Source organism: Lytechinus pictus, chromosome 1 (assembly GCF_037042905.1).
Source record: "Lytechinus pictus isolate F3 Inbred chromosome 1, Lp3.0, whole genome shotgun sequence".
NCBI classification, from domain to species: Eukaryota; Metazoa; Echinodermata; class Echinoidea; order Temnopleuroida; family Toxopneustidae; genus Lytechinus; species Lytechinus pictus.
In genome coordinates, this window is record NC_087245.1 from 16,195,422 (window position 1) to 16,324,177 (window position 128,756).

Genomic DNA, 128,756 nt, shown 5'->3' on the forward strand with positions numbered 1-128,756 from the left:
ATAATTGGATGACAGTTGGGATAAGTGGGAAAGATAATATTCATAATGCTGAGTGAGTGTAGAATGAAGAAATCTTCACAAAAAGTTGCCTTTCAAAGTAATTGAACATTCTTTAATTAATTATTTTTTTGTTCTTAAATTTTCTGTTCTTATATTTTAATGAAAGTTTAATCCATGGCTTTTGAAGAACTCTACCATTTGGGAGGGCAATCTTGCTATCCTTTTTCATGAGAGAATTGCACTTTTTCATAGATGTAGTTTATCATTGCTCTTTTAAGTCATTTTTTTCACATGCAACAATAGCTGAAAAAGATGTTTTAAACTTAAATTTCCAGCATACACATGCATAGGTAACTGAATACTGAAATTCCATCGATTGCAAGAGAGATCTCAGTCATGATTCTATGACACAATGGCCTGCTTCTTGTTTGGAGTTCAGTCATGAATTGATTACCTTCCAAATTAACCCATATTATCTGGGTCAAACTCTGCAATGCAGTCCGGTTTGCACTTGACATGTTCTGAATTGGGAAGAAATCTGTGTTGATCAAAATTTGTTTGAACTCTCTCTCCAAGAGTTAACACGGGATCACACTTTGCTTTGTGATTTAAAAAATCATATTTGTAATTTTAGCTTCAGAAAATTGATTGAACGTAGCCTTGGTTTAATCTGAACTTAGATTCAGAGGGAGTTCTCATGAACGGAAAGGGAGGGACTTTGGGGCATTTGATCTATATTAATAGGATGAGATACAGTTTGTAATGCTGGAATGAAAGTGAAACTAGTTACAAGACGAGCTTGTTCCGAACTCATTGTTCATTCACACTTGGATAATATCCAAATATATTTTTTTCTCTGCTTTCTTGTCATCCCATGTGAACGTTTAAAAACTTGAGATTTGCAAATAATCATGAGAAAATACTGGAGCAAATGTAAGGCATTATTAAAGGTCAAGTCCATCCCAGAAAAATGTTGATTTGAATAAATGGAGAAAAATCTAACTAGCATAATGATGGAAATTTTCTCAAAATCGGATGTAAAATAAGAAAGTTATGGCATTTTAAAGTTTTGCTTATTTTTCACAAAACAGTTTTATGCACATGCAAATTAGACAATCGATGTCCCTCACTCAACATTTCTTTTGTTTTTCAAAGTTTGAAATATTATACAATATTTCTTCTTTTTTTGCATATTTGACAATAAGGACGTACTTGACCGAACCATATAATATTAAAACAATGCTAGTTCCACATGTTCATGGAGGAATTAATCTTTGTTTCACTTGACAATGAGAAGAAAATTAGAAAATAGAATATTTCATATAATGAAATACATAAGAAATAGTGAGTGGATGACATCATCAGTCTCCTATTTGCATACCAACCAGGATGCGCATATAACTGTTTTGTGAAATTAAAGTGAAATTTTAAAATGTCATTAACTTTGTTATTTAACATCCGATTTTGATGAAACTTTCAGTGTAATGCTTGTTGGATTTTTCTCTTTTTGTTCAATAAACTCTTTGTTGGGGTGGACTTTTCCTTTAAATGATTGTTTGAAGCCTTATGATGCTGTTGTTTGTGTACAATCTGTCAGGGGTATCAATCATTATGATCCATGTAGGGAAGATATGAGAAGATAGGGTCTCAATATACTTGCACTTCCAATCTTTGACCTGACTATACATGAACCCTCAACGAAAAAGTTAACAATGTGAATGGGTCAGTGGACTGGTTCACATGGTATCATATTGACTTTAAGATACAGTAATAGTTTCGTTCTAAAGCTTTTTTCTTCAAAGTCATGTAACCTTTAAAGAAGAAGTAAGTTCCCTTGCACAAAGTTTTCAATATGGCTCCATCTTGCTTCCTGAACTCGTTGATTCTGTCACCTCTGAATATCCCAGAATGCATCATTCTTTTCTCTCAAACATTTATTTAAAAAATTATACATGCCAAAATTATTTCAATTTTATTCAATGCTACCATTGTATGATATGATAATTACTGTGTTTACACGCTGCATTGGCTCGCGGCGCAGACCCGATAGCCGTTGCAGACTCCGCTCGCGGATTATTGTGTTCGTTGTGTTTACACGCTGCCCCAGCTCGCGGTGCAGAATCTACTCGCGTTTAAAGTTTTGGTAAATATTCAGATTTTTCTCTCTAAGTTTAAATGCATTGTCTGATTGTCAGATGAATTAAAGATTTTATCAATTTTTGTTTTTGGAAATTTTAATTCAAACTGTATTTTTGGTTTAACACCACTTCTCAAACATAGAATTGATCAGTCAAAAACGATAAGCATACAATCTTTGCATATTGCCTTCTAATATAGAGAATAGATATCACACACAAAAAAGCAGTGAATTATATATCAACCACCAAAGTTCATCGTTTTAATGAATAACGCATTAAAAATGTAATAATTGCCATTATATTTGTGTTACATTGAAATGATATGTTAGCTTGGATTGTTTTCTTCAATGATTTCTTTTATATTAGTAACCATTTCATTATTTTGGAATATTTCAATAATGTTTCAAAGAATTATTACTGCAATATTATGCATAAAGGTTTCTTTAGACTGACATGCAGATCCAGCAAGGACCATATTTCTTGCTAGTTGCTACTATCTCAAGTCACTTGCACAGGGATCTCAGAACAAGCTACGCATATGAATCCCCACCCCCTGGAACTTGAAGATACAACTCTGCCTCTCACAGCATTTCACATTTCATTACTTTATGAAATCAATTGAAATCTTCGCGCTGATATTCTTTTTCCATGTTTATATATGCCAGGCCACTAATGCTAAATTTTGTTTTCACCTTTTCTACCGATAAAAGCAAAACTGACATCAGGAAACCTAGAAATATGTGAAACAGATAACTTGTTCATAATGTTAGAAATTTCCTTAGATTTTAAACAGTGAGAAGCTCGTGTGAACATAACACTGGCTTGTAGGTTAATAGGGTGACATTTTTGAGCTTCAATTAATAGTGCAGATAGATACGAACTGTCAATGTCCACTCCTTTAATAATTCATCACAGACGGACCCCATCCTTTCTCTCTCTCTTTACCCTTTCCTCTTAGCTGGTCAGATCAAGTTGAATTACACATGTATTTCAACTCGGCTTTTATTTTAAGCCTCACTAATATCCTACAGAGTGAGTGAGCTCTGAAGTTGCAAATCAGAGAAAAGTGTTCTTGAAGATGTGAGCTTCCTGAATGAAAGAAATGTGCTTTCTTTGTCTTTGGTCTTTAATCTGTGTACAGAATGCTTATACAGATTTTTTTACATACATAGAAATGAACTTTAAATATCTCAAAGTTATTATTAGGTACCATACAAAACAGTATTAATCATTAGGAACTGGAATATCATTGACTTTGTCAGACAGTGTATTGTGAACTCGCTTTTTCAGTACATGCCAAAACTGTATGCTTCGAAATAACTCAGTATTGCTGCGATATCTTGTTGTTTTGACAATGCATATGCATTGATTGGGTTCAGCCAATGCTGAAAGCAGAGCATCATTTATGTTATTAAATAGACGATTGCATAACACAATCAGGCATATTACACACACAATCAAAAATTAAACATCACGAAATATTTATGCTTTTTGTAGATAAATAACTAGCATTATCCTAGTTATAATGTGCTCATTCATGAAAGAAATGACTGTAAAATAAGCAAAATATTTCTGATGGCATTCATGTCAATAATCACACTTTTTAAGGGTTCTGTTGGATGATATGAATATCAGTTTTACATCTTATTTGGGTATGTAGTATGGTGTCGTATTCTATAATTATATTAATTTTGCAACATTAAAGTATGGAATATTTCTGATTACATACAACATCATAAGACCCATATTAGTTTAATTTGAACCATGCGCTGGATTTTTTGTAGCAAACTACATGTATGAAATAAACAGGAAAACCATAAAAGAATATCTAATGGTTGGTTTCAGTATATGTTGCCATTTGATATTTCTATGATGTTTTTTAATCAAATAAACCATCTATCTACTGATCTACTATCTGGGGTCTGTCTATCTAGTTATCTAGGATTATTGCCTATTTATGTATGTTGTTGAGCAACAGATCTTTTTATCTATTAAAGTGAATTTTTTTATGTTCAGAATAATATCTAGATATGAGTCATTTGACAATGAAGCATTGCATATTTCAGAAATGTACTGCAATTATAATGCGCATTGACATTCCCCCCCCCCCTCAAACTTCTATTAAAAATACCCCTGCCACTCACTCATCAGTCCACCATAGGTCTTCTACCCTCTAAGTCAGTAATTATCTTCCTCACAAGGGGCACAACGACCTTGTCCTCTATCAGACCCCTCTCCTGATGGCTTGATCTCTGTCATATCTCTTTCACCTTGCCATCCATTTTGATATGGTATCCAGTCCTTTTCATTTATTGCATATTCCATGTTTTACAGATAAAGGCTATTTTTAACTTAGATTTCATCTTTCTTCAGTCATTGTAGTTCACATCTACCCTAGATCATGTACAGCATGATGTGTTTTTAGGGAATGTTTTGAAATGAATTTGATTGACAGGAGTTAGAATATTAGGATTGTTCTATTGTATAAACACCTAAACAGAGACAGTTCATGTGCAGAACATGTACAATTGACTTGTAATAAACATGAATGTATACATTTAGAAATGAAAAAAAAAATCATCTTTGTAAAGCCGAATAGTATTACATCTGTGACATGAAGCTGTTCGAATAGTAGTTAATGTATGGATTTTACAACATTTTGTTTCAAACCTCGCAACAAATACTTTGAAAAGCTAGTGACATTTTTGTTACTTTTTACTACTTTAAAATCTACTGTAGATCAAGGCTTGCTGGATTATTTCATGACTTGGTTTTACAGTGACTAATGAAATCATTTTCATTTAATTGGCATCTACCTGTATCTGGTCTGGTGAAGTATATCATGAAATGCTTTATCTGTGATTTTTCTTACATGTACGATTGTATGAGGTACTGATTTGTTTTGATTATTTTTTACTATTTCAACATCTACTATAGATAATGATTATTTTAATGAAATTGTTTGCTAATAACTGTTCTTATTAATGTACTGAGATTGTTTTGTTATTCCTTACCACCTTACTCTCTACTGTAGATTGTGGTTCAGGTGAGAATTTCATGAATGTGTTTGTCAGTGAATAAGGTACTGGATATATTTCACTCCTCAATACCAATTTTAAATCTCATATAGACCATCTTTCAGGGGATTATTTTGAATGGTTTGTTAATCTTTCTCTAAAGTCTGTTTTAGCCAATTAAATTTTAGTCATTACCGATACTTAGTTAACATCTGTAGACAACAGTTCAGGTTTTTTTTAATGTTTTTTTTTCAGTGCCCTTTCTTACTTAAACTTTTACAAAACTCCTTGCATTGATTTGTTGAGAGCAAATTATACCGCCAGGATCTTAATTTCAATTTCAATTCAATTAAATTGATTTATTTCCAATTAAAGTCAAATATACTTTGGGCACTACAAGTCTATATGCGTTATATTAGATAAGATTCTCATGTCAGGAAAAGTGTAGGTCACAGGACGTATGAGAGTGTGAGTAAAGCACTGTGGAGAATATGTCAAAATGTGCTCAACTTTTTTTAATAACTTTTCTTTAAAGAATGATTTGTAAATGAAATATGTTTGCAATGTTCTCATTGTCATTTAATTCATCCCTGGATTTCATCTGAATATATGATAATTTTTGCAAGCTATGTGATTTGATTTTGATATAATTTATACTACAACAAATTTATATATGTGCACAGGTATGTGCATTGTATTTCTTAAGACACCAAGAGCAGAGTTAATCTTATCAACAGGGCATGTTTAAGAACTTTATGACAAATTAAGGCTTATGATATGAAGTATTGTGTTACGTGCACCTTGTGTGTCTGCAGTAGTTACACATCTCGAGAAGACTTTTAAGAGATGTGATGTGATCCAGACTTGAGTAGTAATCATTATGATGGGAAGGGGATGGCCTCTTGATGCCAGTAATTAAACTGTGGCGGTCAAATGTCACCCCTTGAAATAGCTCTCAAGCTCTCACTTCTTCTTCATTGATAGTCTGCATCTTCAGACGTCTTTAGTTGTACCAGAACAAAGAGATTTAATTTGTGTTTATGAGATTTGACCTTTTTGTGCATGATTTGCCTTTGACATATCAAACAAGATTCTTCTCCATCTATAGTATAGGAATTTCTTCTCTACATCTTTCCCAGAAATTGTCATTACTTCCCATTGTTTGTTAGTGCTGAAGTTGAAAGATAGATTATCAAATTTGAAAAAGTCGCTGAGTGAGTTTCTTACTAAAAGATGTTGTTGTCAGACTTGAAGGTTCCTTTCAATGAATTGATTAATTTTGTGTTTTGTGAAAGTTTTTTAAATGATATTATGCTTCAGCATTGTATATTTTTGTTTGAGGTTATTGGTTTAATGATATTTATTTGCTATAAAAAAGGATGAAAATATCAATAGCCACTTCATGATTTGTTTTATGTTACAGAGTCTTCCATGGCGGTTTAGAAAAGACATCAGTAATGCTTCTTTTGCAGCCAAAATAAAACCATCCCAACAACAAGTTGATTTGAAATTTAAGAACAATAAACAAGTATTAGAAAAAAAGTCAGACTAGTCTAGAACAGAAAATATCCTCAAAATTTAATGTAAGATAAGAAATTTGTGATTTTAAGATCTTGATTGTTATTCACAGTCCATTCCATTCATTATGCCAATGAGGGAACAGTTAATGTCACACACTGACATATTGAATTTTCATAGTATGAAATATAAAAACAATAATCAGTAAATTTAAAATATGGTGAGAGAAAGGATGATGATTTTACATGCCCCGTGAAGAATCAAACAAAGTTTTCATTATTGGAGGCAAAAAATTGTAAAAGAAGAAAAAAGAAGAATAAATGATGCAATTATACCACACATGATGCAAACCATTGTGGATTTTTTTTTACTATTCAAAAGTCTAAATTGTATACTATATTCAGGTATTTCTTATTTTATGCCATATTTAATTGATATTGACAGTGATGCTTGTTTTATTATTTTCTCCGATCATTCAAATCAACTTTTTGTTTGAGTGGACTTGATTTACACTGACTGAAGTGCTGTCTTTCACTGTTACCCATATAATGCAGTATATGTGGATAAAATGAAGATACTTTCCAATACACAATTTCGCAATGTAATTTTTCATTTTTGTTTTCAATGTAAGTAACCTCTAGTAAGACTAAACATACCTTAGTACTATTTCATTTCCCTTCAGTCTGACAGTCATACACTCTAATACTTGAAATGTTAAACCAATAATGGAAAGGTTAGGGGAGTGACAATAATTTCCACATGTTATGCATAAAGCTGAATCCAACAATATGTTGGATTGAAACCATTTAAATGTAAGTTGCAACATTTAGAAAAGGTTGTCTCTCCTCCAACCTTTCAAATGTTGATTTAACATTTCAGGTTTTAGATTGTAAAGTAATAAAAGCATCCAATTCATATTGATGTTTAAAACTATGCATTATTCCTTAATTGCATGTTAAACTCACAAAACATGTATCATATTAATTTGAAAGTTTGTGTTCCGAAGCCCTGTCTCATGTCTTCAGAAATGTGTTATATTTAAAAAATTGAAATAGACAGGCTTTCTAAACTGTTTGGGTTTCTTTCATTTCCGTTCCTGTAAATCATCAAACAAAAATAGATATAGATGTCTCAACTAAGACAGCCAAAGTCTGTGCCAGTCTGCACTGCCTCATATATCATACCCTTCCCTGTTAGTTTGCTACTGGTTGTTTGCATTGGAAAGCTATTATAATTTCAAGATCTGTGAACAGATTTATATATTGCCTAATCTTCCAGCCCAGTCTTATCCCATTCCCTGGCTTTCCTGTAATCTTGTTTGCCGTCTCTCAGATCCATGCACATGGTAATTGTGTTTTTGAAAGATTCTAGAGTGAAGCGAAAATAGTTTTAACTCTTCTGTGCAATCTGCATACATGTAGTCAAGTATGCACTATGTCTATATCGTTGGCGTTCATCCAAACCGTCATATCAGTCAATTTTGGTAAAAAAATTGATTTTGAGATTTTTGCAGAAAATGAAAGTACAAGTCCTATTCTATTCATAACTAAATTTCTAGGCAGCAATTTCTTTTATTCTGAGATATGAGGGGATTTTCACGGTGATGACATACATTTTTTAAATAAAATGTGCAGATCCCATTGGAAATGTGTATTGTAGCAGAGCGATTCGACGGTTTGACTGATCGCGATTTCAATGCGTGTGGTCAGCCAAACCATCTTAGGCGGCCATCAACACTGCATTGAATTTGCACGTGAAAAGCAATACAACGTTTTGACTGACCGCGCGCATTGAGATCGCAGTCAGGGTTGTTGTATCCCTTATGGCGTTTTGTACAGGGGAAATCTAAACCGCTCAAAACGAAATTACAAGCTTGGAGCTCTTTTGCAATATTTTCTCTGATCCTCGGTTTTGTGTTTAAAATAAGAATACCAATATCAAGCAATTGTCTCGGTCTTTCCAACCATGTATTTTTCTAGCAATGAATATGTTGTAAGGCTGGGGAACTACGTGTGAAAATTATAGTAAACTTTGAAGTAGATTTTCTCTGAAATGGGTTTGCACCGTCGTAAGTGTGATACGATGGTTTGGATTATCGCTGATGATATGGTTGGTCTAAAGGCTTCAATGAGGACTTCAGCTTTGTATACTGACAAAGCAGAATAATGCCCTATACGAGATGCTATTGACTATAACAATTTGTTGTAACTTTTTATACGTAGGTTACCATGTTTTAGACCCATTTTGTGAATTCATGGATGCGGTTCATTTCAATTCATGAGAGGTTGAAGACCAGAGTAAGCTGCTTGATTTTAATCTTCCTTTTAGGAGGACTTTGTTCCGCCCTTGATCTGCTTCAAATCTTTTTTTTTAAATTCATTAATGGGATTCTCATATTATGTGGCATATTCTGCATTCAAAGGTCTTAAAAAATGACAACACTTATGAAAACAATTGTTATTGTTCAGCTGCATCAACTCTGGATTATTTGAGGACAAATTAATGAAAGAGGTAATACTGCAAACAGTGTACCAATGTCTTTGGGCATTTCCTCAAGTGGTCCAAAATGAGGCTGACTTCAGGTAATAAGGTATATGGTTTTCTTTTGAACTTATTTAACCAAATGACACATGTACCAAATCTGAGTTTTGTTATCTTGTTTTTTTTTTAGACACACCCTCACCATCCCCCATGCCTTGCCAGAGGATAAAGGCTTATACATTGTGAGAGCTGTGAATACTGGAGGAGTAGCACATTGTGGAGCCGATGTGGTAGTAGAAGAAAAATCAGCGGAAGAGATTGAGATCGAGGAGGCAGAGATACGTGAAGAAAAGAGTGCTGCAAAGAAAGGTAAAACAAATTTTGGAGTGCTCAGTAGGAGTTATCATATATGTTGAGGGTTGAAATAAGGACTGATATTTTTATTTAATATTTTAGGAACTTGACAGGATTAATAATTGAAAGTTAATAAGCCAGTTCGGAGTTCCGTTCTGCGCATGATCAGAAGAAGGTCATACGGACTAAAAGAGACGTGGTTTAATATCTATTGAGATAAGCACCAAATTTTATGTCTTGGTTGTTCATATATTCTTTTGAGTTTTGTTTTTCATTAGATCCGCAAAATTCAACAATGTGTCCAATAGTGACTGGTGTTTCACAATTGGCCAAGTACATTGTTATAGCAACTTGTTGATGCATTCAAAGTAAAAATGCAACAAGTATATTCATTGAGTGTTCATTGGTGTGCTATTTTAGTCACCTGGTCTATACAATTTATGCATCCTGCTATGTAAGGCATGCTTACATAATATCTTGCTTTGAAATCTGCCTATCATATGTAAAAAATGAAAAGTCATTTGACCAAAATTGCCCATGAGGTGATACCGAACTGGTATTTTCTCTTTGCACTTAAACACAATATTGAAAGGCTTTTAGACTGAAGAGCTTTGTTTTAAACACAATATAGTAAGTTTTATAAATAGCAACTGCATTAAAAAAAAAATTCCTAAACGTCAAGACGTACCCACTGACTTTAGGGTGTAGGTTTTGTTTCAAAAACAGTAGTAGTACAACAAATGTATTTGTAACTTTGGGCGACATATGAGATTTGTAATATTCCAGTTTGACAAAAGAATGGTTATTCCATGGAGCTCTATGGTTATTCTATCTCCAAATCTAAACATTTTGGGTTCATCAAGTTACCCAATACCCAGTTTGCATTGTTTGAATACTTAATAATTTTCTTTTATTCTGATTAATTAATCTTTTGATTACAGCATTATTTCATTTATTTCTTAAAATTGACTTTTTAAAGGCGATATTGTGATCACACCTACTGGACAAAGTGCTGGAGACAAGGCAAAGCCTGGGACTAAATCAGACAAGATGCAAGCACCTTGGTAAGATATTCACATGAAACCAAAATCCCCAAGGTAATAATTATTAAAAGAGAGTGTAGAGAAAAACATATGTGGAGAGGGTTAATGAAGAGCGTTAAAAGTGTAAATTTCAGAAATTAGAACTGTAACTGTCCTAAAATCTACTATACTCTAAATTCCAAGGATTTAGAATAAATCCAGATCGGCTGTGAATAATGACCAGCTGAATATTAGATTTAGATTCAAACCTTGTTGATTTAAATATAAAGTTAAAAGATTTGAATTTAAATCTTTTGATTTTGAAGTTAATCCATAAGATTTCTAATTCAAAATTCTGCTGGTCACTATTCACAGCCAATCTTGATTTATTTTAAATCCTTGGAATTTAGAGTATATTTCTGAATAGGATAGAATTGCCAATTCTTAAAGTCTGTTTTCTATTTATGGCTGTCTTTAAATTGGAAATATTGTATCAAAGTGGCAGGATTTTGTAGACAAACTCTTCAGTAAGTTTTCAGGTTTCAAACATTATATCTCAAAGAGCAGCTTGACTTCTCAAACCTGTATATTAATTTTCATTTTGAATAATACATGATTTCAGAATAGCAAAACCATCTTGGGAGACAGAGGAAATTTGAAAATTGCAGCAAGACATGGAGAATGAAATCCACATACATGCCATATGAAAAGCTTTATTGATAATTTTAGGATAGCCATAATAAGTTAAAAAGTTAAACTTGCAACCTGTTTTATTTACTCCCTCCATTTTGTAACTGACTTTGATGGAACATATTTTATAGAATTCCTCTACTTTGTATCTTTTTACTAAAATCAATGTTTCCACTGGGTTTTGTATCCTTCCAACAACATCTAAAAGAGTATTCCTCAAATCTTTGTTTTACCTATTGTTTTGTTTGTTTGTTTATTTGCAAGGGTGTTATTCTATTAAACATTATTTCAAAAGAACACTTGAAGATTTTATGATTTTCATTTGTTCTACCTTATATTTATCAGCATTTTATTTTTGGCATCTTAAACTGCTTCAAAGATTGATATATGAAGTTTAAATTTGGAGAAGTCGTCATAGAGATATTTTAAAGCATCGTGTCTCTTTAAGAGGTGTAGTATTAGCAGAATTAGCGGAGAGCACACAGACCTCCTAAATGTAACAGGCTTTCTAAATTGAGGTGACTGCATATGTTGAAGTCATTAGGATGACGTGAGCTGTGTGAGCCCTATCCTTACCTAGGTGGGTTGATGGGCACAGCATACCAGTGTAAAGGGCGGTTGGGTAGACCAGCCAGCCCTGCACGGTGGGCAAAGCTGTAATATTGATTTACACATGTATGAATTAATAGTTCATCATCACATTAAAGGGCTGGTTCTTACACCATTGGATCGATGCGGACTGTGTTTCATTTTGTTCCTCTCGCAAGTTTTATGAATAATGCTCTTTTTCATTGTGATGGTGCCTTTAACATAGTTTGTGTGTGTGTTTTGAAATTTCAAGTCCATATTGATGGCAACAACACAATGTGCATATAAAGAGAAAAAAAAACCAAAACAATTCTATATTATATATATATTTAAATGAAACAAATCAAGATTGTACGCTTTGCAGTATTAGGTGGTATATTATCTGAAGGAGGCCTGTTAAAACAATGTTTAAGTGTATAAAAGCAATTCAATGTAACCCACTCCATCTCATAATCTCCTGAATTTGGAAAATAAAATGATACATGTCAAGAAATTCATATTCAATTACAAATCAGCAACATGGAATGATTACATTTGATGATACAATACAAATGAGCATACATACATGTCCCCCTTAATGGCCTCATGATTAGTGGCCTTTTCAACAGATTTTTTCTTATTCACCTTGGGAATCAAAACCAATCCATTTTGTATGTAGAAATCAATAATCATCCATTATCAGAATGAAATTGATATCCAGCTGTGGATTACTGTTTTATGATTGTAATTTTCCATTTGGAAACTATTTTGAAAATGGCAGCATTAACAGTAAACACCACACCATTTTAAAATGAATGCAATAAGTTCAAGCAGGCATCAAACTACTGAGCAAAGACCATTTGGTTTGAACCATGAATGCATCATGAAGACGTCACTTTCTCAGAAGCAAAACAAAATAGGAAGCAAAGCAAAACGTGTCCTCCTAGTCTTGACCTTAATCAATATTTGTCCTTTAATTGTGTCATTACATAGCTTACTGGTATGTGGCTTGCTGCCAACTCAGGTATAGTCTACCTTCACAAACTTCAAGATTCAAGAATTATTCAATCATGGTCACAGCTTGACGGCTGAATTGACAAGATTTTTACCAAAAAAGTACCCAAACAAAGGAACGAAGGATGGTAATGCTCTACTGGCATTGCTGATATCCATGGTCTCTCCTCTGATTATTATAATACATTTACTGTATGCATGCACATCCCTATTCTGTAATACTCAAATATGATGGTTAACAATTAAGGTTGAAAAAATGAATATGAGCATAATTGTAGGTCACTAGGCAAAGGTCATTTAGGGTCAATAAACTAATATCAAGTTTAAAACAAAATACCAAATGATAAGATTTTGAATTTTCAATATAGGCCTAATGTTAAAATTAGAAGTAATCTATTAAAAGCAATCAATTATTTCGAACTTGGACGTGATTATTACAGGTATCAGAAATAAGACAAGTATAATTTCAGGTTACTAGATGAAGGTTACTGAGGTCATTGCACATCAATGAATTTGGATAACAATTGGTATTTTGTTCATTATTTTAAAGATATTAAGTCAAATTAAATTAAATTAAATTATTGGACATCACAAAAAAAGGAATGAATGACAGTTTCTGAGTCAAGGTCAAACATCATTTGAGGTCAAAAACATGGATATTGTTATCAAATTATTGTTTTTTTTCTCTCTCTCTGTCTTTCAAAAGATAATTCATCTTACCTGTTTTCAAAGACAGCACTGCTGGTATATTGGGTTGTATTTTACAATATCTGTGCAAGATAAAAATGTACCGATTTGGATGTTTTAAAGGCAATTCGTAATTTGGGATGGGGGCTGTGAGTATTCTTTAAAAAGCTAATGACATAGTGAAGCATGTTACTCATTGCCTATTGAAAGTACTTTTGTTCTCTTGAAGCCCCCCCCCCCTCCTCCATATGCTCTTTATTCCAGCTAAGGGTTACAGTGCACTGAAGTCAAGATTTATCTGTAAAATATCACCTTGAAGAATTTTCAGGGAACATAAAAGCAAAAAAAAATGCTTCCAGTACTGAGTGAAGATGATTAATGATGATATTATAAATGATACAATGATGATTGTGATTATGATGATAATTATGATAGTAATAATGATAGGCTTAGTTGATACAGTATATTGCTTAATAAAACAATTATCTGTCTCTATTGCTATCAATTATCAGCACTTACCAAGCAAACATAAACAGCAGCTTAAAGCTATAGGGCCTATTCACTTACATGTAGGTCTATATGAAGATATCAAGATACCAATGAATATAAAGTTGTTCAGGCATCAACATCTCCCCAAAGTATTGCCTATATAGTATTCAATCCTGCTTGAACTAAAAAAAGTTATTAAAATGTATGAGCTAACAACAAGACTTTTGCATTCATATCAAATGTATACATTGTCTTGCCCCACCAATTTGATTTCACACTGCAAATAGCTCCCAAATCGGAAGACAAATTCCTGCTAAGGGTTTTTTTTTCAAATGAAGAAATATCTGCTTATTTGCAACTATTTTATTTCTGGGATATTATAAATATTTGCTTTCACACAGGCAAAAACTTAATAATACCATATTGATCCTAGTGGAATTGTCAGACAAAAAAACAAGTATTTTTACTAAGGGCAGATGTGAACACACACCGCATAGACCGCATAAATTATTGCCTATATAGTATTCAATCCTGCTTGAACTAAAAAAAGTTATTAAAATGTATGAGCTAACAACAAGACTTTTGCATTCATATCAAATGTATACATTGTCTTGCCCCACCAATTTGATTTCACACTGCAAATGGCTCCCAAATCGTAAGACAAATTCCTGCTAAGGGTTTTTTTTTTCGAATGAAGAAACATCTGCTTATTTGCAACTATTTTATTTCTGGGATATTATAAATATTTGCTTTCACACAGGCAAAAACTTAATAATACCATATTGATCCTAGTGGAATTGTCAGACAGAAAAACAAGTATTTTTACTAAGGGCAGATGTGAACACACACCGCATAGACTCTGCATGCATGCAGTAGTATATCATGGTGATCTGTGCTCTCATGTTAAGGCAATCGTTTGATGTCACGAGTGATTAGAACATATGGATTGAGAAAAGGGCAGCACCACACAGGCCACTGGTAGTTGCTTCAATTAATTTAAAGGCTACTCTGTGGTCATCCCGTCTATTAACAAACTTAACAGTTTTACCTACCCGATTGAGTAACAGTACTTGCAAGTAAAATTGATCTATGACTACCCTATAGAAAGCCAACATGTATATTAATATTCATTCTGAATATGAAGAATACTTGGATTAAGGTGAGTTTATTGCTCCCGATTTCAGGCCCAAAGCAAAGCGCGATTTGCGTTTAGTTCAAACATGGTTATAAATGTCCTTTCTCATTTCCATTTTAAATGCTGATTTAAATGATCTTAAACTTGCAAATAGCAATCCCATTTGTAATTGAAGTTTCTTCAAGAGCACAGTTTCTGGGGAAGCATAGATAAAAACATCACCAATTCTTTAGTAACACATTGTAATTTTGCTTTCATAAATGGAGATTCTGGTTTGATTGAGATCACAACTTCATTATTATTGCTTTTCAATAAAGCATGTGCTCTACCTTGAATTCCCCTCCTGATTCAACTTATCATTTTGCTATTAAAAACCCCCAGCAGTACTCCATGGAAGGTCAGTCACGTTCAGCATTTACAATGTAACATTGATTCTGCCTAAATTGCAAAGGAGGTGTAGCAGTAGTTGTAGCAGCAGCAGCAGCAGTAGTAGTACATGTAGTAGTAGTATTAGAAGTAGAAGTAGTAGTAGTAGTAGTAGTAGTAGCAGTAGTAGTAGTAGTAGTAGTAGCAGTACATGTATTAGAAGTAGACATCACTCACTCACTATTTCTGTTGTATTTTATTATATGAAATAAGTAATATTTCAATTGTCTCTTCATTGTTATGTGAAAAAAGTTTTATTCCTTCATGAAGATGTGGAATTACCATTGTTTTAACATTTTGTGGTTCAATCAAGTTTATACTTATTGTCAAATCTGTAAAAATTGAAATACATATATTGTATAATCTAAACAATAACAAACAAAGGAAATACTAGTAGTGAATAAGATATATCATCAACTCTCTCATTTGAATATCACTTAGTTGTGCATAAACATGTACCTTTTTTTCTGAAAAATAAGCTTAAAATGAAACGTTTTTGTAAATAATAAGCTTAAAATGCCATAACTTTCTAAATTTACCTCTGATTTTGATGAAATGATCAGCTTTATGCTCGTTTGATTTTTCTCTATTGATTCAAATCAACATTTTTCTTTGATGGACTTGACTTTTTAAAAGAAAATACCAAAACAGATGATCAGAAGATGAGAATATTAATGCAGGTCTTTAAAAAGAGGTTAGGTCTCATAAAGTAAATTTTAGAATAAACTGTGTCCATTTTTAGCTCTGGACACTCAAAGTTATTCCACTTTTTCTTTCTTAAAAAAAGAGAAAGGAAGAGACAAGAGAGGTGGAAGATGACAAACAGAGATTGCATGGCAATTTAAGAGCAGCAATGTGTAGATAGATAGTGATCACTGAGTGTTAGTGAAGGTGAAATAAAGGGCCCCCTGCACTGTCGGGAAGCCAAGCCCCCAAGACTAGCCGGTATGCCGACTGCTATTTGTGGCATGTTTTAATACCCAGAGCTTCCCACTAAAGCCAGGCCTATACAAGTACATCGGGGATGGGTACTACGTGATGCGTCCCATACACAAACACACACACCAGGCTTAACCGGCGTATCATGTGCATTTAAAAGGGGGAATGCTTCCATTCAAAGGTTTGGAAAAGTTTGGCGAGTGATGCGTGATTGTGACATCTCTAATGACCATTCATCTTGACGTCATGTAGAAGTGGAACTATCAGACAAGTTTTCCTGGAATCTGATTTTGGCCTCAAAATATCCTCTGATTATTGCTGTTAATTTCCTCAACTGCAAAATCCAAAGAAAGACAATATATTGGATGCCTTTTCAGGAGCTGTTAGCTCCGTGTTTATTTATTTATTTCTTTTGGAGCTATCTGGAAGCCAGTGACCCTACCGCTTAGGGTGGGTCAGGAGCTGGGATGGGTGTGCTTGTTATAGCAGTCTAATTCCTGTTAAGTCTTTCCATCTGTGTCGGACGCATCAGTGTCTCTTGAAGGAGCTAACTCTTGGGTCCGTATACTGGAAGATACTCTGTCACCGATGTAGTACATCGACTCCTGGAGTGGGAAGCACCCTGTGGTTGTGTGTATGGATTGGTAGAGTTGTGACGCTTTGAGGGTTAATGTCTGAGTGTGTATCTGAGAAGGAAGAAAGGGATCATGTCTTGGTTTTGAACACCTGGATTGTATTACCGAGTTGATTGACACGTTAGGAGAGCCCCTACTAGCCAAGGATTCATGCTGATACACGGAGGGTGTCGAAACAAACAAATACATGCTTATCGAGGCGGTGTATAGGCAATAGGAGTAAGTCATCAGCCAGGTCGTGTTCCTATAGTTATCATTCATTCCAGTTTATAAAATGTCTCTGAGGATAGTATTTCATTAAGCTTCTGATAAATTTAATCCATAGCCTACTGAATTCTCTAAATCCCTTAGATATTTATACAGAGAACGTTTGATCCTGTAGACAGCATAGTAAATGTGACTTTATTACAGTTTGCGAATGTTAAGCCGGGATCTTTGGCTTTCTGAATCATTCAAGTTGAATAGCATTATGTAATTGGATTTGAAGTATGCAGATACACATAAACAACTTTATTGTTAACATAAATTGATTTTCATTTGACTTTAAAATAGACAAGCTTTATCAAATCATCGGAAGAAACTTTGGCTCATACTATGGCACCTAATGTGCTAGTCAATTGCAAAGATGCATTAACGTCTTGAATAGATTTATTAACCCATCTCGGAATAATGCAAATAGATATAAAGTTGAGCATGCATTGTTTTGTTTTTAGGTATCATATTAAGAATGGTTGGTATATTTGGTGAAAATAATGTAAATGTAGATGATCATTTGCATGTTACTATGTCCACAGACATTTTAATCTTGTACTCACACATAGTATAGACATTTGTGGAAGTAGATATGGATGTTTGGCAATTATTGAATTTTTCTTAAATGTGGATTCTAGGAAACTTACAATATACCTTTACATTTTGGTATTCTTGCCAGTATTCATTTCAATATTGTTCATCATCTTCATTCTGCTAACACAAACTTAAAAAAAGAATTTAATACTTTTTTTTTACTTTCGAAACTGAGGAAACATTATAGTTATTTGATATGTTCTTAAAGGTGTTCTCACACTTGATCAACAGTTTTATATTTTTCATGTTGGTCAATGGCAATTTAGTAATCATCTTGACTGTTTTTTTACCTTAGTCCAACAATAATATAGCATGAGCTCGCAATAATGCAATTGAAGATTGTAGAAGACTAAACAGAGCATAACAAGAGCCTTACTAGCATTTCTGTCTAGATTGGTCAAGACGGACACTCAACTGTCATTGACCGACTGACTAGTGTTCTAAGTATTCAGATCATGTCATATATTCGTTTGCACAGAGATGATATGATGATTACTTTTCTCTTTTTATAACATTACATATTATATTATATTTATATTTTATATTTGTGTAATTTTTAGATGTAACCATACAGTATCGGTAGATTCAGGGGTTTATAAAGGGGGGGGGGGGGCTAAAAATCTTAAATTTTGTGTGAGCACTTCTTTTTAAAGTGAGTTTCTCAGTGGAAAAAAATAGTCATTGTTTCCCATAAAAATTGGCATGCCCCCCCATTTTATACTAAAATAACGTACCATGTTCATTGTGACACTGTGCATGTACAGCTGTCTCTGAATATAAGTGCTTTGTTTCTGTGTCTCTGTGTCAAAGGTATGAACGAGGGGGGTGTCATTTTTCTCCCTCTCCCTTCTTTAGGATCAGACCCATAAGCTATTATTCCTGATCTGAGTGACTTATCAAGATGTGATTAGTTCTAAAATACACCAAACAGTCATCTTTGGTAGATGTAAACATATTTGTTGCCCCCCACCCGGAAGATATGATAGATATAGTTTTCTTTATTTGCTAGGATAGTCATCCTCATTCTATACCGCCTTGCCTCACTTAGTGTACTCTGTACTTAATTTGTTGTCATACATGCATGGTTTTGTTTGTTTTCAATCTTCGCCACTACTTTCTTCATCTTTCTGGCCCAATCCTCTCTCTGTACTTTCTACCTATATCTCCTTTTAATTACCCTTTACCCTTACTCACTTTTTCTCTGTCTGTCTCCCTATGCCGTCTTTATCCTTCCCCATCTTTTCTTTTCTAACACTTTTCATTCATGCATGTACAATGTGCCTCATTGTAGTGGTTAGAATTTGCGTACTTAATATGTATTATGTTCAATACAATGTATAACTTTATTTACTTTCAACAATTTATTTCCTTGTATTATAATAAGAAGTACTAGTAATTTTATATCATTCCATGTTTGTATTTGAGTATTATTCTATTGTTGTAAATTGTACACATGTTTTTATTCAGCCTTTGGCTGCGAGGCATGTTTTTAATAAACCATTATTGAATTGAATTGAAAAAAAATTTACAATTAGTTTATCATCACTATATTTCTACCATGTATCCCATGGCATCAGGTAGGGCTATATACATTGTAGGTCTAATCTGTTTTACATAAAGCTGATTAAAAGGTTGTAGGATAATTTGTTTTCCAGTTTGATGACTAATAGTACAATAGTCTGCATGTTAATCTTTGTTAGATGTTAACATACCATACACATGTATTATTCTCAAATGCTACACAAGACGTAATCATTTATAATTAGATATGTAAATTGACCTAGGTCAAGTGTCAAAACCATGTCTGGGCCATTTCTGGTGTTCACACATCACAAACACATAGTTGCTATTTTACAAAGCCCCATAGTAAAGCAATCAACAGAGTGATTTCTGAACATGTTAGAGCTTGATTTAATGGGATCCATTTATAAGTTCATGTCCTTTTATTTTTTTTCTTTGCATGATTTTTTGTTGTATATTACATTAAGCTGTATATTTCTTTGGCAGATGTGGCATACAATTTTTATTTTTTTTTCTTAAAAAAACATAAAATGTTGTTTTTGCTGGCATTTTACTCACATCAGCATGTAGGCAACCATGAACATGCACATAAGATAAATTGAAAGACATTTTTTTGGTTAAAGAATCCATGGATTCAAGACAGCTGTGTTTATCCATCTTAACATCCTTATGTAGGTAGGCTGTAGAAATGTGATTTGTAAATTGTGTCAATATATTACATTTGTCTACAGTGTATATTTTGGGTTGAAGAGGTCGCTTGACCTTAATGCAAGCCTCCATGAATCAAATCTGATTGGGATAAAGTGGACAAGACTGGTCTCCTAATAGGGTTAAATTATGGCTCGTTCAGACATGGCCAGGCAACAGAGCTCAGTCAGAGTACAGTGCAACATTCGTGTACAAATTCAATGGGATTAAGAGTCAAGGAAAATACAGCAGGGCTAGGAAACCTTTTATATTGCTTGGTAAACCCCCCCCCCCAAAAAAAAGAAACCTGCTGGCCATTTAAATTATTCTTCAATTGAAGAGATGTATGTTTATGTTGAGTTTGCTAGGGCAGAGTCGTGACACCACATACCTGTATGCATATATGTCGTGCAATAAATCTTAATGCAATTATATTTAAAGATGACTCATAGTATCATAATGAAATGATTATTATGAGTTTTTTCTTGTCAGCCTTGTACAACTTCTTTGGAGTTAAAGCTTCATATTATGTATAGACCTACTTTATTACCATGGGGTTTACGATGTGTCGTTTCATGGCTGAACACTGAAAAGGAGATTAAAAGGGATTGTTTTCCAGGTTTTTACTTTAATTGTTCACAATTATTTCTTTTCTTCAAATAAATGCTACTGTTAATAGCAGGTTTCTTCGTAAGACCATACGGAAATTGATTAAAGTTTATCCATTACACCTTATGGCCCGAATTCACAAAGGTGGTTTTGAAAACCACCGTTGAGTCCATGGTTTATGCAGATTTCCTGTATAAATTACGCTTAATTTAGCGCGTATTGGGCGCGTGTATACAAAATGTCCAATTCTGATGCGCGCTTTTGTCACAGTGCGCCAAATTGATGCCTGTTACCATGGTTAGATACGCTATTTATTCATGAGTCCACTGTTTGAAGAGTTGGACTCATGAATAAAAACAGTGGACTCATAAATAAAATAGCGTATCTAACCATGGTAACAGGCGTCAATTTGGCGCACTGTGACAAAAGCGCGCATCAGAATTTGACATTTTTTATACACGCGCCCGATACGCACTAAATTAAGCGTAATTTATACAGGAAATCTGCATAAACCATGGACTCAACCGTGGGTTTTCAAAACCACCTTTGTGAATTCGGGCCTAACTAGTCTGCTGCCCGCTACTGTAGCAAATGTATGTACCATAAGTAGGATGATAAGAAATAAGTAGTTTGTAAGTGATAATGCAGAGCCATTCAAAGTTACCTGTAAGTTTAGTGTATAAGGAAATTACATGTATGATTCCTCTTTTCATTGTATTAACCTCCTTGGTATTTGGTCATATTTCAATGTATTGAATTGAACTGTAAAAATTGGAAGTCTTTGTAAGTGAACAAAAAAAAAATGAAACTGTCTGCAAATTTTCAGCTCATACTATAGGCTTCACAATGGAAACTAGGAAAGATATATAGAATGCTTGTTGCTCATCAACAGATACACCACTTAAACAACCGTTATAAGTTATGAATTCACACAAAGTCCTGGAAAAGGAATCCCAGCATATTTTGTGAATGAGTTGAGACTTGAGAACAGTCACAAACGTGCAATTTGACTTACATTGAAAAGATACATTCATGTACAGTGTGATGTTCATTTATCTTTATCTCCATGTATGAGTCATAGTATACTTTCACCCACCAGGCTCTGCATTATGATCCATGTTGGTATTCTGTCTAGTAGAATTACAAACCATTTCTCAACTTTTCACATTTTTTCTTATCATTTTTAGGGCAAAGACCAATAGCAAGCCAGCTGTCAGCACCCCAGTAAAGAAACCAGAGAGACACAAGATTCGCCATGGCGACAGTGGTGTTTACTCAATGGAAATGGACGATGATGGCCCTATAGGAGACGAGAAACAAAAAGAAGTTGGCAAAATGAAAGGTAAGCATCAATCATTATTAATGGGCATATATAATGTATGTAGTTGGCTTGTCAAATAACAAATTGGTCTCAAGAGAAGTTTAGTCCAAGTTGCGCCAGTATTTGAGAAGCATGAGTACTCAAGTCACATTTAACTCTGGTAGTCTGAAAACCAATAAAAAAAAAATCCTGGGGTGGTATTCTGGAACACTGTCATAACTTTTGTCATAAATGTTATCATTTCTCTCCGAGTTGTGACACCGCTATGATTGTCACAAATCGGTATTCTGAACATTGTCTTTTCCCTGTCATATCTCTCAAAGTTCCCTCCCATCTTTTCGGAAGCAAACCAATCAAAATCATCGTTAGTTCCCAGTGGGAGCCCTTCTAGCCAATAGGAAGGCCCCGTGGCAGGTAGGGCGTATCCCCAAAACAGTTGCTGGCATCGCACAACTACGCGTATATTGATGTGCTTAATTACAAAGAGAGACAGGGAGCTTTGATGGATTTTAGAGGAGAAGTAGAAAAAGAAGGAAAACAGAGAAAAAAAGGAGGAATAAATATGTAGGGCCTAACTAATTGTAGCATGAAAAAATAATTTTGAAAATTGTCATGGATGATGAGTGAAATTAATACCACAATCTAATTTAAATAATATCCGATTATTTGCTTGACATTTAGTCGGCCGGGTATCGGGATATTTGGTACTAAAAGATATGACAAAATTTATGACTGCTACCCCCTGTCATAACTTTTGTCATATCTTTTGCTTGTATAAAAGGATTACGCGCATTTAAAGCCGCGTATTTTTGGTGCACGCTAAAGAGAAGAGACGAAATTTATTACAATTTTTTTGACAAAAGTTATGACATCCACCAGAATACCGACTTTGTCATATCTCTGAGATAAGATAAAATACAGAGAAAAGACAATGTTCAGAATACCGCCCCTGGTTCCAGGTGCGTATTATATTTGGCTAACCAAGGGAAATTTCCACAGAAATAAAGTTACTGTCTATACTTGTATATTGGCTTGCATCCATTAGCATGTGACATCTCTGAGATGACAAGACTTGGAGGGGCAAATTATTGTGTATAAATGATGGCTTGCCCTTCTAAACCATCCTGCCGACAACGGTTTCATCTCTTAATATACCCACATACAACCCTGTGTTCGTTCATCATGGATTATTATGATCAGTGAGTGTCTGTATCTAGCTCCAATTTGGAGACAAAACCTCTTATCTCCCAAAGCTTCATTGCTCAGAACAGTGAAAAAAATACGACTACAAAGGTCCATACCACTGTATTCAAATTGCTATTCTTCTCCTTAATAGTTTGATGCAGTGACTTATCTATATTTTCTAGAAATGGTGCTGGTTTCGTAACAGGACATCACTGACTAGGTTACCTATTATTTAAACAATGTTACAAAACAATTTCCTCAAAATGTGATGTAGGACGCCTTGTCACTGAATCCTAGGTATAACAGGATGTGAGCCGACTACTTGATAGTTTGGTATAGAGCCAGGCATGGTGTTAAAACCTCATGCCTTGCTGCTTCACGTAGCAGGAGGGCGTGCTCCATAAGATGGCATAGGAATGCAAGGTCGGGATGCCTCCATGCTGGGATAATACCTGCTAAAAATAATAGATGGACAAATCAGGATCTCACTCCACTCTCTTGATTGATATGCATTGTTTAACAATGCGTACCCTCTCATCAGTTTAATGTCAATTTAGAAATTATACGTGTCTTGCTATTAATATCCGTTTCAAGGTTAAGTGGGATTTTTATATTTATATCAGTGGTAAAGATGGCTACGTGCCTTGCTATCAATATCCCTTTCAAGGTTAAGTAGGAGTTCGTGGGAATTCACATATTTCAGCCTTTCCACTCTAAAATGCTGTGACTACAAGTAAAGGTGTCTAATTAATACTGTTTAGTAGTTAATGACATATATTATGTGTTTTGTTCATCAATATTTGAATGTCCTTGTGTAATGTCAAGATTTTTAAATGCTTAATCTTCAAGAAAATTGCAAAGTTTTTGTGAAGCAAAATTTCATTTGAGAAATGAACTCATCCCGAAGCTTACAAATAAACTGGCAAGCTAAGTTTCTTATCTATTCTGTGGAGCTTATTATTTTATATGGTGTATTATTTGATGTTAATTGAATTCATTCATTTACCTGTTGATTGGTTATCTATTCAAGTATTTATTCATTAAGTCGTTAAAAAAGTTTTTTTCTTCCTTTTGTCCCCTCTCTCACTGGGAGCATTTCATGAAAACACTTGTTGTATGTTTTATCCGGCAGTCAAAATCAAAATAAAGGAAATTTTTCAGATTCTACAACTTGTCAGACAAAAATTTTGATGAAATGCTCTCCTAGAGTGTGTATTATGTATGTAAGAAATCTGCAGTCTCTTTGTGAAAAGAGGATATAGGTATTTCTTTCTTGCTTTCATATCTGCAGAAGAAAGTGTCTTTCTCCATGGTGAACTCCCCCAAGCTTTTCAAATATTGTTCTGAGTCAAAATCTTAACAATTAATAATTAAAGCATGCACGGTATTGTTTTTTTTTTTTTTTTTTTGATTAGGTCTATGTCATAACATCTCAATATCCTCTTTGTATGAAAGGGATAATAATGAAAAAAAAAAACTACTTGCCTTTTCATTCTTCTCTGTTTCTCATGTATGTGCAGAAAAGAAAGCCGCTCCTAAGGTGAATACCTCACCGGCATCTTTCCTCTCCCAGGTGAGGGATGTGATGATCAAAGAAGGGAATGAAGTAAGATTTGCTTGTCACATCTCAGGAGAACCAAAACCACAGGTACAGTATATTAACACCTACCCAATGGGTGAATCTAACTCTCATTAAAAGATTAAATAATTAACATTGTCTGGGGGAGTGGGGTGTTTTGAAATATATGACATCAAAATCACTGACATCTTGCACAACGCTATAAAAAAAAATGTTGTAATATTAGGTTAAAGGACAAGTCCACCCCACCAAAAAGTTTATTTGAATAAAAGGAGAAAAATCCAACAAGCAAAACACTGAAAATTTCATCAAAATCGGATGTAAAATAAGAAAGTTATGACATTTTAAACTTTTGCTTAATTTCACAAAAACAGTTATATACACATCCTGGACGGTATGCAAATTGGCAGACTGATGACGTCACCCACTCACTATTTCTTTTGTATTTTATTACATGAAATATGAAAAATTCTAATTTTCTCCCCATTGTCATGTGAAACAAAGTTTGATTACTCCCTGAACATGTGGAATTACCATTATTTTAACAGTTTATGGTTAAGTCAAGTTGGTCCTTATTGTCAAATCTGTAAAAATTGAAATATTGTATAATTCAAACAATAAAAAACAAAAGAAATAGTGAGTGATGGACATCATTGACTCTCTCATTTGCATATCGCTGAGTTGTGCGTTTAACTGTTTTGTCAAATATAAGCGAAACTTAAAAACGTCATAACTTTCTTATTTTACAGCCGATTTTGATGAAATTTGCAGCGTTATGTTTGTTTTATTTTTCTCTATCGATTCAAATCAACAATTTTCTGGGGTGGACTTGGCCTTTAATATCAGACTAGATGTGCATTGTCTATACACCTAGGATAATCAGAGGGGACCACTAGCATTGTTAGTGAACTAAATGGTCGAAACCCTGTTTCTCTTAATTTGCTTTTTTTTAAATCCCTTGCTGACTGTATTTTTAATTGAATTAAGAGTGTTGTATAGCGCATGATCTCCGTTTTCAAACTGTATAATCAGCAAAGTCATAATTAATTTTGGCAGATTTCTGTTTTTATCTGGGTTGTCATATGTCTTGGTTGAGCAGGTGTACCGTATTTAGAGCTATATATTGAATTGTTCCAAGTATGTGTAACAAGTTATGTAAAGAAGAATATCCAAAGGGGTGAACCTAACTCTTATTAAAAGATTAAATAACTAACATTGTTTGGGGGAGCGGGGTTTTAGAAATATTTTAAATTAAAATCACTGACTTCTAGCACAACGCTACCAAAAAATGTTATTTATTAATTATGCAGGGTTTGGTTTCTGGATGAGAACGTAATGAATGCTGACTACATGCTCTCCATTTTGTTTATGAGTAAAATCACACTTTTTATGATTGTAATTCATACTTTTGATTAGGTAAAATGGTTCCACAATAGCAAGAGAATTCACTCGACACACGATCCAAGGATAGTAGAAGATGGCTTTACTACAACCCTCACTATATTCTCAGCTCAGCTTACTGACCTAGGAGAATACTCCTGTGAGATTTACAATGGAATCGGTGAGAAGCAAGCCAGTTCGGCAAAGCTTACCGTACAACCGGACAGGACGAAGAAGTCGTCGGGTCGGCTTCCAGAATTTCTTGATTTCTTCAAGGACATGTCAGTCTGTGAAGGCCAGGATGTGAACTTGACGTGTAAGGTCCGAGGTAATCCCATCCCAAAAGTCATTTGGCTCTACAATCACCGCCCTATCCACGAAAGTGGTGACTTCAAATTCTACCATGAGAATTTCAGTCACCGACTCCATATTGTGGAGGTTCTTCCAGAGGACGAGGGCGTGTACACTTGCAAAGCCATCAATTCTTTTGGGGAAAAACAGATCAGTGCTGAACTCTTTGTCGAAGAGCAGACCCAAGGGTTGGACAGCAACAAAGGGCCACATACTTCTGCGCGCCCTTCGTTTCTTATACACGTGGAAGATGCAAAATGCTGGGAGGGGAATGGCGCCACCTTTGACTGCAAGGTGACAGGTTTACCAGAGCCTGAGATTCAGTGGTACCACGATGGAAAGGAGATAGAAGCCTCCAACCAAGGTCATTATATCATCGACAGAGGCAACAATGGAAACTGCATGTTGGTCATCCCACATGCGACAGTAGCCGATGCTGGAGAGTATGCTTGCGTTGCAAAGAGCAACCTTGGAACGGCTCACAGCATTGCTGAACTAGTCGTCATTGAAGGTAGGTCTTTCATGATTAAAAGATTCTTACTAGGTTATGTTCAAATTTCTTAGTCTTGAGAACATGTGTAAATTACAACATAACATTGATACGTCACACATATGTTTTTGTTGTGAATCTTGTTGGCCTGGCTTGAGTACATGCTTTGCAAGATAGATTGGAATGCTTTTTAAAAACTCAACTCAATCCTATTTTAATTTCTCATGTACATGCATGATGTTTTTCTTGTTACTTGATTCGCGACTTGTGCTCTCTTCCAAGAAGAAGAATCTATTTATGTTTCATGCCCACAATCTGGTACTGACAAAATTCTTTCTTTGTTGTTTTCATTTACATTGTTTATAGGCAACATTGGTAACTGCAATTTAACAATTATTCAGTGTCAAGGAAGAGATTCTTGACAACATCAAATCAATGTACAAACAATCCATCAATTTGATAATAAAAGACACAGCAGTAAATGTATCAACCATTCAAAATTACAATAATGAGGAGAGTCAAAGACAGTCATGTCAGAAACTCTTGATAATAAGGTCCTCATTTTTGTTTCAGTGAGGCTACCACATTGAACAACCAGCAGGCCAAACCTTGCCTGACATTTCAGTGCATTCTCGCATGTAGGTAATGTAAAGAATAAATTGCTTTCAAAATGGGAGAGAATGGCACTACTGTGGTTATTCCTAACTTGAGAATAATCAGAAAATCATATTCTATAATTAATCAAAAGAAAGTAAATAAAAAGATGAATGTGTACATTTTGTCCAAAATGAAATACATGTAGAGTGTATTCTTGCATGTAATGATGTCATTATCTATGCATGGCAGCTGACCCCAAACTTTCCCTACATGAAATCACCCCAATGTAAAAACTAACTTCATGTTAAAACAAATTTCCTTTATGTTGAACATGTGTATGTGTGGGATTTCTTTATATTTCTGTTATTTTCACCCCATGGCCAAGGTTCTAAAATTTAATTTAAACTTTCATTCCTTTGAAATTGCCTTTTCCCTTTCAATTTCATTTCTTTAAAATTAAGATGTGCTGGAAAAAAACCTCTTTTTAATACAGCATCTCACATGTAATTCAGTTTCAAGGCACCTTAGAGTGTTTAATTTAAAAATAAAAAAAGGTTGAATTCAAGAGTATGAAATGGTTCATCATTGGTATTAGCTTTAAATTCATGTGATATTTTTAAAAAATCAATTGTTTCATTGAATTAATTTGTAAGCCTTCAGTGTCTTACATGCTGCCATCTGTTGTTTCATTGTGACTGGTACTTGGTATGCTATGTGGCATTCTCTTGGGTATTTGATTTCATTGCTTGGAAGTGAATTCATTGCGTCTGCTCTCCAGAATCCCTTGCCTTCATAAAGGGGCTTTCACAATCGCTCTTGTGACCGTTTGTGATCATTTGGTCACAATATATGTGACCTTCCTTATTCAGGCGATATAATAATTATTATATATATATATATATATTTGTTTTTTCTCCACTCACCTTTTTTAGATTTACCACATTTGCTTATTTACATGTATACTATGGTTTCTTCATAATACACCCCCTCTCTTCTATATTTGCTTTTACCTTTTTAGGCAATTTGCTTCCTCTTTTTCACATATACAGATTTTTTTTTCTTTCCTACTATATAGTCTTATGTTTTTTCCCGTCACACCTAGCGGATTACCATATCAGTTACACCATATGTGTATATATTTATATATTTTTTCATATACATTTCTTTTTTGGATATATTTATATACATATCACTTATAGATACATATTTACACTTACCTTCTTCTCTTAGTTTGTTTAATGCTTTATCATATATACTTATATGTCTTTTGCACATTATCAGTTGTTCCCCATTCTTTTTCTTCCCCCCCCCCCACTCTTATGCACCAGTTTATTAAGCCTTTCTTTGTAACTAGTTTGACCCACCTCTCACTAATTCTCTAGTTATTCATCCCTCTATCACTGTTTTGTTCCAGATCCTGTTTGATGTTGCCTGCCTCATTATCTTAATCCCTCTTGGCCTTACTTACACTAACTTCCCTTTGTGTCTGCCTACTCCTTTTCTTTCATCCCCTTCACTAACCTGATTGGTCTTCTCTACTCACTAATGCCCCTTTTGTCTCCTTGTTTCTAGTGTTGCTGTAGCTTGTTTGTGGTCTATATTATGGTTGTTCCACTTTATATGTTTGTCATTTTGCCTCCGACGAAGATTCTGCTAGGATCGAAAGCTTAGGCCCCTTTTTGACTTTACAATATATGTTGCACAGAATCGCAACGGTTGTAAGCAGTCGCACTTGCATCACCAATTGTGAAAGGGGCTTTAGCAGTACTGTGCCTTGAGGATTGGCCTTTCCTTTTTATAACTCTTTGCATACTACCGTAATTCTGAGGGGATGATAATAATGATTGTTGCTCTTTAGGTATTTTCTGTGACTCCAGCTTTTCTTATTGCATCTTTGATACTGGTGACTCAGTATTCTAGAGATGTAAATGGTAATAATGATAAAAATAATATAGGGTATGTATACTGCACCCATATCCATCTTTTTAGGTGCTCAAGGTGCTTCTTTATTACCCTGACTGGTGCTCACGGCTTTTTTTTTAAAGAATTCTCTGGGCAATTCAAAACCTCTTGACTTCTTGGGCTTATTGAAAGTATTTGTAATTGTTTATGTGGTATTAAAGGTCAAGTCCACCCCAGGAAATAATGACTTGATTAAATAGAGAAAAATCAAACTAGCATAGTGCTGAAAATTTCATCAAAATCGGATGTAAATTAAAAAAGTTATGACATTCTAAAGTTTCACTTATTTTTTCACAAAACAGTGATACGCACAATTAGGTGAGTCAGTCGATGATGTCCATCACTCACTATTTCTTTTGTTTTTTATTGTTTGAATTATACAATATTTCATTTTTTATAGATTTGACAATTAGGACCAACTTAACTGAACCATATAGTATTAAACAATGCTAATTCCACATGTTCAGGGAGGAATTAATCGTATCACTTGACAATGAGGAGAAAATTAGAATATTTCATATAATAAAACACAAAAGAAATAGTGAGTGGATGACGTCATATTCTCCTCATTTGCATACCAGCCAGGACGTGCATATAACTGTTTTGTGAAATTAAGCGAAACTTTAAAATGTCATAACTTTCTTATTTTACATCCGATTTTGATGAAATTTTCAGTGTTGTGCTTGTTGGATTTTTCTCTTATTATTCAAATCAATTTTTTGTTGGGGTGGACTTGTCCTTTAAATATAATCATCATCATCATGATACTACCACAGTTTTCCTTGTGCTTGTAATAGTAATAGAAGTAGTCATGGAAGGGTAAAGGAAGTAGCAGCATCAGATTCACCAGACATTCATGTTGCCTAAGATGGAAAATGGATGGAATAAGTCTTACGTGAAATGTGATAAAGCCACAGCTTTTGGTTATAATTGTGTGGGGAAAAAAGTTTGAGAAGTTTTATGAAATGCATGACATGATGATGTTATGTTTACTACATGTATTCTGATCATAGACTCGGATTGAAATGAATCTTACATGTAAAATTCATTTTGAGTGTGAAAAAAATTAATTATGATTTTTAAAAATGATATAAAACATTTTATGAATTATCAATATTTGTTCATTTATAAACAAACCTAAGGTATAAGCTGTTCATTAAATACAAATAAGAAAGTTATCTTATGACTTCATTCAATCAAAGATAAAACTCTGAGTAGGGGCATGTGAGTAAAAATGAATGGTATCGATGTCTGATACAGGAAGGTATGCTTTGAGGTACCATGAATGCAGGGCATTTAAATATCTATTTCATATCATTAACATGGTAAAAATAAGATATATGTCATGACTTAGTAGTTTCGATTGGAACACTTGATAAAAGCAGAACATGGTTCAACTATGAATAACCCTACAGTCTTGAAAATGATCTTCGGAACTGGCATTTACAATGTAGGCCTTTCCTCCAATCCACATTACCAGAATACCTGGTAGAAGATTGATGATGAAGACGACCTGGGTTCTAGTCTGCTGCATATCACTGCCTGGGATGGTTTGTTTTTCAACCATTCATCAAAACTGCTTGTGGTAACACACAGATGTGAATCGCTCCAAGGAGTAGCCCACAGGCCTTATCTTAATCATACTGTATTAACCTTTTCATAATCAGAGCGATATCTCATTCGAGCTGAGGTCTTAACTAATAGGATATTAGTATAGCAAGAGTAACTTTCAGCTGCCACTAATATTCAATTGACCTTTATTTTCTTTTTACAGTAATCACTAAAAAAATATTAAAATTGTAATGATAATAATAACAACAATTTATTTTTTTGCAGTACTATAATATGACAATAAAAATAAACAGGCAACAATGAACAAAATGTATGAATTAAAAAAAGCTACCTGGGGAAGGGTCGGGTTTTAAAAAGCAATTGAAAAGTGCTAGTAATTTTTCAATGACCAGGCAACTGGTTGGGATTTAAGACTCATTTACCAGAAATATATCAGTTACTGGTGGAGGGGGGTTGTAGAGGTCAAATGTCAAAACAGTGTTTTTTCTCTTTTGGTTAAAAAACTGAGTGTGAAACCAATTAGTGACTCGTTGGTTCTTGTTTACGACTATGTAGATGTAATTCTGGTCCGTATACTTCTGTCCCCTTTTATGACTATTATCTTGCAAATTGCTATTTACTTTTCATGTTTGTGGTATTCCCTGTCCAAAAACAAACAAAAAAGAATGCCAATACTGTGTGAGTAAATGGTCCTGTCAGAAAGTACTTGAGAATTTCTGTAAGTCAAAAACTAATTCTTGACAAAGATGTCATAATGGTTATACTGTAGTCTTCTTTAGCTCAGGTGTTAATACATAGTAGATGAATAAGGTTTGTCGTTTATAAATTCAGAGGTGTTTTAGTATATTTTAGGACATGGACTGACTAGATGTTTCTTGCAGATTAGGTGAACAGTATTTCTTGTGACCTTTGTAAAGGTTTATCAATTCTTTGTGGTAAGTCAAGCTTACATACATTTTTTTAAAGGCTGTTAACCCATGTAACTTAAATAGGTGTAATCTTGACATAAGCCTTCGTCTTCAAAGTTTCCCTAGATGAAACATATCAGCTATCAAATGTCTAAGAGAGTCTTTTTTTTTTTTTTTTAAGGATCTGTTCTTTTTTTATTCTATCCACCATTTTCCACCCTTATTACATTTCCTTTTTTTTTTATTCATCCTCTTCTTGAATCTGTATTTTACTTTTGGCTCCGCTCCTTATAATTTTTCTTGAATTTGTCCCTTTGTAGTGTCTTCTTGCTTTTTCCTTTAGTCCTTCTTTATCTTCTCCTCCTAATGTTTTAAGTTTTCACCTAAGTTTCCATCAATAATTTTACATAGGTCTATCACTGCCATCTAATATTTTCCCTAATTCACGCTCTCCCTCTATGTCATTTGCATAATTCTCAATTTTCTCTCAAATAAAGACCCACATTTTTTTCAGTTCTGAGCTTATCCTTCCTCAGCTACTAAAGAAAACACATTAAACTCACATTGTCAATGACATGATGAACTTGACTAAGGTGTTTAATGGGTAAAGCCCCTTTTACACCTTCAAGGATGCAACACGGATTATCACAGATCTTGGTCCATAGTCATCGGGGGCGCCAAATTGATATTTTTCTACCATTGCCAGAGTGAATATGGATTTAACTGGGTATTTACATGGAAAAGTGTGACTTCTGCAAGGATAGACAAGGTAGCACTAGGGATCTGCTTGATAAGCTACCGGGAGTCAACACGGAATACATGGATGTTACCGGGTCCTTACACGGACCTTCACGTTGGCTTACGGTCTCTACTGGTATATCTAAGTAGCATTGGCCAAGAAATTTCTTTCATTTTTGCAACGTCTGAAGCGTACACATCCATGGTCATGAATGCAGACTATTGCTAATGTACGCAAACAATGGACAATTTTTGACCTTGGATATAGCCAGTAATAACAAGGACCTCAGGGTTCTTACAAGAAGCCTCCCGGATGCATTAGGTAGCTACACGGATGTACAAGGTGGCTACAAGAATGAACACGGATGATTATCCATCTGTGTACTCCCGGAAGTCCCGGATAGGCCGGTACATCAAGGATGGCACCGGATGAGTAGCCGGTGTGTACATCCTGGACTGTACACGGATGACCCCCGGATTGACAATCCGGGATGATCCATGTTGGATCCTTGAAGGTGTAAAAGGGGCTTTGGTCTGTTTGCTCAGTGTATACATATGGAATGGTAAGAACCATGAGAACACGCCATTTCGGGAAGAAAATTAAAATGTATTTCCATTTTAAATGGTCCACTGAAAGATTAAAAGGAACACAATAGAGTCTAATCATATGTCTCACACATTGGCAAATTTAATCATGTTCTGGGTTGTATACCTTTCCATATGATGTAGGTAGGGGTCTGTGGAAATGGAGCTAAAAGGGCTCTGAAGCCATGAATTAATATTGATTTGACTTTAAAAAAAATCTGAACTGCAAGGTACCGCTTCCTCAGCTACTAAAGAAAACACATTAAACCCACATTGTCTATGATGTGATGAACTTGACAAAGGTGTTTAATGGGTAAGTCTGTTTGCTCAGTGTATACATATGGAAAGGTATGGACCATGAGAACATGCCATTTCAGGAAGAAAATGAAAATGTATTTTCATTTTAAATGGTCCATTGAAAGATTGAAATGAACCCAACAGAGTCTTATGTCTCACAAGCCTGGGGAAAAAAACATATGGCACATTTTATCATGTTCTGGGTTGTATACCTTTCCATATGATGTAGGGAGGGGTCTGTGGAAATGGAGTAAAAGGGTCTTGAAGGCATGAGCTAATACTGATTTGCTTTTTTTTATCTGAGCTGCAAGGTAACACTTGTCACCTTTGCCTGTAATATGTTATAAAAAGTGAAGCCCAGCAAAAACTGCACCCCGAAAATGTTGCTTAGTGCTTCAGAAAATAAAAAAGAGAAGGGAATATAAAGTGAACGGAAATATCATCTTAATGTGATCCTATTGTGAGACATAAGACTCTTGTGTGCTTATATTGTAAATTGTTTTTATGTTTTTATGGAAATGTGGAAATAAACTTTGAACTTTGAAATATTAATCTCCTCAGGAGATTTAGTAAGAGGTGATTCTACAGTCGCAGATATCTTGAAATTTTCTGCATGAAGTTGATTTTTTCTTGCATTGTATTTTTTTTTAGAATCCGTATGAACAATTTTGAGTACAACATGAATCAAAGTTCAGTATTTTTTTATATTTAAATGAGAATGTTAGCCTACATGTATGCCTTTAATGTTCTGCAGGGTATAATGTTGACATGGAACAGGGGGGCACTACTAATTGAAATAAGATGAATAAACTTAAAATCTGTGCAATATCTCAAAATTTGAATTCAATCTTGTAACTGGAAACTAAAAAATTGACTTAAAACTCAATATGATTTAACCTAAAATTGAAACTTTGACGGAAAGAAATTCCCTAGATTAATTGAATGTTATTCGATACCATGAACCCAAATCACCTACTACACCATATATTCAAAGATACGATTGTTTAACTTTACTAGTGTGAACACCGCAAAGCAAAGCTACATTCACACGAGCAAAATGGAAGGTTAATCCTGCCTAGCCATCATTTGATCCAGTAGGAATATAGCTGGCCAAAATTGATTTCCTATTGACTTAGCTTGAATAGTTGAGCGAAGGCATTAGAATTGCTGTTTTTCAATTGCATTGTAGATTCTGAATTGCTTAATCTTATCAGTGATCAGTGAGAACACCACGGTGTGATGCTACTACTTCACACAGCCAAAATTGAATGTTTATCCTACTTGGCCATTACTGTATCTGATGTGAATACAACAGGCTCAGATTGATTTCCTAATGATTTAATATACATCTTAGTTTACTATCTGAGAGGAAAGAGTTTAAACTGTGGTCATGTTCCCTGATGTTTAAGTGTGGACACAGCAATACGAGGCTACATTCACACAAAGTGGAAGGTTAATCATGCCTGGCTGTTAACTTAATCCAGTGTGAATACAACAGCCCAAGATTGATTTCCTAGCGACTTAGTTTGCTAGTTGAGCAGAAGGAGTTGAATTGTTGTTCCTTCTCCTGAGTGACGCATGCATGCCCTGCTCCCTATCATTTGGACCTCAAATGTCACCAAACCCAATCCGCTGTCCTCCTCTCTCTTCGGGAGAGCAAAGCAATGCTTTGAAGATGGTGGAGAGGGGAAAGATAGGAGCAAGACCAATCTTGGATTACCCGTCGTCGTCGTCGAGGCATGTGTGAGTGTTTGATATCCAGGGATTCGCTACGTCATCAAGCCAATAGGATTTGGGAAATGGTGGATTTAGTCCCCGCCGGCTAGAGAGATGTGGAAATTGGATAAATGGTGTTAGGAAAGGACCAAACGACTTTGTATGATAGTTTTTGTTTGTACATGATAAATATTATTCCTACCTCACCTGGTCAAAGGATGATTTTATGGAGATATATGTTTAATTGAGGTGAGTTAAAATCATGTATATTCCCCCCTACCCTCTTGTCCTTCTCCCCCCCCCCCCCTTCACCCCCTTTTTTAGTTTCTTCCAATTGGATGTTATCCTGATCTTTGTATTCATTTCATTTTCTTTTTTGTATTCATAGTTTCTTAATATGAGTTTATGATGAATGGATATATGTTTTCATTTTGTGGTAGCAGAGCAATACTATGATTTTTTTCAAATTATTCATATAGGTACATTGACTGATGATTTTTTTTCTTTATCTTTATTTATTTTTGAAAATATAATAAAATTCACAGATGTGTGACATAATTCTTTTTAATTTTACATAATGTATTTCTCTCTCTCTGACTTTCAAGACTAACACACCGTTCTCATTACGGTTTCTAAAACTAGTTTACTGGAAACCGCTTCAGGAACTCGCTTTGCTAGCGTTCCCATTTGATGACAAGAAAGTGGTTTTAAAATCACTTCACGTAAAGCGATCTTGTTGCTATGGAAACGCTCCCAGTGGGATGACTCGCAGCGTAGGCATTCTACCCCTGTCGTGTAGAGTAGCGCGCTCAAAATGTGCGAAGATCGCTTCCCGAAGAACAGTTGTGTCCTCACTCTCAAACCAGTTTAACGAGGCAAAGCGATCTTGAAAACTATATCATGAGGTGGTATTTATGAACTGGTTTGGAATATCACTTCCAAGATCACTTCGACCGTTTTCATTACATATTAAACTAGTTTCCAGTAAACTAGTTTTGGAAGGTAGTGAGAATGGTGTCATAGTTACATTTGTAGAAAGTACATGTATGTTAAAAGAACTTAAAATGAGTTATGTGATTTTACATTATGAAGAAATGAGATATTACATTATTTGAATAATTTTATTTTCATTATTTTGAACTTTGTTTTTTATTTTGATTTTTAGATTAATTTTAGAATCTCTGCATGTCTCCTTCCAAAACTCTGCATGCTAAAGGATTGAATAACTGTTGGGAATGACATAAAACAAGGTCAGAAAAGTTTGATCTTCTTTTGTTCAAATTACTTTTACCTTTCTTTGAAATTAGATAAATTGAACGTAAATGAAGTAGGCTTATATTATAATTAGTGATCTGTGGATGGGTTATATATGACCTCTCCACCTTACTCATATCGTTTGCAACAAAAGTTTATTGGTAGTGATCATTGCAATCAAATATCCACGTCAAAAAGACCCAAACCATGAAATGTTTATCAAATTGTGACAGAAAGCCTAATTACACAGTTTATCTAACAAATACTTCTAGATGCTTTTGATAAAAAGCTATCACCAGTTAAAGCTATCACCAGTTTACAAAGCTTCCAATTGGCTGTGGTTGTCATCAATGGTAAATTTGAAAAAAGGCCTATTAATCATGTCAGTGTGCTAAATGCTCCCCTTCTCGGGAGGCCCAGCAGGCCAGCCTCCATCAGAAGCCAGGCCTCTTGTTAGCTATGTTAATAAGCAGTGGTGAGATCATGTTTCTTCCCATCCTCTTCAAAGACCAATTGGGCTTGGGGAAACATGACCGTTCTTCTGAGCCATGGTTGACCTATACATCTCTAGTAGTTTGTCCTTAATAGCTTTCAATAGCCCTATACTGTCTTCCGTTCATCTCGTGAATGTAGGATACATTAACTCCACATGTGCATGATATATCCATGTACCTTTGTGTGAGGATGATGTTTACCCTTGTGTCACGTTACCCTAGACCTTATCTTCAATAATGATTAACAACACAAATAAATCAACCTGCATAGTATAGGTACATGTTTATTTTACATGCACCATTACCTTTGTCAGAACTGGCCCAAGTTGCAGGTAATTTACTATAGGCATAGCGTAGAAAGCACCCTATAATCCTAAGAACCTACTTTGGGGAGGTACTTTTTCTTCAAAGTAACCCCAATATTTGCACCCTCTCAAAAAAAGAACAACTTTAATATCAGATGTAACTAAATATTTTTTTATAACCTCATGGTCTGTTACAGAAATATGCAAATAGTCCATTCAAAAGAAGCACCTACATGTATCTGATTTGTCAACAAGAACTAGTTGCTGAAATAAAAAGATAAGCCTGACAATTCAGTGATAGACCAAAACCAAGCCTTCCCCTCTTGTAGCTCTTCATTGCATAGATGCAGCTAAAAAAACAGATATACTTGATAATCTAGCAATATTTCATGTCAGATATTTAAGGCTAATTGTTTGTCATTATGTTTGTTCTTGTTTTTTATGTTACCAGTGTACTTTTAATCTAAAATATATAATACCATAGGTAATTTTCAGGCCAAGGACGAGATATTTACAGCTTAAAAAATTTGTTTTCTTTATTATCTTGTTGTCTTTTTCCAGGCAACGAAGCTCGGACTTCAGTGCACAGAGGGAATAAAGGAAAGGAAGGAAAATACATCGAACAGTTTGGAATATCACCAAGTAAGTCCGCTCTTCTGAGCAATATAATGGGTGATTTCAAGTTTTTTTGGTGTTGATGTCTATTGTTTTTGTTGAATCAGACTTACCAAATGTTGGGGTTATAGAATCAGTACCAGACTCCTTTATTAGTAACACAGTTGGATCACTCCAAATACCATCTTGATTTATTATGTTGCCTACTGGGACTCAGTTGTCCCTATACAAAGAATATGCAAATTACAGACTTTAGTAGTCAATGGGGTAAAGTTTGATGGTGTGGCTGTTGTGAAAATTGGTCCAGCACTAACATAAGTTTTTAACATACAAATCACCATTACAGAAGGAAAACTGGTGCCCACAGGCTTAAGCGATACCGAATACTAGTACATGTAGCTGGTATAAATCAGTTTGTTGATTCCTGACTTTGGGAATTCTTGCCCACGCGTTTACTGTGAGTTTCAAATTTCAGTTCACATATGCGATACACGCAGCAGAAATTACCCTGCCTAATTTTTTTCAAGTTTCTTGATAAATAGAAGCTATGACTATCTAAGGTAGATATGAGATTATATATCATGTACAAATAACCACAATATAAGTAATGATACAAGGATTTGCAAAGATATGAAAGAGAAGCATTCTACTCAACAAGACAAGCTGAATATCTGTTTTTTTAATGATTGGTATATCATCATTTAATGGTCACTGTTTATTTTCTAAACTTTTATTACTAACCCAAGACTATTTTGTCCTGTATGCCGATAATTCTGTATTAAAACTTAATTATTGCTTTTAAGATTTTAGATTGTGATTTACGTGTATATCACAATTTTCAACTTGGCCTGATAATAAAAAAGGAGTTCATATATTTAGATATCATAGTTTAATGACAAAGAAATATGACTCCACGGATCTGTGATATCAAGTTAGCGCGTATATGACTTTCAGGCTCAAGAGTAAATCTTGTGCATTATTCATGTATGCAAACTAAATGTGGCATTATAAAACTTTCTATGGGATACAATCAGCATGGTAAATCTCTCCAAGAAATAATAGTTCTAATGGGGCAAGTACTCAAAATTTTCTTTCTTGCTGAATACTGAGCAGTTGGACTATTTAAAGGTGTATAGACTCTTGGCTCCTGTGACTCGTCTACAAGAGTCTTCACCATCTTATTAGCCATTGATTGGTAGGATAGATTTGAGGGTTTTCCCCCATGGTTAATCATAGCAAGAATTCTATTGGACAATAAGGGTCATGTATATTAAGTGCAAAGCAATATGCAGTATGATAGAGGAGATAAGGTCCCACGAGCCTAATTACATCAGGAGGGCTAAAGATATTCGTTCGACCCAACCCATTTGAATTTTTGTCAATTTGATATTGCTGATTGACAAAAATGTATGAATGTGATTCAAAATCTAACACTGATTCTAGAAATGGTAACTACTGAACTTACTTCGCCCAAATTGGGAAGATAAATAAGTGACTTGGAACTATTTTTTGACTGGCGGAATAATTAGGGCTATTTTACTGTTTCAGTTGATGAATTCGATCGATTCATAGTTATCTTCATAAATGGCGATTTATTTTTAAAATGAGCTGGCTACGGTACCCTTTCCTGGTCAGATTTGGAATGTCAGATATATATCCTATCCATTGGTAGTAAACATTCCACCCTCTAATTTCACATTTATATTTTATGAATTTTTCAAAAGTGCCATTTTAACACACAAGTCTATGGGGAATGTTTTACGCGCGTGACACCTTTAAGTAATATGGGAAATCTCTAGTAGTGGATGGAATACCTGGCCAAACTCTTCAGTATCAAACAATTTCTCACTGATATCAATATGTTTAGTCATCAAGTGGTGCAAAAAAATGGATTTAATGGCTAGCAGGGCTACATCAGGTAAAGTTAGTAAGTAGGTCTGTGTAGCCTAGGAATGTATGTAGATTGGTCAATGTATAGAGTCAAGGCCTCTTTATGTTCTGATTTATCATTGTTTTGTGTTAGTGTACATCACCTACTTAGCATTAAAAAGACCTTTAGAACTTGCTCATGTTGAAATTGTTCTTAGGAAGGGGGTAGGTAGAGAGGAGATAGAACTTTGAGAACTTTACTGAAGAGAACTAGAGTGGTACCTTCAAGAAGGTATATAGAAAAGGGCACAGAGTAAGGTAAGGTATCTAATAGTGCTCAACTAAGGAGGGAGGGGGTGGCTGTGTGCTGCAATCTTAGTATAGCCCCCCCCCCTTTTTATTAAGCCATGCCATCTATAAAATTATCTTTCTCTCTCTCTCTCTCTCTCTCTATCTATTTATGTATCTCTTCCTTCTTACATCTGAGAGGCAACAGCCCTAGAAAGATTTTGAATAGGTCAAATGCAAATATACTTAAGTAGTATCTCATTCTTTTATTGTTTCCTCATCCAATCTCATGTATATTTGGTAATTATGTTTGGGGCAATTCTGTTATCCTGATATCTACACATAATTTACATACACCTTTATATTACAATTAATTGGGACCTATATTGTCATTGCATTCACTGTTGGGCTATATGCAGGTAGGATTTGTATACATCCATATACAGTGAAAATAACATGTATGGGTAACACATTAAAATGGGTGATTGCATAGAAAATAGGCATTTTCAATGCATTTCTTTGTACTAGTGTGAGTGTACAGATATAAAAGAATAGCAAAGTAGCTATTCAAAAAAATAAAATACATATGTCATATAATATAGGTCCCACGAGCCTAATTACATCAGGAGGGCTAAAGATATTCGTTCGACCCAACCCATTCGAATTTTTGTCAATTTGATATTGCTGATTGACAAAAATGTATGAATGTGATTCAAAATCTAACACTGATTCTAGAAATGGTAACTACTGAACTTACTTCGCCCAAATTGGGAAGATAAATAAGTGACTTGGAACTATTTTTTGACTGGCGGAATAATTAGGGCTATTTTACTGTTTCAGTTGATGAATTCGATCGATTCATAGTTATCTTCATAAATGGCGATTTATTTTTAAAATGAGCTGGCTACGGTACCCTTTCCTGGTCAGATTTGGAATGTCAGATATATATCCTATCCATTGGTAGTAAACATTCCACCCTCTAATTTCACATTTATATTTTATGAATTTTTCAAAAGTGCCATTTTAACACACAAGTCTATGGGGAATGTTTTACGCGCGTGACACCATAAGCAGTGCCTTTAAGAGATTACATGTCACGGAGTGAGTAATCAAACCCTTGGAATGAGACTAGCATTTCGTTTTGCTGAATGTAGTAGCACTTAACCCAGCCCCCTGCTGTCTTTGTGAATTATACCAACACATTGCATGATGGTGGCAAGTCAGTGGGACTAGTCTTTACTTCAGAAGTATTGTTGAAACTTGAAATTGATTGCAAGCCAGTGTTAGGACTTAAAATCAATCACAAGTCATGTCATTGATTGATTTGAAGAAAGCTTCTGGTCTGCTTGCAATAGTAAGATATTTTCACTTGAATTAATTAAAATTGATTGATCATTCACTGATATTGGTATTTGATGGTCAGACAGAAGAGGAAGATATCAGGTTGAGCGCTTAGTATGATATTTTGACAAGCCATGACAAAAAGAAAACCATACTACTTTTTAAAATTCTCAGGCAGTCGGGCGGGGTCAGTGTTGTGGAATTATTATCTTTAGCCTTAAAATATTTTCAATTTGTTAGGAATTTGCCAATGCCTAATGGCATAAAATTGTTTATTTCACATCTTCAGCAAAATTCAGAAACCAAGTTGTCATAGCTGTATAAAGGTTTATACATGTACCTGAAATATACTGCAAACAGTAATCATTCACCCCTTGTTTCTTTCAGTTTCAGTTTGAGTTAGACAAAAGATAATTTTTCTCTTCCAGTTGTCAGAGTTATTTTTTTTTATGGGGGGGTATTTTTGTTTTAGTTTTGACAGTTTGATCATCAACTTATTCATTTATATTTTTAGCCATGAAATGTTGTACTATTTTTGTGCTCTGCATAAGATTGTTCATTTATTTTTAAGGGGTAAGATTAAAGAAAAAGTTTTTTTTCACCACTTCAGTTTTTTTCAATTCCATGAAGGTCTTTTGAATGGTAGCGACCATATCTGTGGCATTATCCATCACGTATACTTTACCTGTCTACCACCGTTTCACCCCCTTTCTCTCACTACTCCACGGCTTTCCATCCCTCTCTCACCTCTTAATAGTTTCACCATCCCTTACTATACTTGTAATCATATTACATAGGGAGCATGTAGGAATGTGGTTTGGAAGGGGACAGAGCTTGTCATGCTTGTGTACACATTACCTTGTGATGTAAACCCTGCATTAACTCCCCGATTTTAACAGGCCATTTCAATTTCCGGGATTATAGGTACTAGTCCATTTGTTGGTCTGTCCGTTAGGTGGTTGCCAAGTTTGTTGTCTGGAGAGAACTTCAGATTTACAGATTTTAATTTCAAAGGGTGGTATTCTAATAGCCATGGTTTAGTTAAACCTGGGTCAACTTGGACTAAAATTTTATGGAGTGCCAGTTGTCAACTCATTCACCAATTGAGAATTATTTTTGTTCTGCTGGAAGAAATTTCTTTTGAAAAAAGAATTGAGTTTTAAAATAGAAAGAATTTAAAAATACAAAAATATGAATTTTAATGAATGATTTGATATACTTGCCACAGATATGGAAGAAATATTATGAAGTCTAGCATTCCATAGAAGTGTTGCTTAAAATTCTAATTTGGACCAGGGTTAAACCAAGGTTAATTATCAGAATACCACCCAAAACATTCTTATTAGGGATGAGCATGTAATCAGACTGGGTATGGTAGCTTGATGGTAAAGCACCGTCTTTATGAATGGGAGATCAACATCCCCCCACCTCACCAATCCATACCTTAAAAAATTGACATTCTGTCTTTAAGCTAATCACTCTGCACTATTTAATTTTACTTAGAGTATGACTCATAGATTATTATATTAATTCTTGTAAGCAGATTTATTCCCCCAATTATATATGTATATATATATATATATATATATCTACATCTGTGTTTAAGGGGTGAATTTTTGTCCTCTGTCAATGTTCGTAATGCGCCTTAATGCCCTCTACCTTCGAAGTTCGACTTAACGTCTAAATGTGTATTATAACAGCTTAAACCCATTCATAGACTTCGCCCTTAGATAGGATGTATGCATATATATATATATTTATATATTTGTATATATATGTATATATTTATATGATTAATAAATGGAATGGTGTGAATAATGGAAAAAAAATAAATGAGAAATATATTTAAACTTAAAAAAATAGTTTGTAAACTTCAAAAGTTTTTAAGTAAACTTGAAAACTATTTTATCAACATGGAAACTGAATTTGAAACTTAGCCGTACCTTTGTAAACAAGAATTTAACCAGTTCACACATCCCTGTCTGTCTTTTCCTGAGTTTCCACTTTAATTTTGGTCTTTGTGTAATGGGAGGATTAAAAATAGGAAAAAAAATTGGTTGGATTCCTCTTTGTTTTGTTTAGCAGCTCTGAATTATTAGAGGATATCACGAATAGGTCACCCCTATAAAAAAAACTGTTCCGCTATACACCTGGCAAAAGTATACCTGCAAGTACTTGTCTAGAGCTACTTTAGAACACTACACGTGTGAAGGGAAACAATGCATTGCTTGAAATGCAATTCAAGCAGCTCATGGAGGAAAAAAACAAATTGATACATCACTGAATTAATTTGCAATCGTCAAGAATGTGACAAGGTCGACAACTTGTACTTCTGTTTTTTACAGAAAATATTCTTATGTTTTTTTAGAGAAAATATTCTTATGTTTGCCCCAGTGATCCAGGAATTCAGAATTTGTGGAATGTTTTCATGTCCCATTTAGTTGACTACTCTTTTTTGAGTGGTTTTGGAATCAGTAGGCATCTGGAAAGTTACTATTTTAGAACTTGACAGTTCCTCTTATAGATCCGGGCAGTGGATAGAGTCGGTATTTATTTTCAACTTCTGAATATTGCTACACTGCAAGATGTTGGGTGCTGAATATGCATATGTGTAGCTGAACTTGTGGTAAGTATTTGTGATGCTACTTTACACCAATGAGTATCACTTCACAGTAGAAACTTTGTTGTTTAGATTTTTTTATTTTTGCTTTAACAAGAATAGGAATAAATGGGGAGAATATAGCTTCTATCTCTAAAGGTTTAAGGCAAATTGTAAGTAATAAATTTTTCATAGAAACTGCCAGGATTTTTTGCTACTTGGTGTATTTTTCTGTTTTGTCCATTATTTATATTCTCTTGAGCTCCAGACAGTAATGCTCAGAGTCTAAGGTGTGTCATGGGTTGGGTCATTAAACATAAATAGACAATGCTACAACAAATATTTTTCTTAGATTCATGAAAGGAATTAACAAAGACTTGACATTCATTACAAAACAACACATTAGCGGTGGATGCATATATTTTACATAATGCTTATGTTATTATAACAAGCTTGTAGTGATTAGGCTTCAAAGACTATATTTTGCTAAACCTAGAAAAGTGAGCAAATTACTTTAATCTAACTTTTTTTGCGATGTGCTTTTTCCAGCTTAATGCTTTTAAAGGCATATTTGATAAATACATGTAGTGCAGTAGACTTGATTTAATTTCATACAAGGACCAGTAAATCAACTAAAATCAAATTCAAAATTAATATGAAGATCCATTCAAGATTAATAGGAAATACCTTGAATTATTCAAAATGCATTTGTATAAAATATACATATTTATAATTTAGACTTGCTGTTGAAGTTCAAGGGGTGTTTCATTAAGTAAATCATTTCAAGAATCAATCATAGGAACTCTGATGAAACATCTCTCAGAAATACATGTAGATTGTATGGAATTGTTTAGTGACTGTATTGTAGGACACTATATATAACAGATGAACATGTATAAAGGTATATAGACGAGGTGTATTAAGTCTGTAAGGAAGATAGTCTGTAGTGGATATAGATTTGAATGGGGTCACATTCTTCCTAGTCCGGTAAAATACCAGTGCTAGTAAGCCGATCTTCTCAGAGCCGTGTGTGATGAATGTATTGCTGTGTAGCTATAAACAATCTGACATGAAGATGTGTTGATTGTGAAGAGGAGGAGAAGAGAGAGATGGGAGGAGAGAAGAGAATGTGAAGCAAGAGAGGAAAGGGAAGGAGAAATCAAGAGAAGAGGAGAGTTATAGTAAAGGAGAGAGTAAGGGAGATGGGGAAAATGATCAGACTTGAAGTAAGGGGAGGGAGATGGAAGGAGAAAGGGAGAGGGCTGGAGGAAAAGAGAGTGATGGAGGAAGAGGGGATAAGGCAGAGATGAGGGTATTAGACAGAGATGAAGAATTAGGAGAGATAAAAAGAGAACTGGGAAATTGGGAATATTTAAGAGACAATTGAGGGTGGAATGAAGATTATTAGGAGAAAGGGGCTATTGAAAATTGAAAAAAAATATAAAGCATCGACTGAGAGAAGTGCCAGGTGTGATTCTCGTCGGATTTAAATCCTAGTGTAAGTGTCAAAGTTGGTTAAGTTTTCAGCAAGAAAGAGTGAGGGGGATGGGGGGGAATGGGAGGATAGAGAAAAGGACAAGAAGGATTAAGATTAAAAGTGAACAACATCTTTAATAAAGGTAGTGGTTCATTGGGGTATAACAGACCAAGATGATAGAACATGACAGAACAGACATTCCTCTGATTCTTATATCAGAGGGATACAACACATTCATGTGCTTTCTAAACTACACCCTGCCCTGTTAAGTAATTACCTCCTATAGAGCAACAACAAGGTCAATGATTTACAGATAGCAGTTTAAAACATGATGTTGGAAAATGAAATGAAAACATTTTCCTGATGGGAAGAAATGGCATCCATGTCATTTTGTTGGCCATAACAAATATCATATTGCAAAGTTATCCGTACACCTTTTGGTGGTGGACTGCAGGGGGCAAATCTAGGGATTTACAAGTGATAGGTACTGAAAAATGGCGTCTTTTACACTTATCATTTTGGAAGATCTAGGGGTTCTTGTTTTCCATATTTCCCAAAGTCTTGGTATATTGCCGGTCAAAGGTGGGGGGGGGGGGGTGATGACCAGGTCCTTTTAGCCCCTAACCCAGGATCTGCTACCATGTGGGTAGGCTGTTTCTTTCCAAATATTCTGTTTTGTTCTATTTCATGCCCTTCATCAATGAAACTCGGTTCAATAACCCTTTAAAATGTACATGTAATGTGAGTGCACATGCGCAATCTATGGTAGATTTGATGTGCAATCTATGGTAGATTTGAACATATCATTTTCATTTTACTTTATTCAATGGATTTTTAGTATAAGATCATCCTCTGATATTTTACTGAAGTTTTCAATTATCCAGTCAATCTTCACAATACCTGAACTCTTGATAATGCATTCATCACTAAAAGATGACTTAATGATATTACATGTGTAACTTCAGACATAGGCCCTGTCGTAAGCATCCTCTTTCAGTAGCCAACAAACTGTGTTTCAAAGTTCTTTGAAGTTTATTACAGTAGTGTGAGGGTAGACAGAAATAGGTCAGATATATTTGTGTTTATTAATCCTAGCATGGTGTAGGAAAGGGGATGGGCGCTATTTATACTAGTCTTTACTAGTGCTAATACCGAAGGCTTCTCAACAGAAACAGCTGCATGCTATAAATTGTGTGTGATTTCACTCACAAGAAGGTTGGTCGCACTTGAGGAGATATCCAGATAGAGGTTCAAGGAATAAATCAAACCAACTGACATCTGTGTTTCAAAGTACCTTCATTAACATAGCGTATGATATCTGGAGAAATCCTTCAATGAAATTATACTTCATCGCTTAATTTTTCATGGAACACCTTCAGGGAGTTTTACTTGTCTCATAATCTTTTCACAGAAAATGATATATTGCTGAATGGGTTTTTCAGTAAGTGTTTGGTTTATTACAGATGGACTTTGAACAATATCCATGTGATCATTTGAGAGATAGGGATAGCTGTTTCATTTACATATGTGCTGTAAATTGTATATTTTGATGCATCAGGGTCAAATGATGTGCAGTTCTAGATTCTTTTAGTTGGTTATATTTTTCTTGACCCTAGTGCTGCACATCTCTCATTTTGAAATGTCTTTGACATCCTATGGGTTACATCCTCTGAGATACTTTTACAAAAGTGGGATTAACTTGTGCTTGCACCCTTTGGTTGGAAGGAATACCTTCCAGTTTTGCGGCTATCAGTTGAGGATTGAAGCTTAGAATTCATGCATGCAGCAAAAGCAGTAAAAAATAAAAGGTTCGGTTTTGTTAAGCCATTTAAAGAGATGTCGATTTAATAATAATTAGAGACCAAAGGAAGCAGGAAAGTTTTGTCTTTCAAATCCATGAGAATCATTCTTAGTGAGTTTGGTAGGAAAGAAGCCGTATGCCCTTTTAATAAAGAGGTAATAAATATTACAGTTTACTGTAAATCTCACAAAAAATTGTCCTTGATTCATTCGAACCCTGATCTGTTTCTTCTCCAGCTCATGGTGGATGGATTGGTAGTAAGCCTCGGATCTCTGATATCCATCAGACCGGTATCACCTTGACCTGGGGTGCTGCACCTGTCAAGAAGTCCCGCACTCAACTCAACTACATCCTTGAAGCCAAGGACACCTACAGCAAGCAGTGGACTCTCATTGCCACCGACATCCTTGATACCAAGTTCTGTGTGGAGGAGTTGGACCCGCAAGGCGCCTACATGTTTCGGGTGCGTGCGGAGAGCGAGAGCGGGATCAGTGAACCGGGAGAGGAGTCCGATCTCATCAAGCTCAAGGATGCAGGTATTAAGATAGAAATATGTTTGATTACATCATTAGAGCAGTAAGATCATGATGCGGGTATTGGTAAGTTGTAGGGATGGAAGCAGTTCTTCTTTTCTTTCCACTTTGTCCATCTCCATGTCACATCTGTCAGTCTTGATCTTAAGTCCTAGTAGGAGATGTGTAACTGTATACAGTTTCTTGTTTATGTCCTTTCATGTTGTTATAATAAACCTATTCAATATGGTGTATTGACTCAAGTTTTACAGCTGTTCCTAAAAGAACAGGGTCAATCAACATTACAAAAGGATTGTTGAGATAGAGAGGACACATGGAGGTAACCCATTCAACTGAAGTGGGTCATCTGCAAAACTCAATATTGCGATTTCAGAGTTTATTTTTAAAACTTTCCAAGTTAATGCGTATGCAATGAATTAGTGATTGGTATTGCTCTAAACTGGTACTTGACTGATTCTTGCCTTAAGGCAACAGGTTCAGTTTATGGATAGGTTAAACTCGGAGTGCAAGTATTCAAGTATTCAAGTATGTAGTGCATCATAGATTTCTTGGATAAGTCTTTTCTTAAAATGTATATCAGAAAACCAAACACATTTTTATTTCAGCCAATCTTGAGCATGCATTGCAGCGAAACCCTAGTTTAATGGAATATGCTACTGACTTAAAAATATAATAAGACAATGCAAGTTAACTTTAATTTAATGTAATAGATTACAGCAGTTACATAGCAGGATGAAACAAGGATTTTGAATTGTTACTGAACCAGCCTACCACCACAGAACCAACAAAAAGTTGCCCAAAATAAATTTCTTAGATCTTCATCGAGTTTGAAAAAATACACCCTAAGCTTTAAAATTATATGCATGTACAGTGACAAAGTTCATTAATAACTCATTATTGATTGATTAGAAGACAAGAAAGATTAAAGAGAAAAGTGGATTTGAAGGTTGTGGTTGGCTCAAGCACAAGATGTGCAGGGTGCAGTCTCTGTGAAAAATCCAATCAGTCAAGAAAAATATGTCAAAGAAACTCTTGTATCTTGTCTCTAAGTTTACAGCTTCAAATTTTGAAAGATAGAATAAGAATTACTTTTGTAAATAAGCTAATTGCATATTTTTACTTTATGAAGATCAAGTTATTTGGCTCTTTATTGTTGGTTTTTGGGGTTTCAGGTCACATTCCAGTATTCTTTTCTTTCAAACTATGGCACTTCTGCATGCAATATGTTTTTACAAGTATCTAATTAATACATGTAACTCTCTCCTCATTATAGAGCCATGTCCATTAATTTCTTTCATTAGTATTAATGAAAAATAAATTTTCCATCCTATTTTTTTTTCTCTCTTTGTATTTTGAAATGAACTTTTGTGTCTTGACCTTAATAGGCCTTCTAGCCATTCATGAATCTGTACAACTTCCAGATTCTACCCTCTATCAATCCCAAAGCATGTCTTTTCTTTGAAAAGGAGATTGTAATGCTATGTATTCGCATGAGTTTTTATCAGTACTTTTCCTTTAGACCTCTTTCTTTCCTCAAATTTTTCAGGCAGTAAGGCAAGACATTCGCCCTCACAGTCGAACACCACAACAAACAAAGGTTACCATTCATACTCTTTGCGATTGAAATTTTGCCACCAGTTTGCACAAGCTGCATTACACCTTAAAGCTTATTTTCCAAATTCATCCGATCACTTGCAATTTCTGGTGTGATTGTCCTTCCCTTGTTTCTTATTGACCATTTTCTTTGCATTATTTGTCTTTAACCTGTTGGTGACTTAGCCTGGCCGGAGTCTATGGAAAACATGTTATAGTGAAATCATCCAGTCTCCAATGGGTTAAGCTTATTAGTTTTGTTTTCATATTACACATGCAACAAGCATTTAAAAGGAGGAGATCTTGTTTCAAAGTAATCCAACTTCTTGGCAAATATGGGATATTTATATTAATGATTATATTTAACAAAAAATTTTTCAATGTAAGGAAAATCTGTTTCTGTTGCTGAAATATTAGAAGTTGGCTATAAAGAGTAAATGATGGAGCTAAAAAGGTTCTTAGTTAACCAAATATTGGAAATGCAAGCTATTTTAACCATAGACCAGCCCCTAAAATCTTATGCCTAGCGCTGTTCCAAGCTTTCCAGTGTGATGTTGATGGATTGGAGTGAAAAAGAAATATTAGTCTGTTGTTACTAAAGATATTCAGAAAGATAAAGAAGAGGGGCAACCATCATAGCTTCTTGTCAATCTTATTTATATTTTCTAGAATTTGTGTTCATAGAAAGGGTCAATTCCAAATAATGATGATAAAGCAACTCTTATCAAACTCATATCTTGGTCAGAACTCATCGTGATTTTAAGAAAATTTCTCTTCATTTTTGCCAATGTGTGTATCAGCTTCTTTGCCTGACTTTTCTTCCATTTTGAGAATGAACCTTAAAACAATCTTTCCTCAATCCTTGGGTATCAGCATGCCAGTTGGAACTTAACAAGGAATTGCTATGCTATGTTTTATCAACTACTCACCACATTGATGTGGATTCCTGATTTCCTTGTGGGATAATTTATCTAATGAACTGTTTTTTCCTGGAACCATCCCCCCCCCCCTCCTCATCCACTGCCATTCCCATTTTCATATTCTGATGTGTTTGTGGTAAAGTGATTTTCTATTTTGTGTATTTCATCATAGTTGTTTTTCATCCTCTTTACTATGACTTGACATGAATAGTTTATACCAATACCCTGAAACAGACTGAATCTGTTTAAATGATTAATCCACTTGATATTCTGACTAGTCAATATATAGATGATTGTGTCAACCTAATTTTTTATTTGATTAATTTCGGGGGGGAAAATAGAAGTGAAAATTTGTTTCTCTGTTCACTGTCACAGATTCATTTTTTTCTCGTCAGAAATACACATACTGTGCCAAAAAGAAGTAGCTGAAATGTTCTGCGGACATGGTTTTAAACTTATGTTTGAACAGAAATTTAGGAATTTGCAATTGTAACAGTACAGCATTTAACCAAAATTCAGAACCGTGTCCATTTTGAACAATCATGTGAGCACCTTTTCATTGATAATCCACATGTTCATCATAGAGAAAACAATGGAGAATATGGACAAACCACTGTAAAAGACACACTGCACCATTAATTATAACAGGATTCAAAGGCGCTCTGTCTTTCTTATTGGCTTCTTGTTTTGTCAATGATGATTGTAGAATAATTAGATACGAAAAATGCTTGTGGGCTTCTGAAAAGACAAGGCTCTGATTTTTTGTAAGTGTCTTGTCCAGTTTCATTGCAAATTTTATATTCTATTGTTATTTTTGTATAAATTCTACTTGTGACAGAACATTTGGTGCTGTGGATGTTTTTTGTTATGTGTTTGTTTAAAAGTTTCTGGTGTTTCAAGTTTCATAACAGAGAAATACACTATTGTCATTTCGATCAAGCTCCTAATGGTTATTGCCTGTATTTTTTTGGTTTTATACATGGGTATATGTGTTTGAAATGTTGTACACTTGAGGATAGTTAAAGGTCTTTAGGACTTTCCGAGTTAAAATAAGTTCATGCCACAAACATGACTGGAAATAATTTTATTTTATTGGAACTCTCCATAGGAGACAAGAGATGCTGCTATCTGATATTAAACTCAAGAGGGCGCTATGCACTGTAGGAGAATAAAGCTTCATTGGTGGTGTAATTTAATTACTAAACATGCACACAATTTATTATCAACTTATCAATTTGCAAAGTTCAAATTGTGCATTAGTAAAATGAAATCTGGTATTAAAGCAAATTACTAGTCATGATTACATGTATTTGGCCAATTGGGGATTGTGAACTATTTAAGACCCATTAATAATTGAACTATCATTGGTTGAAGAAGCATCTTAGAACCTGTTTCGCATTACCTTTCTTTCAGTAACAACACAGTGTTTTTATTTGCTTATGGTCCTGTTATATTCTATTGATAGAAATTTTGTGAAATTGAGAAACCTTTTCACAACAAAACAATATTTTAGACATTTTTTTTGTTTAGTTAAAATTTTACCAATTACTTCATGAATGTAGATAAGAGATTGTAGGTGACAGAATGAGCATATATATATGTTTTTGGTAAACACATATGTGTTTATTTTGCACATCTAGTCTTAACCTAGGGTAATTGATTTTATTATTATTATTATGTATCCTTGGAGATAACTAGAAAATAATGTAAGACTTCACTGGTGTATAAATTGAGTTCTGTGTAAAATAAACAAAAGATTACTAGTAGCATTTGTAATATGCTCATATCCATTTCAAGGAATGCTCAATGCTCCTTAGTTCAAATTTTTCAAGAAAGACATCTCTCCGTTCATTTGCAGGTAACCAGCCGCTCTTTGTGAAGACCACAGAGGAAGTATTTGCTGTGAAGGATGGCAAAGCCACCCTCTCCTGCACCCTCTCCGGCGAGCCCAAACCCAAGGTAGTCTGGATGAGGGAAGAGGAGATTCTCAAGAACTCGGACAACCTCAAGGTCACGTCCCAACCCAATGGTGTGTGCTCTCTAGAGATCTCAAAGGTCAGCAGTAATGAGATAGGGGAGTACAGGTGTATAGCTACCAACGAGCATGGAGAGTCAAGCTGTAGGCTCTACTTGGATGTGGCAGGTGAGATTTCTTGTGTGTTCCATGGTGTATCAAGGAAATTCACAGGGCAATAGTTGAAATCATTCCCTCATTCAGCAATCAACCTGGATGCCAGTATTCTCTGATAGTTCATGAGATCAAACCTCCAATCGAATATTTTTTTCTTTCTTTTTGAATTGTGCACCACTCTGAGTATCGTTTCCTTGAAAGATCAAACTGTACTTGTCATTAATGTTGGCTGAATATGATGTCTTGCCTGACATATCTCTTCTCAAGATAAGTACGCAACCATGTAGGTCCAATATGAAAATATCAGCTATAATATCTTGATTGAACCGTCGGTTTCTTAATTCATAGGACAAAATTTGATGTTTTCACACCTGCCTGATGAGAAATAAAATTCCTGTTTATGGTGTGAAAGCCGAGTACTGCTAATGTCATGGGTAGTAAATAAACAACAGACTAGTAGGTTCTGTACAAAAAAAATGTGAGAAATTTCACAGTTATTGTTCTAAGCTTTTTGAAGTATTTGAAAATCAACTATGAGAATTATTGATGTGAGGCAAGAAGAATGTGCGTCCATTGTAACTGGATGGAGGAGACTTGTATCAGGCTGATAATCATGAGGACTTTATGTTGATCTACTTGTACTGTACCATGTGAATATATTAAATGATTAAAAAGTAGGGGTATCATGAGGCCTGAGCAAGATAATGCAATTCATGGGCATTTTTTCATTTCAGGCAAATTTGAATATGCGTTAAAACTGTAATCCAGTTCACGTACAATATTATTGAATGTTTTTATCTTCATGTTTCATCTCATAGAGGCCCCTCATTTTGTGGAGACCTACAAAGATACGGAAGCCACCATTGGTCAGTCGATTCGATTGGAATGCAGTATAGACGGTATCCCAGAGCCAGAAGTCATATGGTCTAAAGACGGCAAGGTTATAGAAGATTTTGAGAGATACCAGTTCTACTATGAAGGAGAAGAAGGATTTGCTTTGGAGATCAACAACTTTGACAAGGATGATTGTGGGGAGTACACCCTAGAAGCTTCTAATATAGCCGGCAGTGTCTCTCATTCAGCAGAAATCTATGTGACAAGTAAGTCACTTATTATTTCTGTCTTCATTTTTCTGTTCAATATACTTATGAATTAACCAGTTGCACATCTGGTCTAAACTTAGTAAACCAGTATTAATGTACATGTAAGTGCCTAGTGATTGTCTGCTCTCCCTGATCATTCTGGGTTAGATCCCCGAAACGTTCAATTAGCCGAGGCTGCAGTACCTCCCTTAAATGTGCCAAAACTTCTGGTAGAAACCCGACCTATCTTACCATACATCTTCAAAGAGTTGTAAGCTAGAGTAATATTGTACATTTGTAGGATCAAGGCCACCACTTTGAACACGGTTTAAGGGCAAACTGCCCTGGAAATAATTGTCATTAGGATAAGGTGTCCTTTGGGGAAACTTACCCATCTGTGAACTATCCTGAGAAAGAGGTTTACCCATTGGATTTTTTTTTTCATGTAGGTATATTGTGTTTGGGGGTTGTTAAGTTCTGCCTGAAACATGTATTCACTCTCAAGTCTCATCCCTGTTTTACCTTTCTTCTATTCCTTGGTGATTATTAGGTGGACCAGATGGATACAGGAGAGTCTTTATCAAGAAAGATATCATTGTTGAAGATGAATATGAACTCCTAGCTGAACTGGGAAGGTAAGGCCACCCCCTCAAAAATAATCTTTAAAAACAGACAAAAGTAAACAAACTATAGCTTTTCTATGTGATCTCATTTGATCAAATTCTCTTGATAGAGATCACTATAATTGGCCCTATATGAAATGACTTATATTCTACTGTCTTTGAAATCATGAATTATTTAATGTTGGTTATAACACAAGGATGGTATGCTCTTTGCTGTTTAATATTGGGCAGGCATGTACAATTTTGCAAACTTATGTAAAGGAACCTTATTTTCACCCCCCCAAATTCACAAATTATTGTTTATGAAATTTTCCCCCTTTTTCAGAGGAGCTTACGGTGTGGTCCATAAAGGTATCTCCAAGGCTGATGGCAGCGAGTGTGCCATCAAGACAATCCGTGTCAAGGCTGGTATGTGGGAGGAAGTACGGAATGAGATAGCTGTCATGGGTATCTTGGATCATAAGAGACTCATCAAACTCTTTGATGCCTATGAGACTAAGAGAGAGGTTGTCATGGCGATGGAAATGTATCCTTTATTAATTTATATGTTTTTAACTTTCAAAGCTTATATTTTTAGAGCATGGTATTAGAGTCGACATTATTTTGGAGGTCTGTTGCAGTTATCTCAAGTTCTAAATGAATGCATATGGAGGTATCATCAAAAGAGATATTGGGCGGTATCAGTTTTTGCCTCCCCAGCAGATCATAATTGGTCAATTAATGATCATGCAATTGTGTTCCATTTTGCCAAATTTTGGCCTATTCCAAGGTTGTAATCGATAACTGCACATCTTTTCTGTCCGTTCATTTTGATGTCACAAACGAAACAACATTTGACATCACATGCACCACCTACACAAACCAGGCTAGGAAGGATCTTATATAATAAGACTTTGATCCAGATGTTCCTAAGATAATCAGTAAGTCACAATTTATTGTGCGATATCTAATTGAGTGAAACATCTTACTATTACAGTGGAAGGAAATTTTTAAAGGCCAGACTAGTGCAATAGCTTTGTTTTGTAAGCTTGCTCATTAGTCTGTATCTCTTTCTAGGCCATCCAATATTATCTAATTAAGGACGTTCCACAGTTATGTTTGTGCGCATCATGATCTGCGCATATTTTACACTCTGCGTGCTGACGTCACAATGATGAACTGGTGATTAATCAGCTGTAGGTATTGTGAGCTGATTTTTCTCCTTACTGTACTAACTGCAGATCCGGTGTGTTATTTTATGAAGCTAATAAACTGGAATTATTCCATAGACCATTTTTGTTTTATTCCTCTTCAATTTCAAAATACTTTTCTCTGTAGTGCTGCAAAGTATGATGAATATGACCCCAAGTTTGAATAAATGATAGAGTGGTTCGGAGTTTTTCCTCACAGAGATATAAAGCTTTTGGCACGTTTTGAGGTGTTTAAAGAAGAACATTTGCTCTAATATGAGTGCTGATAGTTTGAAAACAAGCACATGAACCCATATTTTTTTAATGTTTGCACCTCTTAGGTATACCTTCCTCTACAACTATGAAAATGACATGGATTTTGAATAAAGTGCAGCAGTTCTTTTTCTTCTTAAGTTTGCTATTGAAATTTGAAATTTATGAGGTTGAGTATTTGTTATCTTTCCCGCAATTTTTAAGAACTGAGAGTGCTGTTAAACTTAAATGAGCAAACGATTGAAAGCACTATATATAGATTATCCATCTTACGGATACAATAATCATATTGCAAAATTTGATGAAATTTTCAAGGGTTTTGACTGAGTAACAGAGCTTTAAACTCATTGTTGTGATCTCGTGAGGTCTAAAAATGCTAAATTCTTTTGAATGCGCAATTCTCAAGAACATCCATTTGGGTTAACTTTGAAGCTCTATATAAAAAAATCAAGCACATAGACCCATATCATTTTTTGCATATTTAGAATATTCAGGTGCTAAAGTATCTATGTGCAGAGAATGATGAAAATGACATGGATTTTCAATGTTTGGGAGCAAGACTACGGAACCATTCGCATGTTAGACGGTATTAACAGACTTTTGCTTGTTTTCGGCGTATTTTGGGCTGTTTCAAGCCAACTCAAAATATTTTGGACACTGATAATTTGAAAACGAGCACATGGACCCCATAGTTTAAATGTCTTAACTTCTTCAGAATATATTCCTCTACAGATCTAGAGAGTATGATGAAAATGACAAGGAATTTGAATGTTTGGGAGCAGGACTAAGGAACCATTCGTATTTTAGACATTTTAGACGGAACTATTATAGACTTTTGCATGTTTTCGGCGCATTTAGGCGATTTTCAAGCCAACTCGCAACACTTTGGACACTGATAACTAAAAAACGAGCACATGGACCCCATATTTTTAATATTTAAACGGCTTCAGAATATATTCCTCTACAAATTTAGAGATTATGATGAAAATGACATGGATTTTGAATGCTTGGGAGCAAAATTTCGGAACCATTCGCATTATAGATGGTATTATTAGACTTTTGCACGTTTTCGGCGCACTTTAGGAGGATTTCAATATTTTCAAGCCAACTTGCAACACTTTGGACACTGATAACTATAATACGAGCACATGGACCCCATATTTTTAATATTCTAACGCCTTCAGAATATATTCCTCTACAAATCTAGAGAGTATGATGAAAATGACATGGATTTTGAATGTTTGGGAGCAAAACTTCGGAACCGTTCGCATTTTAGACGGTATTATTAGACTTTTGCACGTTTTCGGCGCATTTTAGGAGGATTTCAATATTTTCAAGCCAACTCGCAACATTTTGGACACTGATAACTAAAAAACGAGCACATTGACCCCATGTTTCAAATATTTCAACGAATTTAGAATATATTCCTCTACAAATCTAGAGAGAATGATGACAATGACATGGATTTTGAATGTTTGGGAGCGAAATATGGGAACCATTCACAATTTAGACGGTATTATTAGACTTTTGCATGATTTTGGCGCATTTATGCGATTTTCAAGCCAACTCGCAACACTTTGGACACCGATAACTAAAAAAACAAGCACATGGACCCTATATTTTTAATATTTTAATGGCTTTAAAATATATTCCTCTACAAATTTAGAGAGTATGAAGAAAATGACATGGATTTTGAATGTTTGGGAGCAAAAGTACGGAACCATTCGCATTTTAGACGGTATTATTAGACTTTGGCACGTTTTCGGCGCATTTAGGTGATTTTCAAGCCATTCGCAACAATTTAGACACTGATAACTAAAAAACAAGCACATGGACCCTATATTTTTAATATTTTAACGGCTTTAAAATATATTCCTCTACAAATCTAGAGAGTATGATGAAAATAAAATGGATTTTGAATGTTTGGGAGCAAAAGTACGGAACCATTCGCATTTTAGACGATGTTATTAGACATCTGTACGTTTTCGGCGCATTTTAGGCGATTTTCAAGCCAACTCGCAACACTTTGGACACTGATAACTAAAAAATGAGCACATGGACCCTATATTTTTAACTTCCCTACATCTTTCATATACATTCCTCTACAGTTTAGCCGAATTTGATGAAAATGACATGGATTTTGAATAAAGTGCAGCTTAAACTATACTTTTTTAATTATTGAGTAGATTCACTTCTTTGAAGATTTGTTTTTTTCTTCAAGTTTTTGCACCATTCTTGCCAAATGAGGGCGCTGCTGACTCCAATTAGATATAGTTTTACCAATTAAAAGACTTTCTCCTACTTTGGTATCTACTAAGTTACACATTCTGAAAGTTTGATGAAGTTTGATGGGATATCGAGAGAGTAAAGATGATTTAAACTCATTTGGTGAATTCGTGAGGTCTAAGAGAGGCATAATTCTCATGATTGCGCAGCATTTCATATCATTCAAATACGGCAATTTTGAAGTCCCATAGAAAAAAAATAAGCACATGAACCTATATTATTTTTTGCATTTTCATAATGCATAGATACCAAAGTAACTCTCTGCAAAATTTGGTGAAAATGACATGGACTTCATTTTAACTGTGGAATGTCCTTAATCTTTTAAAGACTCCTACATTCAATTCACAGGGAACTTGTAATGAATTTTAATTCTAGTATTTCTCATTTAATCTCATCTCACTTAATCATTCCTGAATTTCATGAAGTCTAAGTTTATGATCAAATATCAAGGGAAAAAAATGGCTTTGTATTTAAGAGTTGAAACTGATCGATAAGTACCACTTATCATTGTCATTGACAGATTTACATGTATACTATTGAATGAGTTAAATAGGAAGAAAGAATAAAATGTCACATCTAGGTGTTTGTCAACACAGGAAGGAGGTGCATGTAAGTGGGAAACATTTTTGGACATATATGTGGAGAGAGAGGGGAATAGAGAGAGAAAGAGACCGGAGAGAAATTAAGAGAGAGATATCGGAATGATTTTTCCTGGTATCGCATCACAATTTAAAAAAAAATAAAAACTGCTTCACAAATATTATTTTTTGTAGCAGATTATTTTCATAGAACGGTACAGAACTTTTATTATTGAGAGTTTTTTCTTGTAAATGATGAAAGGAAGTATTAGGCAAAAAAAAAGAAGATCGGATTAAATATTTGCACTCTGTAAAGTTATATTGTGTGTCACACAACAATTACCAGTTAAGACTGACAGACTAATTGATAGATAGATGGACAGAGAGAGAGAGATAGAAAGGTAGGTAGACCGATAGATAGACATACTTATATACTTATAGAAAGACATACAGAAATACTTGTAGACAGATTAGCATATACCGTGTGAGTAAAAAAAAAAAACCTGACACCTCACAAATCCTCAACTTAAGAAAAAATATGTCATGAACGCATAATCACTATGGCTGGAAAGAGCATCTTTTCCCAAATAATTTGATACCATATTTATATTGTATGTCTTCACGTTTGTTTGGATAATCAATAGGTATTCTTTGCAGTGATGTAAATTTTGATTTGCGCCAAGGTAAGGCATGACTGCAATGAATGAACCCCAGATGCAAATTATGTCATAATCCTACATGTGTTAGTAAACATATTTGCAAATCCCTTTTCAATGAAATTAAATTAAGAACTAATACTGAAAAGTGATCTGGATTCATTAATTGCAGCCATGCCTTACTTTGGCGCAAATCAAAATTTACATCACTGCAAAGAATACCACATACCACATTAATCTGGTATCAAATTATTTGGAAGAACATACTCTTTCAGGTCATATACAATAGTTCTGTGTTCATGACATATTTTATCCTTAAATTGGGGATTTGTGAGGTGTCAATTTTTTTTTTAGTCACACAGTAGTAAGACAGATCAACAGATAAAAAAAACCCTGACAGCCATATCGATAGATGCATGGACAGACAAACAGACATACAAATGAATGAAGAGTAGAGTACAAAGGAACAGGCAAACAGAGAAAAAAAGCGGTAGGCAGAGATGGAAAAGTAGATCACAAAAGTGGAAGACCCAACAAAAAGGGGGAAGGATTATTCGTCTGTGATTATACTACTTAGCATGCATGAAAAGATATCACTGGATTTTAAGTAGCTTTGTGCAAAGTTTGTGATACCACATTACTCTCTTTGCTCTTGTGAGAGTGTTTGCTACTTAACAATTAGAACATTTGAGTGTGATACGCAATAGAAGCGAAACCTGAATAGGTAAATTTGCTACTGATGACATGAGTGTGTGTTTTGTATTGGATCGGGTAGAAGATGAGTCTGTGCTTGATTCTCATTGCTGTTGGAATTACAACTATGTCAGGTTAGTTACTAATATATGATATACATTTATCTTTTAATTAACAGATAAAATATTTTTTTTTTCATTGGGTATTATACATGTAACAATAATTACATTATTTGTTTTATATACAGATTCACTTACCCATGTCCCCACCCCATGTGGAGTATTCCAATGTTACTTATTTACTTTGGATTGCCACATAGTTTCAAAATTATATATTTCAATACTAATATCACTATTGATATTTTCATTCACCCTTTTGAGATTTTGAGGGGGGGGGGGATGGGCAACATCATGAATTTGTGACAAATTTATAACAGTGTTGTACTCTTTATGCTATTTGAAAACCTAGTGATATTTTGTGTGTTCACCTGACTGAATGGAGACATAAATCACTCATTTTAATTATTTTGTTAACTGAACACTGCAAAGTAAATTGAATATCTCAAACCTCGCTTAACAAAAGAGGAAATATTTCATTCTAATCAGAGTAAATACACATACTGACCTTCCGTTCACAACTTGTTTATATTTCTATTGTCTATTATCTCTTTAAAGCTAACCTTCCCTTGTGTTCCTGTATGTACCAACTTCTGTTTGGTAGTTACAATCTTAATCTGTTTTTATATGGTGATAATTATGGTATTATCTAAAAGCATTCAGTCCCATGTAACCTTATTTTTCAGTTTTGTATTTTTTGGTCGGTGCAAAATATAATTTGATAAAGCTTTTGACATATGAACGAATCAACCAACATTTTGATGAATGACTGACCACCTGACTGAATGCACTATGGATGCATAGATAAATGCTTAGGTGAATGACAGAATGAACCAATGAGCAAACAAATGAATGAATGAATGAATGGATGAATGGATGGATGGATGAATGAATGAATGAATGAATGAATGAATGAATGAATGAGTGAGTGAGTGAGTGAGTGAGTGAGTGAGTGAGTGAGTGAGTGAGTGAGTGAGTGAGTGAGTGAGTGAGTGAGTGAGTGAGTGAGTGAGTGAGTGAGTGAGTGAGTGAGTGAGTGAGTGAGTGAGTGAGTGAATGAATGAATGAATGAATGAATGAATGAATGAATGAATGAATGAATGAATGAATGAATGAATGAATGAATGAATGAATGAATGAATGAATGAATGAATGGATGGATGGATAGATGGATGGATGGATAAGTGAATGATTGAATGAAAGTATGATAAATAAGATAATTGATTGATTGATTAATTGATTATCAAATAAGCCAGCAACATTAAATGAATATCTGAGTGAATGATAAATGATAATTCCCTATGCTATGTATAAAGTAAGCAAATGAACGAATATACAAACCTAATTGCTATGAATATGCTTAAATAAAAAGCCAACCAGTAGCTGGAAAGATTGTACTAATCACTGGTGAATACCTCAATCTTCATGAAATTTGTAGACTGAACTGAAAACCAATGTTTGATCTCAAAGTGAGTGATATGCCTATCAAATGGCCTTGTTAAACAAATGTTATCTGCTGTAGGTCACAGCAACCAGGCTGTAATTGAGCAACCTAGATTATTTAAACTAAGTCAATCATTAATACAACCATTACTGGCTCCATTTCAGGAGGAAGTATAGGAACGTGGCATTCATGGTAAGTGGAGGAAATAATATGATTTTGATTCTATTTTATTTATTGATAAATTGTGAAATAATGTGTACAGCTATTTGTATTCTTTATCTGTAGGCCATATCTCTGCTGTTAAGTGTTTGCTTGGATTATGATTTTATTTACTGATGTATGTATGATCAAATATTGTGTATATTCTAGATGAGTGGATTTGATGTTTAGAGGTGCATTGAACTGTTTTATGCAGGATATATATGTGAATATCAGTCAAGTGGATTATTGTTATGCTGTTTGGTAGTATACCCACTTACTACTTCCTCACTTTTATTCTGACAATCATTATTAGTGTCTCCTCCCAAAGTTCCTTGCACTCATGCTATGTTTCTTATTATATTAAAAAATACATGTACATTTACTCCCATTCTCTTCTCTTTCTCTCTCCCTGTCCCTACATCTAGTTCTACCCCCCCCCCTCGTGCACTTATAATGTATCTGTTTGTGTTTTACTCTTTCCCTTTGTAAGTTGCTTTTTTGTAATCTCCCTCTCTTTCTCTCTTGCTTGCTGGCTTGTTGCTCTCTCCTCTCTCTCTCTCTCTCGCTTATTTCATCCCAGTCTTCTTTTTCTGCCTCCCCCTTTTTTATTCTCTCTGTCTGTCTCCCCCTCTTTCATTTGTTCACCTTCTACATAATTGTAATATATGTTTATGAATTTGTATCAGTTTCTCTTTCTACCCATGTTTACACAGCTATTTTCACAGTGTACTATTTCCAAGGTAAATTTTCCTTGACCAAATCAGTTGATAAATCTATAGTCTGGTACTTCTGGGGCTGTTTATATCAAAACCAAAATTATTTTGTTTTTGCATACACACATCTCCTGTATTACTTTCCAAGCCGAATCCAATCAGTATATCATTCAATATATCAACCACGGCACATTACATGTCAGATGTTTGTGCCATCAATTAAATCTTTCTTTGTTTTAGTACTCCAGCCGGTTTTCCTGTTGTTGTTTTAACACTCCACTTCTCGCATGACACCAACCTTTGGTTTTATGACAAATGATGCATAGGTAATGAGATACCTATTCATGAGTGGATGTACTGTAAGTGCAATTCATTTACAGTAGGTGTGGACCTTTGCATTGGTTTACATGGTACTGAGGCTAACATTTCTATCACATCAATTGTAGGAGGTTTTGTCAAAGGAGTTTTACAGTCATTGGATATATCTCTATAAGGTTTGTCCATGATTCCATTTTATCATTAATGCTAATTTATCATGGGCATTTCAAAAACAAATACTGGGTATACATTGAATAATCATTCGTTTTTGTTTTGAAAGCAGATCGCTTATGCAATGTGTAGTACCAAACTGGCATTGGAATTGGCAAATCAAGATCCTGCTTTGAGTTATTATTAACAGATAAAAATTCAACCATCCATGTTGTTAACACTTGAGCAAAGGTCATCCACATGTATGGTAATAATAAGTTCATAGATCAATACATAAAGATATATGCTTTTCCAGATTCATAGTTCCTACAGTTTTAAAAGCTGACTGTTTTCTCACTTGGATTAATATTGACCATATTTCTTAACAGCCTGTGTGCTGAATCAGTATTGTTGCTGCTTGTTCTTTTCATAGTTTCTGGACTCCTACTTTTTCTTACCGCACCAATAATTATCAATTATAATTGTTCATCTTAGCAAAGAACTACAGCTAATTATTAATATCTCTGGTTTAGGATTGAATGAGGAATATATTCATTGCAATTGTTGATTTTAATCATGCAAACATGCATTTTTTATAGTCTTTGTTTATGCTTTATTTTTTCTAAATGTCAATATAACCTGATATGGGAGTAAAGTACATGTATTGAAAAAAAACTTATCATGGTTAAATTTTGTAACTATAAGTTGCATTGTATAAAACTACGTTATTACAATGTTCTCATATCCTAGGAATTAAACTTTTATGCCTTTTCATGTAAAGACATTGCTATGGCACTTTCATCCCTCCATAAATTGAAACAGGCATAGTGCAAATGATGCACAGGACAAAAAAAAATTATATACTGTAGAACTATTATTTTAGGAATGTTGATATGCAAAAATACTTCCCCCCCGTCATGTTTGCTTACTCACCTTTAATGAATATTTGAAAGTTTGGATGCAGAAAGGCAGTATAACTTCCAAGTCTTAAAATAACTTCCTCGTTCTACTAACAGTTAAGGGGAACAGGAAACCTGTAGGTAGGAAGTTATTTGGTCTATGTGAGGAAACTCATTTTTAGTTCTGTTTCTGTTTGTTTCTGTTTGTGGTAACTCCCGTAGGAACTCGGCAGGACAGCATTTTTTGCTGGTGAACGCCAAGCTGGTATATAACCAATTACTTTGGAAACATTTTACGTCTAGGTTAATCAGTCATAGTGGCTGACGTAATAGACGACAGATATCACTCTTGGGCCTTTTTATCAAAGTGGAGACAATGGCAGAGTTGGGATTCGAACTCACAACCTTGCGATTATGAGTCCAATGCTCTAACCACTGGACCACACGACCCGTATCAGTTCCTGATAACTATTCTAGAAAATCATCCCAGGGAGAGCTTTCTAATTCTACAAGACAAAAGTTCTGTCATGCCCTTTACTACAATTATTTTAACCCATTAAAAAAATTTTTTTTTGATCTCTAATATCTTCTTTATGTTTTGTAAACACTTTGAGAGCAGAATGATTTTTTCTATATTGTAAAGCACTTAGGGCATGTTCGTATGGAAAAGTGCTGTATGAATGCTAAAATGTATATATGTAATGTAAGTAGCAAATTGATATGTTCAATCTCTTTGATCGAATTTCCTGCAGGTATCACACAATAGTCTGTAACTGTTGGATTGTAATCAACAATTATACACCTTATATATTTTCAGTATTATTTTCTTTCCTTTCCATAGTGTGGTCAATAGTACCAGTTTTTTAATCCATTGTTTGTGTAATGGTAAAAGCTCTTTCTAATCACAATTTATAATCTTTTGTGAAAGTTTTTTTGTTCATACAAAATCTATTTCTTTGAATCATTTGAATGTCCATGTTACTTAAATTTGGAATGTTAGATACACCTGTCTTTAATTAATGCAAGTGTGTTCTTTCCAGCAATAAAGTAAGGATTATAAAAATCATCTCTTGGATTTCATATTCCTTGACGTTTTACTAACGTTTAGAGTAACAGGAGGAGAGTTGTTTGAACGTATCGTCCAGAGGGATTCCTTTTCGGAGAGTGAAGCTGTAGGTTTCCTGAAGCAGCTTATAGATGGCCTCATCTACATGCACGATAGGAATATCGTCCATTTAGATCTTAAAGTAAGTCAGAATTTCAAATTTTACATGGGGGGGGGGTGTTTTGTCACGTTTTTTGGTCTCAATTGGTTCTGCTTGGGCAATTCCATAAAATTTGTACGTCCGACCCCCTATATGAGGGACCTTCATGATTTTTTTTCTCTGATTTCTTGTTCGTTTGACCGTCTGTAATGTTCTCTAATTGACCATGACTTGGTCAGTTTACAAAGTGAAGTATGGCTTGAAAAAAATGGGGGTCAGATGTACAAAAAGGTTGATCATTTTATGGTATTGCCCGTTTATAATCATAAAAATTTGACTTTTTTGGTACAAAAGGGGAATGATGTTTTTTATATATATATACATAACTCTTAAAAGCTGGTATGGGAATAAACATAAAGCCTCTATTAAGCACATCTATGTATTAGGAGCTCTTGTAGCACAGTAGTTTTAATGGTATGGGTTAATATATCCCACTTCTGCCACATGTACATGTAATATGCAGTAGGTTGTTTCACTTATCAACATAATGATGGAGTGGACACATGACTTTGTAAAGTGGTGATGTATTTCAGAGTTCATTTTGGAACATTAGACAAACCATTGTGGCATGCGCACAAGCATGTGTTAATTTTAATACGATGACCAGTGGAATGTACTTATTGGAGAGTTTCTGGATTTTATGTAATATTTTTATGGCTTGTATGTTCTTTTTTCAATGTGGAATAGGGTTAGCTTTAATCAAATCTATTCAAATACCACCCAATGCCTTTATATTTTGTTTCCCCTCTCACCAGCCCGAGAACATTCTCCTAGTGGCACCAGACTCTGATGACATCAAACTAATTGATTTTGGTTTAGCAGCTGTGTTGAAGGAAGGGGAAGAGGTTAGATGCAAGTTCGGTACCCCAGAGTTTGTGGCTCCAGAAGTTGTCAATAAGAATCCGGTATCCACAGCAGCAGATGTTTGGGGTGTAGGTGTCATTGCATATATTCTGTAAGTATTCAAGCGAAGTTTGATTAGTGTTAATGCATTTGCTCTTTGTTTCTTGTATTTAACTGTTCTTGTAATTTCTCTTGCTTTTCCATTTTCCCTATCTTTAGAAAAACACATATATCCTTGTCTTACCTCTTCCTTTAAATCAGCTGTATGCTGTTTGCTCCTCAAGCTCTTTTTTTTAATTACCACTCTATAGTGACCCCCCCCCCCCCATGACACACATAGCCTAACTTACTTTTCTCTACACTTTTGTGTTCATGAATCTTTATCATCAGGCTATTTTTTGTTTAACCACACTCATGCAAATGGGATAAACTAGCCTTTTTTTTTCATTAATATTGGCCCTGACTCTCTTTCTTTTAAACATTTGCATCAATAAAATCAATGTCGAGTAAAACATACACAATGGCTACAAATTGTGACCAATCTCAATTAAGTTGAGATGGATCTGAATTTTTAATCAATTGCAACATTTCATTGGTTATGACCCAGGTAGAAACCCAGAAAAATTCAAGTTCAGTATCACAAAGATTGAACAATTTAATGTCTATTTTCTATTCCAAATACAATCAAGGAATTGCAAAACAAAATCAGATTTTTCTTCCTATACTTTCTGAGTCATGGGAGCTGTTTCATAAATTGAGAACATCTTTAAAAACAACTGAAATCTGAAAAAACATGATAATTTTTGGCACATTAGCTAATGTTGCATTGTGCAAATGCTGATTAAAGTACATTGTATAAACTCTAAACAGACTTTTTATTGCAAACCCCTAGAGATATTTAAGCTTGCTGCATGCTATTTACTACATGTAGCTAGCGACTAGTGGGTCGATCGCGTAATAAGCAATTGCAAGCTAGTGAACAGTACGTGCTTGCTAAAAGATAGCTTAATTGTTTCTCGGCATGCCTATTACAATCTTACTAAAGCTATTCGCTTGCTAGTCACTAGCTAGCTGCTAGCTAGTTGTAGCTTGACATTTTGTGAGGTAAGTAATTAATGATCCATATTTTAGATAAAATAACTTGAAATAATACTTCAGTTAACATTTGGATACCTCATAGTTTAATCATTTGTAAGTTGTTAGTATCTCAGGCAAAGAGAGGGTTGGATGCAGTTGCGAAAATAGAATTAATTGTTCCAAGTATATTTGATTTCCCAGGCTCAAACTGATTTATTGTTGTTCAAGTTGTTGTAAATGTCATTGTTTTCACCCATTTTCTCCCAGATGTTTTTGACGCCCCCATATAAATCCATATTTATGTACAAATTTGTTATTCATTGATGAAAAAATATTACTTTTTTTCTATTTTTTTTAAAGTTCTACCAGTATATATTGTGAGTACTCCTAAACATAGAAATACTTGTCATATATTTTTGTATAGTGTTGCTCTTGAAATCTGAAGTACGAGATGACTCAATTCAAGGCGATCAAAAATAATTTCTACTGATACACATGAACTCTGCATATTTTTATATATATTCTTTGAAAAGATTAAACTAGGCAAATTCAATTAATCACAATGAGCAGTGATGCCCATGGAAGGTCCGGTAAAATCTAGGTGAATTATTATCTTAATAAATTGTGACAAAGTATTAAACCAGCTATAAAGGGTCACTAAGCAATAATTATGAACTAAAAATAAAATCACAATGATAAATTGGCAGAAATGGCTGTATTATAGCTGAAAAACTACATTTCTACCACAGGGACTTGACAGTAAATGTAAGTATCTTCATGTATTTATAAAAAATACTTTGTTATATTTTGTTTACAAGTGATAACTACCACAACTGGGTTTTACATGTATGTTTAATTGATTGCAGATTGGGTAAACATTTTTCTTTACATTTATTTATTTCAGTCTGAGTGGTATATCTCCGTTTGCTGGTGAAGATGATCGTCAGACCCTTCTGAATGTCCGAGGTGGTCAGTGGGACTTTGATGATGAGGTCTGGGATGACATCTCAGATGAAGCTCAGGATTTCATATGGCTCTTGTTTGAAATGAATGCAGAGTGAGTACAGTGTGTTTTCATTTAAACGACTATTGTATATCATGGAACAAAATCCTGCTCATGTCGCTTCTCCCATTTTCTTGATTGTTTCAAATTTTCCCAGAAGTTTTCCTCTTGTTTTAAAACATGCAGTCCATGTTATTTTGTTCCTCCATTGTTTTATTTTTGTAGTTACACCAGATAGATGGTGAAATATAAATGTATTATATTTTTGCTGTTACTATCATCATGATTTTTGTACCAGTTGGGGTTTGCAAAAAAAATATATATCTTAAAATGTCTTTGATACTGTATATACAGTAATGAACTGTATGATAGAAATGCTATTAAAGTATGATTATGATACCAAAAGAAAGATTATTTGATATCATTTGACTTATAATGAAGTGTATTTCTTTTGAAGGGGGGCCAAGATTTCAAGTGAAAAGATGTAAATGATGGAAGATTGATAGGTAACTAACTGGCTGACCAGTTGAGAATAAAAGACTTTACTCAATTTATTGTTTTTCATCATAACTCTTGTAACTTTTTGATTAATACATTATTTTGTTCTTTAATTTTATCTATTCAAGAAGTCAAACACTCTTTCTTCTCAGTTTGTTTTCAGTGTGAATAGGTATTGGGGAAATCAACTTTGCATGTGTATTAAGGTTGAGGCATATGGAAATAAGTTTGTTGCTTGTACATATCCACTTCATTTGAATTCAAATTTTGCAATACATAAAATCATGTCATCACTCTGCTTTTGGATGTTGAAAATTTATTATAAATACTAAGAATTTGCCTTGCATTCTGGAACATGATTTGATGAAGGTTAATTTGACAACAGCCATTATTTGTTTTTATAATTATAATTTTTCTAGGAAGAGGCCTGGACTAAAAGAAGTATCAGAGCATCCATGGTTGAAGGTATGAAAATGAAAAAATAAAAGGAATTACAAATTATATTTTATATCATGGGAAAGTGAAATGGGATCATAACTTTCAAATTATGCATATATATCAACCAAATTATAAATGTTTGTTTTGCTGATTAGTATTGTTGTATTATTATTATGCTTGTTTGATTTGATTATGAGATCATCTTAGACACCTAAATAGGAGTCTCTGCTGTGTTTAGTAGGTATTCCACTATAAAGATGCTAGGCATCTTCACGTCATCTTTTCTATCCCCACTGTTTTGTCTATGCTGAAACATGAAGATAAGAGATGAAAACATGCTTGCAGGACTCCTGCAAGAATTGAAGATGCTGCTTTTACCAGTGGCAAGGTGCTTAACCTAATTCCCCTACTACATTTGCAGTGACTGTTTGATAAAGGAAATTGATTATTAAGTAACATCTAGTGAAGCACTTCTGTTGGTGTAGTGCAGGGGATGGGGGTATAATATGATAGCTCAAGTGTTCTTAGAGTGAAAATCTATCAGTATATTACATATTATGAATCATAGAATTTATTTTTTTTGGTCAACTTTGATAAAATTTCAGATCTTGTAAATGGTCCCATGTGATTTTTTTTCTAGTGTCCACTTGATAATAATGTTCCATGTAAAACATTCCTTATTTATGAGGACATCATATCTTGAATCGGAAATTATGTATGTGTATATACCTGTACTCTTAGACAATTCAAGTTAAAAAGATTTGCTGGTACCACTAAATTATTGTCAACATGCATTATATAATATCTACAAGACTCTCATGAAAAAACATTGTTATTTTTAACCTTACTATTTTGGCTACAATAGGAGGCTACAGAAATTTGTTTAAAGCTGTGTCTACAGGTTTTCATAAAAAAGAGGCTCATAAAACAAAAAAAGTACAGAATTTTGTGATAAGAAAAGGGGGTGGAGTTATCACATAAAAAGGGGCAGGCACAAGATCAAGTTTGGACGGGGAAGCTTGTGCATCCTGTACGTGCTCTCTCCTGCTTCTATCTGCCAAAGTAAGGGTTAAAAAAAAGTATAGCATTACCGTTTAGTAGAAATTTTCTGTGAATTGCGCAGACTATGAGTGAACCTACAAAATCTTCAAATCTAACTTTCTGCCTGTTTGTCTAGCTATGTATCTAGTCCAGTTGATGAATTATACATTATCTTTCCATCTCTCCGTCTTTTTGTCTCTTGATCTAATTGATCATTTGCATCTATTCATTTACTGATCTATCAGACATTTCTTTGTGAATGTCTGTATTTCTGTATATTTCTACTCTACTTCTTTAAAAGATAACCTATGAACACTGTTCATTGATATTGCTTTGTTTTATTTTATTTGTTTCATTGTCGCTATTGTAGTTTGATGAGCGTCAGGACCTAGGTGCTAAGATTAGCTTGGACAGATTGAGGACTTTCAATTCCAGGAGGAAGTGGAGGGTGAGATATTGTTAATAATATTGTTAGATATATACTTTGTTGCCCCCCCCCCCCAACAATAAATTCTTTTTGGGGGGTAAGCTTTGAGATGCAATTCTTGACTTCCTCAGACCTACATGTACATGTATTACACAGCTCCAAATTGTTTAATTAGAAGAATCACAAGAGGAACAATAACATTAAATTTCAAAATGCTGAACATTCATTTTAGCAGCCACTGAGCAGCACCAGATCGACGTTGCTCTGTCTCTAAAATCATTGAATGCCAAACAGGGTAGCAGCAACTCCCATCTTTCAACATCTTTTGGTCTGATGTGGCAAGGGCTTGACGCTCTACCAATTGAGCCAACACACCAGTATATATGTAAAACATATTTAAAACAAAGTAAATGTTGCAATGTCATCACTTAGTACATTTATGTGAAATATTAAATGTGTGACATATGAACATCTTTTAATGTTATTAGTTATAAAAAATTTTGCTAAATAAAAGGATTACTTTTAGTTATCCTCCCATTTTTGTAGGTGAGTACATGCATGATCATTTGTCTTTTTTTTTTCATCACAGAAAGCCTTGACAGCAGTGAAATCAGCAATGAGATTGCGTCGCCTTTCAAGTCTCGGTAGTAACCTGAAGAAAGCAGCCATAGAACACACTTCTGGCCAGCAATCATCGACGTCCTCTTCACCCGCCACCCCGGATTCCGCATCATCCGCTGGCAGCGACGTCTTCAGTGAGGACAACACTACCAAATACGGCAACCTGTTATCCCCAACGAGCTGCGAGACCATCGTGGAGAGCATAAACGAGGAAGGAGCCGTCGGCGGGGAAGGGAGCGAGACAGGTAGACGGCGTGGTGCATGGAACACATACCGACATTAAAAATCAGAATCGTTTTCATCTGCCATATTTAGCATGACGTACGGAATGTTGCACACACACAGTGACATTATATCTATATCTACCTGTCTATTGTGCCTATAACTTTTGTGTTTGACTGTTTTCAAAGCTAACACTGCTCAGCGAGAAGAAAAGCATAACAAATGTGTGCATTTAAAGTGTCTTCTGTCAAAGTACATGAAATATTTCATTATATTTGTCATGTATTTTGATGAATTGTAAACCAACGAAAGCATGAGACTCTAAAGAGAGAGAGAGAGACAACCAAATCACTGCATGTTCTCTGGCTTCAATACTGTATCAAATTCTTGTGAACAAGAATTTGATATTTCTGTGCATACTAACTTTCAACTGTTGAATTATATTACATTCTCATTCATTGCTGTAACGGATTCACATTTTAGTGACATCTTCACAGTCAAATAATCCAAATAATATTGTGCTTTCAAACAATCAGTTTGAGATATCGTTAGAATCTTTGGGAAAAGTATAGCTTCCGCACCCATTTGAATAATATTTAAAATATTCCAGGTGTATGATTATACTTCTTTTCAGACTTGAATGCCATTCATTTTCTCCATTGTGAAATGAGTTTCTTTTCATTCAATTACCAAAGCTAAGTGCCTGAAACTAAATCTGTTTGATCTGCAATAAAAACAGCCTGTGTTTAAGTTCAGGTTCTTGGTGTATTTGGGTTTGTTCCCATGAGTGTGCTTGGACCAGCTGTTTGGAGAATTATTATTGCCAGGTCTGCCAGGAGGTTAGCAGAAGGGGAAAGTAGCTCAAATTTGTCCACAATTTGATCCCAGGTAGAACTGCCTGGAGATGTATTTCCGATGATTGATGAGTACACAATCCAGAAAAGACATTCTTGGGGAAGTTTTGGGTATCAGGTTATCCATTTGTTCACCGTGTGAGCCATTGTGAAGAATATATTTTGTGACTTTGAGAGTGTGTAGTGTTCATATGAAGGATCTTTCATCTTCGCTGCATTGGTGAAAGTGCCGTTCAAGGAGTGTAATAATTGAAGCAATATTGAAGACACCAATAAGCAGACATCTCTTGGATGCACCAGTGCCTTAATTTTGTGGAAGTAATGGAATTATGTGGATTTATCCATGATCACGTTTTTTTTTTGTAGATGAGCATATGCACCAACATCATATAAAAAATTGTTCTATGACTCTTTCTGTGTGCAACCTGCAGAAATGTCATTGATATTGCCTTAAGCAGAGGACTTTGTAAGTGAATTTTGGCAATTTCTATTTGCTGGCCAGGAGGAAATTTAGAAGTATAATGCCAAAGTGGTAATACATGATTGGTGTCACAATGGAAAGGAAGAAATCAAACAGTGGTGAAAACATGGCAGATTGTTACAAATCATTGCCTAATAGAGATTTTGAGAATAATAATGGAGGCACATCAGGTCGTCCCTACCCGCTCCTGTCTCGACCATCAAAGCTGAGCTTCGCCACAAATTTGCACAGTATTACTGAGTCAGAAGGAAGCAGAAGTGCCGAGCAAGTTAATGATGACTGGGAAATTGAGAAAGATCTGACAGAAGAGGTATTTTCACGATCAGGTAGTGATACATCGTCACTTGTATCGACTCCACGTTCACCGTATGGTTTGAGGAACTTCTCTCAGCTCTCCTCTGAGTCAATGGAGGATATGGACATGGGTAGATCAGAGCCGATGCAACCAATGTCACAGGATCCTGACATCATGGCCGCTAGACGAAGCTCAGTGCGGAACAGACGCTCTGGATTTGCATTCCACTTCGGAGATAAAGCGGTTCCTGCAAATGCCTTTGTCAACACTGAAGAAAATTGCCAGGCACCCAAGATGCTTTCTGTCAATGAAATGATGATGAAGATTGGTTCAGGCAAAAGTCCGAATGAGTCGAGTGCTAGTATGCCGGCAAAAGAGTCTCCACCTGTCAGCTGTGTATCCCCCACTCTAGATCCACAACGAAAGGAGAGCCTTCGTAAAGCTGGAGCAGGTCCTCAGCGTTTCAGCCTAGTAGGTCTTCGAAAAGTCTCAAGCAGCGAGATAGAAGAAGATTTAAACTTTTTGCACTGCTTAGGAGATAGTAGACTCCATCTAACTTTGTATGAGCGGATAGCTTTGCTTTGGTTTGATTCTAGAGGGCGTTTTATTGTAGGCCTCCTTGTAGGCATAGCGATTGCTGTGTTTATAAGGATTTTGCTGGCTATTACAGACTATATCTGTAGTAGATGACAGGCATAGATGAGGCCCAAATACTTGTTTTTGAATGTGTAAGGTGTCTGAACTCTTTATAAAGTGCTTGCCAAAGTAGTTGTAAAGCTGAAAAATACAAAATGTACTTCAAATATTTTAGTGTAACTTTCATGAAATTTCGTGAGCTATCTAATAATATTTCTGTATGCTTGATATTTTTTTAAAACATAAATTTGTTTTTTTCTTTTTATGCCTCCGCTCACTCTAGCTGGTTGCCAGGGTCATAATGTTTTATCGGTCATCTGTCGATCTGTCCCGTTATTTTTCTGGTGAAAACTAAAGAACTGTTTGACAGATAAATTTCATTTCTTGGGCCAAGCAAGGAGGTTACTTTCAACCTGGTCCAATTATGCATGTACAGTGACAATGATATCGTTAACTTTGGGGATCTTGAGGTCAAAAAATAATTAAAGAATAGTTTAAGGGTTTAACTTCATATTTAGCTGAAGTATGCATATTGGAGGGACAATGATCTGCTTAGATTTAAGGTCACACGGTCAAAAGTCACAAAGGTAATTATTTCACGATTATGAATTGTGAAATGTTTATCTGATAGATTTTGCATGTTTTCATGAAAATCTCAGTCTGTTGCCGATTGAAGTAAAAGTATCTGCATTCTTTGTTATATATTTGATATAAATGTAAACCTGAATATGTTGCATTATTTTTGGTAAGGGCAGTCATTCATCTACCAAACATATTTCCCCAAGTAAACCCAAAACAAAAATAAACAGACACGTCACTTCTCAGGCATATATTCAGGTCAAAGGAAATGACAATATTGCTCATTCAGGATGATTTGGGGTGTTTTTTGTACGCCCGTCTCGACGTGACGTATTATGGTATCACGCTCGGTGTCCGTCCGTCTGTCTGTCCGTTAACTTTTCCTTATAAACGCGATAACTTCAGTTTACTTTAGTTTGACTTAACCTAGGCTCATATAATTTGGTGTGTATGATACTAGCATAGATCCCAGGAAGTCTTTTGATTTTGAGGTCCAAAGGTCAAGGTCACAGTGACATGTTTTCATCTTACCCTTCTGAAGTCCTTGTAAACGCGATAACTTCAGTTTAACTTAACCTAGGCTCATATAATTTGGTGTGTATGATACCGGCATAGATCCCAGCACTTGATTTTGAGGTCAGAAGAACAAAGGTGGAGTCGCCACCTTCCACTTTTCTTGCTTGACCAATAACTCCATTTTCCATGTTACAGGCGGGCGTATTATGTGCTCACCTTAGCGACACTCTTGTTTACAATTTAAACTCCCTGGAATTACAAAGAAATTACGGAGAATTGCACTTCTGATTATGATCACTATCTATAAATCAGATGTCATGTAGGTGCTTTAGCAGTGATAAAAGTTGATTATACATGTATCATTATCTTTTTCATCTATGATATCGAGGGGTCATTTCACAAGCATTGGCATATGACAAGCCTACTGGTTTTCTCAATCAGTTTTAAGCACATTAGCTCAATATGCTGATAAACACTTCAGATATCAATGTTTATTTTTAGTACGAAGTTTGTACCCACATTTCAAGAAATTATCAAGCAATATTTCATGGATTATTTGAAAGTGATGTCAGGCGAAATATTACAAAGCACAAACTTATGAATTATTTGGGCTTTTTAATGCATGCTTGTTGCAAAAACCCAGAGCAAAAGACAATCTTTTCATCTGCTTGGGTATCCACACATCAGAATTCTGACCTGTTATTTCATAATAGACAATTCAGATTACATTAATAGGTTATTATATTTATGTTGAAACAATTCAAAATGTAGTCTCACTTGTTTATTCTTCATAATTTAGTTGTCAAAGTCATATATCATGTGTATAACTTATAGTTGGGTATATACCCCATACTGTTTAAAAAAAACTATTCATTTTTTGTTTCTTAATGAAGAAATAACCATACTATAATTAGCTTATATAACACCTGATATATGCTATCAGGTGCTTTCAAATGTCATACCTGATATTCTACATGGCATCATGATAGATAAGAGGAAATATTTCCTTTTTCTTGCTTTTAGTCAATTTGAGTAACTGGCAATGATGTTTTATCAACTTCTGTTATCATTGTCCGTGTCATTGTGTCATGGGTTTTTCTCCCTATTAGTATTAGTTGAATTTTGTTCATACTCCTTCCTCAATGGAAGTCAAGACAAAAAAGTTTGGATGATATGTACTAATACTTGTAGATGCAACCAATCTTATATTGAATATTTTGATATAGGATGCTTCTTACTGACTTTCAAGCTCACTTTTATCACTGTACAGTATAAAATCATTATGATTATTTATTGGAATTCAATAGAGTTATTATTGAAACAATGTGTCTGTTAAACAATCTGATCTTAACATACCAGATATTATGTTGGTACTCTTTTAAAAGAACATTAACTGTACTGTAGTTATCTTTCATATTGTTAAAGCCTACTTATTTGAAATTTTCCTGCATTTATGGCTCTATTAAACATTTTGGTTATTTATAAGATGTGTTTCTATTTTCAGTGAAAGTGCAATTGGGTTCGTTTTTATGCAGAGTGGACTATCATAGGAAAATTTGGCATATTGTAAATGATATTTAGAAATATATTTATATCAGAAATGAACAGTGAAGTGTGATTGACTTTTGAGCTTTAGTGAAAGGTAATAATATGTACAATGACAAGTTTATGATACAACGGTTTATGAGGTGTATCACCATTTTCAAAGCAAGTGAGAATAGATATTTTGCTATTTCTTGTCATTTTTTATGACACACTGAAATGTACCAGTGAGATATCGAGGACTGAACATGACAGAAAGCCATACTTTATCACTCAAGCATGTTTCATTTGGTGTATTTATTTGTGTCAGGCATTGTGATTCCTCCCACACCCCTCTCCCATGTCCTTGGTCGGCACTGACCCACTCTTGCCCGCACCCCCCCCCCCCAACCCAATGCCATAACCCCTCCCTGGAAGTCTACTTTCTCGCTGTAGTCATGTTAGTTGTTGTAGTCATTACACCCTATTTGAATCATTCAAAGCCATTAAATAGATCCATTTAGATAGATGTACCTCATCATCAAATTGAATGAATTGATGCATGATCATCTATTGTGATTCTGTAATGCAGTAATTACTGCATTACTTTATGAATGTTTTCATTTTTGTATACATGATCACCAAACTTGAATTATTTCATGATTTTCATTTTCCCTCATTCAAATCCAAATCTTGTCAGTTTTGATTTGATAGTCATTTAAAAAAATTATACTTAAGATTACTTTGTAAAAATTGAAGTGCATTCAATCTGATTTCATAACATAAGGATATTTCGTTGTAGATCCTGTTTTATCTAGAAAAAATGCTAGAATATAGTTCTGTATTTATCTTATTAGCTGTTTGTATCAATTCCTTATCCAAGCCATTAATAGACTGATATCTAAAACTGTATAGACATGTGAATTAATCATAAATATCTTATCCTGCAATTAGACAAATTAGTTTAAGACATATTGTTCTAAAGTTTATCTTTTTTATCTTAAGCTGCAAGGCAACTAAAGCAGCATTCTCAAAACTACAGTAGATTAAAATTGTCATTGGTTTTTATATTCCATCCAGTGCAAGTTTTCAAATAGTTTGTATCATCTATACCTGTACAGTTTATCCCCACGGGTATACTTCTCCATTATAGAAGTGATAGTCTTTCTCTATCTATTATCATTTCTGCTGGTTATTTGTCTGTCCCTTTAAAGACTGCTTTGTTTTCAATATGCTTAACCACGCCCCTTTCCCCTTGGCGCCAATCTATGTCCTTCCTTAAACCTCACCAACCCTCCTATCGCACAACCCTAAACTCGACACCTATCCCATATTCGACACCCATCCCATACTTCAGTTATGGATCAAGCTCCCGTGTTCGAGCTCGAGTTGAAAGACCAGATCGTCATGGAAATGAGTCAGCTGAAGTTGACGTGTACGGTGAACGCCCATCCCAAACCCACGATGACATGGTATCACGGAGAGAACAAGCTCACCAAAGCTTCTGGAGGCAGTCGAGGAATCCAGATCGGCATTGAGAAGGGCAAGGCTTATCTCACCATACCGAAGATAGGCAAGATAGATGCTGGACAGTACAAGTGTGTTGCCACAAACAAAGCAGGAACTGCCGAGTCCGTTGCTAATCTTACAGTGGCTGGTAAGTAACTTACTTTTTTAAGACCCCGTCAACCTTGCGTGATTGGAAAAATGACATCATACCATCGCCCCACCGGTGCAATACATATGAATCAACACTGTTCCAATACGATTTCGACGCAAAACAAACGGACCGAAGACTAACTCAGTTTCCAACACTAGACCGACGCAAGACAGACGCCATACCAACGTCATGCTACGCTGTACCAATACCAGATGGACCAAAGACTAACTCTGTTTCCAATATCTGACCGACGCAAAACAGACGCCATACCAACGTCGTACTACGCTGTACCATACCAGATGGACCAAAGACTAACTCTGTTTCCAACATCAGACCGACGCAAGACAGACGCCATACCAACGTCATGCTACGCTGTACCAGTACCAGATGGACCAAAGACTAACTCTGTTTCCAACATCAGACCGATGCAAGACAGACGCCATACCAACGTCATACTACGCTGTACCAATACCAGATGGACCAAAGACTAATTATGTTTCCAATATCAGACCGACGCAAGACAGACGCCATACCAACGTCAAACTACGCTGTACCAATACCAGGCGGACCAAAGACTAACTCTGTTTCCAACATCAGACCGACGCAAGACAGACGCCATATTAACGTCATACTACGCTGTATATACAATACCAGACGGACCAAAGACTGTTTCCAATACAAGTTCGACGCAAGACAGACGCCATACCAACGTCATACTACGCCGTACCAGATGGACGCAAGCCATGACCATTCCAACACTGTTTTAGTACCAGACCGACGTAAGACATCAGGCGCTATACCAACGCCATGCCACATGCTTATTGGCACAGTGTCAGTATGATGCTTTTACAACAGAGCTTCCTGCCTATTCACACTGTAAAAATAACATATTTTTCTGCCCGTTAAATGACAGTTGTCTTGCTAGTCACTGGGGTGAAATTTTACCAATATTTTAAAGTTTTTTTTTCATAATTGAACATTTCTTGAAATTTTCAGTAAAATATCAACATTTAACGCACTGCATGATACTAATGGTTTTTCTCATTTGAAGAGAGCTGAATTGTATAAAATTTTAATCTAACTAATATCCGTCTCTTTCGTGTTATTTTTCTATGTCTTCCCATATGTCTGCGAGTCGGCTCTTGAGCATTTTTGCAGTGTGATGATTTCCACTAAAATTATTGTGCTCTTCGCGATCTGCTTAATGTCACCACTACATGGTAAAATTGCCGTTTACTGACTATCCAATCAACAAATTCAACATTCTTACTTTTAATTTTGGATTGTGTTATGTTTAGACTAATAACACAAGAATAGCGAGACTGCAGCGTTCTCAGTTTGCGATGAATATGAATTCTAAATGATAATAATTATGGGAATTACATTTAGATGTACCATGCAATAATGAGATCAAAACTATTTGGATAATTAACTATTTTGGGAAGGTACCTTTCTAAAAGAAAATTTCAACAGTTTCAACACTGAGTCGCTTTCCAACAATTGTGGTCCACTTGAATATTGCCTAATGAAGGTACCGTATGTATATTTTTTCCTGGTTACGGTTTTGTTATAAAGGAATCCATCCCACATACAGGAAATGTATCGGGGGGACCGAGACGCATTATGTGAAAGTTTGGAGAGAAAAAAATCAGAAGATATTGCAGTTGTGAATTTGTTAATGTTTCATGAATAATTCATCTGATATTTTGTTTTAAAATTGGGTTCAGATTTCTTTCTACTATCTATGACTAAGTTGCCCACTTCATATCCGTTCAATTGTTGGAACGGTGAATTGATTGATTAAAGATATTTCAACGTCAATATCAAGGACTAATACGTTGAAAGACATTGTTAAATAATACACAAAAGTTTGATCAAAAGTGCTTTAAAAACAAGTAGTTAAAACGACTGGGGTAAATTAAAATCATAAATACATATAAATGTAATATTCAAGTCAGAAGTTACTGTGATACGGTTTACGACTACACTGATACAGTATCTTTTTTTTTTAATGAGTATAATTCACAAAGCTAACCCTTTTATTCATACTTTCTTAGTTGTTTTAAGAGTGATATTTTTAGTACAGAGGGACAGGAGCCACAGAACCCCTCTTTCAAGGACCTAACCATAATCAATGCCTATTTTCATAGCTGTGCCTGAGGCTCCATCTCGTCCTAAGATCCCACTGGTGTCGGCCCACGAAGCATTCGTCTCCTGGAAGATGAACCACCCCCCTAAGAAGGATGATCTAGAGGGTTATCTACTACAATGTAGAAAAGCAGGTAAGGTTATTAATCTATCACGGGGTGGGTGCCATATTGGGCAAGGGGTTGACAGCTCCATCCTGTATTTTTGACTAGCGATTAGCCCTGACAAGACGATAGATTTATTGCAAGAGAAGGGCTGGGCAGCCCGGAATTAACCAGAAAAATACAAGCAGAAATCCTGATTACATTCCTCCACAGCATTTTACAGGATTTTATTTAAGTTTCTTCCTAAAGAGAATTATAACAATGTTAGCAATATAGAATACAAAATATGGCATGGATTATATGGATGGTCATACATTTCTAATGCTATTTCTAATACCTCTTGTGCTCTTTTCCTGATGTTTTAATGCTAAATGAAAACCATTAAAGTTAACATTTCAACATAATTATTATTATTATTATTTGTTTGGCGTCACATGTGCCTGGGAGGCGAAAAGCGAACTGAATCACTATGACCCGCAGGTCTCTCCTGATATAACTGATTGGGGGAGTGCAGGTGGACCACTACACCGGGGTTTCCCCCTACTCTTATACGAATAGTGACTCTTCTCTTCTCTACACGGGACCTCCATTAACGTCCTATCCGTTAATGGAGTTTATAACGAGTTAACACATTCTCCTCTTTCTCTCTTTTTCAGGTGATAAACAGTGGCTTGTTGTATCCAATGTAATCAAAGATTGCAACTTTCATGTGAAATCTCTGAGCCCCGAGAATGAGTATCGTTTCCGAGTGGCCTGCGGCACCCCTCATGGATGCGGTCCTTTCAGCAAGTCTTCTGTGCAATTTAAAACACTCCCGGAAGGTAATGATAGGAGGAAGAAATTGAATATGAAGATTGTGTCTGGTGATGATGATGATGACATTGATGATGATGATGATGTTGATGACGATGACGATGATAATGATGTCGTTGATAATGGTGGTGGTAAAGAGGAGGGGAAGAAAAGTAAGGTGATGGTGACGATGATGATTATCATCATGAATAAGGAGAAGAGGAAGAGGAAAAACAAGAACAAGGAGAAGAGCACGAAGAAGAAGGGAGGGGAGGGTGAGGCGAATAAAAAGAAGAGGAAGTAAATTGAAAGATATACGTATGATTCTACGATAGCACACTTATTAGTAATCGGTATATGTGGCTGACTAGCAACTGTCTGATTTTGACGTCAAACATGAATGGGGTAAAGAGACGTAATATTTCGTGAAACAATAGCAAACAAACCAACCCCTTATAAAACATTTACTTTTCATTCACAGGAGCTGATGCCTTGAACATGGAATCCATCACAAAGTTACAGCACTCGAGAACGAGATCGTTGTCGAGAGAGAGGCATAACTCCCGTGACGAGGTCCTGTCCGAGCTCATTGATGATGAGGATCTTGGTCCTTTGGACTTGTCTCTCAAATCATCCGTGATGCCTCAGAAGATTTATGAGATGCAGGAGGAAATTGGAAGGTAATAGCATACCGTTCAACTGCCTTACTGATCAACACGATCCGGGTCGATCAATTTATCTGTTTTCCTGATCTATATACATGTAGCTCAGCAACGTGATATGGGTCACTATACCTTGATCCATACCAGTCTGCCTTGATTTGGATTTTCAGCAGTATTTTGGCTATGTTCAAAACGCTCAGAAGCCGAGCAAAGTTGATCAGTGAAGACCAACCGTCATCAAGGCAGGTTGACCATGTTGACCACGATCATGTTGTGATGCTAAATCATCCAGGCCCGACGTGCATTTGACCTAGGGCTTGATCGCATTGACAAATAGGCAGTGGACTCATATACATCTTTTTTGTTAAGATTTGTCGTGTAGCAGACCGACAAATTGTGTTACAGCAGAAGTAGGGATAAAAATGAACAGTATTTAAGTTAGCCTGCAAGCAAATATAATCTGGGATGGGGTATATGCTTAAAAGTTGACAGATCGAAGACAAAATGTAAACTGTATAGTATTTCGGAAGTGTATGGTCAAAGTTGAATTTTATGAAGAGATATTTGAAAATGGTAATAACGAAAAATGAAAAAAAAAAGTGTATTCGCGCTGAAAGGACTGGTCTCATGACATTTCAAATAATTTGCGAATTTCTGATAATTTCTGGGTCAGATCTCTGCCTATCTGTGTAACGTCAGGCTTTATTCCTGGTGGGTGTTTCATAAAGCTGTTCGTAAGATACAAATGACTTTACGCACGACTGGTGATCCTTTCTTGTGCTTTGTGACATATAGCCCTATGTAATTGATTTTGACCTAAGAACATGTTCCATTTCCATTTTTTTCTTCATTTTTTCATTAAAGTCGTGCGTAACTTTACGAACAGCTTTTTGAAACACCCACCTGCTCATTTGTAACCCAGAACAGATTGTGACTTCAACTGACTGATTTCCAGGTCAATCTGACCAGTTTTCTTGGAAAGTGTATGAGAAACACTGAATTATTGTTGATTCATTTCAGAGGAAGATATTCGGTGGTGATGAGGTGCCGGAAGGTAGCAACCTGCAAGGAATATGCTGTCAAGATCCTAGCACACAACAAAAAGACGCAAGATAAATGTCTGGCAGAGTATGAGCTTCTGAGGGAACTATCCCACCCCCACATCCTACAGCTCCGAGAAGCTTTCCTAACGAACAGGCACGTCATGTTGGTCACTGAGCGCTACTACGGAGGAACAGTGCTGAAGTATCTGACCAAGGAAGATACATACACCGAGTCTACAGTGGTCAGAATAGTTGCCCAGGTGAGCCCCCACCCCCCTCTTTGATTAAAAAAGGTATGGCGTATAAAATGCTAAGAACCAATCAAAACCCCCCAAACCAAAATGTGCAATATGCCCCCCCCCCCAAAAAAAAAAAAAAAAAAAAAAAAAAAAAAAAAAAAGATGGCAAGTTGACTTTATGTCGAGCAAATCATGACACTAAGGTTGATTTTCATATCTAACTATATCTATCTTTTCCACAGGTTTTAGATGCCCTTGAACACCTTCATATGATGAACGTGGTCTATCTCGACCTCCGACACGACAACCTTCTCATGGAAAGTCGAAGAAAGGATGTCGTTAGGCTAATCGACTTCGGGTCATGTCGGGTCATCCAAAAAGATGGCGGAAACAAGATGAAAGGCATTGATGTTCTACCCGAATTCATGGGTTCGTAGTCAGACATAATATTCCCTTTTTTGTATTTTTATTCCACTTGCGTTTTCTCGTTGCTATGCTGTCTCTAATTTCCCATGTGAATTTTAAGTCAATTTTCCTTGGTATTTCCATTAATTTAAAATTAGTATACGTTTTGATATAATGTGGAGGGGCAAGGAGGGTCCTACATCTGTCGGGGGGGGGGGGGGGGCTAAAGACGACTTCCCTATATGACTTTTCAAGTGAGTACTTAAAACGATAGGAAGAAAAGAAAATAGGAAGAAAAAGTATGGGAAATAATTTAATTAGATCTTATTTCAACAAATGAAATTTGATAAATCTTCGGATCACCTTGCCTTCTAAATGACCTGAACGCAACTCCGGGTAATGAACACTATTATTTCATAATCATGTGATCAATAAACTTAAAAGATCGCATGCGATGAGAGAGGAATTGCCAGATTTTGTTTAACATGTTGAAGGTTCCTTTACCAAACATTGTAGTTATCAGTAATCATCCGTGATAAGTTTTAATGAATTTTCTTACTGACGTTTTTCTCTATTTATCATAGCTCCTGAGCTAGCTGCCAAGGGAGGGTCAATAGACTATGAAACAGACATATGGCCGTTAGGAGTCATGGTGTTTACATGGTATGTGTTCTTAGATTTTGTAAGTGAAATGACGTTGCTTGCCATTGATTTGTCATTGTTTAGCATTTCTGTATGGTATAATTGTCTGTTGGGGCGATTCGGTTCTGGATCAGGAAACGAGCTAGAAAACCTGGCTACAAATCATCAGGACCATATTCTGAATCATTTTTTTATTATTATTATTTTTTTAATATTTCGTTCGGGTTTATTGACCTGGAATAAAAGTGCCCCTCAGAGACATAATCAATCTTTCGTAGATATTTAAGATAGTGTTCTTTGCGGATTAATTTGCATAAATATATTATTCTTAGTCTTTCGAGCCAATGTCGGTGTAGTAATAATAATGGTGGATTCTTTTATAGCTCACACATCCGTCAGGCATGACGTTTATGGCGCTATGTACAATCATAAAAATGACATAAATAAATAGGAATGTGGTTAATTGTAGTGGCTAGGCCTCTCTGATTAAACCAGGTGTTTAATAGATCTCTTAGAAGCCACCCTTCTTGATTAATACTGACTATCATTGTCTTCACCATCAGTCCATCCCCGTCATCATTATGATCATCATCATCATCATAATTGCGTCATCTTGATTTCCTTTACTGTTGGTGACATGATCATAATTGAGTCACTTCATTTTTCAAAGTATTTCTCAAATACCATTGCATGTATTATGTCACTTTAAGGCCTGCAGATCAATATCTTGTTCAAGACAATCGAACCTACAATTGGCGCTTTCAAATTGGAGTATACTTTAACCAATGAGCTACACCATATTGGCTACGGCACCATGCAAAACGACATAACATGCCTTTCTACATGAAACATCCTATATAATGTACAACATTTTTCCATGTAGGCTGAGTGGTACCTCCCCGTTCTTGGGTCGTAATCAAGAGAAGACAATCTACAACATCACAAGGATGAAATACAATATAAGCAGTCTCTTCCCGAACGTGAGTCCCGAGGCCAAGGCATTCCTTCAAGCCATCTTCAAGGAAAAGCCAATGTAAGAATTTGTATTTTACTGACTGCTAAGAAAGCATAAATGTCTTTAAGCAAATATAAAGCAACAACAATACCGATTAAAAGGTCGGCCTGGGGTCCTGGGCATGATGATAAATGCTTGTTTTCATGGGCGGAAATCCCAGGGGGGACGTATCCCCCCTACTCAAAAATAGTAGGGGGGACACAATATCAAATGTCCCCCCTACTATTTAAGGTGTTTTATGATGGTAAGAAATACACCATTCAAAATCGAAGTAAAACATGTATTTTAGGACGAGATATCCTTACTTTTGGAATGATAATCATTTTTTTTTTTTTTTTTGCTTGTCAAATTTATTTTCGTCGAAATGACCTTAAATTTTGGGTGATAACCTCTTTTTTTTTTTTGCTTGTCAAATTTTTCACCCCCTTTGCCCCCCACCTTTTGGGAGAGATTTCCGCCCCTGCTTGTTTTTATTCCAAATGACCACCGATTGTTAATTTAGTTTTGAACACGACTTAAAGTCATGTTGTGCTTATGAGGATAGCTGCCCGATTACCTAAGGATATAACCGCATGGACTTGGTGTCAATCCTGGCCGCCAGATAGATAGACTGCCACTCAATTGCACCTACCATCTTTTTCATTTAAAGGATCATATTGTTCGTACTGAAATCATGCTATGATGATTATTTTGTAAAGGTAAATAGTTTAATGGCATTTGTTTTGACTTTGGGTGATACCAAAACATAAATAGCAATGTCCTCATGTGAGTCTAAATCAGGCCTAGCAATGGCTTGTTCGGAGTTGTTAATGATATTTGTAGTTCTTTCTGTTATCATAATGAGCATTATCTTTTTAATAATTCAGTTACCCTATCATACAAATTTTGCTAAAACATTGTTGTATCATTCGACATTGTATACTTAACTTCAAATTTTTTTGGATATGTAACCAATTTATTTGTCGTACTTGTGAAATATGCTTTATTTTCATTATCCTACAACAAATATATATATTTTTAGACAAATTTCTTAAGTGATGCACCGTATCCATACTTGGTTGATACAATTTTCGAGCACATTACACTCGTATATTTATATATCTTCTAACTTTTATTTTTATTTTCTAGTGACCGGCCAACCGTAGCTGATTGTCTGGAGCACAACTGGGTGAAGAGCATTAACAAGCCAGGATCAGCCCAGTCTAGGTCTTTCCCAGTCACTAAGCTCGCCAACTACAGGACTCAATTCCTGGCTCGAATGCTACAGAACAACACATTGGACAACGTCTCATTGAGAACGTATGGCAGTGAAGAGTCCGACGACTCATAATGGTACCTCTGACTAATACCATAAACATTCACTTGATTTATGTAATATAAGATTTTAATTCTTAGGATTTATCAACCACGATGAGTACTCATTTTGTGTGAATATATATTTTATCGGTGTTTGAGAAGTTGAGATGACATTTTAAAGGAAAAAAGTACTCTTAAATGTTGTGCCGTGTTTTGATGAGGTTCGTGTATCTCAATAAAGTGCAATGTGACTGATTTGTGGTTGCACGCATAGTCTTTTCAGAAGCCTCATCCATGGAGGTATATAACTCTAGAATTATTGCCTCAATAACTGAATTCAGTTTGTTGCTCTTAGTTTGGGTTATGGATATTGTTTTCCTTCATTCTAACGGCAATTTGATATTAGGATAAGGTAGTACTTTTCGGCGAAGAAAATGATATGAAGGTATGTTGTATAGATTCATGTTAGGCAAAGATGTTAGGCAAAGGAAAGATGGGCTCGTAGATAAGGAATTAGAGTATTGTGAATTGAGATTAACCTTAAAGCTTTATCCAATTTACCCATGGTATAATGAAAAGGAATTTTACCCAAATATTGCCAAAGAGCAGAATACAATAAGTCAGTGTCGTTGTTTGACCCATTTCATTATTCATTCTTGTTTTATTATTCACTACATTTATTTCAATTCATTTTAAAAACAGCAATATTTCAATGTAGGCCTATGCAAATTATCAAAATATTATAAATATGAAACATGACAGTAAATAATAAATTGCAATAATGAAGTGATCTTTGAACATATTTTGATACAGATTTGTGCTTTTCAAGATAGAGGAGAAGTCTAAATGAACCAAACGGAATCAAAGTGGTTTCAAAAATTGATGATTCTTGTCTGCGAATATAACCTCACCTCCATCACATTCTTCTCTTTGAAATAATTGTAACATCCCTTCCAGTAAAAAGGATTCTTTTACATTAAACCCCAATATACTAGTATGTGGTGCTTAATGAAAAGAGACTATCTTCTGCTCTTTGAATCCACATGCTATTCCTTATATAAATCTTCCTTAGACCTACCATACATTTTTTAAAGTAAAAAAAAATCATTTAAGTTTAGCTCTTAGAACTACCATCAAGTATCCACTGCAAATTGTAACTATTTCTTCTTTCAACATTATGCTTTTAGATTGCCCGTGGTATTTCATTCTGCTGACTGACTAATGTTGGTATAAAAACCAAACAAATATCTTATATGTTCAAGCAATTTTGATCAAAATTATTATGCTTATACAAAGTTAGTGTTTGAAATATGTACATTCATTTCATTTGACAACCACGGAACGTAAGTGTTCTTCTTATTTTTTAACTTGAGGACCGCCGCGGCTTTGTGCTCTTTCAAAATGAAAAGTAAATTGGTTTATATTAAGCCTGGGTGGACAATAAGAATTTCATAACGATACTTTATTGCGCTTCAATGAGATTGAATTTTCTTGTATCACATTGCAATTTCCTTTACATTTTTAATATGGCAACTTCAAACAATTTTTTTTGGGGGGGTTGTTTTCACGTGGAAGTGTGTTGAAACCTTTTCTCCAACTACCAGAACTATTCGTTCATATTGAATTTGTTTCCTGCGATTTACCTTCTCTTTTCTACAGAAAAGCTTTATACTTACTTGTGAAAACGTTATGTTAATAAAGATATCATGGGAAGTATGCCAAATGATTAAGTATATTTGTCGAATTTGCTCAAATCTTTCTTTAATTTTTTTCTGTACAATTGTTTACTTTCACACTAAGTCATATCCTCATATTTTATATCCGTGTAAAAACAATATGGCTTCTTGAAGTGGGTTTAGCCGAAAGTTGCGGCATTTACAATTTTTGATAGGTTTCAAATCTAGTATTCAGATTTCAAATATAGTATTTCGATTAATGCAGCTTAATGCATTTGTATTTTTCTATTCAATATGACTTCTAATGCCTGAAATAAGCTAAACGATTGCCTAAACCATATATTTAGAGTAATTCAAATTTATAGGATTTTATGCCATATTTTATTTAATGTAAATAACATGATAGACGGTAATTGTTCTTTTTATGTAGTAGTGAAGTCTGTGAGAGCATACTAATTCTAATTATAATAAGATGATGATATTGATGATGATGATGATGATGATGAGGATGATGATGATGATGATGATGATGATGGTGGTGGTGGTGGTGATGATGATGATGATGATGCCGTTGTTGTTTTTTGTATTGATACCAAAATACGAGAACTTTTTATTTTCAAATTCAGTAATATGAATGAGATTTGTTTTCAGTAATTCAGTGCTGGGCTTTCTTGATGTTTTAAACTGTTTTAGAATGTCCCGTTGATTTACCACTTATACACTTCTCATTAGAAAGGTGAAAACGAGTGAATTGATATTAAAGGGGTTAAAATTTGACTTTGTGGTCACAAGCACAAGATGCATTTAATATGATTACGTTTCAAAGTTCTTTCGAAGATTTTGATTCACAATGCGTCAAGTAATTCTACATTGGAAAGTGCCACTAGTGCTGGAAGAAATCTATTTGATCTCAACGTTATTTTCTAATCACCAGATCACGTTGTACTGCACCTTTTTTGAAAAGTGGTTTATTACAATCAAGATATGAGAGCAATTTTTTTTAAATGCATAATTTAGGTTCAGAATCCAACATACGTTCGTAAGACTGTATCTCTTTTAATTGTATTTTAATCAACGGATTGGCGCAATGGTTGCTTCTATATCCATTTGTTTTCTTCCCCCATGAAAGCTACTAGACAACCCTAGCCTTTTCACCACCCCCCCCCCCCCTCTCTTGCTCTCACTCTCTCTCTTCACCCCTGTCTCTTTCTCCACTTTACCCCTCTCCATCTGTCTCTTTTTCTATGCTTATATGATTACAAATCTATTCTGAAGAGGATTGGCGTTCTTGCTTAAATTCGAATCATTTCGTATTGTTTGCCATTCATAGCAATAATGAAAGACCTTTAAGTTTCTGTACGTGCGTTTAAGCATAAAGCTCATCCTGCATGTTAATTAGCAGAATGGACAGGTTGTCACTTTTAAGACATATATTTGAAATACTATCATGTTTCTGTTTGATTAAATGATTTTGCGTGATGTGCCTTGTAACTTTGCTACATTTTGCCAAAGTGTACGGAATAAGAGAAAGAGACGAGTATATGAATATTTTGTGTGTTTTCTTTTCATTTATGAAAGGAAACGGCAAACATGTCTTTTTGAGTATATCGATATATTTGAAATTAAATTCTGCGTGTACATTCCCTTTTACGGGATAACGATGTGACAATAAGATGGAGTATTGAAATTAATTTTTATTATTTCAAGAGGCTCCCTTATAGCTATAGGAAATTTGTTTAAGGAACAATTAATTATAAATATTATTTCATCATGTGTACAGCCCGACAATGCCCTAGAACATGTAATGTATATACTCATCTTGATGCATGGATTTAAATAGACTTGAATTAATGAGGTGCTTTCTGGTGTGCAACTTTTCTTTTTCTTGTTTAAGAAAAAAAATCTAGTTTTTATCATTTAGGTGTCGTTATTAGAACTTTGCTGCATTTACTGGAAAAATATTTCTGACATAAAAATAGAAAAAATATCTAACTTTGTCGAATAAAAAAAAGTCTTCAACGAAAAGAGTAAATGTGAACAAGTCGTGACTTAGACAGTGATACTCGGAATGATGTCACTTAAAAAATGTGTGAATTGTGGATGAAATACATGCAAGTTATTAAATGCAATGGTTGTTTTACTGAAACAACCAAAATGTGAATGTATTAGGCCCCATCTTCGAGGTTTTATAGTTATACTTAAATAATTGAAAAATTGTGTAAGACCCGTCAATGTAGTGAGCTTGTTTCCAACTTTCTTGATAAGGATAATTTGTGATTAGTTTGGTCTTGTAGACCGAGTTAGACAGTGTTTTTTTTATAATCTCACTAGAGTTATACACTCTTCCAGGATAGTCCCCTACCCAAACACGGGTCAATAGCATACTTACCAGACATTAATGTGATATATTTGAGCAAAACAAATGCAACTGGAATATGACCAGTTGATGACTCATGATTTCGGTTTTTCACCCTTAGGCTCCGAAAAGTAATGATACCTTTATGAACATATCATCCAGATAATTAAATGCTAAATACTCATTGGTTGTTGTTGCCTTAGTAATTTTTGTTGAATGTATTTTTGCATAATCACCAGCTTTTGTAAACTATACGGAAAGAATGAAAAATACAGATTGAAATATATCTGCGCGTGTCCAGTTTCATATTTGCTTAGAACCGGACTGCGCGGATCGAATTTCATCTAATTCTTTCCGCCATCCGTCGCATTTTTTAAAGTTCCCAATAAGGAGAAACATAACCTTAAGATATTATTTCTTCTGTGTTCATGATCAAACAAAATAGTTATAGTTATCTCCTTTCAGCCTGTTTGTTTGTTTTTATCCCTTAAAATTATATCATTCTAAAAAAAAGGAATCTCCGTGATGGTATAATGACGGAATTTTCAGATAAAAGAAAATAATCTGCGGATTCTCAGTTGTAGAGGACTGCTCATTCGAAAATTGATTCTTGTCTGATTTTACCGTAGTATTCGCTTTCTCTCAAGATAACCATTGAGGCTAAGTTACCTCCAATGTGATTTTAACAACGTTGTCTATTGTTCAACAAGAATGGAAGGTGTCAACAGTTATAAGGGGACAAATAAAAGCAAATGTTTAAGTGAAATCGGTCTATTATGTTGGATTTATCTTCTTTTAGAGTATAATAAACGTCTTAAGACAGAAAAACTCGGGACTTCTATGGATATATTTCACACCCTAGGTACTAGACCCATTTCCCCCTTCAATATGCAAAATAAATCAGATATAGTCATACATAATTAAAATACCCTAAAGATGTAATTAACAAGCATGATTGTTTGTCGAAGATGTTTGTCGGTTCAATGCAGTTGAAGAAGCAGCTGCTATAAAACATTAAATAAAACCATCCTATAAAAAATCGCTGCATGAAACCGATTTTTAGTCCCGATGTCGGGTCGCAAAAAATATAATTATTTTGCTTCGAGTTTGTCTAATTCATCATCACATTTTCTGTTTCTTTTTTTTACTAGAATTGTTTTATGGGATGTAGACATGGATAGATATTAATAAATATAATTCTTCATGATTCAAACACATTTTCGGTTTCAGTGTTTTAATTTAACAGTGGTCAGGCTATGTTCTATGAGTGAGAAAGAAAGATAAATATATAACAAATAGAGAGCTATCATTGTTTACAGGTAGTGATGTAGAGAAAGAGGGATATGGAGACGGTAGATATATGGAAAAGGGAAGATAAGATATTCTCACATTCCGCCCCCTCCCAGATCGGTCTCCCCCCCCCCCTCTCCCCTCCCCCTCTCTATCTCTCTCCCTCCATCTTCCAACCCTTCCTTCTCTCACTTTTGCCCTCTCTATTTAACCTATATTTCTTTCCCCTCTATCCCTACCCATTCCTTTAGATATAATTGTGTGTGATTCCGCATACTACCCCCCCCCCTTATAATATTTGAAGGTTTGAATTAAAGGTCAACTCCACTCCAATTAAAAAAGTGGATTGGAATAAAATAAAACATCAAACAGTAATAATACTGGAAATTTAATAAAAATCGAATGCAAATAAGAATATTATAGCATCAAAAATTTAGTTTGTGTGGTAGGGTGTGTTGGTGCGTGTGTGTGTGTTATTTTGTACTAAGCAATGCAATGCACAGCACATTGAAATGCAGATGATTCGATGTCAATACCCACTCGCTATTTCATTCGTATAGAATATTCTTTATGAAGAACAATGGATTTCAACCGTAGCAATCCAACATTTCCAGGGAAAATAATCACTGTTTCACTTTATAATGAAGAAAAATTAAGATATATCATTTTTTTTATGAAATTCAAAAGAAATAGTAAGTACGTGACGTCGCGAGGAGTTGTTTGTTCCTATGCATAATTTTAGAACTGTTTGTGATATCAAGCGCAACTTAACGTCATGACATTTTCAGCGTTATGATTTTTCTCTTTTCATTCAAATATACTTTTTTGTTGGGGTTGACCTGCCCTTTAATGCGTGGTTCCGCCTTCCCATGAATTTCGTACATTTTTAAAAACATTCCTTCAAAATTCATCAATTTACTGGTGACTTTCATTATCTACACTGCAAAAACTCCGGTGTTGATTTAACACCATATCGGAATCTATTATGTCCACACCAGAGAAGTATTGAAACGAAACCAGTTTGGAATCGAACCGATGCCGTTTCAAAACTAATTAGTGTTGTATGAACACCTCTCTGGTGTTTATACAACACTAACTGAGAGCTGCAGCAATATAGGCTTGACCCAGAGGCGTCGATCCTGGGGGGGGGGGGGGGGGGGCAGGGGGGCGATCGCCCCACCAATGAACATATTGGGGGGCAAACATATCGTTTTGCCCCCCCCCCCCAAATAATTCCACATGTGCAAAAAATAAAATAAGATTGTAATGTTACACAGAAATCAGCAAGCGAGATTGAGATACACAACTCGTTCTTTAATTAAAATCGTGCTCAAAATGTCCGCTTTTCAGATTGGAATATAAAAAAATTTCAGCTCGCGCTTCGCGCTCGCATCGTTTCTGTAGCAAAAACCCATACTTTTCATGATTAAATAGTTGAATAGAATGTCCCGTTTTCAGTTCTAAACCTCAAAAGAACTCCCGCTTCGATTTGCAATAATCTTATGTTGGATATTTATATCTTGTTCTTTATTAAAAACGTCCATTAAACTCAATTTTTTCAGATCGAAATATCAAAATTTTCAGCTCGCGCTTCGCGCTCGCATCTACTGTTTTTTTAGATAACCATCTTAGCTATTGGTACCAAAAATGCTTAGAATATCAAGCTTTCAGGTCAGAATATAAAGAAATTTCAGCTCGCGCTTCGCGCTCGCATTAATTTGTTGGTGGGATATGTGCATGTCTCCACCTCGTGGGTCATATATATATATATGCATATGTGTGTGTGTGTGAGTTTGTTTGTTTATGTGATCGAGCGCCTTATTTGGAAAGTTGATTCATGATTTTGCCCCCCCCCCCCCATCTGAAAAATGGATCGACGCCCCTGGCTTGACCTTATGAATTTGGCCAAAACTGTTTTCAGAAAGGAAACAATTTTGGCCAAATTCATAAGGTCAAACCTATATTGCTGCAGCTTACTGTTATTGTTTTGATTTTCCTTTATATTAATCGGAAGGTCAATTAGATCGGGTTTGCCCTAGCCACAAACCGTCTCTCTGATCTAGTGGTTAAATCACAAGTGTTCTATAGCTGGTGACTCGGGTTCGATTCTCGGCGGTGACATTTTTTGGGCGGCCATACCAAATTATTTCAAAAGGAAGGATAAGCTCTTGGGAACTTTGATTTAAGTTTCGCTTCCCAGTATTCTCTAGCCCCATATCGTTCACAACATATTTAAATCTCCAAGCATGGTACTTGTTCCTGTTTTGTGTGTGTGTGTGTGTGTTTTTATACCTACAGCAATTGCTTCTTGAACACAAACGTGCAAACTTCCATGAAAACACAAAACTAAGAGAACCCAAATATAATGTTACAAAATGTCTGTATAGACATTTATTCCAAACTTGATATATTATACACAATATTTTCAAAATTACATATCTATCTAATAAATAGGCACATATTGAATGTATACAAGTATAAAGATGACTATACAGTTGCCAGAAAAGGGGCTTTCGTTATGGTACCTTCCAGCTGGCTTTTATCTCTTTGAAGAAAAAAATGTCAAAAAATGCACAACAAGCGCAACCTAAAAATGTGACACTAACCAAGTATCTATACTGCAAGAAAATCTAGTTTCAATCCCGTTGATAAACTGCCATTATCATTGTTTTATAGGATGCGCTTCGTCTGTTCACATGTACACGAAAACTTCAACGGAATACCTCAGTATGAAATAAACTTATTTGGGTAAGCCAGGAACCATTGCCAGTTTTTTATACAATCATTTGATACATTGCGTACAACTAGACATTGGCCGTGTCAGATGTTAGGCTTCCGTTTACAAACTGATGGCATCTGATTCGAGAAATAACTATTCAAAATAAAGATAAACATATATAATTTTCTTCTCTAATTCACTGTTAAGAAAGATATGTTATATGAAGCACAGCATACCCAAAAGCCTGATACAAGAAAGTAGAGAAGTGTGTAAATACTGGCTATTACACATAGTCATTATTTCATATTCATTACAATAGTCAGTTGGAATGAGACTCTATAATAGTTCTATCAATAGATAATTGGCTGTGGAAAACCCCTTTATCAAACACTGTCAATTCACGTGATACAATTACCCCCACATTATAGCGACTGACAGCCAAGATGCAATGACTTGGCTCGGAACTTGCTTGACTTACCTCCGCAAAGCACTAATTTTTCAACCTTCGAAAGCCGTTTTTAGTAATAAACTGTGCTGAAAATCCTTTCTTTGTGTTGAAAACTCAAATTTTAGTCGCCCGCCAAAAGAGGGCATTCCTTAAAGTTCGCCCAACTTTGATCTGGAGTTCCCTTTATATTTTATTTTCTTCAAACAGTCCTTTATAGAGGGGCTTTCCACAGTGGCCACATCTGTAATGTACTCAATGCATTCCACTATCGTTTTCTCTACCTACGTGCACCGGTGCAGGTCTGGGAAAATGAGACTATCTACACAGCATGTGCGTCATAATTTTATCCTCTGATTTTTTTCTCTTCCTCTCTTTATTATTTTTTTTCCAGTTTTGCAATTTTTATACATATTTTTCTTTAAAATGTCAGACAGACATTTTGTTGTTTCATTTTCACATAGAATTCTACAACATATAATGCACATGGTTATCTATGGCACAGTATTCCCTGTTGATTATCTGTTCGGTTCAATCTGTACATTCGAGTTTCGAACCATCTAACTTGCTGCAGGTATTCAATACACACCCAGATATGGAAGACTCCAAAAAATGTCTACAAAACCACAAATTCACATTTAAAAATCACTTTGTCCCTTAATGATTTTTATAACTTTCACGTAAAAATGATAAAATACATCACAAAATATGAAAGAAAACAAAAGAACAATGGAAAGAAGAAATTATTTCGTGCGTTTTCGGTTTTTTTTTTCTGTATCCATCCGATTGATTACTGGAAAGAACAAAAAAGATTAAGGGGATGAAGAATTAAACAATTTCAGAAAAAAATGGGGGGATGTTGTTTTATGTTGTCATGATGAAATCCAAAGTTGTTTTGACGCGTTATGCGTTATAAATGACCTAATTAATAGAATCATTATGAAAAGGTTGTAAACTGGTTGAATAGATTGAAATAAGTTGAAATAAAATAATGTTGTATGCCATTATTTCAGGATTGTTAGCATTTTCAGATTTAGACAGCTGTTGAATACAAATATTCAATCATAAATGCATTTTAAAAAATCTAGTCTTTCACTCAGTCTGCTTAAGAGCAATAAAATCAAAATGTCAATCAATAAATCAATTATGGAAAGTTTTGCATCTAGCAAATTCCATTATAAAAAGAGAGGTACGTGTTTTGTGAACCATCCGCACTTCGTAATATGAACCACTAAAATACATCGGGAAAATCCACTGAACACATTTCAAAGATCATTATTATCATAACATAACTGTTAAGACAAGCCCTCTCCTCTTTATAAACGGTTCCAATTAAATAACTGTTGGAAAGGTATTCCAAAGTTAGGCATATCTCAATTGTAAGCATCAAAATGATGAATCGTCATTTAAGGCAGGAAATTGCCAGAAGTTTGAAAATGATACTCATCATGCTTGTCCAAATGTTAATTGGTAATTAAATATAAACCTGTTTAGGGTAGTGGATTTGAACACCAATATTGACCAATGATTAAAAATATTTGGGATATCATATATAATTGAGAATGAAAACTTTCTTTACCAGCCCTTCTCCTTTACTACCCCCCCCCCCCCTCTTTCTCCCTCTGAAAATTTCACGCTCCCTCACTATTGTACTTTAAACCGTACTCTCTTTCTCTCCAACTAAATCATTATTAACAGCTTTGTTTTTTCATTCCTCATAATTAATTTGTGTGATAATTATCGCATTTCTTATCTCCGTAATACAGTGCACCAATATTGATCGGTGATAAAATAACTACCAATGAAATCAATCGTAAAAATCCGTCATAAATTAATTACTAAGTTTTTGGGTAACAAGGCCTTGGAATTAATGAGAGATCGATCTCTCAATCAAAACAAATACTCCTCATCCATCACATGATAATATTTAAATAATAAAGCTAATAACAACATCGAATCATCCTGGCAATAAGAAAATCGATTGTGCTCGACATGTCAACTTCAAAAATAAAAACTGGCAAACATTTTCAAGTCAGGTTAGCGTGTTGGTTGAAATTGATTACATAAGTACATGGTAGGAGTTTTAGATTTGATCTAATAGCAGAGGTCCAAAGTCACTTTTGTTTCCAAAGAAATGGAATATGTTAAATATGTTTCTCATCTCGTTTCAATCCAATTGCCGCCACCCTGACTTCAAAGTGAATGCCTCCACGTCCGTTCTAATATTGGAAGAAGGAACTCCAACAGCGGATGAAATTGTATTGTCATTGGAAGACAAGTGCAGTCAGAATCCGGCCCTTTCTGAGTAGGTGGGCGGGGTCTTGTGCCGAAGAATGTATCCTTGACAACTGATGTAATACTCATTGTACAATCTCACTCGCTTGTTCTTGTAAACGCGTGTTGAAATCAGTGGTGATGGCACTTAGATAATTCGCTTTACACGTATCATGGCTCTTACAGCATTGAAAGCTTTCTGCAAGGCAAAAAGGAATAAATAAATAATAATAGGAAAACAGCAAAACAAAATTAAACGTGTTGTAAAAAATGTGCAATGACGTTAAAATGAATACAAATTTAGGGCACGAGTTTTCTTATTTTCAACAACGTCATTATTCCCCAAAGATTATAGATGTGCCGATTAAACAATGCCGTCAAGACAGATTTCTGAACAGTAAGTGGATGAAAAAATATCCTAGTCGAATACTCTGTCCACGCATGCGTAAACGGTAAACCCTACCGGGCTTCATGTTTTGGTTTTAATGATGTTGTCCGGACAAATAGTTAAAATAATTCGTGGAAACAAATCAGTCTTCGAATGTTGAAATCAATCTTCAAGTCTTGGACTTGCCCTTTGTCAAACCTTCGCCTCAATTTCAGGTAAAATGGAGAGAAAATCTGTGATTTTTTTTTTTCGCATTGCGGTAATATTGCCACTGTAAGCACAAGGACTGTCACATTGCGTTATGCTGACGAGATGCTTCGGTCCTTGCGAATAATGTTACAGCTTTACTATTTTATGATATGTGTTTTTAGACGGAATAAACTTTGTTCTGATGCGTCAAGACGCAGAGAAGAAAAATGTGTTGTAAGAAATATAATTTAGTGTCTCGGGCATGTTTGATCTACAGGGAATTATGGATTATAAATGTTAAAAATAGCCTTAAGAGTTGATCCAAGCGTTCGAATTTTCATGAGGTCTTTGATGAAATCCTAAATAAATCTTACAAAGCAAACTATGTGGTGTTAATAGAGGACCACATCAGTTATTTTACACCGGTGTTTAATTGACAGTGTTAGCTTAACACCTATAGGTGTGTTAAAACACATTTTGTTGTTACATTTACACTCTTTTGACTTATATTCAATCTCTAGGGTGTAATTTTAACACCTCAGGGTGTGGTCCTCTATTAACACCAACCGGTGTCAGTTATAACAGTGTATATTGGCGTCGGGTACATAATGTCTGCGAAATACAATTTAGTGTCCCGATGCATGTTTGGTTGTACAAGGGATAATGAAATGACTAAAGTGTGTCACACTCACCTGCCATCTCCTCTTGATGATATATTTCTTCAACCTAGCCTTAGATAGAGCTGCACCAGTACCTACATTCTTCTTCGTTAGCCATTCAGCTTCTAAGCATTGATTAGCTGACAGTCTATCACTGAAAGTATCAGCAAGAAAGTTGAAAGATAAGTTAAGATCAATGCAGCAAAAATAATTTTGCCATCCAGATGGTAATTCAAAATAGTCGATTTTACAATAACTGTATGATTTCATGATATCATTTTTATATCGCTTTTGTTTCCTACACGAGTGAACATGACCAATAAACTCATGTTGAAGTCAGTCAATGTAGTTTGACATCATTAAAGGTGGATCAATGTCAGGTCCTTCCCATTTTTTTTTTTTATAAAGGGGCGAGAATACGTCAAATACTTTAATACTTATATCGCGAAGGGTTGTTTGTATTTTTTTGCATTTTGAATTTGAAAAAGATAGAATGAGTATCATGGCAGTTTAGGTCCCGTTTTATTTCTTATACTTGTAAATGATGCTGTATGCGAGTGGGATTCCAGATGGAAGTACGTTGACGATTTAACATTGGGAGAAATAGTTAAACGTAACGGAAATTCCTCTTTACAATCGTCACTTGATTGTCTCTCAAAATGGTGTACTGATAATGATGTTCTCCCCAAACCATCTAAATGTAACCTTATGCCAATATCCTTCCTCAGAAACTCTGTACCCTGTATTGATTTCCACCTTAACTTAACCCCACTCAATGTTGTCGAAAGTATCAAACTTCTAGGAGTTACACTTCAAAACGATCTCAAATGGAACCTACACATTGAAGAAATCGTTTCCAAAGCATCACGTAGGTTGTACACCCTCTGTATTCTAAGGAGATCGAAGGCAAGTTTGGCTGATATGGTGACTGTATACACTACATGTATTAGGCCAATTCTCGAATATGCTTCCCCCGTCTGGCACACTTCTATCACAATCAAAGAATCTGATAAACTGGAATTTGTTCAAAAGCGGGCACTCAAAATAATTGTAGGATATGACATTCATTACTCTGATGCTCTGGTATTTAGCAAACTCACTTCACTATCTTCCAGAAGGGATTCACTTTTATTAAACTTTGGACAGAAATTGATGAACTCTGATCATCAAAAACACCTACTTCCAACACCAAGGTCCATTTCTTGTACTAGACAATTACGCAACATGACTGGTTTCCCCACAATCAAATGCAATACTGAAAGATACCGTAAATCCACCATTCCTCACCTTGCAAAGATTTTGAAGTAGTTTTCCGCAATTCCTGTATTTTGATTATATAGCCATTCCTTGTCACCATTTCAGCCCACTATCCTTCTGTCTCCTTTTTTGGTAGTGTTGTTACAATGTAAACTTACTCTCTTACCATATTTTTTTTTCTCCCTCTTTCCTCTTTCTTTCCCTTTCCTATAGTACTATTTTCCTTACCTATTTGAGTCCTATCCCTTACACTTTTCTCTTTTTATTTTCTTGTCTGTCCCTCTTTCTTTCTTTACATCCTTTCTTTAGCTTTCTATCGTTTTTTTGTAGGTAAGGCCTACGTACATGGACAATTTGAAATGATTACAGTTATTGTCTTGCTAAAATGTATTACACTACTTGTTCTTATGTTGAATCTATTTATATATATAAATCATTTTGTATCTCATATAGGATATTCATATTTTTATGTAGTGTCAATCATAATTGACAGTATTTTGGCTTCTATGTTCTCCATGTCACTCTCCACTTCTTCACCACTTTCTGTTTTTCTCTCTACCTCACTCAATTTTCTCTTTCTATTTGGAGGACATACTCCCTCTCTCCCTCTCTTTCTTTCCATTACTCTCATTTCTCTCTCTCTCTTCTTCTTCTCTCTCCCTCCTCCCCTTTGCTTATTTCTCTCTTTCTCAAACTTTTATTGATGAGATATATCTTTTAATTGGAGATAAGTTTTGACGTAGAATACTGTAATTACGTTTTTATTCATTTGCTTTGTTATATTTGTATATTCTACTTCATGAATTTTTGTAAATTGACCCTTTCAGCTTGTGCTGCTGGTCAATTTTTATGTGCATATATACCAATAAATAAAAAAATAAAAATAAACAAGAAGAACAAATTGCATCCATTTCTAATATAGAATTCAAGAGTACGCTATGGTTGTGTAGGCCTATTTGGATTGCAAAAGTACTACCGTACTTATATATTTCATGTGACAAATAAAATCATAAGTTAGTCCTTCTCTTAAAAAATAAGCATACTTACTCCTTTTCTTCTTGCAGCAGGTTCTCAATGAATTTCTTTGCAAGATCTGAAATTTCGTCGAAGCACTCGTCATCGAAATCCCATTCAACTTTCAGGATATTACTCATCGTCTCTCCCTCATTATCACCCATGAACGGTGAAAATCCACTCAATCTGTAGTCATGGTAATGAGAACAATTATCATTATGTTAATATATGGTGACGTAGTGGCATGGCTGTATGCAATTTTTTTTCCTGCGACGAATAATGAAAATTTCGAACAAACTCGAAAGCGAGCGAGCTTGTAATGATCATGGAAGCATTGTTGTATTTTCTAAACTGAAATCGTAGTATTTCGTTCATACTATGATGAATTTTGTGATTTTTTTTCAGTAAAAAAGATATTAATTATCTAAATTTCGGGGGAGGGGGGACAACTGCCATCCTGCCACCCCTCCCCCCCCCCCCCCCGCTGGGTGCGGCAATGCCTAGTGGGACACAGTTTAAAAACGGTTTTAACATATGATCAAAACTTAAATTGATGTGTATGTCTGAACAAGCAAATAAATTTATGTGATGATTTTATAGAACATAATTTCATTGGCTGAGACCCAGAGAATATTTTTCTACACAGAATCTGATTTAAGAGATACGCAAAAACTGACGATCATGTCAACGTGATGCAAACATTAAAATCTACGCATATGAAGAAAGCCAACACCGTGAAAAGTGAGAAGAAGGTTCAATCATTTTGTGAATGTGACATAGACAAAAAAGTTACAATTTTTTCACAAATATATTTCCAAATTCTAAATGATTTGTCATTTCGACTGTGAACAATAGTCGTCAGAGAATTTAGACAGCTTCACAAACCAAATTATTATCTACTCACAAGATATAACAGATGACACCCACACTCCACATGTCTGTACCGTAAGCGACATCATCATATGAAACCACTTCCGGGGCAAGGAATTCCGGTGTTCCACATGATACCTGTAGTCCTTTAGTATATTTCTGGGCAAGACCGAAGTCGATGATTTTGATTTTGTTGCTGTTTTTTCTTACACAAAGGATATTCTCGGGCTGTAAAGGAAAGTTTTAAATACTGTTAAACATGTGAATCGTGACATCTTACCTACCGCATTTTCACGAAAAGTGGTAATAAGATAATAATATAATAATAATGATGATAATAATACTAATGATGATAATAACAATAATAATGATAATAATGATACTAATGATAATAATAACAATAACAATAATAATGATAATAATGATACTAATGATAATAATAATAATAATAATAACAATAATAATGATACTAATGATAATAATAATAATAACAATAATAATAATAATATAAATTTTATTTACAGAGATTAGCGGCGTCAACTCTTATGATATGTTCTTCCAGCGGGTCCTGCATAACAATATATTTTTGAATGTATTTTTAATGTGTTTTTATGCTATATTACCTGGATTTTTATGAGATTGTGGAAAATAAATAAATCTAATCTAAATCTAATATGTTTTTAGTATCTTTCTTCTTTCGAATACGTCGAGCACCTGACAAGAATACAAATGGTCCATTTTAAAGTCTTTGGTATAACTCGGCTCGGGATTGAACCAAGGACCTCCCCGTTTATGAGTCGGACACTCTACCAGTGAGCCAACATGTCAGGTAATGAATGCAGTCTTCTCATTCTTTGATATTTTTTTCTTTTCGAATAGACCTTTAAACAATAGTTTTGCAGTTTGCAAAGATATTCCTGATTAAAAAATTGATTGTAAAAATGACTACATCATGGTTTCCAGAGATTCCATCCAGTAAAAATGACGACTGCGTCACTTTAAATGTGTGCTTAACTTCTTTCTTAGGCATTACGAATACTTACCTTCATATCTAGATGTAGAACTTTCTTTTCATGCATAAACTTGACTCCTTCACATATTTGCCTCATTAGGAAAACAACTACAGCCTCCGTCAATTCAAATTCCTCGTCAACTACGCGATCGAATAATTCTCCTCCTGAAACACTGAGGTGAGACACGAAATATAAAGAAAATATGTGTATGCATTCCAGTTCATTAATGATTAATCTACTTCGCTGATTACATACCTTCTCTGGTGTGTGAATGAATATTCAAAATTGCCATGGTAAGCTATATATTAGTTTTAACAATAACGTGAAACGAATTTGCATACATCTTATCTTAACATTAAAATAATATTTTACTCTGCCACATAAATACATGAAGTTGAATCTATACAGCCTTAATGTCTTGGACTAGAAACCTGCCATTTGATTAAAATAGAAACATAAGTACATTCTAATCACAATAATTATACCCTGGTCAAATGTCTAGAGAGTGGCATAAAATATGAACTAACGTGGCCTTTCTATTTGAAATTGTCAGAATGACTGCAGTCACACCAACGAATTCGGCTCCATACACACCGCTGTTATGTCATAGGAAATAATGTATAACAGCTGTGGTCGGTCTGAGGTCGATTTCATTAGTCTAAAAACTGTGGCGTAAGACTCACAATTCGAGAATCATAACCATGTTCGGTCCGCTTGCGAATGCATCGTAAAGTTGGAGTAATTTGGGATGCTGGAGAATCATCATAATTTCAATTTCATGTTCCACCTATGGACGAAAAAATATATATACATAGTGTAAATTGACGAGATTATTATTGTACAAGGAATACGATGTGCGAAAGATTGGGTCCATCGTAATTATAGGAAATCTGTAATCTCCGAATGGTTTAGTCCATTAACACGAAGATTTGTGGATGGAAATAATAGCATCGACAGGCGAATTTACGAATAGCGCGCGTAATCGCGTAACTCAACCTTTCATAAAATGTTTTTAATTCAGGAAGTGGTATGCCTCTGACCCTATTATTAGTAAAGGGTTGTGTTGGTGAAAGATTTTTGTTTATCCTCCAAGTTGATAAATATGTCCAATTAAAAATTCTAAAAAAAATTGTCGTTGGTCAGCAATGAAAATTATACAACGGAGTAAAAAGTCCACATAAAGTTAAAAATAAGCACATTGAAATAAAATTAGTTGGGAGAAATCAATATCGCTGCTCAAACCAAGCAAGGTATCAGCGTCAATAAAACAAATATATAAAAATAAAGTTTTGTACATTCATTCGTAGATTAATTGTTATATTTTCTGAATAGGATTAGTTTTTCATATACATGGAAAAGCCTGTTTCGTCTCAGTAATAAAATCTAATCCATATCAAAATCATTTGAATTTCATTTACCTCTTTCTTGTCTTCTGGTTTTTCAGCTTTAATGAATTTCGCTGCCCAAATCTTTTTCGTCTTCTTTTCCACGCATTTATTTACAGTACCGAATTTTCCTCTGCGGATAAAAACAACGAAAAAAAAATGTATATGTATAGATCTCAAAGGGTGAAAGAAATATCATGCGTGCACGCAGTCAAATTTCTTTACACATTCTAAATTGAATTATGTCGATTTAAAATTATATTTTTCTCCCCTTAAATCCTGTTCGTTGTTTTTTCATCAAACCTGAACGGTAAGACGAAGACCTGGTAATAATGTTTATTTCGATGAAATGCAAAGAATAAATCGGTCCATCATACTAACCAGTCTCTACATGTTTGAGTTATTCATACTTTTTAATCCATGTTTTCTCCCAAACATCAACGAAGTTAGTGACACTTCTAATCAAACCTATATTTTTCTTCATTCTTCCTTCTATGTATTTAATAACAGTGTGTGACATACTGATTTTATTATGTAAAGTATCTAAGATACATGATGAGCAAATTAAACAAACGGCAAATACCTACTTTCCCAATTCCTCTCTGATTTCATACGAATCTTTTACATTCTTAGCTTGAACTTTCACGTCCCTGGGCTCGAATGCTGCTTCATCTATTGAGGAATGGGAGAGATAAACAACACTGTCAGCATGCTGAAAGCAAGTCAAGTATTGATCTGTTCACTGTTGACTTTGATTACATGTATGTCCGTTATTTTGGAAAGCTTTTGGAAACACAACGATTGTATGCAATTCTGTTGTACAACAACAGCAACAATAACAATGTTAAATCCCCAGAAAGGAAAAGTCGAGATAAAGCGAGCTTCAAATCGGATACAACTCCCGGGGGCCGTTTCATAAAGCTGTTCGTAAGTTAAGAGCGACTTTAAGAGTGACTAGTGATCCTTTCACACTCGCTAACACATCGCCAATGAATATTTTGGTGTATACCATTTACCAAAGAAAGGATCACCAGTCGTTCTTAAAGTCGCTCTTAACTTACGAACAGCTTTATGAAACACCCACCTGGGCGGAGATAAAATAAAAAGTCTTGACCACTAAGTTCCTCATCACTTCATTTCTATTTGATTTCGGGAGATATTCATCATTTAGACTAAATTTTATATTTCCATAAACTCCATAGTTGATGGATTTTCAATTACATTCTCCATGCTGGAGTCTCCATTAGGACAAGGCTTCCTTGAGCTACGCTATACGATCGACTTCAGGTTTCGATGGTAACATGACTGTCTTCGTGGGTGATCACTTTTCTACATCCAACGGTCGTTACTATTTAATGTAATGTAATATTTGAAACAATAAAACTTATGATTAAACCAAAAGGTACGGTATTTTAATCAAGAGTGGGATGGAATAGCGTGCATTCTCAGTACTGGTGCGATTGGAGAGAATATTCTTGAAGATTAATTAGTCTTTGACGAAATAAGACCTATTCTGACACCGAGAAAAAGCGTCGTACAATCTATCGGTCCGAGGGGGGGGGGGGGAACTCTACGCTTCGCTACAAATGCCAGTACAGCCATTACAAGTCCAGTGCAGAGTGATACAATCAAATGCGAGAATTTTCTTAGGCTAGTGACTTATGATCTCTCCCAGCATATAATTCACCAATTACACCGGCCATTTCGCCTTGTCTTCTGTTACTTTTATGTATATATTTCTTGTAATTCCCGCTCAGAAAAAAAGTAAAAACCTAGTTTTTGCACTGCAACGCAGAATCCTTTCAAGAACTTAGAACGTCTATTCCCGAATGCCCTTCATGACAAAAAGCAACCAAGAAGTCTTTGTCGAAATTTGGTGAATCAAAACAGCAGTTTCATTCTGAGCTCTGGACAAATGACGTATATGAAATTTTTTAGTGAGCTCAGAAACTTAGGGCGAAATTACTGTTCCGGTTCACCAATTTTCGACAAAGACCTCCCAGCTGTCATTTGACGGGCATTTTCAGTACATTTACTCTATTCTTGAATTCATCGTTCGCCGTGGAAGCAAACACTCCCTAATGTCAGACTGCGCAACCATTAGTGCAGGACATGCATACAGCGTACCCTCTCTCATCAATTTATTTTCCATTCAAATCCCAAAGATTGCTGCTCGTAATTAAACATAGGCCCTCTCGCAAATGAAGGCTTCGAAAAGATCCTTGGATATAATTACATGAATAACAGTGAAGGTCAGCAAAGCACGCAATGAAAATTCTAAAGAATATCTCTTTCTACTGCTGCTATCCTGCATGAGCTGAGTAAGTTTTAACTTTGAATTATAGTTAAAGCCATGCCAGTGGGTGATTTCATGGATCAGTTTTACAAACTCATAATAAGTTTTGGAGCTAGCGGAAGTAATCCAAATTCCAACACCAACACTAACACCAAGGCAAACACTGTACTTGAAATTCACCCAGTGGCGCCTCGGCACAATGCAAATGATGTCGCTTTACCCCGACTTCACGACTGCGCATCGACTTGTCATTGAGCATTAAATATAAGAGAAAAAAGTCATTGTGATCACACAAAAACGCCATTGTTGAGTGTCTTTAAACGTTGTCAGTTAAGAATCCTGAGTGCAAAAGCCAACTTTCCTTTCAAATTCAGACAAAAGCGGCCATGGCTCGGGTGTATCACAACAATGATTATGTTCGGTTCTTTTTAGTTCACAGCACATAATTAAGCAAGTCCCCCATACACTTGTATGAACCAACCATATCACCATGACGCCACCCAACTACTCCTGTAATATGATAGGTAAGAAATTTAATTTCCTTCTTATTATTATTATGTATATATGTGCATAATTTTTTTTCAGCTCAAACAATATTAAGACCATATCAAAATATTTTTTGCGGTGTCTACGTGTATGCTGGATTGCTTTAGTCATTCAATAGAATGCGAGCTTAAACTGAAGAATGTCTTTCTTGAAAATGTGAGGATTCTGCTTTAAAAATTCAAAGTGTATTATGGTATGGGAATGGAATATAAATTCAACGCTATCATATTTTACTTTACTTCTACTTACCAGGCACGTTTTCTTCGTCCAGTTCATCGTCTGTGAAAATAGAAATTGGGAGAGAAATGTTAATGTATTATGTATTTTTAAACCATAATTCATTTATTTATCGCAAGCACATAGAGTTTATTTTATGATTATTCGGGCAATATATATAGGCTAATGCTTCTTACATTAAATACGTCATCGCTTTATATCCACCATCACTGGTCCACCTCAAGTCCACATTTGCCCTTTCAACCGATATGTTATAGTGTTAATTAGATCCATTTTAGAATCCCCGTACCAGATTAATCTTAATAGAGTATTGTGACAAGGAGATAGAGTTTGACGGTTGTTTGATGAGATGTATACCAGAAGACGGTTCCTGGAAGAGGAAAAGGCCGTGTTGTTAGAATGTCAAGCATGTAATATCACCCTGGCGGTTATCGTGTTTATGACGTATGTTCATGGGTGGTAGGGGCAGTCATTATCCCACTGATACAGGATACCGTTGGGTTATATCCATGCGTTGTAACGGCCATGATGCCGAGGAGGATGTTCGCCCCTGTTGCATGACGTCTATTCGTGTTGTTCACGTGTCCACAACCTTGGGTAATCCTTTGTTAAAGGCAATATGCCACAGTCATATAGCACCCTGGATTAGATTCCCTCGATCCTGACTTTCTTACCCTTATGCCGTAGTATTGTAATTCATGTCTGGTAGAATTTGACTGCTATTCTTTTCAGCATCCACGTCACAGATAAGTTTCCCAGAAACAAAATGACTACATAACTCCCCAACATTCTTGTATTTTGACGAATGTGACAATTACAATGCAACTATCTGCCCATTAAACACATGAAAATTACGGTACGTTTTGAATGCATCCAAATATTGGAGCCTTACAGAACTCTGATCTTGCTAATGAAATGTGCAGTTCAATTTGAATGTTGGTTGAAATGTGCTGTTCACATTTTCTAGGAAATGGAACGGAGATTAAAAAATTTAGCATTGGAGTCTATAATCTGGTACGGCAGCCGTCTTGAAATGATTGAAATAGCAGCTATATAGTATCTGCATTTCAAATGCGCCAAAGAGATCTTTTACAAAACAAGTATGACAGTTGAGAATCAATCTTACACATCATTTCATTCATATTTTCACCAGTACATTCTCTCTAACTCAAGGTACCTCAAGTTATTTAGAAATCAATACCACTCGATTTTATTATTTGATTATAACATTGTCTTTGTCTAATTTTGCATATTGTTAGTTTACGCTATCGGCTTATTGTTTTATGTCTATGTAGGCCTATATATTAAGCCTATGTTATAGACCATGCATCCCATTGTTGAATTGGCAACTGAGGTACACAACCGTCTCGCTATTTTGAATTAGCATATTTAAAAAAATATCCAGCTGACTAATTGATTCAATAAGTAGAGAGATAAATCATTGAAAGGACATTATGCCGATGAACAAAAATACAGAAATGTATATTCAAAATATTTGTTGAGGAAAGTTTCCTTTATTTTTTATTACTATTATCGTGTCACTATTGCTATTGTTAGCAGTAGGAATCTGTGCAGTCTTAATGGGTTCGTGTAATGTGCTTTGCACATTTCTTTGAACGAAAGCAATAGCAGGCCGGTTGTTTCCTATGTAACCCCACTTGTACTAAAAATGATCAGTGATTGATGATGTCATTTTACATGGTATTTGAGCTCCAGAATTCCAACCGTCTCAATCTGTCATAATTTATTCATCTTAGGTCTGCTGCTTCAGTGTGCGTTTAGTCGTGACATACTAGAATTGCAATCATCTAAACTGGGGACATTCCTTCCCCCTTGCGAGCTCCTTGAAGAGAGTGATCTCTCCTGCTAATTCTTGGTCGCAATCTTGCCTGATAGGGTCGTTATGTTGAAGTTCAAATGGCATTCCAGATATCTACTTTTAGTCCATTACCCGCCACTGTGTGAGATCTTTGCAATCAGTACGTTGTAATGATCAGATTAACATCTGACATCTTCGACATTACCATATATTGTGGAGCACGCTGTACGACACGATAAGAATAGGCCTTTGAATATAATGATATTATATCCTGGGACCTATTCTTAGACTGCAAGTGTATTACCCCTTTTCCGATTTTCAACAATAAAACATGTCCTACTTCTGGCCGGTTTAATTTAATTTGGTCCAATGCCAATTAGTCCAATTGCCAACTCGTCTCCTATCATTTGGTCTACCGTCAGTTCGTCCAATATCCACATGGTCTAATTTCCATTTCGTCCACTTACCATTTCGTCTAATAACCAGTTGGTCCAATAGCCATTTAGTCCATATATCATTTGGTTTAATTAGACTAAGTGTTAATTGGGCAAAATTAATGAAAATAAGACGAATATTAGACCAACGGGTCATGAGACGAAATGGTCATAGACGAACTGGTGATTAAACGAAGTGATGATTGGACCAAGTGGTTATTGGACCAAATGGTTGTTAGACGAAATGTTGATGGACGGAATGTCATTATACTAAATGAAGGTAGACCATGTGGTGAGTGGACGAATTGGTAATTTACCCTTCTGGCCTTTGGTTCCCAATTAATATCAGTTGCGGTACAATGATGAAACTTTCAAATATGTATATATTTTCAGTTCCTAATTTAATCTTTGAAACAATTATCTTGCAAATCATCTTGGCTTGCAAAGCATGGAGGGTAATCCAAACGCATAAGTTTTGGAAAGTAATAATAGTGTTACGTTATGGATTGTATATGCAGAGGATCTGTAAAACCCAGCAGGATTCTTTCCATCTCGAGAGTTCTCGGGATTATCCAGGTCAGACGTCTTCAATAAATTAGAATGACCGATCTACAGACTGCTGGGGACAGACATTCCAACTTGGTCAGCCTTAGATTGGACACCAAAGACTGCTCTAATATGTTCCAACCTTTACAAGTAACTGCTAAGCCAGTTGTCTCTGTCCTTTGGCCTTCTTAAAGTCATCTGTTTTGTCTATCAGTGGATAATTAGCCAGCCGCCGGCTACATGCAGCTCTGGCAATGTCGTCCTTGTCATCTACCCTAGGGTACGTGAGTTCTGGTATTCTGATTCCAAACAAAATGCATCTATTTGTACACCTCTACACCCTCTGTTAAAAAGTCAATATCATCAACCCTTGTATATATATATATATAAAAACTTTGTAGATGACAAAGATCAAGACAATCATTGATTTAGAATATGATTTTCGTGAGTCTAAGCTACAATGGGTCATAATTTTTATAGTCCCCTACTGTTACAGAGTACGGTCAAAGTAAGGTTCTGTTTAAGTGTTCGTTATTTTTGTTGAAAATTTAAAAAATGAAATTAAACGAATCAATTAACAAACTCGTTTATCTCTATACCTTTTAATTGCGATATATTTGAAATAAGATTAAGCTTGCTTACCAGCTTCAGATGGTTGGATTGGATCCGAGATGGCGCTGGGTTTCGACTTCCCAATGGCGTTTATACAACTGACCCGGAACTGATATTTCTTGCTCTCACTAACCCCCTTGCAGGCATAGCTAGTACTGAATACGTTATCGGCGACATTCTTCCATTTCTTGCCGCCATCCTCGCTCATCTCCACAAGGTAACCCGTCACAATACTTCCGCCATCATAGGTGGTGCCAGCCCATACCAGGTTGATGGTGTCCTTCGTGCACTTCGCGGCAAAGGGCTTGTCTGCCGGCGGTTCAGGGGGTTCTGCAAACAAAGATAGTGGTATAAACCTTCGTAAGATGCAGTTTTACTTTAGGATATATCCATCATAAAATTATAGACAATTTTATTTTATACATTTTTGGGTGTTCCTGTGGTTAAAAAGAACTATTCTGATTTTCTTTATCAGATTGTTTACTTTACTCTCGCAAAACTGGCCCTGTCATGAAATAATAATTCAAGAATTATGATGGCGACTCTTAAAAGTTCAGATTACCTGATACTAACTCATAACAATCCCATCAATATGTATTTATTATTACAAAATTGTATACTGTTAAGTATAAATGGAGAGGCAGTACTTTTGAATAGTAATCTTCTTCTGAGGTGTTAGTTACAGCATGTTATTGTAATTAACTTACCAGCAGGCATCTTGACTTTATCTTATCCTGCAGAACCAAAAAATGACAAAGGGAAGAAAAACGATGATATAAGAGAGCTGACATAATTATAACTTACGATACTGAGTCACCTTTATGTAATTTGATATTGAGCAACATACATAAATGCCAATAAACACATTATTGATGTGTAATTAGATTTAGAGTAAAGTGTTTTTTTACATTTACTGTGAACGTTTAAATACAAGCATCCTATTCTCCAATTCTGAATCACCATACAGCTGAATTCAAGATTAGCTACTATAGTTAAAGCCAATTTGTATTTACTACGGGCTGAAGGGCTAGACATTTATAAACCAATATGTCGTATTTTTCTAGATCTTATGAAATTCCAAGACAAATTTTACATAATTTAACAAAATACAAAATGGCATTCTTTTTTAAATCATATCGCGAACCAGCTGTAAGGTGATGTTCTTTCCCTAAGATTCCTATAAAAATATTTTTCAGATAGGCAGTGTTTTCATATCTAACCCCGATAACGAGAGGCTGTTATTACTCACATCTTACGCAAAACATGATACACAATTCCAGATCATATCAAAATATTTCTACAATCAGAAGAGAAAATCAGAATTAGAATTTTGGTCTTAAAATCATTCGAGTCATCCTTGACATGCTCCTAGTGCAAAAGTCTATCTCCTAATATCATCTAGAGTGGCGCTCCATTGGTGACCATCAGTGGTTCCATCTGTACGCAAAGATTGACCTATGACGTAGAGCCATCTTGTTTGACAAGGATAGAGTGGAGTGAGCGAGCACGAGAAAGTGATACAAATAACAAACACAGATGAGGAGAAGACCTCTTGTTTATCCTCACAACAAATATCACTTGGAAACTTAATGGCAAATCAAAATAATTACATTGGTAAGGTAATAAGGTTATATCCGAACTGTACTGGAATAAAGTTTTATCACCGTCAACTCTTGGAGAGGTCGTCTAAGAGGAAAAGTGTGCCAGTTGGACAACCAAAGGTGACTTTTCATAAGTTGATGTCAAAAGATCTGTTGCCAGTCTCAAAGACCTTGCGTAAATAGACTTGTGTCTTTTTAATTGAAGGAATATCACGATCTCGTTAAAACAGACATGGTAGTGTTGTTCAAATTTCACCAAGCATCTTGTATATTGGTATAAGGCAAACCCCTTTAATGCAGGGGCAGTCCTCGAAGAATGCATCAGGGTATCACATACGAACACATGAATGAACTATGGCATTTTCCTTCACCTAACCTACTTTCATGATCACTGTATGACTTATATCCTGGAGAAACCACGTAATACGACTGAAAAGGATGAATTATAACAGTACTGCTTTATGTAAAGGAATGTGTGAAACAGATCAGGTAAAAGAAGAACTGAAGTTGCAAGAAGATTTTCTTAACGTTGTCAGCTTGTGGAATGGGTCGATGCTCACTTTTTTTGGAGAATAGCCGATAAAGTTGCTAGGATATAGCTTCTTAGTAATTCCAACACGGTTATGACCCATATAACATAAAACGTATAGGAAACTAGAACGTGATATGCAAATTAAATACAATGTAAGTGTAAAAGCAAGAAAAGGTGCTCCAATATACAAAATGCATAAATTGTCAATACATTTCACCCTCATTCACAATATAATAAGTAACAATATTGCTTGAAATCATACCTTACGTATCATTTTACACATGTCACTCAAAGATTATCAGTTTACTGTAATATTACAAGTTTGTCACATATTAGGCATCAAAGATAAGTTAATCAATAAACATTTGGGTATGCAAGATCATTATTGGCGAATTTACATTCTGAAAGAAGTTTCGAACCGGCTCCCTTCCCATATATCAAACAATAGTGAAATCTTTAAGAAAAAAGAATGCCCAACGGAAATGTCCTCAGCAATCTTAATTATTCCTTAACTTAAAAGAAACAAACCCTTAAAACTATAGACATTTGCATTATTGGCAATGTTTTTAACAATTGAAAAGCAAACAATTGATTTATAATACTACTTTACAGTTTCCGTGATATACTTTTTAAGGATCTTACCAAAGCAGAAAGAACTCCGGAGTGCGATGAAAGTGAAGTATTCCTAGAGCAAAACACTAAACACACCCTTCAGAAAAGACCATATACTGCACAGATCTTCACTAGAATGGGGTTAGAAAGACTCGATATCGCAGTGACAAGAAAAACGCAGAGACTCAGCTGATAAAGCAAGCAAGGCACACAAGAACACTCCTGGTGAAATCACCAAGGCATTAAAGAAAGGGCATTGGCGACCCGTCCATCGATAAGGTCATACAAACGGAGGTGTGACGTCATTGCATGGGAAGCATGATGGCATTTTCCGGATACTGTATACAAACATCTCAGTGGGATCTCATTAATGCATCAATAATATTTAAATCAACACATCGATATATTTCTAATACAAAAAGAATCATAATACCTTATAAATGCAATAAGCATGATTTAGCAAGGACATTAAGAAAGTTTTAGAAAAAATACGCATCTTCATTTTTTTTTTGCTTTATATTCATCTTTCAATTTGTACAATTGTATTGATCTGTTCATCAAAAATGTAATGCCACAATGAAAAAAAATTAGTTTTACAAAGTCAAAATAATTTTTTGATATGAAAGTAAAATAGCGTCGTTAATCAACAGTGCAATAAATTCATGACTAAAATAAAGACTTTGAAAGCTCTTTTCTCATTTTTGTTTTATTCATTTCTCTTTAGCTATAAAACTGCAGGTGAGTTCTACTTTGGTCCTTGGGATTCTATTCCTGACACATGACTTGGATTCCTGTGGTTTTTATTCTTCACGATTTAGTACGAGTTATTTCGGATACCTAATCTGGTGTTTCCGAGTTTGGAAGATACTTGCTTACGTCACTGAAAATGGTATGAGCCCTCATAATAGAGCCTTGCACCACGCGTCAACAAGCTCCAAGGGACCAGTATCTTAAAACGAGTAGGGGCATAACAAGGCCTCTAATAGGTTCGTCTGGAAGGGGTGAGTTATATATTCATTTTTATCTCTTAAATTTGATAATAATATGTGCACTCCAGGAGCGGATCTAGCTTTTTGCTAAAGGGGGGGGGGGGGTGGGGGCTGATTTCTCGGTTGTACTGTGTGTTGCCCAAGTTTATATCACCATTAGTGAAAATTAAGCCTACAATACGTTGCCAAGTGGTATTGTTTTATGATAATCTTCAATAGTTAGAAACTAAGAAACTGCTTGTTTTTTATTTCATTAATTTTTTTTTAACTTAAACACACATTCATCCGAATATTGATGTTTTAAGAATGATCTATACGTATGTCAAAGTGACCATGGTGACAGCATTATATTCAGGAAACTAATTTGCTCGGGAACGATAAACTATGCTGATATTGTTTTAGTTTTGATTGTAGGCTAAACGAATTATCTTGAAGAATACTAGTTCTAATTAAATACGAAAAGAAAATGTTTTCGATCGCAACATCATATATATATATGAAAAATACAGCAAGGTCAAATGTACCAACATCGGATATAGATTTATAAGGAAAATGGCGATACTAAAAAGTTGTAATGAATAATTTGCTTTTAGCTAATTATGGAGATTGAGATGGGCATTACAATGCGATAAATGTTTGAACCATGTTTTGAAAAGGTGTTGATAACTTCATGGAATGTGTATTATTGCTAAAATGATTGATAAAGATTGAATATGTTAAAGTATAATAATCGTATTGATCAAAATGAAGAACCACTAATATGAAGGTTTTATCTACAAATGACTAACTACTGCCATTAGAGAAATGGCATACTGGGATCGATGACCCTCTTTCATTTTCACAAAGGTAAAACAAAATCTGAAAATCTTTGCATTGTATTTACACACACTATAATTGGAATAAATGATGATGATAAAAATATTTCCTCAATTCCATCTACTACCCTATCCATCCACCCCCCCCCCCAAAAAAAAAAAACAATAAATTGAAAAAGGAAAAAAAAATAAAACGAGGGACAAACTCGGTATACGTAATCTTTGGAAGTAAGAAGGAAATGTCGACATAATGCCTGCACGTAAGTCGCCGATATGAATAGGAACGTAAATAAAAATAAAATTGCAAATTGCAAAACATTTAAATACAAAGCGATGAGCAGGTTAAATTACATATGGGAAGTTTGTCAACAAAACCCTAGGTAAAAATTTAAATAGAGAGGTATAGATATAATAACTGTAATAAAACCAAGTTGTTGATATAATGAAAACTTTAAATGAAACATCAAATCACTAATTACAAGGCGATATAAAATCGCAAATGGTATTACATAACAATATCAGTATATGAAACAAAATTAAACTTCGTTAGTAAAAAAAATGTAATCTTTAATGATGAAGCTGGTGTAAAATGAAATAGCGTTGGTTTAACAAAGGTTACATGTATGGTGAGATGATAAATGAAAAGCTCAAATTACACCCATATTAAATTTCAAAGCGATTGAAAATAGAATATGACGTTACATATGGGAAATCAGTCTCAGTAAAAAAATATATATTTCTCGAAATATATACCATCGAAGAACTGATAGAGAACACTTTCTATAGGCGATTAAGGAGGACATAATGATTAAGAAAAAATAATCATTAATGTTCATCGAAAATTAAAGAAAAATTAACCTAGGTGAAAACATTATACCGAGTGGGTCTGTACATTATTATATTATAGAAGATAGCGGAAAGAGATGAAAAGTGTCTAGAGCTTCGGAATGAAACAGTCGTATAATTAAAAAAAATGTTTTGTTTTGTTGATGTATATACAAAAGAAAATTCTAGAGAAGAAAACAAATCAACAATAAGAGAGGATCAATGTTAGAAAGACATTGCTTGGAGTTTGATTCTGAACTAGCCTAGATTTTGTCTACATATAGTTGACGTTCTAACCAAGTAGATATATGGTTTCTCTTGCTTGACATTCTTCGAATTCCAAATACAGACAGGAAAAGCGAAGAAACGTCCGACCCGACATTACACGCTCCTGACTCTCCATCCATTTTGGTTTTCGAGTTTAAAGCCCCCATTTCTAAAATTCACTTGACGAAAATCTCCCAGCAAAAAGAACTTAACTCAATAATTTGAAATATAATAATGAAATCTTTGAAGGAAAAAATACGATTTTTGGCTTACCAGAAAAGAAGAAAAGGATGCAGTTGAAAGTGTTGGGCTTTTGCCGAAGATACTTCCCCACGCCTGAACTGAACGGAGTTCCCTTTCTCGCGTACGTCCTGATAGAGACACAGAGAAATCTTACGATCCCATAATGCTTTGCGAGCGCTGGGGTCGATGGGAGGAGCTAAATAAAATGGCAGGCTGCATAGGCCCGTATGTATCGCCTATAGAAAAAGTGTTTGCGTGTGTGTAAAGGAATGGAGAGGTTTAGAGGGAGCTTGTTTCCCCTATACCAGCCCGATGAAAGGAAGCTTATACCTTAATCGCTGCTCGCTCAAGAAACTATGTGCTAAAGCTAACCCACTCTCGTTTAACACAAATTCAAAGTTGAAGGATGTTTCAATTTCAGTCATTTTCCAGACTTAGTAATCTTTGGATTCTGTTTGTGCTTGATCCATAGGTAATTTATTGCATTCTTTTACTCAGAAATCACATTTGGATTTCAAAATGATAGAGAACATGTTGCTTATCGACAGAGATGAATTTGATTAAAAGTATCTCGGACATGATGCACCCCCCCCCCCCTCCAAAGGAAAAAAAGAAACATATTCACTAAATTTCATATATTTCATTCGTAGCGATAAAATTTGGGTATGAGATTAAATAATCATTTTCAATTAATGTGATATATGTTTATTATGAATGAAAGAGAGCTTGTACTTGTTTTTTCCCCTCGAGTATTCATTCCATCGCGGCGTGTTTGCGATATATTACACTGGTCTGTGGCGCCCAAAGGCTCGGTCACATCACAAACAGCGCACTGGCGAAGACGATCCCTGAATATTGGAATGCCGGGAATTCATCGCCATGTATGGTAATGAGCAGGATCACTTCCAACAAATCACGTGCGCTCCCTACTAGAAGGGGCGCGAGTGCGGTCTGCTGTCAACGGGGGTCGCCGTCATATCGTTCGGACTGCAAGCGGGTGTTCGGTTTTGTCATCCGATTCGGATACTTGACCGGAGAGATACGGGGTCATTGTGATGTCATATCATCACATTCATTCACTCTGACCCTTACATCCATTCCATTGACTTTTTGTTTGGATAGAAACCAATAAGGCCTACATTGTCACAGACTATCGATTTACAAACGAGGCAAGACAGTAAGAAGGAATATCATTACTCTAACCATTATTGTTACTCTAATTGCCATTATTATTGTTATCATTTTCATCGTCATTATAATACGTTTGAACATTATCATTGTTGTTGTTATTAATATCAATAATTTTATTATTATTGTTATTATTATTATTGTTGTTGTTGTTGTTTCATTATTAATATTATTAGCATAGGTGATAGTATTTCATCAATAAAATGTAGCTTATTTCATATCATTCTAAGATACCAAGACTTGAAGAAACACTTGTAATCAATTCGAGGTCTGTGGTATTCTTTATTCTAATCATTATAATGATATCAAGTATTCTGTATATTAATTTACCATTGATATTTAGTGTTACTAATATTATTGTATTACCATTATATTTTCTAATGTTTTATTATTATTCTTATTATTTTTATTATTATTATTATTATTATCATTATTATTATTATTGGATTGCATAAAAATAAAAAATACACGTAGCCTTTTTCAAATCATTCGTAGATGTGAACTGTGACTGATCTCTTTGTTGCGGACCAAGTTGAGGTGTATTTCTGTAGCACTTTTTTACGGACTGCAATTTACTAATTGTTAGTTATCATGGTTATCGACATGACAAGCAAATCCACTAATCCAGAATAATCTTTTGCGAACAACAAACAAGTTTTAAATGTGCACAGTGTTATAAACCAATCTATAGGCTAAATTCATATTTCGTTTAATCACCTCAGAACCTATTCGTATGAACACTTTGAAAAATGATGAAAAAGGGTATTTGAAACTTGAAAATATGGTGAGAAAAAAATATGCACAAGTATAAAACCATCAGTAATCCCCTAAAACCACACATTTTTATTTCTAAATAATGGAGCTCCCGCTTCTCTTCTCCTCATATTTCTCTATCTCTCTCCCTCTGTCACTCGCTATTTCTCTATATACCTCTCTCTGCATCTTTCTCTTCCCATTTGTTTTCCATTTTTTTTCTCTATTATATCTTCTTATTGCTTCTTTCAAATATTCACGAAATCATAACTACGATGTCCACCAGATTTTCAACTTCAAAGTCGAAATGAAATCTTTCCTTTGATTAGCTTCTCTCCTACCTTGTTTATATACAGTGCGTCCCACAAAAAACGAATCCGAGATTTATCGATGATTTATCATAACTTAATCACAAATACAATAAGCAAATGACCTACCATTGTAAAGCTTAGAATCTCCTCTTTCATTTGGAATTACTTAGATTATTCCTCATTCACGCATGAGTGAGCAAAGACAATTTGAAGAGGGGATATCAAAAAGTCAATTGGCGGGCTGTATCTGGGTTTCAAAAAGAAAAACAAACTTTTAAAAAGTTCAGTATCTGCTCTTTAATTTGATACCTCAATTACAGAAAATGGTCAAAAAATAACAAAGTTCTGGTTATTTGAAATAAGGCTTGAATTTCAATAATTTCATAAAATGAAGAGGTTTTACAGGCCAGCGTTCAAACTCACTCGACACTCCGTTTTGTTGACGATCAGCCATGCATTAAGTCTTTTGTTAACCATGCGATACCTTCTGTGGGAAACCGGTGAAAACGCGTTTATTTAATGAAATTAAGGAAATACAAGCATTGTTTCGAGGGAACATATCTTTTTTACTTCTTGACCATTTTTCGTGATTAAGGTATCAAATAAAAGAGCAGATATTGAACTTTTTAGGCATGTGATTTTCTTTTTAAAATTCAGATACCCCCGCCAAATGACTTTTTGATATCCCCTCTTCAAATTGTTTTTGCTCACTCATGCATGAATGAGGAATAATCTCAGTAATATCAGATGAAAGAGGAGATTCTAAGCTTTACATTGGTAGGTCATTTGTCTATTGTATTTGAGATTAAGTTATGATAAATCATCGCTTCATCTCGGTTTCGTTTTTTCTGGGACGCACTGTATACATTCTTCAACATTTGACATATCAATTCTACCTCTTCTCCTAAAATCTCCGAAAGGTCGTGTATGCAAAATTGATAAATCCTTTGATTTCTCTCAAAAGCTGTTTAAAACACATTGCACTATTTTATTTTTATTTGCTTTTTCTGATAAAATTCAAATTCAATATATGATAATTCAAATAATACTTTTAGCTTTATTTTTCATCTTTGAAGAAAAAAAAAACAATTTTGAAATTACGTCATTTAGCTGGATTCCTCATTCCCTCTCCTCCCCTCGCTCGATCCCTTCTACATCTACCTCTTTCACGCTCTTTCACCCCCCTCACTTTCTTTCTCTCTCCCCTCCCCATTTACTTACAGTTCTCTTTAAATTTCCTTCTATATATTCCTTTAACCTAACCTCGTTCCCCTCTCTCATTCCTTCTTTAAACTTGTTCAAACACCTCTCCAGTCATCCTACCCACCTAATTATTCTCCTTTTTTACTCGATATACACAAAGACCACATGTATTTCGCACGTCTCCGTTTATTTATCAACACCCCCTCCACACACACACACACATACCCTCTCACCCACCCACATACACTTACATACAGGTTTCATCATGGGACTAAGAGGGCTGTGTCCCCTTTCAGAGACCCTTTTGGGGGGAGGGGAAGTGGGGCATCATTGGACCCAACCCTGCATATACACACCCACACATCCCTATGCAAATGCAGAAACATACACTCACCCACACACATTTCAATCTGCCGTTCATCAACACCAAATTCGTCGCTATTCTTCCTTATCCTGCAACTCGATACCATTAGATATCCACGCTCACCCACTCCCACAATTCAATTTCTCTCACTCTGCTTAAAATGGACACTTTCTTATTTATACAAATCCACTCATTCTTCTTTTCTCTTTCTTACTTGACGCCTCTCTATCTCTATATCTCTCTAGATAATACAATCTTAAAATCCAGCATGACTTAAAACTCCCACTCACACACGAACACATACCCACTATTCTACAGAATTACTTACAACAAAGTCAAGGCCACTATATATGTTTTTTTTAGAGTATGAAAAGCACAAAATGTATATACATAAATGACGCATGGTCTGTTTATTAAGTAGTGAAGAGAACTATCTAACCGTTGCTGCATGGGACACAGACATTGGAATATTGTTTTGTTGTCTTCCTTTGTGTCTAACACAAAATTGTGATATGACAAACACAATCATATAACTATTCAAGTGGCTTTCATAACTGTACGTTTTAGTTTTCTTCTCTCCACCCAATGGGTACAAAATTTGTCATATCTACTTTTCAGTAACTAAGCCAAATTAATCCATGAGTAGATAATAATTCTTTGCGATATATCCATTTCGTATGTACTAATAATGTGCACTAACACAGCGATCACCTAATATTAACAAGGAAATTGAAATATTACTTTATGATAAGTATGTTAAATGATAACAAACTTTGTTCAGTAAAAGTGAAAATTGCAAGTGCTAGAGCTTGAATTGCGCCTTGGGAAACAGGTATAAAGTTGCTAGGCACATAGAACATATCACATGAATTGAAAAGAAATAATAATGTTGATAATGATCAGGCAGTTTTGCTGGTATTTTCGATAACTACGATAGTGTGTCTGAACCGGATATCGATAGTACCCTTCTAATTGTTGCAATAATCATCCATTGCATTTGACAGGAAAAATATATATAACTGACACATAAATAATATTTCTCTCTCGAAGTGTGATATGTCGCTGTAATGGCATGTCTTTGTAAAACATAATTTGTAAATTATCATTGTAGTTGGCAATTTGCAGTTATTAATGCTTATCAATTTGAAGCATAATGAACAATGTATTTTTTATCTATGCGTTTACATAACGTACCTCTTACATTAGACCATCCCTATGCTTAGGAATTAAGAAGATACAATATACAGATTTACATGAGACACGTCATATAGCAAACAGTGATTTTCAATTTGCACACACTACGACAATTTGCTGTAAACATCGAATAGAAATATTCATAAAACAGTAACAAATATACGATATAGCTGAGTCATGTCTTGTTTTCTGAGATCCTGAATTTTCTGGAAGACTTTCTTAGCATTTGATTCCCTTTTTTTCCTTTTTTACACCCCAGTAGAAAAGTTGATAATATACATCTTTTCCAATTCCCAGTAAATGTGCCTTATTTTCATTTCTTTTGTACAAAAAATTCCAGAAACACTAAAAACCACAGCTTTTCGAATCCTCATATATTTTTTCAAGGTTTATAATAAAGCCTTTGAATGTCAAAGTGCAAAAAGCGTTATACATATTCATACTCAGCCCCAATAAATAACAATTGTAATAAAACAAAATAAAAGACGATTCTCGTATGAATGTAGAAATCACGTTCGATTTTTTTTAAAACAAACAATATCTTTGTTTCGAAAATTAATCTTATCCCTCACCTTAACATCGATTGCACGACTAAACCATATTTTTTTGCCTAAAATAGTTAGAAAAATCCACCCTTTTGTTGTATTAATTTTACGACTTGGGCTTCCACTTTGAGATGTTATTATTGGCAAGTTTGTGGAGCGACTCAAGTAGAACGGAATATGTGTTCTTATTTGGAATATTGCCGCTGAAACCAGTCCTTTTAACGTTACTATTGTAACATAAGAGAACTGCATACCATTCAAAGTGAAAATCAAGTCAGGCCCATGTTGGCGCAGAAAAAGGGGTGCCTATTAAGATTGAATGATTGCATTAACTTAATGATACTAAAACTTAAATTAGGCTTTGTGCTCCTTCTTCTTGATTAGATTACGAGCGGTTTCTGGAAGAGGCTCGATTACAACATCGCCTTCGACTCTTGTTTCCCCTCCTTTTTTGTCCGTGGCAATGCAAATATATTTTCCGTCATCGGCCATGACAAGCTCTTGAAAGACGATGGCGTAGGTACCAGCCTCCGGTGAGTCTTCCTGCGAGACACGGACGCCGTCAAACTTGATATCAACCTCGTCTCCATATTCGCCTTCGTCGTCAGCTGTGCAGTGCTTCCACTTGATGCTGGCTAGGTCTGCGGGGTTGTCAATCTCGACTTCCAACCTCTCACCGCTGGCTTCCAGCACTTGCGTGGTCTCGGGAAGGGCCTTGGAAAACAGCACTGTGTATAAAGAAAATAAATGCAATGGAATAAAACGACGATGAATCGCTAAATACAAAATTATTTCAAGTGAATTAGCGTCATGGTTCTCTATGACTCTTCATGAATTCTATGAGATGAGATAAATCAGATGTGACCAACATAATGCCATATAATTTGGGTTATACAATGTAATGATTTGATGACAATAAAAAAACATTAAAATGTCTCGGATCATAGTAGTATTTATTGTCAAATATTGTGAATGTTGTCAAGAGTAGAAGGAAATTGCTGTCCCATTGCAGTTTGTAACTATTATGAAACTACAAATAGAAATGTTGCATTCTGAATAAGGATCACGGTCCATTTAAGGTAGTTTGGGTCCTCAGATGGCGCTCTTCAAATTAGCTGTGTTATGGGACCTTTAAAGATCATTCCGGGAGTCCCCTGTTTAACCCCGAAATATTTTGCTTTCTTAATTACCGGGGTCATTAAACGTACGTTATCCGATTTAGAATTCGCCATGTGCCTCATCTATACCTATTGGGCCGGATTCCAAGATTCCAATGAACATTTTAATACGGTTTCTTGAAAACTATGAATTGCAGAGATTTAAATAATAATAATAATAGATAACATTTATAAGGTGCTTACTATTGGTGTTCCTAAGCGCTCTTTGTTCTGTTTCAAAGTAACTAGGGACCAACCGAATTCTGAATTTAGTTTGAATTAAAAAAATAAAAATAAATCTCGAGGGATTCGATATTAAATCTTTTGAGATTAAAAAAAGAATCTTAGGGATTCAAACTAATTCATAATTCCATTGGTCCCTAACTACACTTGTTTTTATATTTAATCCCTGAAATTTAGAATGTGTTTATCTTACACTAAAGCACCTTCAAATAATCGATGTCCTTTTGAAAACGACGAGATTAAATCTAATATTTGGGGGATGTTTTAATGTAATTATATAACTTAATACGTAATGAAAAACAGTGCTTCTACTATTACGAATTCTGCAATTTCATGCGAAAGAATGCAAAGAAAAACTAAACATAGTACATGAGATACTCGACGATTTCGAATAGGTGATGCCACAAGTTAAAACAACATTGAATTTAAAAAAAAATGATCAATTCCGGCATTCAACCAAAGCACTGTCACATGAGGGACGATCTCCAAATAAAAGAGAGGATTCTTTTATATATAACGAACTGAATTAAGATATACAAATGGACGGCAATGATACAAAAAGAAAACAATACGACAACTATATGCCAATCAATATTCCATTAAATTGACGATTACTTCCATAATCGCATTTAATAAAGTGTATATAAAAAAATTAATGTATGTTCAACAATTAACTACCAATAGGATTTAATTATAATAATTAAAAAATGATTCCATGAAAAAAAATATATTTCCAATTTAACAAATTAGCAATCGTAATCAATGTAGATATTAACTTCGGAAAAAAATCGCAATTCTAAAGAAGGGGAGTTTCGAAAAAAAGAGCATAAATGAATAATGATATTATTATTGTTTTTAATATTCATAACCACACGAATTTCATATGCGAAATTTGAAGAAAAAAAATAGAAAACATATATATTTTGTTTATGTTTCTACAACTTTTTCCGGAATTGGGGTTTAAAAAAGTCAACGCTTGTATAACTACATAGTATTAATGGTTTATTTGAATTAAATTGAATTTTCAGATTAAATGAATGTTAAAAGGTGTAAGGATACAAAAGAAGTAAACAACAAAGCCAAAGGAACAAAGATTGATTTCGTATTCAAATTCTTCGAGGTAGAAGGAAACAGCAAGATGTATAACTATTTTTTTCTTTCTAGAAATGAAACCAAATAATAATCATCTTGGTAAATTATTCTATAAGACGTGTAGCATACCCAAAATTTAATCAATAATTTGAAAGAGAGTAGAGTTCAGTCTGTGAAACGTTCTACTCGAAAAGTGAAAGAAAGGACATACTAAAGATTTTAAAATATTGAAATCAAGGGATCGGAAAAATATTAACGTAATCAAAATGTATATATCACTTCCGGTAAAAAACGGTTTTGCTTATGGGGACGCCAACGCAAAATGGCGTTCTATTCACCACAATGCCATCACAGGTCGTTGTACTATGACCTTTGACCCCATATACGGAATATTCCAGAACTAGTATCCATATACTACTACTACGCAGTGAATGAATACCAATTCGTTCATTAGACAATATTAGTTTATACATAAAAAGAAGTTAGATTACAACATTCCTTCAAATAATGCGTCGTAAAATCGCGCTATTATGATTATAGATGATTGGATGAAATGTGTATGAATGTTTTTATTAAATTCCAACTTAATGATGGGGTGATAAAGATCGATATATATCCATAACATATACTATGCAGTTAAATTAAGTAAGATAATACAGTAAAAAGGGGTGATTGCTATCTAAAAAACAGCTAACAGGATTTATGGCGTCTAAATTACTACATTTGGGAAATGCAATCAGAGAAAATCATCCGCATTCCACTATTGCTCACATGCAATGTTACAAGGAGTCAAGAAATCAAGGCTGAGCCTCGTAGATCCATAAAAGGCATTCCATTCATTCGAGCTCACATCCCCCTATCCATTTGCTTTCTCCTCATAAAAAATCAAATCATTTAAGTTCCGAAAATCACAAAAATTCAGTTAGAAATTTCTTTGCATAGTGACAGCAGATCATTGAGATATCTTGCCAAGTAAAACTGAAGTATTGATAAACGTTTATATGCATCGGCTACGCGGTTTATCTATTTTGGACATGCAGACCTACGACATTGTGAACAAACTTTCAAACTTCAAATATAACAAAAAATATGAACTTACCACTCATTTTGGTTGATATGTCAGGCGTCGACCTGTCGAAAAAAGAAGAATGTTATTAAAATTGATGCGTTTGGGTGAGCTTGGAGTGGATTAGAACCACAAGAAATATCCGGACTGTGGACTTGGATACGGGAAGAGCAGAGAAGAGGACGGAGTGGTGAACCGAGATGGTTGGCTAGACACGGATGTTGGGATTCATCAGGCAATACCACAGACAGAAAGAGGGGAGGAGGGGAGGGAGGCTGGTAAAGATTGAAACCTAACGCGGGTTAAAGGTTATTAATACACACGCGTGTAAATGTACACGCACAATACTGACACACACACGCAGATCCAAGACACACTCTTATAGATGTACGGTAGTATCTTTGGTGGAATCTGAAACACGCAGGGAGAAGCAAGGAGTGTAAGAAAACATGGAAACCTCAATTCTGACCAATCATGAGTAAGGATGCATCCTTTACCACGAAGTGTCGCCCTTTGTCATTGGTTAACGAGTAGTTGCCCCCATGAAACAGTAACCCAGCTGTGTGGGTGTTGAATGCTACCTGGAAGTTTCGAAAATGAATTGAATAAACGGTACTGTGTGTTGATAATTCCCTACCAATGGGCTTACCATAATCAAACATTCTTGGAATAACAGTTTATCATTTCAAAAACAACAAAGTATCAATGACTCCATTTACGCCAGTACCAGGCAGTGGTAAACAACATCGAAGTAAAACAATATTTGATACCAAGATTTTGTGTAAAAATATAGTTTTAAAACAGAAATCAAATTAGAAAAAACAAAGAAACGAAAGAACTATTAGAGAATATGATTAATAACTACAATCAAACTAAGCAGCAGATTTAAGCTACACTCCGTCCTCTACAATGACTGTCTTTTTAAGTTCTAGAACATATGGAGTAAACAGAGCGATTGAGGAATAACGTAATTAGGAGTGAACTATCTACATTAAAGAAGTGAATATGAATAACATTGTTTAAATATTAAAACCTGTATGAAATCTTCTCGTAATGCATAATTCATTTTATTCCAAGTTTGTAAGATAAGTACAAGTACAGATTTCAATTAGTAATACTACAAATTATTTAATTTTTTACTTCTCCCAACATGGTTTTGAATATTGCAAATCAGTTTATTCTTATTTTTTTTCTTCCTATAATAACCAGAGTTTTTAAAGTATATTTTGTTTTATTTTAAAAGCTCTATTTTGAGACATTCTATATTTTAAAATAGTATAGACATATAAATTGATGAATATATTTTTTTTCTTTCATACTCGATACTGCAGACATTATCTGAAAAAATAGGACAGATAAAATTTGCAAATGTATTTAAATGATTATTTTCATATCAAAGTTAATATATTTTGTATAAGAATCTGGAGAACTAGTTGTTAATCAGACAATAGTAGTAAGCAACTTGAGTGAATTTCCTCCATCGACTCTGTTTTATATTTCTGTTTAATGAATCTTTTCATCTTTCTGTCAATCTCGTGCTTTCCTCCATTCTTTTATTTGGATATTGTCACGTAATTCATATGGTAGAGTGATTAGCGAAGGTATTATTCCTTTGTCTATCACAGTTAGGAATATCCATCTCACTAAACTAATTAAAAGAACTCGTCACAGCGTGTAGTTTGATAATTGGTTCCCTTCTTTCATTTAGAATCTGTTTATGCTGCCAATAGTTCTTAAAGGAAATATTCGATTACATATTTGATGAGAATAGAGCACAAGTGATTGTAATTGTTTGTGATATTTTAAACATTTCTCTTCGTCGATTATACCGCGGTCATTGATGAAATAGGTCTGACTAATCGATTAGATATTCAATCAAAATAATAAGCAAATACATTGCAATCCTAATGAATTATAAATTTGTATTTTTGGTCCAACCATTGATGGAAATTAGAGAACCTCTTTTCGCCAATTAAAATATCTAATTATTATCTTATCCTAATTTGTTTTTGTTACTGCACGGTACACCCTCTCTTTTATGGTTCCATTACTCACATGAATGCTAAACCAATTATTTCCCTTTTTATGTAGATATTATAACTCTGTTTGGTCTCTTGATTTTGTGTGCGGTGTATTTTGTGTTGTGTGTGTGCGCGCGCGCGGGCGTGTGTGTGTGTGTGTTGTATGTAGGGGTACGCGCATTTGTGTTTCCTATTCCACTATTTCCATCGGCACTGTTACTCATTCCCATTCCAATAGTTTGCTATCCTTTGCTAGTTATTGAATAATTGACTTATATTAAAAAGTATGTTGATAATTCTTAAAATCGTTAAAAATTGACAAAATGAACTAAGCACGATTGGAACGACTGAAAGACATACAATTTTATTTTCCCTGCTGGACAGTTTATGAGGCCCAACCGGAGTATATTTTGATGCGATTACAGACGTTAGATTGTTTTCACATATTTTCATTTATAAACCTTCTTCGGATTAATGGGCTTGGCTAGTTATACGTAGGTACGTTATCTACTCATTATCTTTTACGTATATATACAAATGAGAATTAAATGCTTGACTATAATCTCTTTAAGTCACTATCTCGCGTCTGTATACAAAAGCGACACACGCTACTCCGATCGGTTCATAAATATTTGGTCACGTGACTTATATCAAACCATAAGCTCTATTCCTCCTTTCGTTCTCACATCCTTTTTCATATATCTAATTTTTACGAAAAGTAATGATAATGCAACTATGGAAGAAGTCGTAATTGTTGCAGAAGTAGAATAGTGGTGGTAGTAGAGCTATAGTAGAAGTATATGTTAGAAGAATTAGTAATAGAATGAGTAGTAGTAGTAGAAGTAGTAGTAGTATTAGTAGTAGTAGTAGTAGTAGTAGTAGTAGTAGTATAGTAGTAGTAGTAGTAGCAGCAGCAGCAGTGGCGTAACTACGGGGGGCACTTGCCCCCCCCCCCGCCCCCCTCAAAAAAAATTCGGCAGAGAAATAGGGAAAGAAAGAGAAGCATATTGGGAAAGGAATTATTTATTTCACACTTTTATGAAACATGATTTGCTTAGGGCCAATGTGCTCACTCCTCCCAGTGCACGCATTGAAACAGAATACCTGTTCAAGGGTCATTAAATGGCGTTTATAACATTACGTTTTCAAGTCAATATATCAAATATTTCCCCTGGCGCCTCGAGCTTTCATCATTTTAGTTTATAATATATGCATTTGTTTTCAATGTTAAATGTCGATTTTTAAAGTCTGGACATCAATATTTTTTAGTTTTCGCTTCTCATTCGAATTACTTTATTAGTACGTATGTTCTTCATTATTTCCTACAAACAGTCCTTGAAATTACTCTCCTTTAAGTTCTGAATATATAAGATTTCAAGATCGTGATTCGCACTCGCAATATTTGGTTATTCGGTTATGTCTCCTGGTTGCCTTTTTTTCTGCTTTTAATTTTCAATCTGAAAGAAATTACGTTCGCGCTTCGCGCCCGAATTGTTTATTTGGCAAGATA

The 128,756-nt window shown here is 35.0% G+C and overlaps 4 protein-coding genes and 2 long non-coding RNA genes across 8 annotated transcripts in view; 4 read left to right on the forward strand and 2 right to left on the reverse strand.

Annotated features, from left to right (window-relative positions):
* LOC129263889 (uncharacterized) overlaps window positions 1-10,573 on the forward strand; it is a 17,902-nt gene extending 7,329 nt beyond the window's left edge. For both annotated transcript variants that reach the window (XR_010294703.1, XR_010294702.1), the window contains 2 exons: window positions 9,345-9,523; window positions 10,488-10,573. This is a non-coding gene — a long non-coding RNA (uncharacterized LOC129263889). The remainder of the gene's footprint in view (window positions 1-9,344; window positions 9,524-10,487) is intronic.
* A 5,995-nt stretch (window positions 10,574-16,568) lies between these two features.
* Window positions 16,569-36,690, forward strand: LOC135153609 (myosin light chain kinase, smooth muscle-like). The gene is made up of 5 exons (XM_064097150.1): window positions 16,569-17,331; window positions 21,963-22,117; window positions 24,802-24,929; window positions 26,277-27,102; window positions 36,622-36,690. Exons 2-5 carry the CDS (start codon window positions 22,054-22,056, stop codon window positions 36,624-36,626), a joined length of 1,023 nt encoding a protein of 340 aa, XP_063953220.1. The 5' UTR covers window positions 16,569-17,331; window positions 21,963-22,053; the 3' UTR covers window positions 36,627-36,690.
* LOC129263901 (obscurin-like) lies at window positions 35,341-89,870 on the forward strand. Its single transcript, XM_064097141.1, has 22 exons — window positions 35,341-35,705; window positions 38,071-38,151; window positions 47,736-48,035; window positions 52,404-52,688; window positions 53,495-53,776; window positions 54,309-54,393; window positions 54,707-54,907; window positions 64,986-65,124; window positions 65,898-66,097; window positions 67,967-68,119; window positions 68,983-69,028; window positions 70,413-70,490; window positions 71,059-71,335; window positions 77,552-77,851; window positions 80,005-80,136; window positions 80,763-80,927; window positions 81,380-81,578; window positions 82,581-82,863; window positions 83,085-83,271; window positions 83,832-83,910; window positions 84,773-84,922; window positions 86,033-89,870. Exons 3-22 carry the CDS (start codon window positions 47,954-47,956, stop codon window positions 86,232-86,234), a joined length of 3,525 nt encoding a protein of 1,174 aa, XP_063953211.1. The 5' UTR covers window positions 35,341-35,705; window positions 38,071-38,151; window positions 47,736-47,953; the 3' UTR covers window positions 86,235-89,870.
* A 4,015-nt stretch (window positions 89,871-93,885) lies between these two features.
* On the reverse strand, window positions 93,886-116,464 carry LOC129258247 (myosin light chain kinase, smooth muscle-like). Of its 2 annotated transcripts, none has more exons than XM_054896553.2 (12): window positions 116,140-116,464; window positions 110,933-110,959; window positions 110,256-110,555; window positions 106,827-106,856; window positions 104,323-104,407; window positions 103,769-103,868; window positions 103,034-103,137; window positions 102,381-102,522; window positions 101,372-101,565; window positions 100,501-100,653; window positions 98,230-98,350; window positions 93,886-97,159 (listed from the first exon to the last, which is right to left on the reverse strand). In XM_054896553.2, exons 2-12 carry the CDS (start codon window positions 110,940-110,942, stop codon window positions 97,109-97,111), a joined length of 1,290 nt encoding a protein of 429 aa, XP_054752528.1. In that variant the 5' UTR covers window positions 110,943-110,959; window positions 116,140-116,464; the 3' UTR covers window positions 93,886-97,108. The 2 variants fall into 2 exon arrangements, with proteins under 2 accessions (XP_054752528.1, XP_063953230.1); XM_064097160.1 differs by lacking the exon at window positions 116,140-116,464 and adding an exon at window positions 113,001-113,214.
* On the forward strand, window positions 106,429-117,286 carry LOC135153613 (uncharacterized). The gene is made up of 3 exons (XR_010293092.1): window positions 106,429-106,555; window positions 113,695-113,971; window positions 117,232-117,286. It is a non-coding gene; the product is annotated as an uncharacterized LOC135153613 (long non-coding RNA).
* A 3,025-nt stretch (window positions 117,287-120,311) lies between these two features.
* On the reverse strand, window positions 120,312-125,691 carry LOC129258256 (uncharacterized). Its single transcript, XM_054896562.2, has 2 exons — window positions 125,259-125,691; window positions 120,312-122,395 (listed from the first exon to the last, which is right to left on the reverse strand). Exons 1-2 carry the CDS (start codon window positions 125,263-125,265, stop codon window positions 122,022-122,024), a joined length of 381 nt encoding a protein of 126 aa, XP_054752537.1. The 5' UTR covers window positions 125,266-125,691; the 3' UTR covers window positions 120,312-122,021.
* Between the last annotated feature and the right edge of the window lie 3,065 nt (window positions 125,692-128,756).

Excerpts from the sequence above, each read along its gene's own strand:
- LOC135153609 (XM_064097150.1), top strand. The coding sequence starts at position 22,054 with ATGGAAATGGACGATGATGGCCCTATAGGAGACGAGAAACAAAAAGAA. Across the intron at positions 22,118-24,801 it reads AGAAGTTGGCAAAATGAAAG|AAAAGAAAGCCGCTCCTAAG; the intron begins GTAAGCATCAAT and ends ATGTATGTGCAG. Across the intron at positions 24,930-26,276 it reads CAGGAGAACCAAAACCACAG|GTAAAATGGTTCCACAATAG; the intron begins GTACAGTATATT and ends ACTTTTGATTAG.
- LOC129263901 (XM_064097141.1), top strand. The coding sequence starts at position 47,954 with ATGTTTCGGGTGCGTGCGGAGAGCGAGAGCGGGATCAGTGAACCGGGA. Across the intron at positions 52,689-53,494 it reads GCTCTACTTGGATGTGGCAG|AGGCCCCTCATTTTGTGGAG; the intron begins GTGAGATTTCTT and ends TTCATCTCATAG. Across the intron at positions 80,137-80,762 it reads ACTACAATGTAGAAAAGCAG|GTGATAAACAGTGGCTTGTT; the intron begins GTAAGGTTATTA and ends TCTCTTTTTCAG.
- LOC129258247 (XM_054896553.2), bottom strand. Across the intron at positions 102,523-103,033 it reads ATGGTTATGATTCTCGAATT|TGTTTCAGGAGGAGAATTAT; the intron begins GTGAGTCTTACG and ends GTCTCACCTCAG. Across the intron at positions 97,160-98,229 it reads TCATCAAGAGGAGATGGCAG|AAAGCTTTCAATGCTGTAAG; the intron begins GTGAGTGTGACA and ends TTTGCCTTGCAG.